This window comes from Oncorhynchus mykiss, chromosome 1 (genome assembly GCF_013265735.2).
Source record: "Oncorhynchus mykiss isolate Arlee chromosome 1, USDA_OmykA_1.1, whole genome shotgun sequence".
Taxonomy (NCBI): domain Eukaryota; kingdom Metazoa; phylum Chordata; class Actinopteri; order Salmoniformes; family Salmonidae; genus Oncorhynchus; species Oncorhynchus mykiss.
Genome location: NC_048565.1, coordinates 86,595,920 through 86,711,235, shown reverse-complemented (window position 1 = coordinate 86,711,235; position 115,316 = coordinate 86,595,920). Strand labels below are relative to the sequence as shown.

Sequence of the window (115,316 nt, the reverse complement as noted above, 5' to 3'; positions counted from 1 at the left end):
AGTGTCTCAGTGACTCGTGTTTGCATCTCAATGTGAAAAAACAGTCTGCATTTCTTCACAAAGAGGGTGAGATGCTACTTAGATGCTACTGAGCCAGATGTCTATGTGTCAGGGGAGAAGCTCCAGGTGGTACCTGATTTGAAGTACCTTGGCATCATTCTTGATTCCAACCTCTCTTTTAAAAGCAGGTGAAAAAGGTCATTCAAATAACCAATTCAACCTAGCTAATTTCCGATTTATACGAAATTGTTTGACTCCAGAGGTAGCAAAACTGTACTTCAAATATATGATACTCCCCCACTTAACATACTGCTTGACTAGTTGGGCCCAAGCTTGCTGTACAACATCAAAACCCATTTAGTCTGTCTACAAACAGGCTCTCAAAGTGCTTGATAGGAAGCTTAATAGCCATCATCAATGTTACATCCTCAGAAAGCATGAGCTCCTGAGTTGGGAAAATCTTGTGCAATGCACTGACGCATGTCTTGTATTCAAGATCCTAAATGGCCTGACTCCCCCTCCACTCAGTACTTTTGTTAAACAGAAAACTCAAACATATGGCAGCAAATCCAACAAGGTATGCCATGAGAGGTGACTGTATAGTTCCCTTAAGGAAAAGCACCTTTAGTCAATCCGCTTTCTCTGTGAGAGCTTCCCATGTCTGGAATACACTGCCATCAGACACACATAACTGCACCACATATCACACTTTCACAAAATGCTTGAAGACATGGCTATGGTCAATCAGATTTGTGAACATGGTCCCTAGCTGTGTGTTGCCGCTATGTCTGTATGCTACGTCTTGCTTGTCCTATGTTGCTATTGTCTATATTGTAATTGTTTTTAATAACCTGCCCAGGGACTGCGGTTGAAAATTAGCCGGTTGGCTAAAACCACTTTTACTGAAATGTTGATAATGTGCACTGTCCTTGTAAAATAAAAATAAACTCAAACTCATGTCCAAAACTGAATGTTGCAACTAACGATTGTTCCTGGAGTGAAAAGGAGCAAAAAATAAATAACAATATGGGGATGAGGTAGTTGGATGGGCTAATTACAGATGGGCTATGTACAGGTGCAATGATTTGTGAGCTGCTCTGACAGCTGATACTTAAAGTTAGTGAGGGAGATATGAGTCTCCAGCTTCAGTTATTTTTGTAATTCATTCCAGTCATTGGCAGCAGAGAACTGGAAGGAGAGGCGGACAAACTAGAATAGGTTTTGTGGGTGACCAATGAAATATACCTGCTGGAGCGTGTGCTACGGGTGGGTGCTGCTATGGTGACCAGTGAGCTGAGATAAGGCGGGGCTTTAACTAGCAAAGATTTATAGATGACCTGGAGCCAGTGGGTTTGGCGACGAATATGAAGCGAGGGCCAGTCAACGAGAGCATACAGGTCGCAGTGGTGGGTCGTATATGGGGCTTTGGTGACAAAACGGATGGCACTGTGATAGACTGCATCCATTTGCTGAGCAGAGTGTTGGAGGCTATTTTGTAAATGACAGAAGTCAAGGATCGTTAGGATAGTCAGTTTTACGAGGGTATGATTGGCAGCATTATTGAAGGATGCTTTATTGTGAAATAGGAAGCCGATTCTAGATTTAATTTTGGATTGGAGATGCTTATGTGAGTCTGGAAGGAGAGTTTACAGTCTAACCAGACACCTAGGTATTTGTAATTGTCCACATATTCTAAGTCAGAACCGTCCAGAGTAGTGATGCTGGACGGGCGGGCAGGTGTGGGCAGCGATCGGTTGAAAAGCATGCATTTAGTTTTACCTTGCATTTAAGAGTAGTTGGAGGCCACGGAAGGAGAGTTGTATGGCATTGAAGCTCGTCTGGAGGTTTGTTTTAACACAGTGTCCAAAGAAGTGCCAGAGGTATACAGAATGGTGTCACTTGCGTAGAGGTGGATCAGAGAATCACCACCAGCAAGAGCGAAATCATTGATATTTACAGAGATGTATGAAGATACTGAATGTCTACTGGTTTTATCTGAAAGGAGCCATAGTAAGATACTGAAGGTCTATTGTTTTAGCTGAAAGGGGCCATAGTAAGATACTGAAGGTCTACTGGTTGATATCTGGTTCTGATCTTTATAATTGATGTTTCTTTGTTAAACAAATTGTCTCTTTCAGGAATAATGAAGACTGGACCAGACAGTCTGTTTGTGACTCTCCTGTTTTTTCCTCCACAGTTCACACTCTGAGTCTGGTAACTACAGTGTTAATTCCCTCTGTGTGTGTGTGGTGACTCATGCAGCAACTATGCTTCCTCTTTGTGTGTGTGTGTGTGTGTGTGTGTGTGTGTGTGTGTGTGTGTATTATTACTTAGATTTTGGACGTTACCGTTACCATTCCTGTCACAGCATGTTGCATAACATCATCATTCGTACCAAGGAAGGGCAGATCATAAGCCCCAACTCAATTGTTGTACAAAATGGGCACGTAAATAGCCTACTAATAACGAGTTAATTACCATAAAACTCAACAGGATTCAACCTGCCTCTAATTATTCTCTGAGGAACTCTGTCGTTTGGTCTGTCCACAGTAGGATATGCTGACATTTTATCAGTTAAACCACCTCAAGTGGCAATTTAGAATTCATCTCCAATTTAAATGTATATATTGTGTTTTATTCATTGATTCATTGAAAACTAAACTTAGGTTATAGGAAGGATTAATTTAACTAGTTAATTTAAAACTAGGGTTTAATATTTGGTGCAACAAGATGAATAGAGAAACCTTGATTTAACCCAGTTTAAGAGTTAGGACACCCAGTTGACTAGTGAGATTCTCTTCAACCTCGTCTGTAGACATACATAATAAGATAAAAGTCAGAAAACATTCATGTAAACAACATTGTGTTTTCTACTTCTTTAGAAGGTACATAGAATATATATTGGTTTACATAATGTTATTAAAGTGATGATCAAATCAATCAAATGTATTTACATAGCCCTTCGTACATCAGCTGATATCTCAAAGTGCTGTACAGAAACCCAGCCTAAAACCCCAAACAGCAAGCAATGCAGGTGTAGAAGCACGATCTGATCTGAAGACACTACTTACCTAGCTTCCCAGTGAGGAGAGACTGATCCAATAAGATATTCCTCCCTACCAACACCTCTAACCCTAAATGAGTTCAGGGTTCCTCTGTAGAGGAGACTGATCCAATAAATATGTTTCTCCCTACCACCTCTTGACTTCATTCTCAAATGATGATTAATCTTGCTCTAATCATATCTAATCATTTACATCATACTGTATGTACATGTGAATATGTGGAAGTCAGCAAGTCTAGAGTCTATGCAGACAGGTGAGGCATCTATATAATGGCTTATGCCTGTTCCTGTAATAGTGTCAGTTTAACATGTGTTTCTCTGTGACTGGTCCATCAGTGATCCAGGTGTATCAGATTCTACCTCTCGCTAGTCTAGTGGTCCTCTACAGCCTTAACACATCCTGTTCTAGAACATCAACATTAATGTGACTGGTCCATCAGTGATCCAGGTGTATCAGATACTACCTCTCTCTAGTCTAGTGGTCCTCTACAGCCTCAACACATCCTGTTCTAGAACATCAACATTAATGTGACTGGTCCATCAGTGATCCAGGTATATCAGAGACTACCTCTCTCTAGTTTAGTGGTCCTCTACAGCCTTAACACATCCTGTTCTAGAACATCAACATTAATGTGACTGGTCCATCAGTGATCCAGGTGTATCAGATACTACCTCTCTCTAGTCTAGTGGGCCTCTACAGCTTCAACACATCCTGTTCTAGAACATCAATATTAATGTGACTGGTCCATCAGTGATCCAGGTGTATCAGATTCTACCTCTCTCTAGTTTAGTGGTCCTCTACAGCCTCAACACACACATCAACATTAATGTGACTGGTCCATCAGTGATCCAGGTGTATCAGATTCTACCTCTCTCTAGTCTAGTGGGCCTCTATAGCCTCAACACATCCTGTTCTAGAACATCAATCTATGGTCTGAAGACACCGTGATATGAAGGATACTACTTACCCAGTTTACTGGTGAAAACCTTTTCAATCTCATCTGTAGACATGTATTTTTTATATATATTTTGTTATTTAACTAGGCAAGTCAGTGAAGAACAAATTCTTATTTACAATGACAGCCTACTTGGAAAGCCCCAAAACCCTGGGCCAACATGTCGACTCAAGCATAAATACCTTTTAAAAGTCTGTCATCTGTGTTATAACACGCCTTGAATTGAATCCCGGCCCTTGTCTCATACCACTGTTCCAACATCAGAAGGAACAACTAGGGCCAATCAGAAGCTGAAACAATAACAAAGTGTGATCCCTGTTGTCTTGGTAATAAGCTGAGGGAGGGGCTGACCATCCATGATATCAACTAGAGTTTTGTATATGTTTTAGACTGTATAGTGTTACTTAACATTTACTTAGTTTACAAACATTGAGATAAAAAAGGTTAAATTTGGGGTTCTGATGGGGTACAACCGTTAAACTACGCTCTTTAATAATTAATAAGTTATATTCTTCAGGAATCAATGGGTAGATATAATTCATACGTGTACAAAAATGAATGTAGCAACTACCGGTTGCCCGTTTGTGCTCAGCAAAAAAATAACCATAAAATGGTTGACATAAATCTAGTAAAGTGATGATCGGAAGACACCCACCCCTCTCTTACTTGAGGACATCTATACATATGTAGAATAGATGGAAGACAGTGAGAACATCATTAACATGAACACTAGAAAATGTTGTCTCTCTCTGAGACTCCTTGTCTCATGTCATTTTTCCAACATCAGATAAAAAGTCAGGAAATATTAATATGAACAACGTGATGTGTTTTCTACTTTCTCTTTCAGAATAGATATTGGTTCTAATAATGTTAGCAAAGTGATGATCTTTAGGCACTACTTACTCCTCTCCTCCCTGATGTCATCTGTAAACATGTAGAGTAGAAGGAAGACAGTGAGAACATCATTAACATGAACACTGTGTCACGTCTACTCCTGCTCCTCCCCTCCGGCGTGCGGTGTCTTCGGAATACTAACCACCGGTCCTGGGAATCGTCATCATGCACACCTGGCACTCATCATTATGCTCACCTGGCACTCATCATTATGCCACCTGGCACTCATCATTATGCACACCTGGCACTCATCATTATGCACACCTGGCACTCATCATTATGCTCACCTGGCACTCATCATTATGCTCACCTGGCACTCATCATTATGCACACCTGGCACTCATCATTATGCTCACCTGGCACTCATCATTATGCACACCTGGCACTCATCATTATGCTCACCTGGCACTCATCATTATGCACACCTGGCGCTCATCATTATGCACACCTGGCACTCATCATTATGCTCACCTGGCACTCATCATTATGCACACCTGGCACTCATCATTATGCTCACCTGGCACTCATCATTATGCTCACCTGGCACTCATCATTATGCTCAACTGGCACTCATCATTATGCTCACCTGGCACTCATCATTATGCCCACCTGGCACTCATCATTATGTTCACCTGGCACTCATCATTATGCTCACCTGGCACTCATCATTATGCTCACCTGGCACTCATCATTATGCTCACCTGGCACTCATCATTATGTCCACCTGGCACTCATCATTATCCTCACCTGGCACTCATCATTATGCACACCTGGCACTCATCATTATGCTCACCTGGCACTCATCATTATGCTCACCTGGCACTCATCATTATGCCCACCTGGCACTTTTCATTATGCTCACCTGGCACTCATCGTTATGATTCACACCTGGACCTCTTTACCTCCCCTTTATAGGTCCCTTCTTTTTGTTCATTCCTCAGTTGGTATTGCACCTGTGTTCAGTTTACCTCACTTCTGTTATACTGTCTTGTTGCATGTTTGTTGTTTTCATTAAACCTTTTACCTGCTTCTTGACTCACGGCGTCATCGTTACAAAATACCAACTCCAACAATGGAAGCAGCAGGAAAATCGGATATCTCTCAGACGATCAACGAACAGGGCTACCTTCTGCGTCAGAACCATGGCCAGCTGGCACAACTAGGGACGGCCATGGAAGAGGTCCTTCACAGTTTGCAGCGTCACTAACATTCCCGGGAGGCGCAGCATCCTACTCGTGGAGGATACTGTAGAACCAGCCTACCCAGTGAGCCAGCCCAACAGCCCATTCAGCAACCCTCTCAGGTCCTCCGATGCCCATTTATCACTCCCTGAAAAATATGACGGTACCCCATCCAAATGCTGTGGTTTTCCACTTCAGTGCACCCTTTACTTTACACACCAGATGGGAGCCCCACCACCGAAAGGGTCTAAGGTTGCCATGGTTATTTCTCTGCTGACGGGGCGGGCATTGGAATGGGCTACGGCCATCTGGGAGAGAGGAGAGGAGGAGCTAAATTCATATGAAGGGTTCATGGCTCTGTTCAAATGTATCTTTGATCAACCCCCGGAGGGCAGAGAGGGAGGTGAGCGTCTACTTCAACTATGGCAGGGGGATCAGACGGCTGCTGAGTACGCACTCACCTGCCGGACAGTAGCAGCATCCAATGGATGGAATTATCCGGCGCTTCGCACGCTATTTAGAAGAGGTCTGCTCGAGGAGGTCCAGACGGAATTGGCCTATCGAGACGACAACCTTACCCTGGACACACTCATTGCGATAGCCATCCATCTGGATAACCTTCTCCAGTAGTGTCGGAATTCTCATTGCTTCTCTCCCCCCTTCGGCGAACACTCGGAATCAGAGCCTGAACCCATGGAGGTAGGGGTCACACACCTCCCCGCGGTAGAGCGCTGCAGACGGATACAACCGGGGCTCTGTATGTACTGTGGTCAAGGAATGTCCGAATCCGGGATCTACTAGAACAGAAGGACAGTCACATGATCTGCCGTCGCCTGGGCCAGGAGTGAGTATTCCATCTTCATCACTTCCTGTTAGGCACTTTTTGGTGTCCATCTCGTTGGTTGACTGTCCCTCATGTCCTGTGTCAACAGCTTTAGTGGATTCTGGTGCCGCGGGGAATTTTATGGATCAGACCCTTGCCTCCTCTCTCAATATTACTTCATACCCACTCTCCTCTCCTTTTCCGGAACCATTACACACATCACTCAACTGCTCACCCTCACCGTGGAGTCCAATCATCAGGAGAATATCCCCTTCTTCATCACCAGTGCACCAGTTCACAAGATCATCCTTGCCTTCAACACCATAACCCCACCATTTCATGGTTGAGGATGAGAATCACAGACTGGTCACCTGAATGCCGGAGGACCTGCTTCCCTGTGATTCCATGTCGCTTGAGTCCTTTGGTTGCCCTTCAGCCCAACATCCCGGAGGTGTACCAGGATCTGAGGGAGGTATTCTCCAAGACCCAGGCCACCTGTCTCCCTCCTCATTGCCCCTGGGACTGTGCCATTAACCTGCTTTCTGATGCAACACCCCCTCGCAGACGCATCTACCCTCTGTCTGTAGCTGAGACCCAGGCTATGGAGGGTTACATTCAGGAGGCGCTCCAACAGGGGTTAATCTGCACGCCCACTTCCCCTGCATCGGCTGGTTTCTTCTTTGTGGCCAAGAAGGATGGAGGATTACGGCCTTGCATTTATTACAGAGGACTCAAATGAAGTTACGAAGAAGTATTGCTACCCCCTCCCGTTGGTGCCGTCTGCCATCGAGCAGCTCCGTGGGGCCTGGTTCTTCACGAAACTGTACCTGCGGACTGCCTACAATCTCATCCGCATTTGGGAGGGGGATGAGTGGAAGATGGCGTTCAGCACAATTTCTGGTCACTCCGAGTACTTGGTGATGCCCTTTAGCTTAGCCAATGCTCCATCAGTGGTCCAGGCATTCATCAACGAGGTGTTCAGGGACATGCTCAGACGACAGGTGAATGTATATATTGATGACATCTTAATCTACTCGGTTAATCTGGTGGATCCCATCACACACGTCCCAGCAGTCCTGGAACGCCTCCTTGCTCATCTCGTGTTCGTCAAGGCTGAGAAGTGTCAATTCCATCAGAGGGCGGTCTCCTTCTTGGGTTACCAAATCAGCCCGCAGGGAGTGAAGATGAACGACGAGAAGGTAGATACAGTCAGGTCATGGCCAGTCCCAACCACCATTAAAGGGATACAACGTTTTTGGGGGTTTGCCAACATCTGCCATTGTTTCATCAGGAATTTCAGCTCTGTTGCCGCTCCTCTCACCTCTCTCCTTAAAGGAGGCATCCGTAGGTTAGTGTGAGGTCCAGCAGCTTATGAAGCCTTCCGTCTTATGGGACGTTTCACCTCGGCCCCAGTGCTGAGATCCAGATCCCACAATATCCTGTGTGGTGGAGGTGGACGCTTTCGAGGTAGGCGTGGGGGCAGTTTTGTCTCAACAACAGGGGAACCCACAGAAGTTGTACCCATGTCAACTATCAACTCCTGTTCCTATGTGGCCAAACCAAGTCTCCCCGGAATGCTCCAGCAGGGAAGCTCCTACCGCTTCCTGTGCCTCTGCGACCCTGGTCTCCTCTATCCATTGTCTTTGTAACCAATCTCCCCTTCTCTGATCATTTCACCACCATTCTGGTGGTGGTGGATCAATTTGCGAAGTAATTTTGTTTAATTCCTCTTCCTGGTCTTGTCACTACTCTCCTGGTCGATGAGGCACTCTTCCAGCAGGTCTTCTGGCATTATGGCCTTCCGGAGGACATCATCTCCAACCGTGGCCCCCAATTCACATCACGAGAATGGAGGGCCTTCATGGAGAAGCTCGGGGTCACAGTCAGCCTCACTTCCGGGTATAGGCCTCAGTCCAACGGGCAGGTGGAGAGGATGAACCAGGACCTGGGGATGTTCCTGAGGAGTAACTGTCTGGACCGGCAGGGTGAGTGGGCACGATTCCTTCCCTGGGCAGAGTACACCCAGAATTTGCTGCGACACTCCTCCACTGGGTTGACCCCCTTCCAGTGTGTTCTGGGTTTTCAGCTGACCCTGGCTCTGTGGACTCCTGCGGTTGATGCAAGAAACTGAGCCCCCGGTTTGTGGGGCCGTTCAAGGTTCTCCGGAGTGTCAACGAGGTGACGTATACACTACCGTTCAAATGTTTGGGGTCACATAGAAATGTCCTTGTTTTTTAAAGAAAAGCATATTTTTTTGTCCATTAAAATAACATCAAATTGATCAGAAATACAGTGTAGACATTGTTATTGTTAAATGACTATTGTAGCTGAAAACGGCAGATTTTTTATGTAACATCTACATAGGCGTACAGAGGCCCATTATCAGCAACCATCACTCCTGTGTTCCAATGGCACGTTGTGTTAGTTAATCCCAGTTTATCATTCTAATTGATCATTAGAAAACTCTTCTGCAATTATGTTAGCACAGCTGAAAACTGTTGTTCTGATTAAAGAAGAAATAAAACTGGCCTTCTTTAGACTAGTTGAGTATCTAGAGCATCAGCAGTCAGAGCAGCTCACAGATCACTGCACTTGCACATAGCCCATCTGTAAATAGCCCATCCAACTACCTCATCCCCATACTGTTATTTATTTTGCTCTTTTGCACCCCAGTATCTGTATTTGCACATTCATCTTCTGCACATCTATCACTCCAGTGTTGAATTGCTGTGTTGTAATAACTTCAACCACTATGGCCTATTTATTGCCTTTACCTCCCTTATCTTACCTCATTTGCACACACTGTATATATACTTTTCTATTGTATGTTTGTTTATTCCATGTGTTACTCTGTGTTGTTGTTTGTGTCGCACTGCTTTGCTTTATCTTGGCCAGGTCGCAGTTGTAAATGAGAACTTGTTCTCAACTAGCCTACCTGGTTAAATAAAGGTGAAATAAAAAAATAAAAATCAGCATCTGTGGGTTCAATTATAGGCTCAAAATGGCCAGAAACAAAGACTTTTCCTCTGAAACTCGTCAGTCTATTCTTGTTCTGAGAAATTAAGGCTATTCCATGTGAGAAATTGCCAAGAAACTGAAGATCTCGTACAACGCTGTGTTTTACTCCCTTCACATAACAGAGCAAACTGGCTCTAACCAGAATAGAAAGAGGAGTGGGAGGCTAGTTTGAGAAACAGACACCTCACAAGTCCTCAACTGTTTCATTCAATAGTACCCGCAAAACACCATTCTCAAAATCAACAGTGAAGAGGAGACTCCGGGATGCTGGACTTCTAGGCAGAGTTGCAAAGAAAAAGCCATATCTCAGACTGGACAAAAAAAAGGATTAAGATGGGCAAAAGAACACAGACAATGGACAGAGGAACTCTGGTAATCTGGCAGTGGCTTCTGATTAAATAACATTTTCACAGAACCGCTTGTTGCAATTTTAATTAAGCTCTCTTGTTCAGATTTTGGTAAGTGAACTGGAGGCAGGGCATGGAGGAAGGTCCTTGTTAATGCAGACAGAGAGGAGCTCCAAATTCTAAATCACAGCCTCAATTGCATTAATCACATTTGCATTTGGCGTACCCCTGATGGCATTGCGCCGTATCCCCCAGTTTGGGAATATCTGCTGTAGATAGATAAATTCTCCACTAGGAGGTGCTGGTCAGCCTGTTGTTTTTTTCTTCTGATAATGGATATAACTTTGAAAATCTGACCTTGTTTTCATGGTAAAAATGTTGTCTATGTTAAAATTTGGTTACCAAGATGACATAATCCTGCGGTTGAAATTTCACCCTCAAAACAGTTGACTGTCTAATGTATTTTCTACGTAGATTCCACGTCACAACACATTGGCAAATTATGTTGAATTCATATCCCAAATGGATACCTCTCTCTAGTCTAATGGAACTCTACAGCCTCAACACATCCTCTTTAAGAACATAATTATATGGCCTGAATACACTGGGATATGAAGGACACTACTTACCCAGTTGTCCAGTGAGATCTCATCTGTAGACATAGATGGTGCCTATAGAGCAGGACAGCAGCAGAGAATGTCCTCTCCACACTTGCAGAGCCACTGGGGATGCGAAATAGCTTTTTGGCCCCTCTTGCCAGGCTGGGCAGAGATGAAGTGTTATTGTTGTTTATTTTTCTATGGGTAGGTCTAAAGGCTTTTAGGCTGAATAACCCAATCAAGGTGGGGGAATATAGGAATATGCCAGGCTTATTAATCCAAAATCTTTTATGACCTATTGTATAGATAATAGAACAACTTGATTTAGCACCTGTGTGTTTTATCAGTTTCTTTATGAACATATTCAGTGAACTCCATAACCGTAAGCAAGGCGCTATAGGTAGCAGCACACGAGTAGACTACAAATGCATGCTGGGCCGGGCCCTGAGCTACTGAAGTGAGTTCTACTGGAGTGAAATTGGAGCTGGCTAAAAGACAGATGCTCCAGCCTTTGGGAATCTAGTTCTCCACACTCCAGTCAAATTGTTCACGCTACGTTCCTCTCTCCAGTCCACTCATGCTCTGATTTAGCCCATCCATGCTACATACAGTGTGCGGTGCTGTTCCGTTCCTGTGCATCTCCAGCGTTATTAAACCACCTCAACTGGAATCCTACCTGTCTGACATCTGTGTCCTTACTAGTGTAACAGTATAACTTTAGACCGTCCCCTCGCCCATACCCGGGCACGAACCAGGGACCCTCTGCACACATCAACAACAGTCACCCTCGAAGCATCGTTACCCATCGCTCCACAAAAGCCTCGGCTTCAAGGTCAAGGTCTCAGAGAAAGTGACGTCACCGATTGAAATGCTATTTAGCGCGCACCGCTAACTAAGCTAGCCGTTTCACATCCGTTACACTAGCACACGGGAGAGAACACATGAAGTCAAATCTAACCTAAAGAATACACAGTCCACCAAGTCCTCACTTACAACTCATAACAACCTAAGCATTACGAAACTTCAAATAAGCCTCACGTGTAACAAAATAGCAATTGATGTTTATCTTGACTAGCCTGCAATCGACACTCTCGTATCGCCCATATACAAAACTCATCACCTCCTTAATAATTAAGTATCTGCTTAACATAAACAGATTTTGTCCATAGATAGTTCTGAAAGAGCGGCATGGCCCATTGGAGCTACCACATCACAAAGTCCAAACCCAAGCGTATTTCTACAATTTGTCTTCTTAAAATGTGATTTTAAACCAAACCTAAACCTCACTTCATAACCTTATGCCTAACTCTAATCTCGAATTAAGACCAAAAAGCAATTTGTTGTTGTTGTTGTAATACATTTTCAAGACAGACCACTTTGTGGCTGTGCTATCTAGTGGAAACCCATAGGCTATGTTACACCGTGCTTCGAGGACTGAAAGGCTCATTTAATTTTCACTCTCCACACCTTTTTCTTTTCCCACGCGCTGTAAAGACAGTGAAGATATTTGTAAATACAGTTAAAAGTGGTTTATGTTAAGGATTTCCTTGTCAGTAATCCTTAAAAAAATACAAAAATAAAGCAGAGCTCTATAGCATAGTTAGGCCAATCATAGTGAATCATGAAACGTTGAACATCCTGTGAAATGGAAAACTGTAAATTGCCATGTTGTATTTTCTAAGGTATTAATTTGATAATAAAAAAAAGTACTATCAAACCACTTCAAATGTTTTTATTTTATTATAGACAAAGAAATGTTAATTGGAATTAAGCTACTGTATAATCACTCTTATCTGTTGATTTTCAAATTAAATGGACCATAGTACTGTAGTCAAGTTTACTGGTTAACATCTGTTCTTGAACCATCAACCATAACAAAGAACCCTTGAAGAAACCTCTTTTATAACTGTATAATGTTACAGTTGGTGGCCAACCTGTAAAAACAAAGGCTGTCCTTCTCCTCTCTACCTAACTTCCCCTGACAATCTTACCTGAGTTTTCCCTCAGAGCCCTGCCATTTCCAACCAATCAGAGCGTTTGGAAATGTATATATGAACACTGCACCAGCCCACTCAGGTCAGAGCGTTATCGTCGTCTGATGGGAGAGGACGCGTGTTTCTGAGGACTTTTTATTGTCGATAGTAACAAAAAAAACGTCTGAACATTGCGCGTGCATCGAATTGTAAGTTGTAGGGTGGGGGAGTTATTGTTTTTTTTACATGCTGTGTAATAAGAGGTCATTACCACTAATTACTTCATGTTACTTTGATTGGTTTCAGCCAAATCAAAATCCGATTTGTATTGTTCACATACACATATTTAGCTGATGTTATTGCATCTGTAGTGAAATTATTGTGTTCCAACAGTATCTACAACAGTGAAGTAGTATATAACAACAGTTCACCACAATACACACACATCTAAAAGTAAAATAATGGAATTAAGAAATATATAAATATTAGGATGAGCAATGTCGGAGTTGCATCGACTAAAATACAGTAGATTAGAATACAGTACATACATATGAAATGAGTAAAGCAGTACGTAAACATCATTGAAGTGACTAGTGTTCCATTGTTAAATTGACCTGTGATTCCATGTCTATGTATATGGGGCAGCAGCCTCTAAGGTGCAGGGTTGAGTAACCGGGTGGTAGCCAGCTAGTGATGGCTATTTAACAGTCTGATGACCTTGAGATAGAAGCTGTTTTTCAGTCTTTCGGTCTCAGCTTTGATGCACCTGTACTGACCTTGTCTTCTGGATGGTAGCGGGGTGAACAGGCCGTAGCTCGGGTGGTTGTTGTGCTTGATGATCTTTTTGGCCTTCCTGTGACATCGGGTGCTGTAGGTGTCTTGGAGGGCAGGCAGTGTGCCCCCGGTGATGCTTTGGGCAGACCTCACCACCCTCTGGAGAGCCACTGTGGTTGCGGGCGGTGCAGTTGCCGTACCAGGCGGTGATACAGCCCGACAGGATGCTCTCAATTGTGCATCTGTAAAAGTTTGTGAGGGTCTTAGGGGCCAAGATTAATTTCTTCAGCCTCCTGAGGTTGACGAGGCGCAGTTGCACCTTCTTCACCACACTATCTGTTAGGGATGCCCTATTCCCTATATATAGTGCACTACTATGGGCCCTGGTCAAAAGTAGTGCACAAAATAGGGGATAGGGTACCATTTGGGATAGGGATGCACGATATATCGGTAAGCACATCGGAATCGGACGATATTAGCTAAAAATGCCAACATCGGCATCGGCTTGATGTATAGTTCAACGTCGATGTGAAAAACCGATGTCAAAGCTGGAGTGCATACCTACAGTATATAACGTAGGTAGATGACGTACATACCTACAGTATATAACGTAGGTAGATGATGTACATACCTACAGTATATAACGTAGGTAGATGACGTACATACCTATATAACGTAGGTAGATGATGTACATACCTACAGTATATAACATAGGTAGATGACGTACATACCTATATAACGTAGGTAGATGATGTACATACCTACAGTATATAACGTAGGTAGATGATGTACATACCTACAGTATATAACGTAGGTAGATGACGTACATACCTACAGTATATAACGTAGGTAGATGATGTACATACCTACAGTATATAACGTAGGTAGATGACGTACATACCTATATAACGTAGGTAGATGACGTACATACCTATATAACGTAGGTAGATGACGTACATACCTACAGTATATAACGTAGGTAGATGATGTACATACCTACAGTATATAACGTAGGTAGATGATGTACATACCTACAGTATATAACGTAGGTAGATGACGTACATACCTACAGTATATAACGTAGGTAGATGATGTACATACCTACAGTATATAACGTAGGTAGATGACGTACATACCTACAGTATATAACGTAGGTAGATGACGTACATACCTATATAACGTAGGTAGATGACGTACATACCTATATAACGTAGGTAGATGATGTACATACCTACATAACGTAGGTAGATGATGTACATACCTACAGTATATAACGTAGGTAGATGACGTACATACCTACAGTATATAACGTAGGTAGATGACGTACATACCTATATAACGTAGGTAGATGACGTACATACCTATATAACGTAGGTAGATGATGTACATACCTACATAACGTAGGTAGATGATGTACATACCTACAGTATATAACGTAGGTAGATGATGTACATACCTACAGTATATAACGTAGGTAGATGACGTACATACCTACAGTATATAACGTAGGTAGATGACGTACATACCTACAGTATATAACGTAGGTAGATGAGGTGCATACCTACAGTATATAACGTAGGTAGATGATGTACATACCTACAGTATATAACGTAGGTAGATGAGGTGCATACCTACAGTATATAACGTAGGTAGAACGTACATACCTACAGTATATAACGTAGGTAGATGAGGTGCATACCTATATAACGTAGGTAGATGATGTACATACCTACAGTATATAACGTAGGTAGATGATGTACATACCTACAGTACATAACGTAGGTAGATGAGGTGCATACCTACAGTATATAACGTAGGTAGATGACGTACATACCTATATAACGTAGGTAGATGATGTACATACCTACAGTATATAACGTAGGTAGATGATGTACATACCTACAGTATATAACGTAGGTAGATGATGTACATACCTACAGTATATAACGTAGGTAGATGACGTACATACCTACAGTATATAACGTAGGTAGATGACGTACATACCTATATAACGTAGGTAGATGACGTACATACCTAGAGTATATAACGTAGGTAGATGATGTGCATACCTACAGTATATAACGTAGGTAGATGATGTACATACCTACAGTATATAACGTAGGTAGATGACGTACATACCTACAGTATATAACGTAGGTAGATGACGTACATACCTATATAACGTAGGTAGATGACGTACATACCTAGAGTTTATAACGTAGGTAGATGATGTACATACCTATATAACGTAGGTAGATGATGTACATACCTACAGTATATAACGTAGGTAGATGACGTACATACCTATATAACGTAGGTAGATGACGTACATACCTAGAGTATATAACGTAGGTAGATGATGTACATACCTATATAACGTAGGTAGATGACGTACATACCTATATAACGTAGGTAGATGATGTACATACCTACAGTATATAACGTAGGTAGATGACGTACATACCTATATAACGTAGGTAGATGACGTACATACCTATATAACGTAGGTAGATGACGTACATACCTAGAGTATATAACGTAGGTAGATGATGTACATACCTACAGTATATAACGTAGGTAGATGACGTACATACCTACAGTATATAACGTAGGTAGATGACGTACATACCTACAGTATATAACGTAGGTAGATGATGTACATACCTACAGTATATAACGTAGGTAGATGACGTACATACCTACAGTATATAACGTAGGTAGATGACGTACATACCTACAGTATATAACGTAGGTAGATGATGTACATACCTACAGTATATAACGTAGGTAGATGACGTACATACCTACAGTATATAACGTAGGTAGATGATGTACATACCTACAGTATATAACGTAGGTAGATGATGTACATACCTACAGTATATAACGTAGGTAGATGACGTACATACCTATATAACGTAGGTAGATGATGTACATACCTACAGTATATAACGTAGGTAGATGACGTACATACCTACAGTATATAACGTAGGTAGATGATGTACATACCTACAGTATATAACGTAGGTAGATGACGTACATACCTACAGTATATAACGTAGGTAGATGACGTACATACCTATATAACGTAGGTAGATGATGTGCATACCTACAGTATATAACGTAGGTAGATGATGTACATACCTACAGTATATAACGTAGGTAGATGACGTACATACCTACAGTATATAACGTAGGTAGATGATGTACATACCTACAGTATATAACGTAGGTAGATGATGTACATACCTACAGTATATAACGTAGGTAGATGATGTACATACCTACATAACGTAGGTAGATGATGTACATACCTACAGTATATAACGTAGGTAGATGACGTACATACCTACAGTATATAACGTAGGTAGATGACGTACATACCTACAGTATATAACGTAGGTAGATGATGTACATACCTACAGTATATAACGTAGGTAGATGATGTACATACCTACAGTATATAACGTAGGTAGATGACGTACATACCTATATAACGTAGGTAGATGATGTACATACCTACAGTATATAACGTAGGTAGATGACGTACATACCTACAGTATATAACGTAGGTAGATGATGTACATACCTACAGTATATAACGTAGGTAGATGATGTACATACCTACAGTATATAACGTAGGTAGATGATGTACATACCTACAGTATATAACGTAGGTAGATGATGTACATACCTACAGTATATAACGTAGGTAGATGACGTACATACCTACAGTATATAACGTAGGTAGATGATGTACATACCTACATAACGTAGGTAGATGATGTACATACCTACAGTATATAACGTAGGTAGATGACGTACATACCTACAGTATATAACGTAGGTAGATGACGTACATACCTACAGTATATAACGTAGGTAGATGATGTACATACCTACAGTATATAACGTAGGTAGATGATGTACATACCTACAGTATATAACGTAGGTAGATGACGTACATACCTATATAACGTAGGTAGATGATGTACATACCTACAGTATATAACGTAGGTAGATGACGTACATACCTACAGTATATAACGTAGGTAGATGACGTACATACCTACAGTATATAACGTCGGTAGATGATGTACATACCTACAGTATATAACGTAGGTAGATGATGTACATACCTATATAACGTAGGTAGATGACGTACATACCTATATAACGTAGGTAGATGATGTACATACCTACAGTATATAACGTAGGTAGATGATGTACATACCTACAGTATATAACGTAGGTAGATGATGTACATACCTACAGTATATAACGTAGGTAGATGACGTACATACCTACAGTATATAACGTAGGTAGATGACGTACATACCTACAGTATATAACGTAGGTAGATGATGTACATACCTATATAATGTAGATAGATGATGTACATACCTACAGTATATAACGTAGGTAGATGACGTACATACCTACATAACGTAGGTAGATGATGTACATACCTATATAACGTAGGTAGATGATGTACATACCTACAGTATATAACGTAGGTAGATGACGTACATACCTATATAACGTAGGTAGAACGTACATACCTTTATAACGTAGGTAGATGATGTGCATACCTACAGTATATAACGTAGGTAGATGACGTGCATACCTACAGTATATAACGTAGGTAGATGAGGTACATACCTATATAACATCAGGTAGATGACGTACATACCTACAGTATATAACGTAGGTAGATGACGTACATACCTATATAACGTAGGTAGATGATGTACATACCTACAGTATATAACGTAGGTAGATGATGTACATACCTACAGTATATAACGTAGGTAGATGACGTACATACCTACAGTATATAACGTAGGTAGATGATGTACATACCTACAGTATATAACGTAGGTAGATGATGTACATACCTATATAACGTAGGTAGATGACGTGCATACCTACAGTATATAACGTAGGTAGATGATGTACATACCTACAGTATATAACGTAGGTAGATGATGTACATACCTATATAACGTAGGTAGATGATGTACATTCCTACAGTATATAACGTAGGTAGATGACGTACATACCTACAGTATATAACGTAGGTAGATGATGTACATACCTACAGTATATAACGTAGGTAGATGACGTACATACCTACAGTATATAACGTAGGTAGATGATGTACATACCTACAGTATATAACGTAGGTAGATGATGTACATACCTACAGTATATAACGTAGGTAGATGACGTACATACCTACAGTATATAACGTAGGTAGATGATGTACATACCTACAGTATATAACGTAGGTAGATGACGTACATACCTATATAACGTAGGTAGATGATGTACATACCTACAGTATATAACGTAGGTAGATGACGTACATACCTACAGTATATAACGTAGGTAGATGATGTACATACCTACAGTATATAACGTAGGTAGATGATGTACATACCTACAGTATATAACGTAGGTAGATGACGTACATACCTATATAACGTAGGTAGATGATGTACATACCTACAGTATATAACGTAGGTAGATGACGTACATACCTACAGTATATAACGTAGGTAGATGATGTACATACCTACAGTATATAACGTAGGTAGATGACGTACATACCTACAGTATATAACGTAGGTAGATGATGTACATACCTACAGTATATAACGTAGGTAGATGATGTACATACCTACAGTATATAACGTAGGTAGATGATGTACATACCTACAGTATATAACGTAGGTAGATGATGTACATACCTACAGTATATAACGTAGGTAGATGATGTACATACCTACAGTATATAACGTAGGTAGATGACGTACATACCTACAGTATATAACGTAGGTAGATGACGTACATACCTACAGTATATAACGTAGGTAGATGATGTACATACCTACAGTATATAACGTAGGTAGATGATGTACATACCTACAGTTTATAACGTAGGTAGATGACGTACATACCTATATAACGTAGGTAGATGATGTACATACCTACAGTATATAACGTAGGTAGATGACGTACATACCTACAGTATATAACGTAGGTAGATGACGTACATACCTACAGTATATAACGTAGGTAGATGATGTACATACCTACAGTATATAACGTAGGTAGATGATGTACATACCTACAGTATATAACGTAGGTAGATGATGTACATACCTACAGTATATAACGTAGGTAGATGATGTACATACCTACAGTATATAACGTAGGTAGATGACGTACATACCTATATAACGTAGGTAGATGACGTACATACCTATATAACGTAGGTAGATGATGTACATACCTACAGTATATAACGTAGGTAGATGATGTACATACCTACAGTATATAACGTAGGTAGATGATGTACATACCTACAGTATATAACGTAGGTAGATGATGTACATACCTACAGTATATAACGTAGGTAGATGACGTACATACCTATATAACGTAGGTAGATGATGTACATACCTACAGTATATAACGTAGGTAGATGATGTACATACCTATATAACGTAGGTAGATGACGTACATACCTACAGTATATAACGTAGGTAGATGATGTACATACCTACAGTATATAACGTAGGTAGATGATGTACATACCTATATAACGTAGGTAGATGACGTGCATACCTACAGTATATAACGTAGGTAGATGACGTACATACCTATATAACGTGAGGTAGATGACATACATACCTATATAACGTAGGTAGATGATGTGCATACCTACAGTATATAACGTAGGTAGATGACGTACATACCTATATAACGTAGGTAGATGATGTACATACCTATATAACGTAGGTAGATGATGTACATACCTATATAACGTAGGTAGATGATGTACATACCTATATAACGTAGGTAGATGATGTACATACCTATATAACGTAGGTAGATGACGTACATACCTATATAACGTAGGTAGATGACCTACATACCTATATAACGTAGGTAGATGATGTACATACCTATATAACGTAGGTAGATGACGTGCATACCTATATAACGTAGGTAGATGATGTACATACCTATATAACGTAGGTAGATGATGTGCATACCTATATAACATAGGTAGATGACGTGCATACCTACAGTATATAACGTAGGTAGATGACGTACATACCTATATAACGTAGGTAGATGACGTACATACCTATATAACGTAGGTAGATGACGTGCATACCTACAGTATATAACGTAGGTAGATGACGTACATACCTATATAACGTAGGTAGATAATGTACATACCTATATAACGTAGGTAGATGATGTGCATACCTATATAACGTAGGTAGATGATGTACATACCTATATAACGTAGGTAGATGATGTACATACCTATATAACGTAGGTAGATGATGTACATACCTATATAACGTAGGTAGATGATGTGCATACCTATATAATGGAGGTAGATGATGTACATACCTATATAACGTAGGTAGATGATGTACATACCTATATAACGTAGGTAGATGATGTACATACCTATATAACGTAGGTAGATGATGTACATACCTACATAACGTAGGTAGATGATGTACATACCTATATAACGTAGGTAGATGACGTGCATACCTACAGTATATAATGTAGGTATGTACATCATCTACCTACGTTATATAGGTATGTACGTCATCTACCTACGTTATATAGGTATGTACATCATTTTCAAAAAAGTTAATTTTCAAAATGACATGCTGTTGGTTTCCTCTCCTTTCACCTTCAATGTGGACAACGCTCCCACTGACCTGCAACTTGAGCTTATCGATCTTCAGTCTGATGCGGTGATTGGAGGACTATTCAAAACAATGTCACTGACGAGGTTCTATGCATCTCTCAAAACTTTCCAAAGATTAAGAGTCATGCTCAGAAGATGTTTGTACTGTTTGAGTCAACGTGTGTATGTGAACAGACATTTTTAGTGGTAAAATATAACAAGTCAAGGCACAGATCATCTCTTACTGACTGTCACCTCTCAACAATCCTATGCATAGCAACATCAGAAACTATACCTAACTTCACTGCTCTAGTCAATGCCTATCAGAGACTTCACTCCTCACACTGATTGAGTGGTTAAATGTAATGTTGAGCTCTCTCTCTTTGTTGTGTTTTTGTGCAGCCTCATTAACAAGAGTTCTGTCCGTGGTACTGAATGCACAGTGTACCTCTGTGTAGTTCATTTCATGTTTAGTAATGAAAATACCTCCCAAAAGGAGAACATGGATGTGGTTTATTTCTGTGCATGTTAAACAAGTAAAATAAGTAGCATACCTGGATGTGATTTACAGTAGATATATCTGTCAACACAGTCATACACATGATGTATCATCCTGTAATACGATTCTGGCCCGCGATGGAAAAAAAATATGTTCTAATGTGGCCCTCCATGGAAAATAATTGCCCAGGCCTGTTCTAGAGTCATCCCAGGCAGTTCTTGGACCTAGCTCATGCACAGAGTAATATGTGATGCCAGGGCAGATCGGATAAGATCTCAGCCTGGCAGATTCTCACACACAGCTGTAGAGAGAGGATGACATAAATCTTGACACTGTCAATCCAAGTAATTTGTTTTTCTCTTTCTCCAAGAGGTGAATATTTATGTTTATATTGATGCTGTGTTTATAGCCCTGTTATAAGTTTAATGCCATTTGTCATCTATTCATGTTTATACAACAGGTGTGTCTAATCCTGAATGCTGATTGATTAAAATTGCATTCCAGCCAGTGTCTATTCCACATGTTGCCACCAGCTAAATATATGACGTTAAAAGCCTACTCCACTGTCTCATCATCTCAGCCAGACAGTGTTGTTGGCTAGCTCCTCTGAACAACAGTGTTGTCTCCATGTTGTCTCCCTTTTTGTTGTGTCGGTTTGTGGCAGCAGGTGTATATATAGTATATAGCAGGTGAGGGCTTTCACAGCAAACCTCTCAGATGGGTGAGAGCAAACCAGCCAACAGTTTTTACATGGTCCGTCATTTCTCTGGATTTAGAGACCAATAGTTTTTACACTACCAATAATCAGTAGGCCTATAGTGTAATCTATTGGTTTTATCTGAAAGGAGCCATAGTAAGATACTGAAGGTCTACTGGTTTTATCTGAAAGGGGCCATAGTAAGATACTGAAGGTCTACTGGTTGATATCTGGTTCAGATCTTTATAATTGATGTTTATTTGTTAGACCTATTGTCTCTTTCAGGAATAATGGAGTCTGGACCAGACAGTCTGTTTGTGACTCTCCTGCTTCTCCTCCACAGTTCACACTCTGAGTCTGGTAACTACACTGCTAATTCCCTCTGAGTCTGGTAACTACACTGATAATTCCCTCTGTGTCTGGTAACTACACTGCTAATTCCCTCTGTGTCTGGTAACTACACTGCTAATTCCCTTTGTCTGGTAACTACACTGCTAATTCACTCTGAGTCTGGTAACTACACTGATAATTCTCTCTGTCTGGTAACTACACTGCTAATTCCCTCTGTGTCTGGTAACTACACTGCTAATTCCCTCTGTGTGTGTGTGGTGACCCATGCAGCAACTATTGCTTCCTCTTTGTGTGTGTGCATTATTACGTATATTTTGAATGGCACGTTTCTATGAATTACATTTGACTGTCTGTGTGTCTTTAGTGGTGGGTAATGTCCTAAATACTCCTTCATTTCTGTCTGTTCTCTTCAGAGAGGTTTGAGGTTCTTGGTCCAACCGATACCATTCTTGCTGTGGCTGGTGATGACATCATTCTGCCCTGCTACCTCAAACCCAACATCAGCGCTGAGGACATGACAGTGGACTGGCTGAACCTGGACTTCAAAGATGGTCGTGTCTATCGTTACCAAAACAGAAAAATCATACGAGAGGATCAGATTCCCTCCTACATTGGAAGAACGTCACTGTTTGAAGAGGAACTATGGAGGGGCAACACCTCTTTAAAACTGTCCAGGGTACAAGGCACTGATGAGGGACATTACAAATGCTTTATTAAGGCAAAGAGCTGGGATCATGATCTCATTATTCAAGTCCTCGTTAAAGGTGAGGTTTATTTTCATGTTAATGTGATAATCTAACTACAGTACAATGACATCACCTCTTTCCTTCATATTACTGGACACAGTATGTGTCTGTTTGTTCACAACCTGTCACCAGTTAACATCCAGTCTCTCTGTGTGTCTGTAGCTGTAGGATCCAAGCCAGTGGTGTCCATCGAGGGACACAGAGAGGGAGGGATGGGTCTGCTGTGTGAATCAGAAGGCTGGCACCCTGAGCCTGAGCTGGTGTGGCTGAACAGTAAAGGAGTCCATCTCTTTGCTGGTCCTCCTGAGATACATAGAGACTTCAAGGGATTCTACACAGTCAAACAACATGTCATTGTCCAGGAGACTGACACCAACCGCTTTACCTGCAGAGTCCAACAGAGCCAGATCAATGAGAAGATGGAGACAGAGGTTCACCTCCCTAGTGAGTAACACAACAAAATATTCTTTAGACATTGTTAGATATTACTACACTGTTGGAACTAGAAACACAAGCAATTCGCTACACACGCTTTAATATGTGACCAACAGTTTTTTACATGGTCCGTCATTTCCCCCGGATTTAGTGACCAATAGTTTTTACACTACCAATATTCAGGAGGCCTATAGTGTTATCTATTGGTTTTATCTGAAAGGAGCCAAAGTAAGATACTGAAGGTCTATTGGTTTTGTCTGAAAGGAGCCATAGTAAGATACTGAAGGTCTGTTGGTTTTGTCTGAAAGGAGCCATAGTAAGATACTGAAGGTCTATTGGTTTTGTCTGAAAGGAGCCATAGTAAGATACTGAAGGTTATTGGTTTTAACTGAAAGGGGCCATAGTAAGATACTGAAGGTCTATTGGTTTTAACTGAACCGGGCCATAGTAAGATACTGAAGGTCTATTGGTTTTAGCTGAAAGGAGCCATAGTAAGATACTGAATGTCTATTGGTTTTAGCTGAAAGGAGCCATAGTAAGATACTGAAGGTCTATTGGTTTTAACTGAACCGGGCCATAGTAAGATACTGAAGGTCTATTGGTTTTAGCTGAAAGGGGCCATAGTAAGATACTGAAGGTCTATTGGTTTTAGCTGAAAGGAGCCATAGTAAGATACTGAAGGTCTATTGGTTTTAGCTGAAAGGAGCCATGTGATTTGATTTGACATGAAAAGCTGGAGAAATTTATGTGTTAATGTCCAGTATGTGTTTTAACCAAAGGCTTTGAGACGACAATACAGAAGGATAGTGTTTATTATGATACACTCCACTGCTGTGTGGTAGTATTAGTACCAAACCCTGTTGTTGATGTGTAATGATGTGTGGTAGTATTAGTACCAAACCCTGTTGTTGATGTGTAATGATGTGTGGTAGTATTAGCACCAAACCCTGTTGTTGATGTGTAATGTTGTGTGGTAGTATTAGTACCAAACCCTGTTGTTGATGTGTGGTAGTATTTGTACCAAACCCTGTTGTTGATGTGTGGTAGTATTAGTACCAAACCCTGTTGTTGATGTGTGTAGTATGAGTACCAAACTCTGTTGTTGATGTGTGGTAGTATTAGTACCAAACCCTGTTGTTGATGTGTTATATGTGTGTGGTAGTATTAGTACCAAACCCTGTTGTTGATGTGTAATATGTGTGTGGTAGTATTAGTACCAAACCCTGTTGTTGATGTGTGTGATAGTGTTAGTACCAAACCCTGTTGTTGATGTGTGGTAGTATTAGTACCAAACCCTGTTGTTGATGTGTAATGATGTGTGGTAGTATTAGTACCAAACCCTGTTGTTGATGTGTAATGTTGTGTGGTAGTATTAGTACCAAACCCTGTTGTTGATGTGTGGTAGTATTTGTACCAAACCCTGTTGTTGATGTGTGGTAGTATTAGTACCAACCCCTGTTGTTGATGTGTGGTAGTATTAGTACCAAACCCTGTTGTTGATGTGTGTAGTATGAGTACCAAACTCTGTTGTTGATGTGTAATGATGTGTGGTAGTATTAGTACCAAACCCTGTTGTTGATGTGTAATGATGTGTGGTAGTATTAGTACCAAACCCTGTTGTTGATGTGTGGTAGTATTAGTACCAAACCCTGTTGTTGATGTGTGACAGTATTAGTACCAAACCCTGTTGTTGATGTGTAATGATGTGTGGTAGTATTAGTACCAAACCCTGTTGTTGATGTGTAATGATGTGTGGTAGTATTAGTACCAAACCCTGTTGTTGATGTGTAATATGTGTGTGGTAGTATTAGTACCAAACCCTGTTGTTGATGTGTAATGATGTGTGGTAGTATTAGTACCAAACCCTGTTGTTGATGTGTGTGATAGTATTAGTACCAAACCCTGTTGGTGATGTGTGGTAGTATTAGTACCAAACCCTGTTGTTGATGTGTAATGATGTGTGGTAGTATTAGTACCAAACCCTGTTGTTGATGTGTAATGTTGTGTGGTAGTATTAGTACCAAACCCTGTTGTTGATGTGTGGTAGTATTTGTACCAAACCCTGTTGTTGATGTGTGGTAGTATTAGTACCAACCCCTGTTGTTGATGTGTGGTAGTATTAGTACCAAACCCTGTTGTTGATGTGTGTAGTATGAGTACCAAACTCTGTTGTTGATGTGTAATGATGTGTGGTAGTATTAGTACCAAACCCTGTTGTTGATGTGTAATGATGTGTGGTAGTATTAGTACCAACCCCTGTTGTTGATGTGTGGTATTATTAGTACCAAACCCTGTTGTTGATGTGTGGTAGTATTAGTACCAAACCCTGTTGTTGATGTGTAATGATGTGTGGTAGTATTAGTACCAAACCCTGTTGTTGATGTGTAATGATGTGTGGTAGTATTAGTACCAAACCCTGTTGTTGATGTGTAATATGTGTGTGGTAGTATTACTACCAAACCCTGTTGTTGATGTGTAATATGTGTGTGGTAGTATTAGTACCAAACCCTGTTGTTGATGTGTGATAGTTTTAGTACCAAACCCTGTTGTTGATGTGTGGTAGTATTAGTACCAAACCCTGTTGTTGATGTGTGTAGTATGAGTACCAAACTCTGTTGTTGATGTGTGGTAGTATTAGTACCAAACCCTGTTGTTGATGTGTTATATGTGTGTGGTAGTATTAGTACCAAACCCTGTTGTTGATTTGTAATATGTGTGGTAGTATTAGTACCAAACCCTGTTGTTGATGTGTAATGATGTGTGGTAGTATTAGTACCAAACCCTGTTGTTGATGTGTGGTAGTATTAGTACCAAACCCTGTTGTTGATGTGTAATGATGTGTGGTAGTATTAGTACCAAACCCTGTTGTTGATGTGTAATGATGTGTGGTAGTATTAGTACCAAACCCTGTTGTTGATGTGTAATGATGTGTGGTAGTATTAGTACCAAACCCTGTTGTTGATGTATAATTGTGTGTGGTAGTATTAGTACCAAACCCTGTTGTTGATGTGTAATGATGTTTGGTAGTATTAGTACCAACCCCTGTTGATGATGTTAGGTAGTATTAGTACCAAACCCTGTTGTTGGTGTGTAATGATGTTTGGTAGTATTAGTACCAAGCCCTGTTGTTGATGTGTGGTAGTATTAGTACCAAACCCTGTTGATGATGTGTGGTAGTATTAGTACCAAACCCTGTTGTTGGTGTGTAATGATGTTTGGTAGTATTAGTACCAAGCCCTGTTGTTGATGTGTGGTAGTATTAGTACCAAACCCTGTTGTTGATGTGTAATGATGTGTGGTAGTATTAGTACCAAACCCTGTTGTTGATGTGTGGTAGTTTTAGTACCAAACCCTGTTGTTGATGTGTGGTAGTATTAGTACCAAACCCTGTTGTTGATGTGTAATGATGTGTGGTAGTATTAGTACCAAACCCTATTGTTGATGTGTGGTAGTATTAGTACCAAACCCTGTTGTTGATGTGTGGTAGTATTAGTACCAAACCCTGTTGTTGATGTGTAATGATGTGTGGTAGTATTAGTACCAAACCCTGTTGTTGATGTGTGGTAGTATTAGTACCAAACCCTGTTGTTGATGTGTAATGATGTGTGGTAGTATTAGTACCAAACCCTGTTGTTGATGTGTAATGATGTGTGGTAGTATTAGTACCAAACCCTGTTGTTGATGTATAATTATGTGTGGTAGTATTAGTACCAAACCCTGTTGTTGATGTGTAATATGTGTGTGGTAGTATTAGTACCAAACCCTGTTGTTGATGTGTAATGATGTGTGGTAGTATTAGTACCAAACCCTGTTGTTGATGTGTAATGATGTGTGGTAGTATTAGTACCAAACCCTGTTGTTGATGTATAATTATGTGTGGTAGTATTAGTACCAAACCCTGTTGTTGATGTGTAATGATGTTTGGTAGTATTAGTACCAAACCCTGTTGATGATGTTTGGTAGTATTAGTACCAAACCCTGTTGTTGGCGTGTAATGATGTTTGGTAGTATTAGTACCAAGCCCTGTTGTTGATGTGTGGTAGTATTAGTACCAAACCCTGTTGATGATGTGTGGTAGTATTAGTACCAAACCCTGTTGTTGGTGTGTAATGATGTTTGGTAGTATTAGTACCAAGCCCTGTTGTTGATGTGTGGTAGTATTAGTACCAAACCCTGTTGTTGATGTGTAATGATGTGTGGTAGTATTAGTACCAAACCCTGTTGTTGATGTGTGGTAGTTTTAGTACCAAACCCTGTTGTTGATGTGTGGTAGTATTAGTACCAAACCCTGTTGTTGATGTGTAATGATGTGTGGTAGTATTAGTACCAAACCCTATTGTTGATGTGTGGTAGTATTAGTACCAAACCCTGTTGTTGATGTGTGGTAGTATTAGTACCAAACCCTGTTGTTGATGTGTAATGATGTGTGGTAGTATTAGTACCAAACCCTGTTGTTGATGTGTGGTAGTATTAGTACCAAACCCTGTTGTTGATGTGTGGTAGTATTAGTACCAAACCCTGTTGTTGATGTGTAATGATGTGTGGTAGTATTAGTACCAAACCCTGTTGATGATGTATAATTATGTGTGGTAGTATTAGTACCAAACCCTGTTGTTGATGTGTAATATGTGTGTGGTAGTATTAGTACCAAACCCTGTTGTTGATGTGTAATGATGTGTGGTAGTATTAGTACCAAACCCTGTTGTTGATGTGTAATATGTGTGTGGTAGTATTAGTACCAAACCCTGTTGTTGATGTGTAATGATGTGTGGTAGTATTAGTACCAAACCCTGTTGTTGATGTGTAATGATGTGTGGTAGTATTAGTACCAAACCCTGTTGTTGATGTATAATTATGTGTGGTAGTATTAGTACCAAACCCTGTTGTTGATGTGTAATGATGTTTGGTAGTATTAGTACCAAACCCTGTTGATGATGTTTGGTAGTATTAGTACCAAACCCTGTTGTTGGCGTGTAATGATGTTTGGTAGTATTAGTACCAAGCCCTGTTGTTGATGTGTGGTAGTATTAGTACCAAACCCTGTTGATGATGTTTGGTAGTATTAGTACCAAACCCTGTTGTTGGTGTGTAATGATGTTTGGTAGTATTAGTACCAAGCCCTGTTGTTGATGTGTGGTAGTATTAGTACCAAACCCTGTTGTTGATGTGTAATGATGTGTGGTAGTATTAGTACCAAACCCTGTTGTTGATGTGTGGTAGTTTTAGTACCAAACCCTGTTGTTGATGTGTGGTAGTATTAGTACCAAACCCTGTTGTTGATGTGTAATGATGTGTGGTAGTATTAGTACCAAACCCTATTGTTGATGTGTGGTAGTATTAGTACCAAACCCTGTTGTTGATGTGTGGTAGTATTAGTACCAAACCCTGTTGTTGATGTGTAATGATGTGTGGTAGTATTAGTACCAAACCCTGTTGTTGATGTGTGGTAGTATTAGTACCAAACCCTGTTGTTGATGTGTGGTAGTATTAGTACCAAACCCTGTTGTTGATGTGTAATGATGTGTGGTAGTATTAGTACCAAACCCTGTTGATGATGTTTGTGTTTTAGGTGAGTTATTTGATACAACCCCATTGAGAATGGCCTTCATTGTGTTATGCTGTCTGGGAGCCATCATTGGGATTGGGTTATCTCTGGCTATCTGCTGGATATCTTATAAGAAAGGTAATGGAGAGATGATATGAATGTTTCCTTGTTAGAAATAAATGTCCGCAATGCTTTTTTCAACCTCAACACATTCACAGTGGTTGTATTCTATGGATACATGATAATATACTACACCTGCAGGTGATTAATATGTTATCACTGATGAATGATTTTAACCTGCAGGTGATTAACATTGTCATCTCTTTACTATCATTAAATTGAACACTTAGTTTTATCAAAGATTCTCTGTAATTAGTATTACGCGATCAAACTTGTTAATCATGTAACTGTAATTAACTAGGAAGTTGGGGCACCAAGGACAATATTCAGATTACAAAGTTATCATTTCCTAAAATAACTTTTCAGATATTTTATATATGATCAAATAGTCTTCTGATTAATGAATTATTTACTTTACTTCACGTTAGTCTCATTCCAAACGTCGTAAATTGTTGGTTATCTGCACGAACCCAGTCTTCACTATGAGTCATCCATACATCAATTGTCTTAAATCATTTATTTATTATTAACTAAGTAATTCACAGAAATGCATAAACAAACAAACAAAGTCAATATGGTTACAAGAAATGATAAGGGAATGTGCCCTAGTGGGCTAAACCGGCATTGCGGCTTGTTAGACAAAAGGGGAAGTGGGGGTCAACTGAGATGAGACACTACAAAGTTGATAATTATAACAATTGAAATGCTAATCCTTTGCACATGAACACTCACTCATTTGGGAACAATTGCAATCAATATATATACTTACGCTCAGTGTGTTGTCGGGATCTTTGTTGAAAAGTTTGTTTCTGTTGGAGAGTTTTGTCCGTCTCTCTCTCTCTGTATTGGTTAGAGGGGATAGTTCAGAGCGACATTCAGTCATGTTGTAGAATGGATGTTTCGGCGGTTGTCGTTCTTCGCGTTCAATGATACCGAATTCCTAGCTGCAGACTAGTAATTAATATCAAAGACTTGTTCTTATTCTGTCTGTATCGATAGTCTAAGAGTTTAACCACGTGGTATGATTAAAATATTCAGCAAAGGTCTATAACCTTTGTCCTCCCGTGATTGAGAGAAACATGGTCTGGTGATAATTTCTCAAAGTTGGGTTTTATTCGGGAATTGCAGAAAAGGGGCTGTCCCAGGATGCCTGACCCTAACTGGGCTCAGGGGCGGTCCTCTGATTTAGTTCAACTCAAAAGGGAAATGGGGTTTCCTTCATTAAACAGTCCAAAATCACATTGTAAAATTGTGTAAACAGTATCATCCTCACTCATTCATCTTATACAACAATTAGATGTAAACCTCATATCTGAGGCTATTATGTAAACAGCGTTATGGTAATGTGGCCACACCGTCTCCCATGAGCTTCCCCAAGTTGTAACAAACAGACCAGTTCGTAGCTGGATTCTTCACCGATCTTTTATACTTTCTCCGGAACATGAAATTTGTTCAGACCTCCAGTTCTGTGAGGTGGAAGAAATTCCTTTGTTCTCTATGAAACTTCACTCTGTCTCTATACTGTGTGACCCTGAGGCAGGGTCTTCTCAGGAATTTACGACCTCTCTCTGACCACAGCAGCCTAGTTGAAGGAGGCAGGGGGAGGCAGGGAGAGGGGGATGGGGCTTGCTGTACCCAAAGAGGGCAACGTCATGACAACATGATGACACTGATGACTGATTTTAACCGGCAGGTGATTCACATGTTAACACTGGTGACTCACTTTTCTTTTTATCTGCAGGTGTGATAATAGATGAACTCAAACTGCAGCCTGTTAACTTGATGACGCTACCCATCCCGGTAGCGGGATAATTGTCATCAGCAACCGCTGAATAGCATAGCGCCACAGTCAAATAATATTACTAAAAAATATTCATATTCATGAAATCACAAGTGCAATATTGCAAAACACAGCTTAGCCTTTTGTTAATCCACCTGTCGTCTCAGATTTTGAAATTATGCTTTACAGCGAAAGCGTTTGTGTAAGTTTATCGATAGCATAACATAACATTATGTACACTAAGCATTAAGTAGCTAGGTCACGAAAATCAGAAAAGCAATCAAATTAATTGTTTACCTTTGATGATCTTCAGATGTTTTCACTCACGAGACTCCCAGGTACACAACAAATGTTCCTTTTGTTCCATAAAGATTATTTTTATACCCAAAATACCTCCGTTTGTTTGTCGCATTATGTTCAGAAATCCACAGGAAAGTGTGCTCACGACAACGCAGACGTATATTCCAAATAATATCCATAATGTCCACAGAAACATGTCAAACGTTTTTTATAATCAATCCTCAGGTTGTTTTTAAAATATATATTCGATAATATATCAACCGGGTGTGTAGATTTTTCAATAACACCGGGAGAAACAATGGCCGCTTTACTCTGTAGTGCAAAACTCACTCTGAGAGCCCCCACCTATCCACTTACGCAATGTGATCTTTCACGCTCATTTTTCAAAATAAAAGCTTGAAACTATGTCTAAAGACTGTTGACACCTTAGGGAAGCCATAGAAAAATGAATTTAGTTGATATCCCTTTAAATGGAGGATAGGCATGCATAGGAACAGAGGAACAGGAACAGTGCCTCAAAATAAGAGGCACTTCCTGATTGGATTTTCTTCAGGTTTTCGCCTACAATATCAGTTCTGTTAAACTCACAGACAATATTTTTACAGTTTTGGAAACTTTAGAGTGTTTTCTATCCTAATCTGACAATTATATGCATATTCTAGCTTCTGGGGATGTTTCAAATGGGTACGTTTTTAGCCAAAAACAAAAATACTGCCCCCAACATGCAAAAGGTTAAGTAGTGGTTTTATTGTTCCTGACCCAGATTACACACATGAATGTAAAGATTCACAACGCAGACTAAACCATTTAATTGACATGTTTATTGAATGAAATTAAGAGGTGGTAGGGTAGAATATCTTTATTGGGGAATTTGTCTCAAAGGTACGCTGGACTCATTTAGGTGGTGGAACTCAGTTAGGATTTGTGCCATTAGTGAAGTGATATGAGACAAGGAGTCCCAGAGAGAGACTACATCTTCTAGTGTTCAGGTTAATGATGTTCTCACTGTCTTGCATCTACTCGACATGTTCACAGATGACCTCACTAGGAAGCTAGGTAAGTAGTGGTTTTATTGTCCCTAACCCAGATTACACACGACTGTAAAGATTCACTAAGCAGGCCACAGCTTCCAATTGACATATTCATTGTTATTGCATTGTTAAACCTGCAAGTAAGCATGGACAGTGAATACCATGTGTATCCCGTACATACATCAAATGAAACTGGAAACTTGAAGTGGTATATCCCAGTGCCTTATTAGTGTCAGTATCTTCAGACCATAGATTGATGTTCTAGAACAGGATGTGTTGAGGCTGTAGAGGACCACTAGACTAGAGAGAGGTAGTCTCTGATACACCTGGATCACTGATACCTGTCACATGTATTGAGTGAATTTAAGAGGTAAATGATAATGTTGTAGATCTCTATTGGAGAGAGGATGTCTCACACACAGAGGTAAGCTAGACTCATTTAGGTGTGTGGAACTCAATTTAGATGTATCCCATAGTATGATATTAAAGAAGTGATATGAGACAAGGAGTCCCAGAGAGAGACTACATCTTATAGTGTTCATGTTAATGATGTTCTCACTGTCTTCCATCTACTCTACATGTTCACAGATGACCTCACTAGGAAGCTAGGTAAGTAGTGGTTTTATTGTCCCTAACCCAGATTACACACGACTGTAAAGATTCACTAAGCAGGCCACAGCTTCCAATTGACATATTCATTGTTATTGCATTGTTAAACCCGCAAGTAAGCATGGACAGTGAATACCATGTGTATCCCGTACATACATCAAATGAAACTGGAAACTTGAAGTGGTATATCCCAGTGCCTTATTAGTGTCAGTATCTTCAGACCATAGATTGATGTTCTAGAACAGGATGTGTTGAGGCTGTAGAGGACCACTAGACTAGAGAGAGGTAGTCTCTGATACACCTGGATCACTGATACCTGTCACATGTATTGAGTGAATTTAAGAGGTAAATGATAATGTTGTAGATCTCTATTGGAGAGAGGATGTCTCACACACAGAGGTAAGCTAGACTCATTTAGGTGTGTGGAACTCAATTTAGATTTATCCCATAGTATGATATTAAAGAAGTGATATGAGACAAGGAGTCCCAGAGAGAGACTACATCTTATAGTGTTCATGTTGATGATGTTCTCACTGTCTTCCATCTACTCTACATATTTGCAGATGAACTCAAGGCAGAAAAGGGTAAGTAGTGGTTTTATTTTCCCTAACCCAGATTGCATATTTAACCAGGTAGGCTAGCTGAGAACACCTTTATTTAACCAGGTAGGCTAGCTGAGAACACCTTTATTTAACCAGGTAGGCTAGCTGAGAACAAGTTCTCATTTTCAACTGTGACCTGGCCAAGATAAAGCATAGCAGTTCGACACATACAACAACACAGAGTTACACATGGAATAAAGAAAACATACAGTCAATAATACAGTAGAAAATAGAAAACAAAAAAGTCTATATACAGTGAGTGCAAATGAGGTAAGATAAGGGAGTTAAGGCAATAAATAGGCCATGGTGGCGAAGTAATTACAATATAGCAATTAAACATTGGAATGGTAGATAATGGTAGATGTGCAGAAGATGAATATGCAAGTAGAGATACTGGGATGCCAAGGAGCAAGGTAAATATATAAGTACAGTATGGGGATGAGGTAGATAGATAGATGGGCTGTTTACAGATGGGCTATGTACAGCTGCAGTGATCTGTGAGCTGCTCTGACAGCTGGTGCTTAAAGCTAGTGAGGGAGATATCAGTCTCCAGCTTCAGTGATTTTTGCAGTTCGTTCCAGTCATTGGCAGCAGAGAACTGGAAGGAAAGGCGAACAAAGGAATAATTGGCTTTGGGGGTGACCAGTGAGATATACAGTGCCTTGCGAAAGTATTCGGCCCCCTTGAACTTTGCGACCTTTTGCTACATTTCATGCTTCAAACATAAAGATATAAAACTGTATTTTTTTGTGAAGAATCAACAACAAGTGGGACACAATCATGAAGTGGAACGACATTTATTGGATATTTCAAACTTTTTTAACAAATCAAAAACTGAAAAATTGGGCGTGCAAAATTATTCAGCCCCCTTAAGTTAATACTTTGTAGCGCCACCTTTTGCTGCGATTACAGCTGTAAGTCGCTTGGGGTATGTCTCTATCAGTTTTGCACATCGAGAGACTGACATTTTTTCCCATTCCTCCTTGCAAAACAGCTCGAGCTCAGTGAGGTTGGATGGAGAGCATTTGTGAACAGCAGTTTTCAGTTCTTTCCACAGATTCTCGATTGGATTCAGGTCTGGACTTTGACTTGGCCATTCTAACACCTGGATATGTTTATTTTTGAACCATTCCATTGTAGATTTTGCTTTATGTTTTGGATCATTGTCTTGTTGGAAGACAAATCTCCGTCCCAGTCTCAGGTCTTTTGCAGACTCCATCAGGTTTTCTTCCAGAATGGTCCTGTATTTGGCTCCATCCATCTTCCCATCAATTTTAACCATCTTCCCTGTCCCTGCTGAAGAAAAGCAGGCCCAAACCATGATGCTGCCACCACCATGTTTGACAGTGGGGATGGTGTGTTCAGCTGTGTTGCTTTTACGCCAAACATAACGTTTTGCATTGTTGCCAAAAAGTTCAATTTTGGTTTCATCTGACCAGAGCACCTTCTTCCACCTGTTTGGTGTGTCTCCCAGGTGGCTTGTGGCAAACTTTAAACTACACTTTTTATGGATATCTTTAAGAAATGGCTTTCTTCTTGCCACTCTTCCATAAAGGCCAGATTTGTGCAATATACGACTGATTGTTGTCCTATGGACAGAGTCTCTCACCTCAGCTGTAGATCTCTGCAGTTCATCCAGAGTGATAATGGGCCTCTTGGCTGCATCTCTGATCAGTCTTCTCCTTGTATGAGCTGAAAGTTTAGAGGAACGGCCAGGTCTTGGTAGATTTGCAGTGGTCTGATACTCCTTCCATTTCAATATTATCGCTTGCACAGTGCTCCTTGGGATGTTTAAAGCTTGGGAAATCTCTTTGTATCCAAATCCGGCTTTAAACTTCTTCACAACAGTATCTCGGACCTGCCTGGTGTGTTCCTTGTTCTTCATGATGCTCTCTGCGCTTTTAACGGACCTCTGAGACTATCACAGTGCAGGTGCATTTATACGGAGACTTGATTACACACAGGTGGATTGTATTTATCATCATTAGTCATTTAGGCCAACATTGGATCATTCAGAGATCCTCACTGAACTTCTGGAGAGAGTTTGCTGCACTGAAAGTAAAGGGGCTGAATAATTTTGCACGCCCAATTTTTCAGTTTTTGATGTGTTAAAAAAGTTTGAAATATCCAATAAATGTCGTTCCACTTCATGATTGTGCCCTACTTGTTGTTGATTCTTCACAAAAAAATACAGTTTTATATCTTTATGTTTGAAGCCTGAAATGTGGCAAAAGGTCGCAAAGTTCAAGGGGGCCGAATACTTTCGCAAGGCACTGTACCTGCTGGAGCGCGTGCTACGAGTGGCTGCTGCTATGGTGAGATAAGGCAGGGCGTTACCTAGCAGAGACTTGTAGATATCCTGTAGCCAGTGGGTTTAGCGACGAGGGCCAAGCAAAACAAAACGGATGGCACTGTGATAGACTGCATCCAATTTGTTGAGTAGAGTGTTGGAGGCTATTTTATAAATGACATCGCCGAAGTCTAGGATCGGTAGGATGGTCAGTTTTACGAGGGTATGTTTGGCAGCATGAGTGAAGGATGCTTTGTTGCGATATAGGAAGCCGATTCTAGATTTAATTTTGGATTGGAGATGCTTAATGTGAGTCTGGAAGGAGAGTTTACAGTCTAACCAGACACCTAGGTATTTGTAGTTGTCCATGTATTCTAAGTCAGAGCCGTCCGGTGTAGTGATGCTGGACGGGCGGGCAGGTGCGGGCAGTGATCGATTGAATAGCATGCATTTAGTTTTACTTGCATTTAAGAGCAGTTGGAGGCCACGGAAGGAGAGTTGTATGGCATTGAAGCTCGTCTTGAGGTTAGTTAACACAGTGTCCAAAAAGGGGCCAGAGGTAAACAGAATAGTGTCGTCTGCATTAGAGGTGGATCAGAGAATCACAAGCAGCAAGAGCGACATCATTGATGTATACAGAGAAGAGAGTCGGCCCGAGAATTGAACCCTGTGGCACCCCCATAGAGACTGCCAGAGGTCCGGACAACAGGTTCTCCGATTTGACACACTGAACTCTGTCAGAGAAGTAGTTGGTAAACCAGGCGAGGCAATCATTTGAGAAACTAGGGCTGTCGAGTCTGTCAATAAGAATGTGGTGATTGACAGAGTCGAAAGCCTTGGCCAGGTCGATGAATAAGGAGTCCCAGAGAGAGACTACATCTTCTAGTGTTCATGTTAATGATGTTCTCACTGTCTTCCATCTACTCTACATATTTACAGAGGTCCTCAGGATGGAGAATGGTAAGTAATGTCTTCAGATCATCACTGCTAGATTTACGTAATCCATTTTATGTTTATTTTTTGTTGTTGAGCACAAAGAGGTAATTGGTAATTGATACATCAATTTTTGGACTAATAAATTAATTATATGTACACATTGATTCTTGAAGAATATAACTTATACATTATTAAAGAGCTTAGTTAAACTCCAACATATAACCTTGTTTTATCTCAATGCTTGTAAACAAAGTAAATATATGAAACACTATACAGTCTAAAACCTATTTAAAACTATAATTTTGTTGTCATGAATGGTCAGTCCTTGCATCCATAGCTCTGTCTATGAATTTGAGAGTGATGTTAGTTCTCCAGCCCCTCCCTCAGCTTTTTACCAAAACAACAGTGGCTGGGTTCACACTTTGTTATTGTTTCAACTTCTGATTGGCCCTAGATGTTCCTTCTGATGTTGGAACAGTGGTATGAAAAAGGGTCGGGATTCAATTCAAGTCACATTACAACACAGCACACTATAACAGACTTTTACAGGTATTTTACACTTGAGACGACATGTGCAGTGTTTACCATAAATGTGATCTCTGTGAATGCCGGTGGAAAATGCATTTAAAAACTGAATTTTCAGCTGTGAAGTACCCTGCAGTATAGCTGTTGAAGGAATTTAATTCCTCTGTTTTAATTCCCAATCAAAATTAAACACTCTGTCAATGCATAAGGGTTTGTAAGACCCTTATTTTATAAGAGCCCCGGTCTTAAAAGTCAAGTAACAGCCTTTACTCAAGAGAGTACTGAGTACTTACACATTTTACCACAGGTTATAAACTGAAAATGACGTCAGCGTTTTCTAAATGTTCTGTCTCTTCTTGACACTGGTAGAAAGGCCCTATAGTTCTCAAGCCTTCCCTCCTCGCCTAGAGCCAAGGTCAGTCAGTGTAGATAAGCATTCTAGACAGTCTGGAGATAGTTCATTCATTTGTACAAAGGAACAGACCGTCATTGTTCTAACTTTTGCCCACGTTCACACACACACACACACTATTTTCAGCACTGGGATCAAGAATGAAAACTCATACATATACAGTAACATTTAGTATTCTGATTAGTACATGTATAGTAACATAATAGTATTCGGATTAGTCAGTCCTGATTGAAATGTATACATAATTAGTCATCATTGATAAAAATTCCCTTAACAATAGCGCACATTGGCTTGAATCCCGACCCAGGAGTCCCAGAGAGAGACTACATCTTCTAGTGTTCATGTTCATGATGTTCTCACTGTCTTCCATCTACTCTACATATTTACAGAGGACTTCAAGAAGAAGTGTAAGTAGTGTCTTCAGATCAGCACTTTTATATATATACATCTTCTAGTGTTCATGTTAATGATGTTCTCACTGTCTTCCATCTACTCTACATATTTACAGTTAACTTCGAGAACCTCTGGAACCAGAATAGTAAGTACTGTCTTCAAATTATTACTTTATGTAAACCACAAAAATACAATTTTCCATAATTTACAGACTTTAAGTAAGAAAACATTTAAAGAAGGCTATTCTTAGCATATATAAGATGCTCCTTCTGATGTTGGATCATTGATATGAGACAAGGAGTCCCAGAGAGAGACTACATCTACTAGTGCTCATGTTAATGATGTTCTCACTGTCTTCCATCTACTCTACATGTTTAAAGATGACATCACTAAGAAGCTAGGTAAGTAGTGTCTTCTGATCATCACTTTGCTGGAATTATGTCAAACAATTATGCTAATTTTATTTATGTAATCTCAACTGTAATCCAGGTAATTTGGTTCTGCTATTAGATATAGCACAGGGATATTCACATTAATCTGTTGTATAAATAAACAACATATCTGACATTGTATTCCCATTTCAACTTGTTTGTGCTTTAAATTAGTTGAAAGATAGATATTTTTAAAAAAATCCAACATTTGTTTTTCCACTGGAATTTGGTTTTAGATGGTTGAAAGGATAAAGATAACACATTAGAAATTAAACTAATGTTTGGCTCTTTTTGAGTGGGTGAACATACTGTAGGTTGTAATATCATTGATCAATGTCTCAACCAAATACCACAATTATCCACGGTGAAATTACGTAGTGTGCCCAGTGGTTAATTTCTGATATACCTGGATCACTGATAGACCAGTCCCATTTATTTAATGAAATTAAGAAGTGGTGGCAGAGTAGAATATCTTTATTGGAGATGTTGTCTCACAGAGGTACTCTGGACTCATTTAGGTGGTGGAAGTCAACTAGGATTTGTGCCATTAGAGAAGTGATATGAGTCAAGGAGTCCCAGAGAGAGACTATATATTCTAGTGTTCATGTTGATGATGTTCTCACTGTCTTCCATCTACTCTACATATTTACAGATGAACTCATTAGGAAGTTAGGTAAGTAGTGTCTTCAGATCATCACTTTGTTAGAATTAAGGTCAACCATTTTATGTTTATTTATTTGTATTTAATCTCAACTACAATCCAGATCCTTTGATTCTGCTATTAGATGAAGCACAGGGATATTCACATTAATCTGTTGTATAAATAAACAAAATATCTGACCTTGTATTCCCATTAGAACTTTTCTGTGCTTTAGTTGAAAGCGCAGTGACAGACATTTGGGTGACAACAAAACCATAAATCCAACGTTGTTTTTCCACTGGAATTTGGTTGTTCATTTAGATAGTTGAAAGGATAGGGAAAACACATTGGGAATTCAACTAACTTCTGGCTGTCTTTTTGAGTGGGTGAATATACTGTAGGTTGTAATCTCATTGATCAACGTCTCAACCAAATATTACCCAGTTATCCACGTTGAAATGATGTAATATGCACAGAGGGTAGTTTCTGATACACCTGGATCACTGATGGACCAGTCACATTTATTTCATGAAATAAGAAGTGGTGGTAGGTAGAATATCTTCATTGTAGAAGTTGTCTCACAGAGGTAGTTGTCTCACAGAGGTAGTTGTCTCACAGAGGTACTCTGGACTCATTTAGGTGGTGGAACTCAATTAGGATTTGTGACATTAATGAAGTGATATGAGTCAAGGAGTCCCAGAGAGAGACTACATCTTCTAGTGTTCATGTTGATGATGTTCTCACTGTCTTCCATCTATTCTACATGTTTACAGATAACAACAAGAAGGAGAGCAGTAAGTAGTGTCTCCAGATCATCACTTTACTAAAATTATGTCAACCATTTCATGTTTTAACTTTTTTCCAGAGCACGTTAAAGAGGTTCTTTCTGATGTTAGAACAGAAAACTAACTTTTGGCTGTCTTTTTGAGTGGGTGAATATACTGTAGGTTGTAATCTCATTGATCAAAATCTCAACCAAATATTACCCAATTATCCACGTTAAAATTACCGGGTGTGCCCAGTGGGGGCGGCAGGTAGCCTAGTGGGCCAGTAACCGAAAGGTTGCTGGCTCAAATCCCCGAGCTGACAAGGTAAAAATCTGTTGTTCAGCCCTTGAGCAAGGCAGGTTCCCCGGGTGCTGAAGACATGTATGTCAATTAAGGCAGTCCCCTGCACCTCTCTGATTCAGAGGAGTTGGGGTAAATGCGGAAAACACATTTCGGTTGGAAACTCACTAGGCATCCCCCTTTCACCTGTGGGTTGTTTCTGACACACCTGAATCACTGATGGACCAGTCACATTAATGTTGATGTGCTAGAACAGGATGTGTTGAGGCTGTAGAGGCCCACTAGACTAGAGAGAGGTAGAATCTGATACACCTGGATCACTGATGGACCGTTCACATTAATGTTGATGTGCTAGAACAGGATGTGTTGAGGCTGTAGAGGACCACTAGACTAGCGAGAGGTAGAATCTGATACACCTGGATCACTGATGGACCAGTCACATTAATGTTGATGTTCTAGAACAGGATGTGTTGAGGCTGTAGAGGACCACTAGACTGGAGAGAGGTAGAATCTGATACACCTGGATCACTGATGGACCAGTCACATTAATGTTGATGTGTGTGTTGAGGCTGTAGAGGACCACTAGACTAGAGAGAGGTAGAATGTGATATACCTGGATCACTGATGGACCAGTCACATTAATGTTGATGTTCTAGAACAGGATGTGTTGAGCCTGTAGAGGCCCACTAGACTAGAGAGAGGTAGAATCTGATATACCTGGATCACTGATGGACCAGTCACATTAATGTTGATGTTCTAGAACAGGATGTGTTGAAGTTGTAGAGGCCCACTAGACTAGAGAGAGGTAGTCTCTGATACACCTGGATCACTGATGGACCAGTCACATTAATGTTGATGTTCTAGAACAGGATGTGTTGAAGTTGTAGAGGCCCACTAGACTAGAGAGAGGTAGTATCTGATACACATGAAACACTGATGGACCAGTCACATTAATGTTGATGTGTGTGTTGAGTCTGTAGAGGCCCACTAGACTAGAGAGAGGTAGTATCTGATACACCTGGATCACTGATGGACCAGTCACATTTAATGAATGAAATTAAAAAGGGGTGGTGGGTAGAATATATTTTGGAGAAATTGTCTCTCAGAGGTACGCTGGACTCATTTAGGTGGTGGAACTCAATTAGGATTTGTGACATTAGACAAGTGATATGAGACAAGGAGTCCCAGAGAGAGACTACATCTTCTAGTGTTCATGTTAATGATGTTCTCACTGTCTTCCATCTACTCTACATATTTACAGATGACCTCACTGAGAAGATAGGTAAGTAGTGTCTTCTGATCATCACTTTGATAACATCATGTATACCAATATCGATTATATGTAACTTCTAAAGAAGTAGAAAACACAATGTTGTACACATTAATGTTCCCTGGCTTTTATCTTCTTATCTATGTCTACAGATGTGGTTGAGGAGGATCTCATTCGTAATCTGGGTAAGTAGTGTCCTTCATATCCCAGTTTTTTCAGACCATAGAATGATGTTCTAGAACAGGATGTGTTGAGACTGTAGAGGACCACTAGGCTAGAGAGAGATAGTCTCTGATACACCTGGATCACTGATGGACCAGTCACATTTATTTAATGAAATTAAGAGGTCGTGGTAGGGTGGAATATCTTCAGTGGAGAAGTTGTCTCACAGAGGTACGCTGGACTCATTTAGGTGGTGGAACTCTATTTGGATTTCTGACATTAGAGAAGTGATATGAGACAAGGAGTCCCAGAGAGAGACGACATCTTCTAGTGTTCATGTTAATGATGTTCTCACTGTCTTCCATCTACTCCACATATTTAGAGGGGCCTCGGGAAGGAGAGGGGTAAGTACAGTACATACATACAAACATGATATCCCACTGTCTTATCATTGTCAATGTCCTTAGACCATATTAGAACAGGATGTGTTGAGTATGTAGAGGCCCACTAGACTGTAATAATGTTTCCTGGAGGCACCTTTAGGGGTGATTACTCAGATTGCAACAATGGCAACAAGGTGCTTCCAGGAAACTTATCCATATGGATCCTTTTAAAAGGGGTGTTACGTTTCCTGTAGGAACCTTTTATGTCCCATGTTCTATGTTAATAATAATAATAATATTAATAGATGGTAACTTAACAAGTAAAGTTTTGGGCATGCTAAAGCTCTTTTTTTGTGGTAGTCTTAGAAGTTTAAACATTTTACTTGACTATGTAAAGCAAAAAAGTATTTATGGTTTTGAAAAACTCTATAGTCGTGGTAGTGTCTGCAGTAGTAATTGAAAAACTCTATCGTCGTGGTAGTGTCTGCAGTAGTAATTGAAAAACTCTATCGTCGTGGTAGTGTCTGCAGTAGTAATTGTGGTGTCTGGTTATAGTTGAAATAGTAGGTAGATGTGTCACGTTCTGACCTTTATTTCCTTTGTTTTGTCTTTATTTAGTATGGTCAGGGCGTGAGTTGGGGTGGGCAGTCTATGTGTGTTTTTCTATGTTGGGGTTTTGAGTTCTGTCTAGTATGGTTCTCAATCAGAGGCAGCTGTCTATCGTTGTCCCTGATTGAGAATCATACTTAGGTAGCCTGGGTTTCACTTTTGAATTGTGGGTGTTTGTCTTCCGTGTCAGTGTTTGTCGCCACACGGGACTGTTTAGTTTTTTCGCGTTTATTGTTTTGTTCCAGTGTTCCGTTGTGTTTTGTTATTAAATCAATATGAACACTTACCACGCTGCATTTTGGTCCGATCCCTGCTACACCTCCTCAGATGAAGAGGAGGAAATCCGTTACAAGATAAAGTTAGAATAGTCTGAGAAAATGAATGTTAGTTTGCTATATCTATCTTGAATGGTTCAAGACTAACTCTTGGTGGGTTGCCTTTTGCTCATTTATGGTAATGTGGAGTTATTTGTTAATAAAAGTTTTAATGAATTTGAAGTTAGCATAGTCTGAACATATGAAAGATGGTTTTGTTTTAACTAGCTTGAACGGTTCAAGAGTTAAAATTATTGTTGGTACTATTTCAGTAGTTATAATTAATCTATCTAGCTCGAGTGCAAGCCAGAGCTAGATAGCTACAACCAGGACAAGAGCGAGCTAGCTACACCCAGGACCAGCGCGAACTAGCTACACCCAGGACAAGAGCGAGCTAGCTACACCCATTACAAGAGAGAGCTAGCTACACCCAGGACCAGAGCGAGCTAGCTACACCCAGGACAAGAGTGAGCTAGCTACACCCAGGACAAGAGCGAGCTAGCTACACCCAAGACCAGAGCGAGCTAGCTACACCCAGGACCAGAGCGAGCTAGCTACACCCAGGACCAGAGCGAGCTAGCTACACCCAGGACCAGAGCGAGCTAGCTACACCCAGGTCCAGGGCTAGATAGCTACATCCAGGACCAGAGCTAGATAGCTACACCCAGGACCAGAGCTAGATAGCTACACCCAGGACCAGAGCTAGATAGCTACACCCAGGACCAGAGCGAGCTAGCTACACCCAGGACCAGAGCGAGCTAGCTACACCCAGGACAAGAGCGAGCTAGCTACACCCAGGACAAGAGCAAGCTAGCTACACCCAGGACAAGAGCGAGCTAGCTACACCCTTGACCAGAGCTGGACCAGAGCTAGTGCAGACCAGAAGAGTAGTTGTGGTCAGTCGTTATGATCAGTTGTTGTGTGGTTCCCGGTCAGTAGTTTTGAGGTCGTGGTCAGTAATTGTGGTCAGCAGTTGTTTTCTTGTGGTCTTTAGTTGTATTCATTAGTTTTGGTCAGTAGATGTGGTTTGTAGTTGTGTTCAGTAGTGGTCAGTAGTTTTGGTCAGTAGATGTGGTTTGTAGTTTGTAGTTGTGGTCAGTAGTTTTGAGGTTGGGGTGAGTAGTTTTGTGGTCGTGGTCAGCTGTTCTGGTCAAAAGTTGCGTGGTTATGGTCAGTAGTTAGATATGTGATCCGTAGTTGTGTGGCCAGACATTGTGTGGTTGTGGTCAGTGGTTGTGGTCAACATTTCTGTAGTTGTGGTCAGTAGTTCTGGTCAACAGTTGTGGTTGTGGTCGGTAGTTGTGTGGTCAGAAGTTGTGTGGTTGTGTTCAGTAGTTGTGTTGTTGTGGCCAGACATTGTGTGGTTGTGGTCAGTAGATGTGGTCAGAGTGAGGCAAATACACGTTTATTCAATAGAGGATGTTGACAGGGTTCTATTAAGGTATGGATGGCTGTCTTCTGACTTATAAAATGGTGGGAAATCAATTAAATAAATCATGTAAGCATATACATATTCTTTTTTCAGTAATTTTAGTGCCCGATTACAGGGACTGTCAGCATATTTAAGGAGAACAACAGGCACAAGTAAAGATGTTACAGCTGCTGTATTTGAAGCACAACTCCCTTCTGCCCAGTTTCACTGATGTTGCTACGGCAACTCGAGCTGTTTTTACCATCAATGTAACTGTTCAATGTAACTGTTGCTTCTGCAGAGAGATTATTTTCTAAACTAAAACACATAAAGAACTACCAAAGAAGCATTAGTCTCTCGGTCTGATATGAGCTTTTGAACACCTCAGTAAGCTCCACTCATTACACTGGCGCTGTCGTAGCCTTGACAACAGCATCTGTTCAATGATTTATCCCCTCATACTATCAATCAGTTTCTTTTTGTTCTTTTTTACTTTTTCAGTCACATTCCTGAAACCCAGGAAACAAATATTTAGCTTCTTAGTACATATGGAAATTAAAAAGGTTTGTGAATTACTTTTTGGAGGGTTACTGTCAAAATGATGCATTACATATACAGTACCAGTCAAACGTTTGGACACACCTACTCATTCAAGGGTTTTTCTTTATTTTTACTATTTCTATATTGTAGAATAGTTGGTGCTATAATGTTTTGTTATATCCATCAGTATGTTGCTAATTTTCACAACCAACAGTCTCTCACTCTATATTTCAGATGTTGAAACCATCAGAAGACATGCAGGTGTGTTTTATACTATGTGACTCTAGCTGTATTTTAGGGAGGAATTAGTGTCCTCACTGTCCTGTTGGTCCAAACTCATCAATACTCTACATCCAGAGTATTAGTCTGGGATAACTATCATGTATGTACTGTGATCTCCAGCCATGTGTCTTTGACAGCTGTAAGCATGGGCAAGTAAGGCTAAATCATGTATTAATATTAGTTTAGAGGTTGTCACACATGACCTAATGAGAAGTGCTATAGGATCTCCTGTTATCTCTACCTCAGTTACACATGGACCACTAATAGTGAAGACCGTATGATGTGTCAGAGATCAATACAGTAACATGTTGTCCTCCACTTGTATTATACCCTCTGATGTCATTGTGTTTACCATAGTGTATTATACCCACTGATGATGATGTCATTGTGTTTACCATAGTGTATTATACCCACTGATGATGATGTCATTGTGTTTACCATAGTGTATTATACCCACTGATGTCATGATGTCATTGTGTTTACCATAGTGTATTATACGACTGATGATGATGTCATTGTGTTTACCATAGCGTATTATACCCACTGATGATGATGTCATTGTGTTTACCATAGTGTATTATACCCACTGATGTCATGATGTCATTGTGTTTACCATAGTGTATTATACGACTGATGATGATGTCATTGTGTTTACCATAGCGTATTATACCCACTGATGATGATGTCATTGTGTTTACCATAGTGTATTATACCCTCTGATGTCATGATGTCATTGTGTTTACCATAGTGTATTATACCCTCTGATGTCATGATGTCATTGTGTTTACTATAGTGTATTATACCCACTGATGTCATGATGTCATTGTGTTTACCGTAGTTTATTATACCCTCTGATGTCATGATGTCATTGTGTTTACCATAGTGTATTATACCCTCTGATGTCATGATGTCATTGTGTTTACTATAGTGTATTATACCCACTGATGATGATGTCATTGTGTTTACTATAGTGTATTATACCCTCTGATGTCATGATGTCATTGTGTTTACCATAGCGTATTATACCCTCTGATGTCATGATGTCATTGTGTTTACCATAGCGTATTATACCCACAGATGATGATGTCATTGTGTTTACCATAGTGTATTATACCCTCTGATGTCATGATGTCATTGTGTTTACCATAGTGTATTATACCCTCTGATGTCATGATGTCATTGTGTTTACTATAGTGTATTATACCCACTGATGTCATGATGTCATTGTGTTTACCATAGTGTATTATACCCATTGATGATGATGTCATTGTGTTTACCATAGTGTATTATACCACTGATGTTGATGTCATGATGTCATTGTGTTTACCATAGTATATTATACCACTGATGTTGATGTCATGATGTCATTGTGTTTACCATAGTGTATTATACCACTGATGTTGATGTCATGATGTCATTGTGTTTACCATAGTGTATTATACCCACTGATGATGATGTCATTGTGTTTACCATAGTGTATTATACCCACTGATGATGATGTCATTGTGTTTACCATAGTGTATTATACCCACTGATGATGATGTCATTGTGTTTACCATAGTGTATTATACCCACTGATGATGATGTCATTGTGTTTACCATAGTGTATTATACCCATTGATGATGATGATGTCATTGTGTTTACCATAGTGTATTATACCCACTGATGTCATGATGTCATTGTGTTTACCATAGTGTATTATACGACTGAAATTGATGTCATTGTGTTTACCATAGTGTATTATACCACTGAAATTGATGTCATTATGTCATTGTGTTTTGCAATAATATATGTTTCTCTCCACAGTGGATGTGACTCTAGACCAGGAGTGCTCAAGTACTATTTGAGACGGTCCGGTGACACACATTTCCTAGGTGGCAAAGGATCAGATTTATTTAGCTGTTTTATAGCTCATTTGCTGCAATTCTCCACATTCCTCCATGTCTTATGTGTGTTTATATGATACCAGGGGTCAAAGCCCGACCTTGTAAAATAAAAGAGCCCATTCTGCTCCTTCACTGAGAAACTGTCCGTTCTTCATCCCTGGTATTATTGATAGTATCTCAGTGATCATCTGTCCTGTAGATGTCACTGTCTGACTGTTTTAAAACAAACAATGCAGGTATAAACAGTCAGCAAAAGCATGTAATAGGAGAGTTCATGTACATGAGTCCTCAGATTTCCTGTCAATCTTTGTTGTTGTTGTAGAGTCGGCCAGTTGATTGTTTATTGGATTGGACAGAGAGGTAAAGGTAGGAATGTTGAAAGATAAATTGGATGGTTCTGAACGCCTGCTGGTACTGGACCATCCCAGACCACTGATTTCTTGTTAATGTTTGACGAATCTTTGACGTGTCTTTCACCCGTCCCTTGGACTGTTCTGTCTTGAGGAGAATGTGCTACATATTTTTATTCTCTGTGTTTTCTAACAGTATTTGTTGTGTATCCATTCTGCTGTGTGCTTCTATATTTAAATAAGAATGTATTTGATTATAACATTTTCAAATAAAGTGTGTTTAAAATAGTTTTATCTCTATCATTGCCATCAGATAGACTCGTGTACTACCGCATCCCTAGTCTCTAGTCTCTAGTGGCCATCCTTCCTAATCCCATCTCATTCACTATTGAAGTATGAAGAACTTCAGTTTTGCATTTTGAGTTTCAATGGGAGTGTCGGCATTCAACATTGGCATTTTGATTGGCTCTAAGTATTTTACTTGTTACCTATGCAGCATTCATTTGGTCTGTTATGCATGCTAACGTGTTACAAGTTTGAAACTCCAACGATGCAAGATACTTGATTGGTTTGATAAGTGGCCACTCGTCACTAGTTTCCATCTAGACTCTGCTCTACTCCACCCTTTTGATCTTCTTTTTTTCCCAGGTTTCCAAAGGTACACTACATGACCAAATGTATATGGACACCTGCCCGTTGAACATCTCATTCCAAAATCATGGGCATTAATACAGAGTTAGTCCCCCCCGTTGCTGCTATAACAGCCTCCACTCTTCTGGGAAGGCTTTCCACTAGATGTCGGAACATTGCTGTGGGGGCTTGCTTCCATTGAGCCACGAGCTTTAGTGAGATTGGGCTATGATGTTGGGCAATTAGGCCTGGCTCGCAGTCGGCGTTCCAATTCATCCCAAAGGTGTTTGATGGGGTTGAGGTCAGGGCTCTGTGAAGGCCAGTCAAGTTCTTCCACACCACTCGACAAACCATTTCTGTATGGACCTCGCTTTGTGCACGTGGCATTGTCATGCTGAAACAGCAAAGGGCCTTCCCCAAACTGTTGCCACAAAGTTGGAAGCACAGAATCATCTAGAATGTCAATGTACGCTGTAGAGTTAAGATTTCCCTTCACTGGAACTAATGGGTTTCATGAACCATGAAAATCAGCCCCAGACCATTATTCCTCCGCCACCTAACTTTACCGTTGGCACTAGGCATTCGGGCAGGCAGCATTCTCCTGGCATGCGCCAAACCCAGATTTGTCTGTCGGACTACCAGATGGTAAGTGTGATTCATCACTCCAGAGAATGCATTTCCACTGCTCCAGAGTCCAATGGTGACAAGCTTTACACCACTCCAGCCATTGTGCATGGTGATGTTAGGCTTGTGTGTGGCTGCTCGGCCATGGAAACCCATTTCATGAAGCTCCCAACGAACAGTTATTGTGCTGACGTTACTTCCAGAGGCAGTTTGGAACTCGGTAGTGAGTGTTACAACCGAGGACAGACGATTGTTACGCGCTTCATCACTCGGCGGCCCCATTCTGTGAGCTTGTGGCCTACCACTTCGCGGCTGAGCCGTTGTTGCTCCTAGAAGTTCACAATAACAGCACTTACAGTTGACTGACTTGTTTGAAAGGTGACATCCTATGACGGTGCCGTGTTGAAAGTCACCAAGCTCTTCAGTAAGGCCATTCTACTGACAGTGTTTGTCAATGGAGATTGAATGGCTGTGTGCTCGATTTTTATACACCTGTCAGCAACGGGTGTGACTGAAATAGCTGAATCCCCTAATTTTGGCCATGTAGTGTCTGTGAGAAGCCTGGTCTTCCAAGGCTATTGCATCCTCTGTCACCTCTGTCTAGCCACACTACGGCCTGACGCTGCCCATCATTCGACTGTGTCTCCTAATAATATCTCCTGAAGTGGCCACTCGTTCACTACTCCCCAGATATTTAAAAGCCTTTGGATTGGTGTAGGCATGAGGGCTAGAGGGAGTTTACATATACCAGTAACTTCCTTTCATTTCTATAAAGGGAAGTGAACAAGTGCACACTTTAGGAGAAAGAGATTATTGGGATGCAACAAGAGTTTAAGTTCTCAGATTCCAGTCAGAAGAGGGCATCAGTGTGGGTGGTTACAGCAGTGTGGTGTTATGGCAGTGTGGGTGTTACATTAATGTGCGTAGCGATAGAGGACTAATTTCTTTGTTTTGTTTTATCTGTGCCATTATCGCACCTATGACAGCATGGGCAGCACTCTAGAGGCTATCTCCATTTTAAACTGGTCAATTTTCTTCTTCACGATTGGCTGATCCTTCCTGATGATCCGGTTAGACATGAATCCAACGGGGTCACTAGGAGGTATCAGCCAATGTAGTTGAAAATCCCACCAAGTTGACTACTTCTCAACACATGCTTTTTTGGCTTTTTGGCCACTAGAGGTCTCCATCATGCTCTATGGTAGCACTGGGCATTTGGTCGACGAGGAGAGGGTGTGTCTATGTTCTCTGTGCAGCAGACCTGGGTTCAGATACTGTTTGAAATCATTTTAAAATACTTTTTCCTGTGCTTGCCTGGCAAAATGGAGTGTCATGACTGGCCTGTGAGGATCAGGTTACAATGGATCACAATTCTACAGAGATCTCTCTCCCGCAGAGGGGGAGAGGTGTATTTAAAAAAACATTTTTAACTAGGAAAGTCAGTTAAGAACAAATTCTTATTTACAATGACAGCCAAGGAACAGTGGGTTAACTGCCTTGTTCAGGGGCCAAACAACAGATTTTTACCTTGTCAGCTCGGGGATTCAATCTAGCAACCTTTTGGTCACTGGCCCAACACTCTAACCACTAGGCTACCTGCCACCACTAGGCTACCTGCCACCACTACTAGGCTACCTGCCACTACTACTAGGATACCTGCCACCACTACTAGGCTACCTGCCACCACTACTAGGCTACCTGCCACTACTACTAGGATACCTGCCACCACTACTAGGCTACCTGCCACCACTACTAGGCTACCTGCCACCACTACTAGGCTACCTGCCACCACTACTAGGCTACCTGCCACCACTACTAGGATACCTGCCACCACTACTAGGATACCTGCCACCACTACTAGGCTACCTGCCACCACTACTAGGCTACCTGCCACTACTACTAGGCTACCTGCCACCACTACTAGGCTACCTGCCACCACTACTAGGCTACCTGCCACCACTACTAGGCTACCTGCCACCACTACTAGGCTACCTGCCACCACTACTAGGATACCTGCCACCACTACTAGGATCCCTGCCACCACTAGGCTACCTGCCACCACTACTAGGCTACCTGCCACTGTAACAGATGTGAAACGGCTAGCTTAGTTAGCGGTGGTGCGTGCTAAATAGCATTTCAATCGGTGACGTCACTTGCTCTGAGACCTTGAAGTAGTAGTTCCCCTTGCTCTGCAAGGGCCGCGGCTTTTGTGGAGCGATGGGTAACGATGCTTCGTGGGTGACTGTTTTTAACTAGGAAAGTCAGTTAAGAACAAATTCTTATTTACAATGACAGCCAAGGAACAGTGGGTTAACTGCCTTGTTCAGGGGCCAAACAACAGATTTTTACCTTGTCAGCTCGGGGATTCAATCTAGCAACCTTTTGGTCACTGGCCCAACACTCTAACCACTAGGCTACCTGCCACCACTAGGCTACCTGTCACTACTACTAGGCTACCTGCCACCACTACTAGGCTACCTGCCACCACTACTAGGCTACCTGCCACTACTACTAGGATACCTGCCACCACTACTAGGCTACCTGCCACCACTACTAGGCTACCTGCCACTACTACTAGGATACCTGCCACCACTACTAGGCTACCTGCCACCACTACTAGGCTACCTGCCACCACTACTAGGCTACCTGCCACCACTACTAGGCTACCTGCCACCACTACTAGGCTACCTGCCACTACTACTAGGCTACCTGCCACCACTACTAGGATACCTGCCACCACTACTAGGCTACCTGCCACCACTACTAGGCTACCTGCCACCACTACTAGGATACCTGCCACCACTACTAGGCTACCTGCCACCACTACTAGGCTACCTGCCACCACTACTAGGCTACCTGCCACCACTACTAGGCTACCTGCCACCACTACTAGGCTACTTGCCACCACTACTAGGCTACTTGCCACCACTACTAGGCTACCTGCCACTACTACTAGGCTACCTGCCACCACTACTAGGCTACCTGCCACCACTACTAGGCTACCTGCCACCACTACTAGGCTACCTGCCACCACTACTAGGCTACCTGCCACCACTACTAGGCTACCTGCCACCACTACTAGGCTACCTGCCACCACTTCTAGGCTACCTGCCACCACTACTAGGCTACCTGCCACTACTACTAGGCTACCTGCCACCTCTACTAGGCTACCTGCCACCACTACTAGGCTACCTGCCACCACTACTAGGCTACCTGCCACCACTACTAGGCTACCTGCCACCACTACTAGGCTACCTGCCACTACTACTAGGCTACCTGCCACCTCTACTAGGCTACCTGCCACCACTACTAGGCTACCTGCCACCACTACTAGGCTACCTGCCACCACTACTAGGATACCTGCCACCACTACTAGGATACCTGCCACCACTACTAGGATACCTGCCACCACTACTAGGTTACCTGCCACCACTACTAGGATCCCTGCCACCACTACTAGGCTACCTGCCACCACTACTAGGCTACCTGCCACTGTAACAGATGTGAAACGGCTAGCTTAGTTAGCGGTGGTGCGTGCTAAATAGCGTTTCAATCGGTGACGTCACTTGCTCTGAGACCTTGAAGTAGTAGTTCCCCTTGCTCTGCAAGGGCCGCGGCTTTTGTGGAGCGATGGGTAACGATGCTTCGTGGGTGACTGTTGTTGATGTGTGCAGAGGGTCCCTGGTTCGCGCCCGGGTATGGGCGAGGGGACGGTCTAAAGTTATACTGTTACACCACCACTACTAGGCTACCTGCCACCACTACTAGGCTACCTGCCACCACTACTAGGCTACTTGCCACCACTACTAGGCTACTTGCCACCACTACTAGGATACCTGCCACCACTACTAGGATACCTGCCACCACTACTAGGCTACCTGCCACCACTACTAGGCTACCTGCCACTACTACTAGGCTACCTGCCACCACTACTAGGCTACCTGCCACCACTACTAGGCTACCTGCCACCACTACTAGGCTACCTGCCACCACTACTAGGCTACCTGCCACCACTACTAGGATCCCTGCCACCACTACTAGGCTACCTGACACCACTACTAGGCTACCTGCCACTGTAACAGATGTGAAACGGCTAGCTTAGTTAGCGGTGGTGCGTGCTAAATAGCATTTCAATCGGTGACGTCACTTGCTCTGAGACCTTGAAGTAGTAGTTCCCCTTGCTCTGCAAGGGCCGCGGCTTTTGTGGAGCGATGGGTAACGATGCTTCGTGGGTGACTGTTTTTAACTAGGAAAGTCAGTTAAGAACAAATTCTTATTTACAATGACAGCCAAGGAACAGTGGGTTAACTGCCTTGTTCAGGGGCCAAACAACAGATTTTTACCTTGTCAGCTCGGGGATTCAATCTAGCAACCTTTTGGTCACTGGCCCAACACTCTAACCACTAGGCTACCTGCCACCACTAGGCTACCTGTCACTACTACTAGGCTACCTGCCACCACTACTAGGCTACCTGCCACCACTACTAGGCTACCTGCCACTACTACTAGGATACCTGCCACCACTACTAGGCTACCTGCCACCACTACTAGGCTACCTGCCACTACTACTAGGATACCTGCCACCACTACTAGGCTACCTGCCACCACTACTAGGCTACCTGCCACCACTACTAGGCTACCTGCCACCACTACTAGGCTACCTGCCACCACTACTAGGCTACCTGCCACTACTACTAGGCTACCTGCCACCACTACTAGGATACCTGCCACCACTACTAGGCTACCTGCCACCACTACTAGGCTACCTGCCACCACTACTAGGATACCTGCCACCACTACTAGGCTACCTGCCACCACTACTAGGCTACTTGCCACCACTACTAGGCTACCTGCCACCACTACTAGGCTACCTGCCACCACTACTAGGCTACTTGCCACCACTACTAGGCTACTTGCCACCACTACTAGGCTACCTGCCACCACTACTAGGCTACCTGCCACCACTACTAGGCTACCTGCCACCACTACTAGGCTACCTGCCACCACTACTAGGCTACCTGCCACCACTACTAGGCTACCTGCCACCACTACTAGGCTACCTGCCACCACTACTAGGCTACCTGCCACCACTACTAGGCTACCTGCCACTACTACTAGGCTACCTGCCACCTCTACTAGGCTATCTGCCACCACTACTAGGCTACCTGCCACCACTACTAGGCTACCTGCCACCACTACTAGGCTACCTGCCACCACTACTAGGCTACCTGCCACTACTACTAGGCTACCTGCCACCTCTACTAGGCTACCTGCCACCACTACTAGGCTACCTGCCACCACTACTAGGCTACCTGCCACCACTACTAGGATACCTGCCACCACTACTAGGATACCTGCCACCACTACTAGGATACCTGCCACCACTACTAGGCTACCTGCCACCACTACTAGGATCCCTGCCACCACTACTAGGCTACCTGCCACCACTACTAGGCTACCTGCCACTGTAACAGATGTGAAACGGCTAGCTTAGTTAGCGGTGGTGCGTGCTAAATAGCGTTTCAATCGGTGACGTCACTTGCTCTGAGACCTTGAAGTAGTAGTTCCCCTTGCTCTGCAAGGGCCGCGGCTTTTGTGGAGCGATGGGTAACGATGCTTCGTGGGTGACTGTTGTTGATGTGTGCAGAGGGTCCCTGGTTCGCGCCCGGGTATGGGCGAGGGGACGGTCTAAAGTTATACTGTTACACCACCACTACTAGGCTACCTGCCACCACTACTAGGCTACCTGCCACCACTACTAGGCTACTTGCCACCACTACTAGGCTACTTGCCACCACTACTAGGCTACTTGCCACCACTACTAGGCTACCTGCCGGTATAGAGGGGGCGCACCTCATGCCCATTGTAAATCTTAAGGCAGCAGACGAGTCCTTGTTCCTTTAGTTTTCGGGACTGGAATGTCTGTGTGGTCCTTATGGAGAATCTACCTAACTGTTTGTAACGAGAATTTCTATCCCAATGTTCTAACTGAATTACTTTATATCTCTGTCTAATTCCTGAAGGCTGTAAAGCTCCAGTTCAAAGAAATAGACAGAGTCTCAGCCTGCAAGAGATCAATTCTTTATTCAGAGAGCACTCTCCCCCCCCCCCCCCCCCCCCCCTTTTGAAATTTGAAAGAACGAGCATCTGCGATATCGTCCAATTGATCAGTGACAAATCTGCGTCACGGAAGAAAGTTCCTTGTTAGTTTTCGCATCCCACATCCTGTTGACAGACACCACAATATCAGTTACGTAACATGTGTCTGTGTACGGGAGATTAGAAATACAATTTTTCCCAGTTTGAGATCTATGACGATGGTTTACACTGTCCTAAACTGAACTGGGGAGAGGACTAGGGACCAGTGATGGAGTCTGTGTCCCATATGACACCCTATTCCCTATGTAATACACTACTTTTGACCAAAGCCCTCCTCAGTCAAAGGTGAGGAGCGATATCAAGAATAAGGTGCCATTTTGGGATGTACCTAGATTATCTTGTTATCTTGTCTCTTCTTAGTGACAGTTTGATAGTCTCTATGACTTGGTTCATACAGGTGGTACCCAGAGTCTCCTGTTATCTTGTCTCTTCTTAGTGACAGTTTGATAGTCTCTATGACTTGGTTCATACAGGTGGTACCCAGAGTCTCCTGTTATCTTGTCTCTTCTTAGTGACAGGTTGATAGTCTCTGTGACTTGGTTCATACAGGTGGTACCCAGAGTCTCCTGTTATCTTGTCTCTTCTTAGTGACAGGTTGATAGTCTCTGTGACTTGGTTCATACAGGTGGTACAGATGTACAACACATCTGACACTTCAGTTGTGACACAAATAATACTTTTTAGTATTTAAAAAATGTTGAGTTTGTATGCATTTGTTTTGTCTCCACAAAAAAAGTGCAGATAAAAAAATGGTGATCTTTGTATCAAGACTGTGTGTGTGTGTTGTACCACCTGGGTGAACCTGGCCTATAAGGTCAATGTATCATTTTGACTGGTCCACCTATCCATTGTTCTTGTCAGTAACCTCCAGTATAGTGATTGACATTGTATTCTATAGCTATCTCTGTCACTACTTTGGTAATTTTCCAGTACCCATGTTGGAGAGTCTCCAGTCACCTGGTACTATTTCCTTTGAAGTAGGAAGAAGAAGCAATATGAGGTTAAACATTAGACATGTGTAAGTAGAATAAAGGTTGAAACCATGTGAATGTGCAGGAGTGGTCCAAGAGTTAACCATTAGACATGAAGAAACATGACTAAGAAGTATCTATGTGAATAAGCTAAGCTGAACTAACCTAGACCAGACTGTCTGGGGCCACATAGAATCTAGTCAAGGCTACTAGACAGGTACATGAGTTAATCATTTCCAAGTGACACAGACCTGAACTGGTGTGGGACAGTGACTATGCATTTTTACCAACTAATACAGGGGCCACAAGCTATGTATATGTATTGGGAAGACATGGTTGTATTCGTTAAAAACTATTGGAAATGCACTTATAATGGGAACATATATATGTAATAAATGTATTATTTTATATAGTAAACCTGTGGTGGCGCCACCAATATAATCTAAACTGAGTCAGATGTGGGCGTAAACAAGCCAGAATTAAAACAGAAAGATAATGGTGGCGCAAGGCCAAGTGGAGTTAATCATTTACATAGAAAGGAGGGGACATGTCTGGTGGAAACGTATTAATAATGATGTTTTGAACAAAATGGAATTTCTCGGCTTCTGTTACTCTTGTAATAAAGTATTTTTGAATTTACAAGTTCCGGTCTCTGAGAAATATTTGATTCAATATTTCCATGACAAATTGCATCCGGCCCTTGTCTCATACCACTGTTCCAACATCAGAAGGAACACCTAGGGCCAGTCAGAAGTTGAAACAATGACAAAAGGTGATCCCCACCACTGTTGTTTGGGTAGCTGAGGGAGGGGCTGGACAAATAATATCACTCTCAAATTCATAGACAGAGCCATGGATGCAAGGACTGACAATCCGTGGTATTAAAATTATAGTTAATTTTAAACTGCCTGTTACTCAGGCCCAGAAGCCTACTTGTATGTTCATGAATGTTTAATATTATGATTATTTATCCAATTTCACCGGATGTCGTCGATTGGTGTCCAGCTAGCGGGATGACAAGCCTTAATTAATCTCAACTCTTTAAGAATGTATATGTTTATTCTTCAAGAATCAATGGGTACATATAATTCAAACATGTCCAAAAATGAATTAATGTAGCATACTGGTTGCCACCAAAAAAGAAACACAAAATGTTTGACATAAATCTAGCAAAGTGATGATCTGAATACACCCCTCTATTTCATGAGGACATCTGAAGATATGTAGAGTATATGGAAGACAGTGAGAACATCATTAACATGAACACTAGAAGATATAGTCTCTCTTTGGGAGTCCTCAAATGACTACTTTAATGTCGCAAATCCTAATTGACTTCCATGCACCTAAATGAGTCCAGCGTACCTCTGTGAGACAACTTCTCCAATTAAGATGTCCACCCTAGCACCACTTCTTAATTTCATTAAATTAATGTGACTGGTCCATCAGTGATCCAGGTGTATCAGAGACTACCTCTCTCTAGTCTAGTGGGCCTCTACAGGCTCAACACATCCTGTTCTAGAACATCAACATTAATGTGACTGATCCATCAGTGATCCAGGTGTATCAGAGACTACCTCTCTCTCCTCTAGTGGGCCTCTATAGTCTCAACACATCCTTTTCTAGAACATAATGGGCTCTATGTTAGGCTGGTGTTAAGGCAGCGATAGTGTCAAATGCACATTAGTTTGCAATTTCGTCATGTAAAAACTGACGCACTGGCATTTTCCAGCCCTAATGGCAGGTTCGGGCAGGTTATACAGTAAGGTTGCGCTCAGATGGGCGGAGTGAAAATATTTGAAGTGTGTCCTTAAAAACATGATCCAGAGTGCTAATTTCAGGCAGCGCTGATAGGGATATTAAGACCAACCAAAAGCTGTTATTAGCGGTAAAACAGTTGGTTATGCCATGAATTTTGCGGAAACGCAGCTTATCCAGCCGTGACACATACTGCCCATATGTGCATGGAACAAGAGTAATGTGCTTTTGGTGCCTGTATACTTCGGTTTTTAGAAACATTTCGTTCTATTTAATTAAAAACTAAGCTTAGCCTACTATCCTCTCAATTAAGCCATTTTTGTTGTCTTCCCATTGCAATCGCAAAGTAGTCAAGACTGTCGATAAAGGGTATGGCACCTGAAACCTCTTGGAAATACATCTTAAATCACCAAAGCTTTATTAAAATATGAAGTTTGAGAGGAGTAAAACAGTGAGCTGAAATTCCCTTTTCATCTATGCATTGTAGGCAGACACACATAATTTTAGCCATGCTGGTCCCGTTTTGGACGTGCGTAAAACCCCCTCCACGATGTAGGCTACGTGTCCTAACCCATCATGAAATGAGAGATGAGAACCTCTGTGAATACCAGTGAACCTCATATTTAGTGATCTGTAACATGTAAAAATCGCTTGTTTTCCATTTCATATGTTCAAAACCTAAAACCTCCCTTAGGTTCAACAGCTATGCGTGTCTTTTTTAAAATCCTGGCCGTTTTATGATATCATTACATTTTGCATTTATTTATTGTTGTTGATGTACTTTAAAAACCGATAGCTTGTTTTTCGTTTGTTTTTACTACAACCAGACTTTTTAGAATGATTCACCTGCCTGGTATTATGGTGAAATCGTTAGTGGTGCGCTTGCAATGCAACTTCTGGAGATGTGGGAATTAGAAAACTGTTTGGATGTGCGTAAAAACCTCCATAGTCTGCGTTGTTTTAATATTACATGCCCACGGGGAGACATTATGGAGCCAGTAACTGTGACATAGCCTATTTAAAATAAGTTGTTGTTTCGTTTTGTTTAGAATTTGATTAGAATTGTTTATCTTTTTAGGCCTTATTAATAATGAATTTAATCTTGCTTATTGCCAATGTTTGGCATTTCCATGCTCAGCCATAATGTAATGTACAGTAGGCCTAACCCCTATATCAGTGTGAATGCTATTGAAGACATGCAGTTTCTTAGAATAAAGTGGACTGGAAATGGGTTCAAGTTCACGTATTTACAAAGATACAGCAGGTCTACATTTAGTTATTTTGTTTCTGTTAGCCATTTAACTACCTATGATGACTAACATTGGAGTTGGAGTTGATTCCAAGGCAAAACATTAAAGACTGTAAATACACAAGTTGAAACAACCACATATTTAACCATGGAGCACGTTCTGATTGGCCAGTGAGGGGCCAAACCTTGACACACCAACAACTTGTTAATTAATCCAAACCCAGGCCTTTGGCGCCAACACCAGCCAGTGCTCTGATAATTGTGATGGTGAAAATAGTAAAAATATTTCTGACACACCCCTCAACCTGTAGCGCTACTGCCTGCGCTGAGATGGACCATTGCGGTAGGTTTGTTAAATAGAGTCCAATGTGTTTTTCTTCTTCTCTTGAAGTTAGTGCCTTCAGAAAGCATTGTGTTACAGCCTGAATGTATTTTGTGTCACTGGCCTACACACAATACCCCATAATGTCAAAGTGTAATCATGTTTTCAGAATTTTTTACTAATTATTTTAAAATGTCTTTAGTCAAATAGGTATTCAACCCAAGCCTACATACTTTCAGGAGTACTTAACAAATCACATAATAAGTTGCATGGACTCACTCTGTGTGCAATAATAATGTTTCATTTTTGAAGGACTTCCTCTTCTCTGTACCCCACACATTCAGTGCATTCAGAAAGTATTCAGACCCCTTGACTTTTTCCACATTTTGTTGCATTACAGCCTTATTCTAAAATGGATTAAATTGTTTTTTTCTCTCATCAATCATCACACAATAACCTATAATGAAAAATAAAAAACGGTTATTTTTTTCTTCTCTGCAGATCCTCTCAAGCTCTGTCAGGTTGGATGTGAAGCTTCACTGCACAGCTATTTTCAGGTCTCTCCAGAGATGTTCGATCCAGGCTCTGGCCCACTCAAGGACATTCCGAGACTTGTCACAAAGCCACTCATGTGTTGTCTTGGCTGTGTGCTTAGGGTCATTGTCCTGTTGGAAGGTGAACCTTCACCCCAGTCTCAGGTCCTGAGTGCCCTGGAGCAGGTTTTCATCAAGGATCTTTCACTCATCACCACCGTAATAATGAAGTATCAGCTTAACATAGAGAGATTTTGGGCAGAGCTAGTTCTGAAAGAGCGGCGCGGCCCATTGGAGCGGTTGTTACTAGTTACCACAGCCACAAAGTCAAAACCCACGCACCCCGACGCGCTGTAAAGACAGTCAGAATATTTGTAAATACAGTTCAAATTAGGTTATGTTAAGGCTTTCCTCGTCAATAATCCTTATAACAAAATCAATCATAGTTGATCATGAAAAGTTAAACATCCTGTTAAATGGCAACCTGTAAATTACCATGTTATGTATTTTCTAAGTTATTCATTTTATCATAAAAGAAAGTACTACCAAAGTACCACTTCAAATGTTTTTATTTTATTATAGACAAAGAAATGTTAATTGGAATTAGGCTACTGTATAATCACTCTTATCTGTTGATTTTCAAATTAAATGAACCATAGTACTGTAGTCAAGTTTACTGGTTAACATCTGTTCTTGGAACATCAACCATAACAAAGAACCCTTGAAGAAACCTCTTTTATAACTGTATAATGTCACAGTTGGTGGCCAACCTGTAAAAAAGGCTGTCTTTCTCCTCTCCTCTCTACATAACTTCCCCTCACAGTCTTACCTGAGTGTTCTCAGAGCCCTGCCATTCCCAACCAATCAGAGCACTTGGAAATACATATCTGAACACTGCACTCGCCCACTCAGGTCAGAGCCTTATCATCGTCTGATGGGAGAGGACGCATGTTTCTGAGGAATTTTTATTGTTGATCGTAGCACTGAACATTGTGCGTGCATCGAAATGTAAGTTGTAGGGTTGGGGAGTTATTGGGTTTCTTACATGCTGTGTAATGGTATTTTATTTTACTAGGCAAGTCAGTCAAGAACAAATTCTTATTTTCAATGAGGCCTAGGAACAGTGGGTTCCAGTGTTCAGGGGCAGAACGATAGATCTTGTCAGCTCAGGGATTTGATCTTGCAAACTTTCGGTTACTAGTCCAACACTCTAACCACTAGGCTACGCTGCCATAATAATAGGGAATTGCCACTAATTACTTCCTGTTACTTTGATTAGTTTCAGCCAAATCAAAATCAAATTGTATTGGTTACATACACATATTTAGCTGATGTTATTGCATCTGTAGTGGAATTATTGTGTTCCAACAGTATCTCTAACAGTGCAGTAGTATATAACAGTTCACCACAATACACACACATCTAAAAGTAAAATGATGGAATTAAGAAATATATAAATATTAGGATGAGCAATGTCGGAGTTGCATTGACTAAAATACAGTAGATTAGAATACAGTACATACATATGAAATGAGTAAAGCAGTACATAAACATCATTGAAGTGACTAGTGTTCCATTGTTAAATTGACCTGTGATTCCATGTCTATGTACATGGGGCAGCAGCCTCTAAGGTGCAGGGTTGAGTAACCGGGTGGTAGCTAGTGATGGCTATTTAACAGTCTGATGACCTTGAGATAGAAGCTGTTTTTCAGTCTTTCGGTCTCAGCTTTGATGCACCTGTACTGACCTTGTCTTCTGGATGGTAGAGGGGTGAACAGGCAGTGGCTCGGGTGGTTGATGTCCTTGATGATCTTTTTGGCCTTCCTGTGACATCGGGTGCTGTAGGTGTCTTGGAGGGCAGGCAGTGTGCCCCCGGTGATGCGTTGGGCAGACCACACCACCCTCTGGAGAGCCACTGTGGTTGCGGGCGTTGCAGTTGCCGTACCAGGCGGTGAAACAGCCCGACAGGATGCTCTCATTTGTCCATCTGTAAAACTTTGTGAGGGTCTTAGGGTCCAGGATTAATTTCTTCAGCCTTCTGAGGTTGAAGAGGCGCAGTTGCACCTTCTTCACCACACTATCTGTTAGGGATGCCCTATTCCCTATATATAGTGCACTACTATCGGCCCTGGTCAAAAGTAGTGCACAAAATAGGTACAAGGACCGCTACTTCAATGCAGACAAGAAACAGGGTTTATGTGAAATGTTACTTACACAGCTGGACAAGATGGAAATGGACACAGTTACAGTGTGCACCAAGGAAGAGAGGCCACGGACAGACAGAGCTGAAACTTCACTGTTTGACATGTGTGATGAAATCCGGCCAATTCCGGCCAAATCCAGACGGCGCTGTGGGAGTCCCAATAATGGTCGGATGTGATACGGCCTGGATTTTAACCAGTGACTGTAGTGACGCCTCTTGCTGCGTCCATGTATGTGTGTGTGTGGTAACTATTTAACTGTACTAGAATTCTTAAAAGGAAGCAGAAATTGTAAATATCGGTATTGGTATCTGTTTTTTTGGGGCAAGGAAAACATTGGATATTCATGGCCCTCATGAATGAACTGAATTACAAACTACAAGGGAAGGGCCTTGTTGCACATCAGATGTACAGCCTTGTTATTAAGGCCTTCAAGGGAAAATTACTCCTCCTGATCCGCCAAGTAGAAACCAACGATCTCACCCACCTTCTGACACTACTAGTCTGTTCCCTATCAGATGACAACAATCTCACCCACCTTCCGACACTACTAGTCTGTTCCCTATCAGATGACAACAATCTCACCCACCTTCCGACACCACTAGTCTGTTCCCTATCAGATGACAACAATCTCACCCACCTTCCGACACCACTAGTCTGTTCCCTGTCAGATGACACTACTAGTCTGTTCCCTATCAGATGACAACAATCTCACCCACCTTCCGACACCACTAGTCTGTTCCCTATCAGATGACAACAATCTCACCCACCTTCCGACACTACTAGTCTGTTCCCTGTCAGATGACACTACTAGTCTGTTCCCTATCAGATGACAACAATCTCACCCACCTTCCGACACCACTAGTCTGTTCCCTATCAGATGACAACAATCTCACCCACCTTCCGACACCACTAGTCTGTTCCCTATCAGATGACAACAATCTCACCCACCTTCCGACACCACTAGTCTGTTCCCTATCAGATGACAACAATCTCACCCACCTTCCGACACTACTAGTCTGTTCCCTATCAGATGACCTTCCGACACTACTAGTCTGTTCCCTATCAGATGACCTTCTGACACTACTAGTCTGTTCCCTATCAGATGACCTTCTGACACTACTAGTCTGTTCCCTATCAGATGACCTTCTGACACTACTAGTCTGTTCCCTATCAGATGACCTTCTGACACTACTAGGCTGTTCCCTATCAGATGACCTTCCTACACTACTAGTCTGTTCCCTATCAGATGACCTTCTGACACTACTAGTCTGTTCCCTATCAGATGACCTTCTGACACTACTAGTCTGTTCCCTATCAGATGACCAGATGGAGAAATATACATCACTGCTGCGTGCTTTGAACTGTGCGTTTTCTCGTCGTTTTGAGGATTTCAAAGTGTTGGGAAATGACATGCTGTTGGTTTCCTCTCCTTTCACCTTCAATGTGGACAACGCTCCCACTGACCTGCAACTTGAACTTATCGATCTTCAGTCTGATGCAGTGATTGGAGAACTATTCAAAACACTGTCACTGACGAGGTTCTATGCATCTCTCGATGAACAAAACTTTCCAAAGATTAAGAGTTATGCTCAGAAGATGTTTGTACTGTTTAGGTCAACCTATGTATGTGAACAGACATTTTCAGTGGTGAAATATAACAAGTCAAGGCACAGATCGTCTTTTACTGACTGTCACCTCTCAACAATTCTGCGCATAGCAACATCAGAAACTCTACCTGACTTCACTGCTCTAGTCAATGCCCATCAGAGACTTCACTCCTCACACTGATTGAGTGGTTAAATGTAATGTTGAGCTCTCTCTCTCTTTCTTGTGTTTTTGTGCATCCCCGTTAACAAGAGTTCTGTCCGTGGTACTGAATGCACAGTGTACCTCTGTGTAGTTCATTTCATGTTTAGTAATGAAAATACCTCCCAAAAGGAGAACATGGATGTGGTTTATTTCTGTGCATGTTAAACAAGTAAAATAAGTAGCATATCTGGACGTGATTTACAGTAGATATACAGTGCCTTGCGAAAGTATTCGGCCCCCTTGAACTTTGCGACCTTTTGCCACATTTCAGGCTTCAAACATAAAGATATAAAACTGTATTTTTTTGTGAAGAATCAACAACAAGTGGGACACAATCATGAAGTGGAACGACATTTATTGGATATTTCAAACTTTTTTAACAAATCAAAAACTGAAAAATTGGGCGTGCAAAATTATTCAGCCCCCTTAAGTTAATACTTTGTAGCGCCACCTTTTGCTGTGATTACAGCTGTAAGTCGCTTGGGGTATGTCTCTATCAGTTTTGCACATCGAGAGACTGAATTTTTTTTCCCATTCCTCCTTGCAAAACAGCTCGAGCTCAGTGAGGTTGGATGGAGAGCATTTGTGAACAGCAGTTTTCAGTTCTTTCCACAGATTCTCGATTGGATTCAGGTCTGGACTTTGACTTGGCCATTCTAACACCTGGATATGTTTATTTTTGAACCATTCCATTGTAGATTTTGCTTTATGTTTTGGATCATTGTCTTGTTGGAAGACAAATCTCCGTCCCAGTCTCAGGTCTTTTGCAGACTCCATCAGGTTTTCTTCCAGAATGGTCCTGTATTTGGCTCCATCCATCTTCCCATCAATTTGAACCATTTTCCCTGTCCCTGCTGAAGAAAAGCAGGCCCAAACCATGATGCTGCCACCACCATGTTTGACAGTGGGGATGGTGTGTTCAGCTGTGTTGCTTTTACGCCAAACATAACGTTTTGCATTGTTGCCAAAAAGTTCAATTTTGGTTTCATCTGACCAGAGCACCTTCTTCCACATGTTTGGTGTGTCTCCCAGGTGGCTTGTGGCAAACTTTAAACGACACTTTTTATGGATATCTTTAAGAAATGGCTTTCTTCTTGCCACTCTTCCATAAAGGCCAGATTTGTGCAATATACGACTGATTGTTGTCCTATGGACAGAGTCTCCCACCTCAGCTGTAGATCTCTGCAGTTCATCCAGAGTGATCATGGGCCTCTTGGCTGCATCTCTGATCAGTCTTCTCCTTGTATGAGCTGAAAGTTTAGAGGGACGGCCAGGTCTTGGTAGATTTGCAGTGGTCTGATACTCCTTCCATTTCAATATTATCGCTTGCACAGTGCTCCTTGGGATGTTTGAAGCTTGGGAAATCTTTTTGTATCCAAATCCGGCTTTAAACTTCTTCACAACAGTATCTCGGACCTGCCTGGTGTGTTCCTTGTTCTTCATGATGCTCTCTGCGCTTTTAACAGACCTCCGAGACTATCACAGTGCAGGTGCATTTATACGGAGACTTGACTACACACAGGTGGATTGTATTTATCATCATTAGTCATTTAGGTCAACATTGGATCATTCAGAGATCCTCACTGAACTTCTGGAGAGAGTTTGCTGCCCTGAAAGGAAAGGGGCTGAATAATTTTGCACGCCCAATTTTTCAGTTTTTTATTTGTTAAAAAAGTTTGAAATATCCAATAAATGTCGTTCCACTTCATGATTGTGTCCCACTTGTTGTTGATTCTTCACCAAAAAATACAGTTTTATATCTTTATGTTTGAAGCCTGAAATGTGGCAAAAGGTCGCAAAGTTCAAGGGGGCCGAATACTTTCGCAAGGCACTGTATCTGTCAACACAGTCATACATTTGATGTATCATCCTGTAATATGATTCTGGCCCGCGATGGCAAAAATATGTTCTAATGTGGCCCTCCATGGAAAATAATTGCCCAGGCCTGTTCTAGAATCATCCCAGACAGTTGTTGGACCTTGCTCATGCACAGAGTAATTTACGACCCTGCGACACCAGGGCAGATCTGATAAGATCTCAGCCTGGCAGATTCTCACACAAGGCTGTAGAGAGAGGATGACATAAATCTTGACACTTTGTCAATCCAAGTAATTAATGTATCTCTTTCTCCAGGTGAAGGTGAATGAGAGGTGAATGTTTATGTACATATTGATGCTGTGTTTATAGCCCTGTTATACGTTTAATGCCATTTGCCATTTATTCATGTTCATACATGTTTATACAACAGGTGTGTCTAATCCTGAATGCTGATTGGTTAAAATTGCATTCCAGCTGGTGTCTATTCCACATGATGCCACCAGCTAAATATATGATAGATAGATAGATACAGAACAAACAGACTGAACGACTGGGTTGAGTACATTGATACAGAACAAAAAGACTGATTGAATGTGTCGAGTTTACCAAAATCAGATGACCAAAATCAGATGACCAAAATCATATAAACATTCTCAAATGGAAACAGCTGTGTCTGTGTGTGGTGGTGACTTTCAAGAGTATAGTGATGGACCTGAACATCATGTTCTAACTGGTCAGCACTACAGAGGACAGAACCAAACCAATCAGTTATAAGTATATACAGTAGCGAGCGGGTGAGGGCATTCACAGTAGACCTCTCAGACGGGTGAGGCTATACCAGCCAACAGTTTTTACATGGTCCTTCTAGCCTTATTTAGTGACCAATAGTTTTTACATGGTCATTCTAGCCATACTTAGTGACCAATAGTTTTTACATGGTCCTTCTAGCCATACTTAGTGACCAATAGTTTTTACATAGTCCTTCTAGCCATACTTAGTGACCAATAGTTTTTACATGGTCCTTCTAGCCATACTTAGTGACCAATAGTTTTTACATGGTCCTTCTAGCCATACTTAGTGACCAATAGTTTTTACATAGTCCTTCTAGCCATACTTAGTGACCAATAGTTTTTACATGGTCATTCTAGCCATACTTAGTGACCAATAGTTTTTACATGGTCATTCTAGCCATACTTAGTGACCAATAGTTTTTACATGGTCATTCTAGCCTTACTTAGTGACCAATAGTTTTTACATGGTCCGTCATTTCTCTGGATTTAGAGACCAATAGTTTTTACACTATCAATAATCAGTAGGCCTATAGTGTAATCTATTGGTTTTATCTGAAAGGGGCCATAGTAAGATACTGAATGTCTATTGGTTTTATCTGAAAGGGGCCATAGTAAGATACTGAAGGTCTAATGGTTTTATCTGAAAGGAGCCACAGTAAGATACTGAAGGTCTATTGACTTTATCTGAAAGGAGCCACAGTAAGATACTGAAGGTCTATTGGTTTTAGCTGAAAGGGGCCACAGTAAGATACTGAAGGTCTATTGACTTTATCTGAAAGGAGCCACAGTAAGATACTGAAGGTCTACTGGTTGATATCTGGTTCTGATCTTTATAATTTATGTTTATTTGTTAGATCAAATGTCTCTTTCAGGAATAATGGAGACTGGACCAGACAGTCTGTTTGTGACTCTCCTGTTTCTCCTCCACAGTTCACTCTCTGAGTCAGGTAACTACAGTGTTAATTCCCTCTGTGTGTGTTTGGTGTCTCATGCAACAGCAAATGCTCCACATTTGTGTGTGTGCATTATTGCATAGATTTTTAGATGTTTTGAATAAGACGTTTCTCTCAATTACATTTGACTGTCTGTTTGTCTTTAGTGGTGGGTAATGTCCTAAATACTCCTTCATTTCTGTCTGTTCTTTTCAGAGAGGTTTGAGGTTCTTGGTCCAACTGATCCCATTGTTGCTGTAGCTGGTGATGACATCATTCTGCCCTGTCACCTCAAACCCAACATCAGCGCTGAGGACATGACAGTGGACTGGCTGAACCTGGACTTCAAAGATGGTCGTGTCTTTCGTTACCAAAACAGAAAAATCATACGAGAGGATCAGATTCCCTCCTACAAAGAAAGAACTTCACTGTTTCAAGAAGAACTCTGGAGGGGAAACACCTCTTTGAAACTGACCAGGGTACAAGGCACTGATGAGGGACATTACAAATGTTTTATTAAGGCAAAGAGCTGGTATGATGATTTCACTGTTCAAGTCCTCGTTAAAGGTGAGGTTTATTTTCATGTTAATGTAATAATCTAACTACAGTACAATGACATCACCTCTTTCCTTCATATTCAAATCAAATCAAATTTTATTTGTCACATACACATGGTTAGCAGATGTTAATGCGAGTGTAGCGAAAATGCTTGTGCTTCTAGTTCCGACAATGCAGTAATAACCAACAAGTAATCTAACTAACAATTCCAAAACTACTGTCTTATACACAGTGTAAGGGGATAAAGAATATGTACATAAGGATATATGAATGAGTGATGGTACAGAGCAGCATAGGCAGGATACAGTAGATGGTATCGAGTACAGTATATACATGAGGTGAGTATGTAAACAAAGTGGCATAGTTAAAGTGGCTAGTGATACATGTATTACATAAGGATGCAGTCGATGATATAGAGTACAGTATATACGTATGCATATAAGATGAATAATGTAGGGTAAGTAACATTATATAAGGTAGCATTGTTTAAAGTGGCTAGTGATATATTTACATCATTTTCCATCAATTCCCATTATTAAAGTGGCTGGAGTTGAGTCAGTGTCAGTGTCAGTGTGTTGGCAGCAGCCCCTCAATGTTAGTGGTGGCTGTTTAACAGTCTGATGGCCTTGAGATAGAAGCTGTTTTTCAGTCTCTCGGCCCCAGATGCACCTGTACTGACCTCGCCTTCTGGATGATAGCGGGGTGAACAGGCAGTGGCTCGTGTGGTTGATGTCCTTGATGATCTTTATGGCCTTCCTGTAACATCGGGTGGTGTAGGTGTCCTGGAGGGCAGGTAGTTTGCCCCCGGTGATGCGTTGTGCAGACCTCACCACCCTCTGGAGAGCCTTACGGTTGTGGGCGGAGCAGTTTCCGTACCAGGCGGTGATACAGCCCGCCAGGATGCTCTCGATTGTGCATCTGTAGAAGTTTGTGAGTGCTTTTGGTGACAAACCGAATTTCTTCAGCCTCCTGAGGTTGAAGAGGCGCTGCTGCGCCTTCTTCACAATGCTGTCTGTGTGAGTGGACCAATTCAGTTTGTCTGTGATGTGTATGCTGAGGAACTTAAAACTTGCTACCCTCTCCACTACTGTTCCATCGATGTGGATAGGGGGGTGTTCCCTCTGCTGTTTCCTGAAGTCCACAATCATCTCCTTAGTTTTGTTGACGTTGAGTGTGAGGTTATTTTCCTGACACCACACTCCGAGGGCCCTCACCTCCTCCCTGTAGGCCGTCTCGTCGTTGTTGGTAATCAAGCCTACCACTGTTGTGTCATCCGCAAACTTGATGATTGAGTTGGAGGCGTGCGTGGCCACGCAGTCGTGGGTGAACAGGGAGTACAGGAGAGGGCTCAGAACGCACCCTTGTGGGGCCCCAGTGTTGAGGATCAGCGGGGTGGAAATGTTGTTGCCTACCCTCACCACCTGGGGGCGGCCCGACAGGAAGTCCAGTACCCAGTTGCACAGGCCGGGGTCGAGACCCAGGGTCTCGAGCTTGATGACGAGCTTGGAGGGTACTATGGTGTTGAATGCCGAGCTGTAGTCGATGAACAGCATTCTCACATAGGTATTCCTCTTGTCCAGATGGGTTAGGGCAGTGTGCAGTGTGGTTGAGATGGCATCGTCTGTGGACCTATTTGGGCGGTAAGCAAATTGGAGTGGGTCTAGGGTGTCGGGTATTACTATATTACTGGATACAGTATGTGTCTATTTGTTCACAGCCTGTCATCAGGTAACATTCAGTCTATCTGTGTGTCTGTAGCTGTAGGATCCAAGCCAGTGGTGTCCTTTGAGGGACACAGAGAGGGAGGGATGGGTCTGCTGTGTGAAACAGAAGGCTGGCACCCTCAGCCTGAGCTGGTGTGGTGGGACAGTAAAGGAGTCCATCTCTCTGCTGGTCCTCCTGAGATAGATAAAGACTTCAAGGGATTCTACAGAGTCAAACAACATGTCATTGTCCAGGAGACTGACACCAACCGCTTTACCTGCAGAGTCCAACAGAGCAGGATCAATGAGAAGATGGAGACAGAGATTCACCTCCCTAGTGAGTAGCAACATCATATTATTTAGACATGAAACACTGGAGATATTGATGTGTTAATGTCCAGTATGTGTTTTAACCAAAGGCTTTGAGACGACAACACAGAAGGATAGTGTTTATTATGAGACAATCCACTGCTGTGTGGTAGTATTAGTACCAAACCCTGTTGTTGATGTGTGGTAGTATTAGTACCAAACCCTGTTGTTGATGTGTGGTAGTATTAGTACCAAACCCTGTTGTTGATGTGTGGTAGTATTAGTACCAAACCCTGTTGTTGATGTGTGGTAGTATTAGTACCAAACCCTGTTGTTGATATGTGTGGTAGTATTAGTACCAAACCCTGTTGTTGATATGTGTGGTAGTATTAGTACCAAACCCTGTTGTTGATGTGTGGTAGTATTAGTACCAAACCCTGTTGTTGATGTGTGGTAGTATTAGTACCAAACCCTGTTGTTGATGTGTGGTAGTAGTAGTACCAAACCCTGTTGTTGATGTGTGGTAGTATTAGTACCAAACCCTGTTATTGATGTGTAATGATGTGTGGTAGTATTAGTACCAAACCCTGTTGTTGATGTGTGGTAGTATTAGTACCAAACCCTGTTGTTGATGTGTAATGATGTGTGGTAGTATTAGTACCAAACCCTGTTGTTGATGTGTGGTAGTATTAGTACCAAACCCTGTCGTTGATGTGTGGTAGTATTAGTACCAAACCCTGTTGTTGATGTGTGGTAGTATTAGTACCAAACCCTGTTATTGATGTGTAATGATGTGTGGTAGTATTAGTACCAAACCCTGTCGTTGATGTGTGGTAGTATTAGTACCAAACCCTGTTGTTGATGTGTGGTAGTATTAGTACCAAACCCTGTTATTGATGTGTAATGATGTGTGGTAGTATTAGTACCAAACCCTGTTGTTGATGTGTAAATATGTGTGGTAGTATTAGTACCAAACCCTGTTGTTGATGTGTGGTAGTATTAGTACCAAACCCTGTCGTTGATGTGTGGTAGTATTAGTACCAAACCCTGTTGTTGATGTGTGGTAGTATTAGTACCAAACCCTGTCGTTGATGTGTGGTAGTATTAGTACCAAACCCTGTTGTTGATGTGTAATGATGTGTGGTAGTATTAGTACCAAACCCTGTTGTTGATGTGTGGTAGTATTAGTACCAAACCCTGTTGTTGATGTGTGGTAGTATTAGTACCAAACCCTGTTATTGATGTGTAATGATGTGTGGTAGTATTAGTACCAAACCCTGTTGTTGATGTGTGGTAGTATTTGTACCAAACCCTGTTGTTGATGTGTGGTAGTATTAGTACCAAACTCTGTTGTTGATGTCTTATGATGTGTGTTTTAGGTGAGTTGTTTCATCACACTAGCCCATGGAGAATGGCCTTCATTGTGTTATGCTGTGTGGGAGCCTTCACTGTGATTGGGTTATCTCTGGCTATCTTCTGGATAAACAGTAAGAAAGGTAATGGAGAGATGAATGTTGATGAATGAATGTTTCATTGTTAAAAATAAATGTCTGCAATTTTTTCAACCTCAACACATTCACAGTGGTTGTATTCTATGGATACATGATAATATATATTTTAATCTGCAGGTGATTAACATGTTGACACTGATGACTGATTTTAATCTGCAGGTGATTAACATGTTGACACTGATGACTGATTTTAACCTGCAGGTGATTAACATGTTGACACTGATGACTGATTTTAATCTGCAGGTGATTAACATGTTGACACTGATGACTGATTTTAACCTGCAGGTGATTAACATGTTAACACTGATGACTGATTTTAATCTGCAGGTGATTAACATGTTAACACTGATGACTGATGTTAATCTACAGGTGATTAACATGTTGACACTGATGACTGATTTTAATCTGCAGGTGATTAACATGTTGACACTGATGACTGATTTTAATCTGCAGGTGATTAACATGTTAACACTGATGACTGATTTTAATCTGCAGGTGATTAACATGTTGACACTGATGACTGATTTTAATCTGCAGGTGATTAACATGTTAACACTGATGACTGATTTTAATCTGCAGGTGATTAACATGTTAACACTGATGACTGATTTTAATCTGCAGGTGATTAACATGTTGACACTGATGACTGATTTTAATCTGCACGTGATTAACATGTTAACACTGATGACTGATTTTAATCTGCAGGTGATTAACATGTTGACACTGATGACTGATTTTAATCTGCAGGTGATTAACATGTTGACACTGATGACTGATTTTAACCTGCAGGTGATTAACATGTTGACACTGATGACTGATTTTAACCTGCAGGTGATTAACATGTTAACACTGATGACTGATTTTAACCTGCAGGTGATTAACATGTTAACACTGATGACTGATTTTAATCTGCAGGTGATTAACATATTAACACTGATGACTGATTTTAATCTGCAGGTGATTAACATGTTAACACTGATGACTGATTTTAATCTGCAGGTGATTAACATGTTAACACTGATGACTGATTTTAATCTACAGGTGATTAAGATGTTAACACTGATGACTGATTTTAACCTGCAGGTGATTAACATGTTAACACTGATGACTGATTTTAATCTGCAGGTGATTAACATGTTAACACTGATGACTGATTTTAATCTGCAGGTGATTAACATGTTAACACTGATGACTGATTTTAATCTACAGGTGATTAACATGTTGACACTGATGACTGATTTTAACCTGCAGGTGATTAACATGTAAACACTGATGACTGATGTTAATCTACAGGTGTGATAATAGATCAACTCAAACTACAGTGGGGTAAATAGGGGTTTTATTGTCCCTAACTCAGATTATACACACGACTGTAAAGATTCACTATGCAGACTACACCTTGTAATTCTAATTAACATGTTTATTGAATGAAATGAAGAGGTGGTGGTGGTGATAGGATAGTAGATTTTTATTGAAGATACTCCTTCTGATGTTGGAACATTGATCACCACATTGTTAACATTATGTAAACCAATGTCTCTTCTATAGATGTACCTTCTTGTGAAGTAGAAAACACTTCATGTTGTTTATATTAATGTTCCCTGACTTTTATCTGATGTTGGAACATTGATATGAGACAAGGAGTCCCAGAGAGAGACTACATCTTCTAGTGTTCATGTTAATGATGTTCTCACTGTCTTCCATCTACTCTACATGTTTACAGTTGACCTCACTGAGAATGAGGATGGTAAGTCGTGTCTTCAGATCATCACCGCTAGATTTATGTAAACCATTTTATGTTTGTTGATGAGCACAAAAAGGCAATTGGTAGTTGCTACATTCATTTTTTGGACTTAACTATACAGTGGGGCAAAAAAGTATTTAGTCAGACACCAATTGTGCAAGTTCTCCCACTTAAAAAGATGAGAGAGGCCTGTAATGTATCATAGGTACACTTCAACTATGACAGACAAAATGAGAAATAAAATATAGAAAATCACATTGTAGGATTTTTAATGAATTTCTTTGCAAATTATGGTGGAAAATAAGTATTTGGTCAATAACAAAAGTTTATCTCAATACTTTGTCATATACCCTTTGTTGGCAATGACAGAGGTCAAACGTTTTCTGTAAGTCTTCACAAGGTTTTCACACACTGTTGCTGGTATTTTTGCCCATTCCTCCATGCAGATCTCCTCTAGAGCAGTGATGTTTTGGGGATGTTGCTGGGCAACACGGAATTTCAACTCCCTCCAAAGATTTTCTATGGGGTTGAGATCTGGAGACTGGCTAGGCCACTCCAGGACCTTGAAATGCTTCTTGCGAAGCCACACCTTCATTGTGTTTGGGATCATTGTCATGCTGAAAGACCCAGTCACGTTTCATCTTCAATGCCCTTGCTGATGGAAGGAGGTTTTCACTCAAAATCTCACGATACATGGCCAGGGGGTCGGAGCTGTTGGCCGAGGTAGGAGTAGCCAGGAGGAAGGCATGACCAGCCGTTGAGAAATGCTTGTTGAAGTTATCGTGTTACCTAGCTTCAGTGAAGTTTGGCAGCTGGGAGGAGGTGCCGTTGTTCTCCATGGACTTTACAGTGTCCCAGAACCTTTTTGAGTTAGAGCTACAGGATGCAAATTTCTGCTTGAAAAAGCTGGCCTTTGCTTTCCTGACTGACTGTGTGTATTGGTTCCTGACTTCCCTGAACAGTTGCATGATGTTTCCACCTCCATGCTTCACAGGAGGTATGGTGTTCTTTGGATGCAACTCAGCATTCTTTGTCCTCCAAACACGACGAGTTCAGTTTTTACCAAAAAGTTATATTTTGGTTTCATCTGACCATATGACATTCTCCCAATCTTCTTCTGGATCATCCAAATGCTCTCTAGCAAACTTCAGACGGGCCTGGACATGTACTGGCTTAAGCATTGGGACACGTCTGGCACTGCAGGATTTGAGTCCCTGGCGGCGTAGTGTGTTACTGAAGGTAGGCTTTGTTACTTTGGTCCCAGCTCTCTGCAGGTCATTCACTAGGTCCACCCGTGTGGTTCTGTGATTTTTGCTCACCGTTCTTGTGATCATTTTGACCCCACGGGGTGAGATCTTGCGTGGAGCCCCAGATCGAGGGAGATTATCAGTGGTCTTGTATGTCTTCCATTTCCTAATAACTGCTCCCACAGTTGATTTCTTCAAACCAAGCTGCTTACCTATTGCAGATTCCGTCTTCCCAGCCTGGTGCAGGTCTACAATTTTGTTTCTGGTGTCCTTTGACAGCTCTTTGGTTTTGGCCATAGGGGAGTTTGGAGTGTGACTGTTTGAGGTTGTGGACAGGTGTTTTATACTGATAACAAGTTCAAACAGGTGCCATTAATACAGGTAACGAGTGGAGGACAGAGGAGCCTCTTAAAGAAGAAATTACAGGTCTGTGAGAGCCAGAAATCTTGCTTGTTTGTAGGTGACCAAATACTTATTTTCCACCATAATTTGCAAATAAATTAATTAAAAATCCTACAATGTGATTTTCTGGATTTTTTTTCTCATTTTGTCTGTCATAGCTGAAGTGTACCTATGATGAAAATTACAGGCCTCTCTCATCTTTTTAAGTGGGAGAACTTGCACAACTGGTGGCTGACTAAATACTTTTTTTGCCCCACTGTATGTACCCATTAATTCTTGAAGAATATATCATATAAGTGATTAAAGAGCTTAGTTTAACATTCATACCCCATCAGAACTCAAAATAGAACCTTGTTTTACCTTAATGTTTGTAAACAATGTGTAAGCAAACACTATAGGCCTCAAAACACATGTATAACTATAATGTTGATACAGTATCACGGATGGTCAGTCCTTGCATTCATAGTTCTGTCTATGAATTTGAGAGTGATATTATTTCTCCAGCCCCTCCCTCAGCTTTTTACCAAAACAACAGTGGCTGGGATCACACTTTGTTATTGTTTCAACTTCTGATTGGCCCTAGTTGTTCCTTCTGATGTTGGAACAGTGGTATGAGACAAGGAGTCCCAGAGAGAGACTACATCTTCTAGTGTTCATGTTAATGATGTTCTCACTGTCTTCCATCTACTCTACATATTTACAGTTAACCTCAGTAGGATGCTAGGTAAGTAGTGTCTTCAGATCATCACTTTGCTAACAATATATAAACCAATGTCTCTTCTATAGAAATGTTCCCTGACTTTTATCTGATGTTGGAATATTGTTATGAGACAAGGAGTCCCAGAGAGAGACTACATCTTCTAGTGTTCATGTTAATGATGTTCTCACTGTCTTCCATCTACTCTACATGTTTACAGATGTCCTCAGGAAGGAGAAGGGTAAGTCGTGTCTTTAAATCACCACATTGCTAACATTATGTAAACCAATGTCTCTTCTATATATGTACCTTCTAGTGAAGTAGAACACTTCATGTTGTTTATATTAATGTTCCCTGACTTTTATCTGATGTTGGAACATTGATATGAGACAAGGAGTCCCAGAAATAGACTACATCTTCTAGTGTTCATGTTAATGATGTTCTCACTGTCTTCCATCTACTCTACATGTTTACAGTTAACCTCAAGAAACTCTGGGAGCAGAATGGTAAGTACTGTCTTCAGATTATTTCTTTGCGAACAATATGTAAACCACAAAAGTTAAATGTTCTCTAATTTACAGACTTTAAGTAAGAAAACATTTTAAGAAGGCTATTCTTAGCATATGTAAGATGTTCCTTCTGATTTTGGAACATTGATATGAGACAAGGAGTCCCAGAGAGAGACTACATCTTCTAGTGTTCATGTTAATGATGTTCTCACTGTCTTCCATCTACTCTACATGTTTACAGATGACATCAAAAATAAGCTAGGTAAGTAGTGTCTTCAGATCATCACTTTGCTGGAATTATGTCAAACAATTATGCTTATTTTATTTATATAATCTCAACTGACATCCATGTCATTTGGTTCTGCTGTTAGATGAAGCACAGGGATATTGAACATGAATCTGTTATAATTATATATAAATAAACAACATATCTGACATTGTATTCTCATTTGAACTTTGCTGGGCTTTAAATTAGTTGAAAGCGCAGGTATAGATATTAGATGGGTGACGACAAAACCAAAAATCAAACATTGTTTTTCCACTGGATTTTGGTTGTGCATTTAGATGGTTGAAAGGACAGGGAAAACACATTGGAAATTCAACTAACTTTTTGTCTTTTTGAGTGGGTGAATATACTGTAGGTTGTAATCTCACTGATCAACTTCTCAACCAAATATTACCCAATTATCCACGTTGAAATGACGTAGTCAAATCAAATCAAATCAAATTTTATTTGTCACATACACATGGTTAGCAGATGTTAATGCGAGTATAGCGAAATGCTTGTGCTTCTAGTTCCGACAATGCAGTAATAACCAACAAGTAATCTAGCTAACAATTCCAAAACTACTACCTTATAGACACAAGTGTAAGGGGATAAATAATATGTACATAAAGATATATGAATGAGTGATGGTACAGAGCGGCATAGGCAAGATACAGTAGATGGTATTGAGTGCAGTATATACATATGAGATGAGTATATAAACAAAGTGGCATAGTTTAAAGTGGGTAGTGATACATGTATTACATAAAGATGCAGTCGATGATATAGAGTACAGTATATACATATACATATGAGATGAATAATGTAGGGTATGTAATATTATATTAGGTAGCATTGTTTAAAGTGTCTAGTGATATATTTTACATCATTTCCCATCAATTCCCATTATTAAAGTGGCTGGAGTCGAGTCAGTGTGTTGGCAGCAGCCACTCAATGTTAGTGGTGGATGTTTAACAGTCTGATGGCCTTGAGATAGAAGCTGTTTTTCAGTCTCTCGGTCCCAGCTTTGATGCACCTGTACTGACCTCGCCTTCTGGATGATAGCGGGGTGAACAGGCAGTGGCTCGGGTGGTTGTTGTCCTTGATGATCTTTATGGCCTTCCTGTGACATCGGGTGGTGTAGGTGTCCTGGAGGGCAGGTAGTTTGCCCCCGGTGATGCGTTGTGCAGACCTCACTACCCTCTGGAGAGCCTTACGGTTGTGGGCGGAGCAGTTGCCGTACCAGGCGGTGATACAGCCCGCCAGGATGCTCTCGATTGTGCATCTGTAGAAGTTTGTGAGTGCTTTAGGTGACAAGCCAAATTTCTTCAGCCTCCTGAGGTTGAAGAGGCGCTGCTGCGTCTTCTTCATGATGCTGTCTGTGTAGGTGGACCAATTCAGTTTGTCTGTGATGTGTACGCCGAGGAACTTAAAACTTACTACCCTCTCCACTACTGTTCCATCAATGTGGATAGGGGGGTGTTCCCTCTGCTGTTTCCTGAAGTCCACAATCATCTCCTTAGTTTTGTTGACGTTGAGTGTGAGGTTATTTTCCTGACACCACACTCCGAGGGCCCTCACCTCCTCCCTGTAGGCCGTCTCATCATTGTTGGTAATCAAGCCTACCACTGTTGTGTCGTCCGCAAACTTGATGATTGAGTTGGAGGCGTGCGTGGCCACGCAGTCGTGGGTGAACAGGGAGTACAGGAGAGGGCTCAGAACGCACCCTTGTGGGGCCCCAGTGTTGAGGATCAGCGGGAGCAATGTTGTTGCCTACCCTCACCACCTGGGGGCGGCCCGTCAGGAAGTCCAGTACCCAGTTGCACAGGGCGGGGTCGAGACCCAGGGTCTCGAGCTTGATGACGAGCTTGGAGGGCACTATGGTGTTAAATGCCGAGCTGTAGTCGATGAACAGCATTCTCACATAGTATCCCTCTTGTCCAGATGGGTTAGGGCAGTGTGGTTGAGATTGCATCGTCTGTGGACCTATTTGGGCGGTAAGCAAATTGGAGTGGGTCTAGGGTGTCAGGTAGGGTGGAGGTGATATGGTCCTTGACTAGTCTCTCAAAGCACTTCATGATGACGGAAGTGAGTGCTACGGGGCGGTAGTCGTTTAGCTCAGTTACCTTAGCTTTCTTGGGAACAGGAACAATGGTGGCCCTCTTGAAGCATGTGGGAACAACAGACTGGGATAGGGATTGATTGAATATGTCTGTAAACACACCAGCCAGCTGGTCTGCGCATGCTCTGAGGGCGCGGCTGGGGATGCCGTCTGGGCCTGCAGCCTTGCGAGGGTTGACACGTTTAAATGTTTTCCGCACGACGTCGGCTGCAGTGAAGGATAGTCCGCATGTTTTAGTTGCGGGCCGTGTCAGTGGCACTGTATTGTCCTCAAAGCGGGCAAAAAAGTTATTTAGTCTGCCTGGGAGCAAGACATCCTGGTCCGTGACTGGGCTGGTTTTCTTTTTGTAATCCGTGATTGACTGTAGACCCTGCCACATACCTCGTGTCTGAGCCGTTGAATTGAGATTCTACTTTGTCTCTATACTGACGCTTAGCTTGTTTGATTGCCTTGCGGAGGGAAGAGTTACACTGTTTGTATTCGGTCATGTTTCCGGTCACCTTGCCCTGATTAAAAGCAGTGGTTCGGGCTTTCATTTTCACACGAATGCTGCCATCAATCCACGGTTTCTGGTTTGGGAATGTTTTAATCGTTGCTATGGGAACGACATCTTCAACGCACGTTCTAATGAACTCGCTCACCGAATCAGCGTATTCGTCAATGTTGTTGTCTGACGCAATACGAAACATATCCCAGTCCACGTGATGGAAGCAATCTTGGAGTGTGGAATCAGATTGGTCGGACCAGCGTTGAACATACCTCAGCGCGGGAGCTTCTTGTTTTAGTTTCTGTCTGTAGGCAGGGATCAACAAAATGGAGTCGTGGTCAGCTTTTCCGAAAGGAGGGCGGGGCAGGGCCTTATATGCGTCACAGAAGTTAGAGTAGCAGTGATCCAAGGTTTTTACAGCCCTGGTTGCGCAATCGATATGCTGATAAAATTTAGGGAGTCTTGTTTTCAGATTAGCCTTGTTAAAATCCCCAGCTACAATGAATGCAGCCTCCGGATAAATGGATTCCAGTTAGCAAAGAGTCAAATAAAGGTCATTCAGAGCCATCGATGTGTCTGCTCGGGGGGGAATATATACGGCTGTGATTATAATCGAAGAGAATTCCCTTGGTAGATAATGCGGTCGACATTTGATTGTGAGGAATTCTAAATCAGGTGAACAGTAGGACTTGAGTACCTGTATGTTGTTATGATCACACCACGTCACGTTAACCATGAAGCATACGCCCCCGCCCCTCTTCTTACCAGAAAGATGTTTGTTTCTGTCTGCGCGATGCGTGGAGAAACCAGCTGGCTGCACTGATTCCGATAGTGTCTCTCCAGTGAGCCATGTTTCCGTGAAGCAAAGAACGTTACAGTCTCTGATGTCCCTCTGGAATGCTACCCTTGCTCGGATTTCATCAACCTTGTTGTCAAGAGACTGGACATTGGCGAGAAGAATGCTAGGGAGTGGTGCACGATGTGCCTGTCTCCGGAGTCTGACCAGAAGACCACTCCGTTTCCCCCTTTTATGAAGTCGTTTTTTTGGGTCGGCGGCTGGGATCCATTCCGTTGTCCTGGGTGAAAGGCAGAACACAGGATCCGCTTCGCGAAAGTCATATTCTTGGTCGTACTGATGGTGAGTTGACGCTGCTCTTATGTTCAGTAGTTCTTCCCGACTGTATGTAATGAAACCTAAGATGACCTGGGGTACCAATGTAAGAAATAACACGTAAAAAAAAACAAAAAACTGCATAGTGTGCCCAGTGGTTCGTTTCTGATACACCAGGATCACTGATGGACCTGTCCCATTTGTTTAATGAAATTAAGAAGTGGTGGTAGGGTAGAATATCTTTATTGGAGAAGTTGTCTCAGAGGTACGCTGGACTCATTTAGGTGGTGGAACTCAATTTAGATTTGTGATGTTAGAGAAGTGATATGAGACAAGGAGTCCCAGAGAGAGACTACATCTTCTAGTGTTCATGTTAATGATGTTCTCACTGTCTTCCATCTACTCTACATGTTTACAGATGAACACAAGGATAAGTTAGGTAAGTAGTGTCTTCAGATCATCACTTTGCTGGAATTATGTCAACCATTTTATTTATGTTTTCTCTGAGAACATTAGATGTTCCTTTTGATGTTGTAACAGTGATATGAGACAAGGTCCGGGATTCACTGCAGGGCGCATTATAACACAGCACACTATAACAGACCTTTAAAAGTATTTTACACTTGAGTCGACATGTGCAGTGTTGGTGGAAAAAGGCTTTTAAATAGTGAATTGTCATCTGTGAAGGACCTGTGTGGTATACTGCACATGAATCCCGACCAAGGAGTCCCAGAGAGAGACTACATCTTCTAGTGTTCATGTTAATGATGTTCTCACTGTCTTCCATCTACTCTACATGTTTACAGATGACCTCACTAAGATGCTAGGTAAGTAGTGTCTTCTGATGTTGTAACATTGAAATGAGACAAGGAGTCCCAGAGAGAGATTCCATTTTCTAGTGTTAATGATGTTCTCACTGTCTTCCATCTACTCTACATGTATACAGATGTCCTCATGAAGGAGAGGGGTAAGTAGTGTCTTCAGATCATCACTTAATTAGGTCAAACATTTTATGTTTATTGATATTTCAACTGTAATCCATGTCATTTGATTCTGCCTTTAGATTGAGACAGGGATATTAACATTAATCTGTTGGTTAAAAAAACATTGTGTTGGGCCTCCCGGGTGGCGCAGTGGTTAAGGGCGCTGTACTGCAGCGCCAGCTGTGCCATCGGAGTCCCTGGGTTCGCGCCCAGGCTCTGTCATAACTGGCCGCGACCGGGAGGTCCGTGGGGCGATGCACAATTGGCCTAGCGTCATCCGGGTTAGGGAGTGTTAGCTACTACAACAATTGGATACCATGAAAAAGGGGTAAAATAAAAAACATTGTGTCACTTTCGTTATATGAATCGGACCAAGGCGCAGCGTTGTATTATGACATTCTATATTTATTAAAAGAATCAACACTGAACAAACTAACAAGACAACAAAACGAACCGTGAAGCTAATATGAATAGTGCAGACAGGCAACAAAACATAGAACACACGAACACAAAAGGGGAAATGGCTACCTAAATATGATCCCCAATCAGAGACAACGATAAACAGCTGCCTCTGATTGGGAACCATATCAGGCCAACATAGACATACAAATGACCTAGACCTACAAAACCCCTAGACATACAAAAACCCTAGACAATACAAAAACTAACATACCCACCTTCGTCACACCCTGACCTAACCAAAATATAAAGAAAACAGAGATATCTAAGGTCAGAGCGTGACACATTCTGACAATCTGACATTGTGTTCCTATTTGTACTTTGCTGTGCTTTAAATTAGTTGAAAGCCCAGGTGTTGACATTTTTACAACAACAAAATCAAAAATAAAACATTGTTTTTCCAATGGAGATTGGATGTGCTTTTAGATGGTTGAAAACATAGCTACTAATTCAACTAACTTCTGGCTGTCTTTTTGAGTGGGTGAATATACTGTCGGTTGTAATCTCATTGGTCAACGTCTCAACCAAATATTACTCAGTTATATCCACGTTGAAATTATGTAATGTGCCCAGTGGGTAGTTTCTGATACACCTGGATCACTGATGGACCAGTCACAATTATTAAATTAAATTAAGAAGTGGTAGAAAGCACATAATATCAAGGAGTCCCAGATCATCACTTTGAAAGGTTTATGTGAACCAGTTTATATAGGCAATATGTAATCCAATTCAAAACTTACCTTGAGGCCACAGGTATGTGATGCCGACGTCAGACACACTTCCAACCACAAAACAGGGAACCCAAAGCTCCGATAATCTGTAAAATACATTTGTTTTTACACTAAGGCTCCACGTTTCCAAAACACAGGTAATTTCATAGGCTACAGAGTCTTTCCATGATCAAACCAAAGATGATCGGATTTAAACATAAAACAAAAGGGTATATAGTAGCAGCTTTCTTACTTCATGTACAAGTGATACAAATAAAAATGATGATAACTCCATACCTGAGTCCCAGCTGACCCATAATGTATGGTAACTCCATACCTGAGTCCTAGCTGACCCATAATGTGTGGTAACTCCATACCTGAGTCCTAGCTGACCCATAATGTGTGGTAACTCCATACCTGTCCTTAGTTTGCCCATAATTTATGGTAACTCCATACCTGAGTCCTAGCTGACCCATAATGTATGGTAACTCCATACCTGAGTCCTTGCTCACCCATAATGTGTGGTAACTCCATACCTGAGTCTTAGTTGACCCATAATTTATGGTAACTCCATACCTGAGTCCTTGCTCACCCATAATGTGTGGTAACTCCATACCTGAGTCTTAGTTGACCCATAATTTATGGTAACTCCATACCTGAGACCTAGCTCACTCATAATGTGTGGTAACACCATACCTGAGACCTAGCTGCCAAAACTATAAATAGGTATAGGAAAGGGGAACATGGGGAAAAGGGGGTGTGTCCAAAAGGGTGTGTGTCCAGGTGAGGCTCCATTTTGTTTTCAAATACCCATGATACCATAATAGAAAACCAAAAACATGATTTCGTCAACCAATCTCCATAATGCAATATTCATCCTTATATTTTATAAGGCGATATTTCCTGATTCTAATTACTGTTGGGGAATAATCAGAATTAGTCGGTAACATAGATGTTTTATATTCATCATATGTTTGTAAGTTACTTCTCATCAGAATGTTTATTTTTGTATAATACTGTGGCCGGGTTTGCAGTCATCTGTTCTCTGTCAAGACTAAGTTACTTGGGTCGCAGAGAGGGGAGAGGTCAAGCAGCGTGTAGCTCTTGGCTCCACAATGTCTGTGTGCTACTCAATGTGTCTCTGTGATCTTGTCAAGGACGGGTGTATTTGATATATGCCTGTTGATATGAGGATTTGGTTTATGGTTCTGAGAGCGAGAAAAGAACATAGTTTTGGAGACAAAGCTGAACGATAAATTATGGCCAATGCTGTCTGGCTATATGTGTCTTTGCTATAAAGGATCTCAGTTGCAATGTGTAAGGGACTCTCAGAGAATTCATTTATAGACACTGAATTGATCTGAGAGTCACAGGGTTGTGATGGAGCTCATAATTAAAGATGGACTTTGTGATAACTCTGACTTGTGTGTGGTTTGCTCTCATGATTTGGTAAATACAGGAAATTTCCACGACATTACGCAAAACATAAACATTTGTAATGAGACGGAAACAAATGTCCTTATTTTCAAACACATTTTATGGGTTTTTTTTGGAGCACATTAAAGCGTCAATCAGCAGTTGCTATATCCATTTTTGGACTTAGAAATGAATATGTACCCATTGATTCTTGAAGAATATAACCTATAAATGCTTTTTTTTTACCTTAATATTTGTAAACAAAGTAAATGTAAACAAACACAGTATAGTGTCAAAACATTTCTAAAACTATTATTTTGATATCATGGGTGGTCAGTCCTTGCATCCATAGTTCTGTCTATGAATTTGAGTGATATTATCTCTCCAGCCCCTCCCTCAGCTTTTTACCAAAACAGTGGCAGGGATCACTCTTTTTTTATTGTTTCAGGTGCTGATTGGCCATTTAAAGGTGTTACATCTGATGTTGGAACAGTGGTATGAGACAAGGGCTGGGATTCATTTCAAGGTGCATTATAGCACAGCACACTATAACAGACTTTTAAAGGTATTTTAAGCTTGATTCGACATGTTTACTATGAATGTGATCTCGGTGAAGGCCGGTGGAAAATGCCTTTAAAAAGTGCTTTGTCAGCTGTGAAGTGTCCTGCTGTATACTGCACATTGGATTGAGTCACGACCAAGAAGTCCAAAATATAAACTACATCTTCTAGTGTTGAATTCTCTCTAATATTCCCACTTTATTAAGTAGGAAAACATTTTAAGAAGGTTATTTTGAGCTCATTGAAGATGCTCTTTCTGATGTTGGAACAGTGTTATGATACAAGGAGTCCCAGAGAGAGACTACATTTTCTAGTGTTCATGTTAGTGATGTTCTCACTGTCTTCCATCTACTCTGCATGTTTACAGATGAAACCGAGGGACTCTGTAACCAGAGTGGTGAGTACTGTCTTCCGATTATTACTTTGCTAACATTATTATAACCACAAAAGTTACATTTTCTCTAATTTACAGACCATTTTAAGACGGCTATTCTTAGCATATATAAGATGTTCCTTCTTATGTTGGAACATTGATATGAGAAGGAGTCCCAAAAGAGCAATCAGTAGTTTTTGGACTTGAATGATTAATGATATGTACCCATTGATTCTTGAATAATTTCACTTATAAATGATTAATGAGCTTAGTTTAACTGTTGTACCCCATCAGAACTCAAAATATAAGCTTGTTTAACCTTAATGTTTGTCAACAAAGTGTAAGTGTAAAACATATTTAAAACTATAATGATGATACAGTATTAGTATCAGTCCTTACATCCATAGCTCTGTCTATGAATTTGAGAGTGATATTATTTCTCCAGCCCCTCCCTCAGCTTATTAACAAAACAACAGTGGCTGGGAACACGCTTTGTTATTGTTTCAACTTCTGATTGGCCCTAGATGTTACTTCTGATGTTGGAACATTGATATGAGACAAGGAGTCCCAGAGAGAGACTACATCTTCTAGTGTTCATGTTAATGATGTTCTCACTGTCTTCCATCTACTCTACATATTTAGAGGGAACTCGTTAAGGTGAAGTGTAAGTAAGGTATGGCTATGCCGGATTAAGTGATATGACATGCTATTCTATAAAATCATTTCTCCGTAATTAATATTACCTGATTGAGCTAATCATGTAAATGTAATTAACTAGAGAGTTGGGCACCACAAAATAATATTTATAGAGCTGTTATCTTTCGAATAAACTCTTAAAGACCTAGTAATATTTTACATCAATAGCAGTCAATATTAATCGTCACCTTAATTCAGTCTCATCTGAAAGTCTTAAATTCTTGGTTATCTTCACAACCCTGGCTAACAAGTTGAATCAGCAATACAAAATTGGGTTTAATTATTTATTTACTAAATACCTAACTAATCACACAGAATCACACATACAAATCATTAATCATGACTTGATTACAAATTACGTCATAAAGGAAAACGTCCCTGGCGGGCAGAACAGATTTGACAGCTGGTTACACAAAGAAAAGGGTCTGGGTTTGAGTGAAAGAGCAGGAAGACTGAGTAACAAAGGGAGAAGCTGTGCTATCGTAAATACAGTATCTTATGCATTCTAAATTACCGCCCATTTGGAATAAGAAAATGCAATAAATATTTACTCGGAGATGCGCTTCGGTAGGTTGGTGGTAGATGGAAGGCCGTGTTGCCAAACCGAGTCCTTTGTCCTTTGAAGAATGTCTCTGGTGGTCAATTGGATACGTTGTAGTAACGTCGTTGTGTGATAGACGGGATACTCTGTCTGTTCCTTCGTAACCCTCGTTTGCAGCTGCTGTTGCTAACCCAATGGCTAGGAGGTATCACTCTGCAGTGAGTAAGAGGTCAAAGTTCATACCATTCGCAACCAAAGCTCACGCTGAAGTTGGCTTAGTTCTGTAGTTGACATGTTCGTCCTTTTAAACGCAGAGGCTGCAGACCTCGGGTACTTAGAAAAGGTTACATACTCGTCAAGGCTTTATATAGTGGATCTGGATCACTGATGGACCAGTCACATTAATGTTGATGTTCTAGAACAGGATGTGTTGAGGCTCTAGAGGACCACTAGACTAGAGAGAGGTAGTCTCTGATACACCTGGATCACTGATACCTGGATCACTATACTATTTAAAGCGAAACAGTTTTAAAGTATGTATGGTTATGAAAAACTTCATAGTGGTGTCTGCAGTAGTAATTGTGTAGACTGATTATAGTTGAAAAAGTGGGTAGATGAAAGTTAGAATAGCCTGAGAAGATGAAATTTGGTTTGCTATATCTAGCTTGAACGGTTCTGTTGGTGGGTTATTTTATGCTGATGTATGGTCATGTGGAGTGATTGGTTAATTTGAAGTTAGCATAGCCCGAACATGTGAACATTGGTTTTAGTTTCTCTTGCTTGAATGGTTCAAGAGTTACTGTTGGTGGGTTGTTTTATGGAAATCTATGCAACATTATATAGGATAGGCGGGTATATGTAGCTAATTTATGCACATTTATAAGTTATTACTTTATAAAAGTTTAAGAATTTGAACTTAGGATAGCCTGAACATGTGAACGTTGGTTTTGTGGATCTAGCTTGAACGGTTCAACAGTTACAGTTATTGTTTGTAGGAATTATATATATATATATATATATATATATATATATATATATATATATATATTGTCATGTACTGTCATGTTGTGTCTTGTCTCTGTCCTTTCCCTTCACCCTGTCTCCCTCTGCTGGTCGTTGTTAGGTTACCTTTTCTCCCCCGCTTTCCCCCAGCTGTTCCTTGTCTCCTCTGACTACCCATTCACCCCGTTTCCCACCTGTTCCCTTTTTCCCTCTGATTAGGTCCCTATATCTCTCTCTGTTTCTGTTCCTGTCCTTGTCGGATTCTTGTTTGTTGTGTTTCATGCCTGAGCCAGACTATCGTCATGTTTGCTGTAACCTTGTCCTGTCCTGTCGGAATCTGCCGGTCTATCTGAGCCTACCTATGTTTGGTTATTAAAGAAGCTCTGTTTAAGTTAGTTCGCTTTTGGGTCCTCATTCACTCACCATAACAGAAGAATCCGACCAAGAATGGACCCAGCGACTTCGGATCCTCTCCACTCAGCCGTCGGGATCCAGGGAGCAATGCTAGGCAGACACGAGCAGGAAGTGTCTGCTGCTCGACATGCCGTTGAGACCCTGGCCACCCAAGTCTCCAACCTCACAGAACAGGTTCACCATCTCCGCCTCGATCCACCGGCCACTTCCAGGGCTTTCGAATCTCCGGAGCCCAGAATCAATAACCCGCCGTGTTACTCTGGGGAGCCCACTGAATGCCGCTCGTTCCTCACCCAGTGTGATATTGTGTTTTCTCTCCAGCCCAACACTTACTCCAGGAGCACTGCTCGTGTCGCCTACGTCATATCTCTCCTTATTGGACGGGCTCGTGAGTGGGGCACGGCAATCTGGGAGGCAAGGGCTGAGTGTACTAACCAGTATCAGGACTTTAAGGAGGAGATGATACGGGTTTTTGATCGATCTGTTTTTGGGGAGGAGGCTTCCAGGGCCCTGTCTTCCCTATGTCAAGGCAATCGATCCATAACAGACTACTCTATTGAGTTTCGCACTCTTGCTGTCTCCAGTGGCTGGAACGAGCCGGCCTTGCTCGCTCGTCTTCTGGAGGGTTTCCACGCAGAGGTAAAGGATGAGATTCTCTCCCGGGAGGTTCCTTCCAGCGTGGATTCCTTGATTGAACTCGCTATTCGCATTGAGCGACGGGTTGATCTTCGTCACCGAGCTCGTGGAAAGGAGCTCGCGCTCTCCGTCGCCTCCCTCTCCGCATCACTACCATCTTCCTCTGCCGGCTCGGGTGCTGAGCCCATGCAGCTGGGAGGTATCCGCATCTCGACTAAGGAGAGGGAACGGAGAATCACCAACCGCCTCTGTCTCTATTGCGGTTCCGCTGGTCATTTTGTCACTTCATGTCCAGTAAAAGGCCAGAGCTCGTCAGTAAGCGGAGGGCTACTGGTGAGCGCTACTACTCCTGTCTCTCCTTCAAGATCCTGCACTACCTTGTCGGTCCATCTACGCTGGACCGGTTCGTCAGCTTCCTGCAGTGCCTTAATAGACTCTGGGGCGGAGGGCTGTTTTATGGACGAGACCTGGGCTCGGGAACATGACATTCCTCTCAGACAGTTAAAGGAGCCCACGGCCTTGTTCGCCCTGGATGGTAGTCCTCTCCCCAGGATTCAGCGTGAGACGCTACCTTTAACCCTCACTGTTTCTGGTAATCATAGTGAAACCATTTCTTTTTAAATTTTTCGTTCACCTTTTACACCTGTTGTTTTGGGCCATCCCTGGCTAGTTTGTCATAATCCTTCCATTAATTGGTCTAGTAATTCTATCCTCTCCTGGAACGTCTCTTGTCATGTGAAATGTTTAATGTCTGCTATCCCTCCTGTTTCCTCTGTCTCTTCTTCACAGGAGGAGCCTGGTGATTTGACAGGGGTGCCGGAGGAATATCACGATCTGCGCACGGTGTTCAGTCGGTCCAGGGCCACCTCTCTTCCTCCACACCGGTCGTATGATTGTAGTATTGATCTCCTTCCGGGAACCACCCCCCCCCCCCGGGGTAGACTATACTCTCTGTCGGCTCCCGAACGTAAGGCTCTCGAAGATTATTTGTCTGTAGCTCTTGACGCCGGTACCATAGTCCCCTCCTCCTCTCCCGCCGGAGCGGGGTTTTTTTTTGTCAAGAAGAAGGACGGGTCTCTGCGCCCCTGCATAGATTATCGAGGGCTGAATGACATAACAGTGAAGAATCGTTATCCGCTTCCTCTTATGTCTTCAGCCTTCGAGATCCTGCAGGGAGCCAGGTTTTTCACTAAGTTGGACCTTCGTAACGCTTACCATCTCGTGCGCATCAGGGAGGGGGACGAGTGGAAGACGGCGTTTAACACTCCGTTAGGGCACTTTGAATACCGGGTTCTTCCTTTCGGCCTCGCTAACGCTCCAGCTGTCTTTCAGGCATTAGTCAATGATGTCCTGAGAGACATGCTGAACATCTTTGTTTTCGTTTACCTTGACGATATCCTGATTTTTTCACCGTCACTCCAGATTCATGTTCAGCACGTTCGACGTGTCCTCCAGCGCCTTTTAGAGAATTGTCTTTTTGTGAAGGCTGAGAAGTGCACTTTTCATGCCTCCTCCGTCACATTTCTCGGTTCTGTTATTTCCGCTGAAGGCATTAAGATGGATCCCGCTAAGGTCCAAGCTGTCATTGATTGGCCCGTCCCTAAGTCACGCGTCGAGCTGCAGCGCTTTCTCGGCTTCGCGAACTTCTATCGTCGTTTCATCCGTAATTTCGGTCAGGTGGCAGCTCCTCTCACAGCCCTTACTTCTGTCAAGACGTGCTTTAAGTGGTCCGTTTCCGCCCAGGGAGCTTTTGATCTCCTCAAGAATCGTTTTACATCCGCTCCTATCCTTGTTACACCTGACGTCTCTAGACAGTTCGTTGTCGAGGTTGACGCGTCAGAGGTGGGCGTGGGAGCCATCCTTTCTCAGCGCTCCCTCTCTGACGACAAGGTCCACCCATGCGCGTATTTTTCTCATTGCCTGTCGCCTTCGGAACGTAACTATGATGTGGGTAACCGCGAACTGCTCGCCATCCGGTTAGCCCTAGGCGAATGGCGACAGTGGTTGGAGGGGGCGACCGTTCCTTTTGTCGTTTGGACTGACCATAGGAACCTTGAGTACATCCGTTCTGCCAAACGACTTAATGCGCGTCAGGCGCGTTGGGCGCTGTTTTTCGCTCGTTTCGAGTTCGTGATTTCTTATCGTCCGGGCTCTAAGAACACCAAGCCTGATGCTTTGTCTCGTCTCTTCAGTTCTTCAGTAGCCTCCACTGACCCCGAGGGGATTCTCCCTGAGGGGCGTGTTGTCGGGTTGACTGTCTGGGGAATTGAGAGGCAGGTAAAACAAGCGTTCACTCACACTCCGTCGCCGCGCGCTTGTCCTAGGAACCTTCTTTTCGTTCCCGTTCCTACTCGTCTGTCCGTTCTTCAGTGGGCTCACTCTGCCAAGTTAGCCGGCCACCCTGGCGTTCGGGGTACGCTTGCTTCCATTCGCCAGCGTTTTTGGTGGCCCACCCGGGAGCACGACACGCGTCGTTTCGTGGCTGCTTGTTCGGTCTGCGCGCAGACTAAGTCCGGTAACTCTCCTCCTGCCGGCCGTCTCAGGCCGCTTCCTATTCCCTCTCGACCGTGGTCTCACATCGCCTTAGATTTTGTCACCGGACTGCCTTCGTCAGCGGGGAAGACTGTTATTCTTACGGTTGTCGATAGGTTCTCTAAGGCGGCTCATTTCATTCCCCTTGCTAAGCTTCCTTCTGCTAAAGAGACGGCACAAATCATCATCGAGAATGTTTTCAGAATTCATGGCCTTCCGTCAGACGTCGTTTCGGACAGAGGTCCGCAATTCACGTCTCAATTTTGGAGGGAGTTTTGCCGTTTGATTGGGGCTTCCGTCAGTCTCTCTTCCGGCTTTCACCCCCAGTCTAACGGTCAAGCAGAACGGGCCAATCAGACTATTGGTCGCATCTTACGCAGTCTTTCTTTTCGTAACCCTGCGTCTTGGTCAGAACAGCTCCCCTGGGCAGAATACGCCCACAACTCGCTTCCTTCGTCTGCGACCGGGCTATCTCCTTTTCAGAGTAGCCTCGGGTACCAGCCTCCGCTGTTCTCATCTCAGTTCGCCGAGTCCAGCGTCCCCTCCGCTCAGGCTTTTGTCCAACGTTGCGAGCGCACCTGGAAGAGGGTCAGGTCTGCACTTTGCCGTTATAGGACGCAGACTGTGAGGGCTGCTAATAAGCGTAGAACTAAGAGTCCTAGATATTGTCGCGGTCAGAGAGTTTGGCTCTCCACTCAGAACCTTCCCCTTAAGACGGCTTCTCGCAAGTTGACCCCGCGGTTCATTGGTCCGTTCCGTATTTCTCGGGTCATTAATCCTGTCGCAGTTCGACTTCTTCTTCCGCGATACCTTCGTCGCGTCCACCCAGTCTTCCATGTCTCCTGCATCAAGCCCGTCCTTCGCGCCCCCGCTCGTCTTCCCCCCCCCCCCCCATCCTTGTCGAGGGCGCACCCATCTACAGGGTCCGTAGAATTTTGGACATGCGTCCTCGGGGCCGTGGTCACCAGTACCTCGTAGATTGGGAGGGGTACGGTCCTGAGGAGAGGAGTTGGGTTCCCTCTCGGGACGTGCTGGACCGTGCGCTGATCGAGGATTTCCTCCGTTGCCGCCAGGTTTCCTCCTCGAGTGCGCCAGGAGGCGCTCGGTGAGTGGGGGGGTACTGTCATGTACTGTCATGTTGTGTCTTGTCTCTGTCCTTTCCCTTCACCCTGTCTCCCTCTGCTGGTCGTTGTTAGGTTACCTTTTCTCCCCCGCTTTCCCCCAGCTGTTCCTTGTCTCCTCTGACTACCCATTCACCCCGTTTCCCACCTGTTCCCTTTTTCCCTCTGATTAGGTCCCTATATCTCTCTCTGTTTCTGTTCCTGTCCTTGTCGGATTCTTGTTTGTTGTGTTTCATGCCTGAGCCAGACTATCGTCATGTTTGCTGTAACCTTGTCCTGTCCTGTCGGAATCTGCCGGTCTATCTGAGCCTACCTATGTTTGGTTATTAAAGAAGCTCTGTTTAAGTTAGTTCGCTTTTGGGTCCTCATTCACTCACCATAACATATATATATATATATATATATATATACAGTGCCTTGCGAAAGTATTCGGCCCCCTTGAACTTTGCGACCTTTTGCCACATTTCAGGCTTCAAACATAAAGATATAAAACTGTATTTTTTTTGTGAAGAATCAACAACAAGTGGGACACAATCATGAAGTGGAATGACATTTATTGGATATTTCAAACTCTTTTAACAAATCAAAAACTGAAAAATTGGGCGTGTAAAATTATTCAGCCCCCTTAAGTTAATTCTTTGTAGCGCCACCTTTTGCTGCGATTACAGCTGTAAGTCGCTTGGGGTATGTCTCTGAAATGTTTTCCCATTCCTCCTTGCAAAACAGCTCGAGCTCAGTGAGGTTGGATGGAGAGCATTTGTGAACAGCAGTTTTCAGTTCTTTCCACAGATTCTCGATTGGATTCAGGTCTGGACTTTGACTTGGCCATTCTAACACCTGGATATGTTTATTTTTGAACCATTCCATTGTAGATTTTGCTTTATGTTTTGGATCATTGTCTTGTTGGAAGACAAATCTCCGTCCCAGTCTCAGGTCTTTTGCAGACTCCATCAGGTTTTCTTCCAGAATGGTCCTGTATTTGGCTCCATCCATCTTCCCATCAATTTTAACCATCTTCCCTGTCCCTGCTGAAGAAAAGCAGGCCCAAACCATGATGCTGCCACCACCATGTTTGACAGTGGGGATGGTGTGTTCAGCTGTGTTGCTTTTACGCCAAACATAACGTTTTGCATTGTTGCCAAAAAGTTCAATTTTGGTTTCATCTGACCAGAGCACCTTCTTCCACATGTTTGGTGTGTCTCCCAGGTGGCTTGTGGCAAACTTTAAACGACACTTTTTATGGATATCTTTAAGAAATGGCTTTCTTCTTGCCACTCTTCCATAAAGGCCAGATTTGTGCAATATATGACTGATTGTTGTCCTATGGACAGAGTCTCCCACCTCAGCTGTAGATCTCTGCAGTTCATCCAGAGTGATCATGGGCCTCTTGGCTGCATCTCTGATCAGTCTTCTCCTTGTATGAGCTGAAAGTTTAGAGGGACGGCCAGGTCTTGGTAGATTTGCAGTGGTCTGATACTCCTTCCATTTCAATATTATCGCTTGCACAGTGCTCCTTGGGATGTTTAAAGCTTGGGAAATCTTTTGTATCCAAATCCGGCTTTAAACTTCTTCACAACAGTATCTCGGACCTGCCTGGTGTGTTCCTTGTTCTTCATGATGCTCTCTGCGCTTTTAACGGACCTCTGAGACTATCACAGTGCAGGTGCATTTATACGGAGACTTGATTACACACAGGTGGATTGTATTTATCATCATTAGTCATTTAGGTCAACATTGGGTCATTCAGAGATCCTCACTGAACTTCTGGAGAGAGTTTGCTGCACTGAAAGTAAAGGGGCTGAATAATTTTGCACGCCCAATTTTTCAGTTTTTGATTTGTTAAAAAAGTTTGAAATATCCAATAAATGTCGTTCTACTTCATGATTGTGTCCCACTTGTTGTTGATTCTTCACAAAAAAATACAGTTTTATATCTTTATGTTTGAAGCCTGAAATGTGGCAAAAGGTCGCAAAGTTCAAGGGGGCCGAATACTTTCGCAAGGCACTGTATATATATGCTAATCATTTTTGGTTCAAATGCCAGATTTGAGGAGCAGAGAAGTAAACAAAGATGTAAACCCTAACTCTGTCTAAGTTGTTGCAAAGTGGTCAAAGTATCAGATTTGTCAAAAGTTGCATTATTGCATTTACAGTGAATACTAGTTTCACGTTTTATAGTTTGTAGCTTAAACGATGTTAGAGAAGTAGTTATTTTGTGCTTTTTGCTTAATAAATCAATGAATGGCGGAGTGGGATGGACACACATGTCCTTGTCAGAGGATTCATGTATTGGTGCGCAACGGGTTCTTGTACCCTCTTTTATTTATTATGTACTTTGGTTTTGGAGTTTTATTTTACGTTATTAAACTACTCCATTTATACCAAGTTCGATTCTCCTGCGCCTGACTTACCTGCCACCTATACACATGACATTGATACTACCTCAGTCATATGACTTAATGAAAAGTGCTATATGATGTCCTGTTATCTCTAACTCAGTCACACATGGACCACTAATAGTGAAGCATGATGTGTCAGATATCAATACAGTAACATGTTGTCCTGCACTTGTATAAAAAATACCCACTGATGTCATGATGTCATTGTGTTTACCATAGTGTATTATACCACTGATGTTGATGTCATGATGTCATTGTGTTTACCATAGTGTATTATACCACTGATGTTGATGTCATTGTGTTTACCATAGTGTATTATACCACTGATGTTGATGTCATTGTGTTTACCATAGTGTTTTATACCACTGATGTTGATGTCATTGTGTTTACCATAGTGTATTATACCACTGATGTTGATGTCATTGTGTTTACCATAGTGTATTATACCCACTGATGTCATGATGTCATTGTGTTTACCATAGTGTATTGTAGCACTGATGTTGATGTCATTGTGTTTACCATAGTGTATTGTACCACTGATGTTGATGTCATTGTGTTTACCATAGTGTATTATACCCACTGATGATGATGTCATGATGTCATTGTGTTTACCATAGTGTATTATACCCCTGATGATGATGTCATTGTGTTTACCATAGTGTATTATACCCCTGATGATGATGTCATTGTGTTTACCATAGTGTATTATACCACTGATGTTGATGTCATTGTGTTTACCATAGTGTATTATACCACTGATGTTGATGTCATTGTGTTTACCATAGTGTATCATACCACTGATGTTGATGTCATGATGTCATTGTGTTTACCATAGTGTATTATACCACTGATGATGATGTCATTGTGTTTACCTTAGTGTATTATACCCACTGATGTCATGACGTCATTGTGTTTACCATACCGTAATACACCACTGATGATGATAATGTCATTGTGATTACCATAGTGTATTATACCACTGATGTTGATGTCATGATGTCATTGTGTTTACCATAGTGTATTATACCACTGATGTTGATGTCATGATGTCATTGTGTTTACCATAGTGTATTATGCCACTGATGTTGATGTCATTGTGTTTATCGTAGTTTATTATACCACTATTGTTGATGTCATTGTGTTTACCATAGTGTATTATACCACTGATGTTGATGTCATTGTGTTTACCATAGTGTATTATACCACTGATGTTGATGTCATGATGTCATTGTGTTTACCATAGTGTATTATACCACTGATGTTGATGTCATGATGTCATTGTGTTTACCATAGTGTATTATACCACTGATGTTGATGTCATGATGTCATTGTGTTTACCATAGTGTATTATACCACTGATGTTGATGTCATTGTGTTTACCATAGTGTATTATACCACTGATGTTGATGTCATGATGTCATTGTGTTTACCATAGTGTATTATGCCACTGATGTTGATGTCATTGTGTTTACCGTAGTTTATTATACCACTATTGTTGATGTCATTGTGTTTACCATAGTGTATTATACCCACTGATGTCATGATGTCATTGTGTTTACCATAGTGTATTATACCACTGATGTTGATGTCATTGTGTTTACCATAGTGTATTATACCACTGATGTTGATGTCATGATGTCATTGTGTTTACCATAGTGTATTATGCCACTGATGTTGATGTCATTGTGTTTACCGTAGTTTATTATACCACTATTGTTGATGTCATTGTGTTTACCATAGTGTATTATACCACTGATGTTGATGTCATTGTGTTTACCATAGTGTATTATACCACTGATGTTGATGTCATGATGTCATTGTGTTTACCATAGTGTATTATACCACTGATGTTGATGTCATTGTGTTTACCATAGTGTATTATACCCACTGATGATGATGTCATTGTGTTTACCATAGTGTATTATACCCCTGATGATGATGTCATTGTGTTTTCCATAGTGTATTATACCACTGATGTTGATGTCATGATGTCATAGTGTTTACCATAGTGTATTATACCACAGATGTTGATGTCATGATGTCATAGTGTTTACCATAGTGTATTATACCACTGATGTTGATGTCATGATGTCATTGTGTTTACCATAGTGTATTATACCACTGATGTTGATGTCATGATGTCATTGTGTTTAACATAGTGTATTATACCACTGATGTTGATGTCATGATGTCATTGTGTTTACCATAGTGTATTATGCCACTGATGTTGATGTCATTGTGTTTATCGTAGTTTATTATACCACTATTGTTGATGTCATTGTGTTTACCATAGTGTATTATACCACTGATGTTGATGTCATTGTGTTTACCATAGTGTATTATACCACTGATGTTGATGTCATGATGTCATTGTGTTTACCATAGTGTATCATACCACTGATGTTGATGTCATGATGTCATTGTGTTTACCATAGTGTATTATGCCACTGATGTTGATGTCATTGTGTTTATCGTAGTTTATTATACCACTATTGTTGATGTCATTGTGTTTACCATAGTGTATTATACCCCTGATGATGATGTCATTGTGTTTACCATAGTGTATCATACCACTGATGTTGATGTCATGATGTCATTGTGTTTACCATAGTGTATTATACCACTGATGTTGATGTCATTGTGTTTACCATAGTGTATTATACCCACTGATGATGATGTCATTGTGTTTACCATAGTGTATTATACCCCTGATGATGATGTCATTGTGTTTACCATAGTGTATTGTACCACTGATGTTGATGTCATTGTGTTTACCATAGTGTATTATACCACTGATGTTGATGTCATTGTGTTTACCATAGTGTATCATACCACTGATGTTGATGTCATGATGTCATTGTGTTTACCATAGTGTATTATACCCACTGATGTCATGACGTCATTGTGTTTACCATAGCGTAATACACCACTGATGATGATAATGTCATTGTGATTACCATAGTGTATTATACCACTGATGTTGATGTCATGATGTCATTGTGTTTACCATAGTGTATTATACCCTCTGATGTCATGATGTCATGATGTCATTGTGTTTACCATAGTGTATTACACCACTGATGTTGATGTCATGATGTCATTGTGTTTACCATAGTGCATTATACCACTATTGTTGATGTCATTGTGTTTACCATAGTGTATCATACACCTGATGTTGATATCATGATGTCATTGTGTTTACAATAGTGTATTATACCACTGATGTCGATGTCATGATGTCATTGTGTTTACCATAGTGTATTATACCACTGATGTTGATGTCATTGTGTTTACCATAGTGTATTATACCACTGATGTTGATGTCATTGTGTTTACCATAGTGTATTATACCACTGATGTTGATGTCATTGTGTTTACCATAGTGTATTATACCACTGATGTTGATGTCATGATGTCATTGTGTTTACCATAGTGTATTATACCACTGATGTTGATGTCATGATGTCATTGTGTTTACCATAGTGTATTACACCACTGATGTTGATGTCATGATGTCATTGTGTTTACCACAGTGTATTATACCACTGATGTTGATGTCATTGTGTTTACCATAGTGTATTATACCACTGATGTTGATGTCATGATGTCATTGTGTTTACCATAGTGTATTATGCCACTGATGTTGATGTCATTGTGTTTACCGTAGTTTATTATACCACTATTGTTGATGTCATTGTGTTTACCATAGTGTATTATACCACTGATGTTGATGTCATTGTGTTTACCATAGTGTATTATACCGCTGATGTTGATGTCATGATGTCATTGTGTTTACCATAGTGTATTATACCACTGATGTTGATGTCATTGTGTTTACCATAGTGTATTATACCCACTGATGATGATGTCATTGTGTTTACCATAGTGTATTATACCCCTGATGATGATGTCATTGTGTTTTCCATAGTGTATTATACCACTGATGTTGATGTCATGATGTCATAGTGTTTACCATAGTGTATTATACCACTGATGTTGATGTCATGATGTCATTGTGTTTACCATAGTGTATTATACCACTGATGTTGATGTCATGATGTCATTGTGTTTACCATAGTGTATTATACCACTGATGTTGATGTCATGATGTCATTGTGTTTACCATAGTGTATTATACCACTGATGTTGATGTCATGATGTCATTGTGTTTACCATAGTGTATTATACCACTGATGTTGATGTCATGATGTCATTGTGTTTACCATAGTGTATTATGCCACTGATGTTGATGTCATTGTGTTTATCGTAGTTTATTATACCACTATTGTTGATGTCATTGTGTTTACCATAGTGTATTATACCACTGATGTTGATGTCATTGTGTTTACCATAGTGTATTATACCACTGATGTTGATGTCATGATGTCATTGTGTTTACCATAGTGTATTATACCACTGATGTTGATGTCATTGTGTTTACCATAGTGTATTATACCCACTGATGATGATGTCATTGTGTTTACCATAGTGTATTATACCCCTGATGATGATGTCATTGTGTTTTCCATAGTGTATTATACCACTGATGTTGATGTCATGATGTCATAGTGTTTACCATAGTGTATTATACCACTGATGTTGATGTCATGATGTCATTGTGTTTACCATAGTGTATTATACCACTGATGTTGATGTCACGATGTCATTGTGTTTACCATAGTGTATTATACCACTGATGTTGATGTCATGATGTCATTGTGTTTACCATAGTGTATTATACCACTGATGTTGATGTCATGATGTCATTGTGTTTACCATAGTGTATTATGCCACTGATGTTGATGTCATTGTGTTTATCGTAGTTTATTATACCACTATTGTTGATGTCATTGTGTTTACCATAGTGTATTATACCACTGATGTTGATGTCATTGTGTTTACCATAGTGTATTATACCACTGATGTTGATGTCATGATGTCATTGTGTTTACCATAGTGTATTATACCACTGATGTTGATGTCATGATGTCATTGTGTTTACCATAGTGTATTATGCCACTGATGTTGATGTCATTGTGTTTATCGTAGTTTATTATACCACTATTGTTGATGTCATTGTGTTTACCATAGTGTATTATACGCCTGATGTTGATGTCATTGTGTTTACCATAGTGTATTATACCACTGATGTTGATGTCATGATGTCATTGTGTTTACCATAGTGTATCATACCACTGATGTTGATGTCATGATGTCATTGTGTTTACCATAGTGTATTATACCCACTGATGTCATGACGTCATTGTGTTTACCATAGCGTAATACACCACTGATGATGATAATGTCATTGTGATTACCATAGTGTATTATACCACTGATGTTGATGTCATGATGTCATTGTGTTTACCATAGTGTATTATACCCTCTGATGTCATGATGTCATGATGTCATTGTGTTTACCATAGTGTATTACACCACTGATGTTGATGTCATGATGTCATTGTGTTTACCATAGTGCATTATACCACTATTGTTGATGTCATTGTGTTTACCATAGTGTATCATACACCTGATGTTGATATCATGATGTCATTGTGTTTACCATAGTGTATTATACCACTGATGTCGATGTCATGATGTCATTGTGTTTACCATAGTGTATTATACCACTGATGTTGATGTCATTGTGTTTACCATAGTGTATTATACCCACTGATGTCATGATGTCATTGTGTTTACCATAGTGTATTATACCACTGATGTTGATGTCATTGTGTTTACCATAGTGTATTATACCACTGATGTTGATGTCATTGTGTTTACCATAGTGTATTATACCACTGATGTTGATGTCATGATGTCATTGTGTTTACCATAGTGTATTATACCACTGATGTTGATGTCATTGTGTTTACCATAGTGTATTATACCACTGATGTTGATGTCATGATGTCATTGTGTTTACCATAGTGTATTATACCACTGATGTTGATGTCATGATGTCATTGTGTTTACCATAGTGTATTATACCACTGATGTTGATGTCATGATGTCATTGTGTTTACCATAGTGTATTATACCACTGATGTTGATGTCATTGTGTTTACCATAGTGTATTACACCACTGATGTTGATGTCATGATGTCATTGTGTTTACCATAGTGTATTATGCCACTGATGTTGATGTCATTGTGTTTACCGTAGTTTATTATACCACTATTGTTGATGTCATTGTGTTTACCATAGTGTATTATACCCACTGATGTCATGATGTCATTGTGTTTACCATAGTGTATTATACCACTGATGTTGATGTCATTGTGTTTACCATAGTGTATTATACCACTGATGTTGATGTCATGATGTCATTGTGTTTACCATAGTGTATTATGCCACTGATGTTGATGTCATTGTGTTTACCGTAGTTTATTATACCACTATTGTTGATGTCATTGTGTTTACCATAGTGTATTATACCACTGATGTTGATGTCATTGTGTTTACCATAGTGTATTATACCACTGATGTTGATGTCATGATGTCATTGTGTTTACCATAGTGTATTATACCACTGATGTTGATGTCATTGTGTTTACCATAGTGTATTATACCCACTGATGATGATGTCATTGTGTTTACCATAGTGTATTATACCCCTGATGATGATGTCATTGTGTTTTCCATAGTGTATTATACCACTGATGTTGATGTCATGATGTCATAGTGTTTACCATAGTGTATTATACCACAGATGTTGATGTCATGATGTCATAGTGTTTACCATAGTGTATTATACCACTGATGTTGATGTCATGATGTCATTGTGTTTACCATAGTGTATTATACCACTGATGTTGATGTCATGATGTCATTGTGTTTACCATAGTGTATTATACCACTGATGTTGATGTCATGATGTCATTGTGTTTACCATAGTGTATTATGCCACTGATGTTGATGTCATTGTGTTTATCGTAGTTTATTATACCACTATTGTTGATGTCATTGTGTTTACCATAGTGTATTATACCACTGATGTTGATGTCATTGTGTTTACCATAGTGTATTATACCACTGATGTTGATGTCATGATGTCATTGTGTTTACCATAGTGTATTATACCACTGATGTTGATGTCATGATGTCATTGTGTTTACCATAGTGTATTATGCCACTGATGTTGATGTCATTGTGTTTATCGTAGTTTATTATACCACTATTGTTGATGTCATTGTGTTTACCATAGTGTATTATACCACTGATGTTGATGTCATTGTGTTTACCATAGTGTATTATACCACTGATGTTGATGTCATGATGTCATTGTGTTTACCATAGTGTATCATACCACTGATGTTGATGTCATGATGTCATTGTGTTTACCATAGTGTATTATGCCACTGATGTTGATGTCATTGTGTTTATCGTAGTTTATTATACCACTATTGTTGATGTCATTGTGTTTACCATAGTGTATTATACCACTGATGTTGATGTCATTGTGTTTACCATAGTGTATTATACCCACTGATGATGATGTCATTGTGTTTACCATAGTGTATTATACCCCTGATGATGATGTCATTGTGTTTACCATAGTGTATTGTACCACTGATGTTGATGTCATTGTGTTTACCATAGTGTATTATACCACTGATGTTGATGTCATTGTGTTTACCATAGTGTATCATACCACTGATGTTGATGTCATGATGTCATTGTGTTTACCATAGTGTATTATACCCACTGATGTCATGACGTCATTGTGTTTACCATAGCGTAATACACCACTGATGATGATAATGTCATTGTGATTACCATAGTGTATTATACCACTGATGTTGATGTCATGATGTCATTGTGTTTACCATAGTGTATTATACCCTCTGATGTCATGATGTCATGATGTCATTGTGTTTACCATAGTGTATTACACCACTGATGTTGATGTCATGATGTCATTGTGTTTACCATAGTGCATTATACCACTATTGTTGATGTCATTGTGTTTACCATAGTGTATCATACACCTGATGTTGATATCATGATGTCATTGTGTTTACAATAGTGTATTATACCACTGATGTCGATGTCATGATGTCATTGTGTTTACCATAGTGTATTATACCACTGATGTTGATGTCATTGTGTTTACCATAGTGTATTATACCACTGATGTTGATGTCATTGTGTTTACCATAGTGTATTATACCACTGATGTTGATGTCATTGTGTTTACCATAGTGTATTATACCACTGATGTTGATGTCATGATGTCATTGTGTTTACCATAGTGTATTATACCACTGATGTTGATGTCATGATGTCATTGTGTTTACCATAGTGTATTACACCACTGATGTTGATGTCATGATGTCATTGTGTTTACCACAGTGTATTATACCACTGATGTTGATGTCATTGTGTTTACCATAGTGTATTATACCACTGATGTTGATGTCATGATGTCATTGTGTTTACCATAGTGTATTATGCCACTGATGTTGATGTCATTGTGTTTACCGTAGTTTATTATACCACTATTGTTGATGTCATTGTGTTTACCATAGTGTATTATACCACTGATGTTGATGTCATTGTGTTTACCATAGTGTATTATACCGCTGATGTTGATGTCATGATGTCATTGTGTTTACCATAGTGTATTATACCACTGATGTTGATGTCATTGTGTTTACCATAGTGTATTATACCCACTGATGATGATGTCATTGTGTTTACCATAGTGTATTATACCCCTGATGATGATGTCATTGTGTTTTCCATAGTGTATTATACCACTGATGTTGATGTCATGATGTCATAGTGTTTACCATAGTGTATTATACCACTGATGTTGATGTCATGATGTCATTGTGTTTACCATAGTGTATTATACCACTGATGTTGATGTCATGATGTCATTGTGTTTACCATAGTGTATTATACCACTGATGTTGATGTCATGATGTCATTGTGTTTACCATAGTGTATTATACCACTGATGTTGATGTCATGATGTCATTGTGTTTACCATAGTGTATTATACCACTGATGTTGATGTCATGATGTCATTGTGTTTACCATAGTGTATTATGCCACTGATGTTGATGTCATTGTGTTTATCGTAGTTTATTATACCACTATTGTTGATGTCATTGTGTTTACCATAGTGTATTATACCACTGATGTTGATGTCATTGTGTTTACCATAGTGTATTATACCACTGATGTTGATGTCATGATGTCATTGTGTTTACCATAGTGTATTATACCACTGATGTTGATGTCATTGTGTTTACCATAGTGTATTATACCCACTGATGATGATGTCATTGTGTTTACCATAGTGTATTATACCCCTGATGATGATGTCATTGTGTTTTCCATAGTGTATTATACCACTGATGTTGATGTCATGATGTCATAGTGTTTACCATAGTGTATTATACCACTGATGTTGATGTCATGATGTCATTGTGTTTACCATAGTGTATTATACCACTGATGTTGATGTCACGATGTCATTGTGTTTACCATAGTGTATTATACCACTGATGTTGATGTCATGATGTCATTGTGTTTACCATAGTGTATTATACCACTGATGTTGATGTCATGATGTCATTGTGTTTACCATAGTGTATTATGCCACTGATGTTGATGTCATTGTGTTTATCGTAGTTTATTATACCACTATTGTTGATGTCATTGTGTTTACCATAGTGTATTATACCACTGATGTTGATGTCATTGTGTTTACCATAGTGTATTATACCACTGATGTTGATGTCATGATGTCATTGTGTTTACCATAGTGTATTATACCACTGATGTTGATGTCATGATGTCATTGTGTTTACCATAGTGTATTATGCCACTGATGTTGATGTCATTGTGTTTATCGTAGTTTATTATACCACTATTGTTGATGTCATTGTGTTTACCATAGTGTATTATACGCCTGATGTTGATGTCATTGTGTTTACCATAGTGTATTATACCACTGATGTTGATGTCATGATGTCATTGTGTTTACCATAGTGTATCATACCACTGATGTTGATGTCATGATGTCATTGTGTTTACCATAGTGTATTATGCCACTGATGTTGATGTCATTGTGTTTATCGTAGTTTATTATACCACTATTGTTGATGTCATTGTGTTTACCATAGTGTATTATACCACTGATGTTGATGTCATTGTGTTTACCATAGTGTATTATACCCACTGATGATGATGTCATTGTGTTTACCATAGTGTATTATACCCCTGATGATGATGTCATTGTGTTTACCATAGTGTATTGTACCACTGATGTTGATGTCATTGTGTTTACCATAGTGTATTATACCACTGATGTTGATGTCATTGTGTTTACCATAGTGTATCATACCACTGATGTTGATGTCATGATGTCATTGTGTTTACCATAGTGTATTATACCCACTGATGTCATGACGTCATTGTGTTTACCATAGCGTAATACACCACTGATGATGATAATGTCATTGTGATTACCATAGTGTATTATACCACTGATGTTGATGTCATGATGTCATTGTGTTTACCATAGTGTATTATACCCTCTGATGTCATGATGTCATGATGTCATTGTGTTTACCATAGTGTATTACACCACTGATGTTGATGTCATGATGTCATTGTGTTTACCATAGTGCATTATACCACTATTGTTGATGTCATTGTGTTTACCATAGTGTATCATACACCTGATGTTGATATCATGATGTCATTGTGTTTACCATAGTGTATTATACCACTGATGTCGATGTCATGATGTCATTGTGTTTACCATAGTGTATTATACCACTGATGTTGATGTCATTGTGTTTACCATAGTGTATTATACCCACTGATGTCATGATGTCATTGTGTTTACCATAGTGTATTATACCACTGATGTTGATGTCATTGTGTTTACCATAGTGTATTATACCACTGATGTTGATGTCATTGTGTTTACCATAGTGTATTATACCACTGATGTTGATGTCATGATGTCATTGTGTTTACCATAGTGTATTATACCACTGATGTTGATGTCATGATGTCATTGTGTTTACCATAGTGTATTACACCACTGATGTTGATGTCATGATGTCATTGTGTTTACCATAGTGTATTATACCACTGATGTTGATGTCATTGTGTTTACCATAGTGTATTATACCACTGATGTTGATGTCATGATGTCATTGTGTTTACCATAGTGTATTATGCCACTGATGTTGATGTCATTGTGTTTACCATAGTGTATTATACCCACTGATGATGATGTCATTGTGTTTACCATAGTGTATTATACCCCTGATGATGATGTCATTGTGTTTTCCATAGTGTATTATACCACTGATGTTGATGTCATGATGTCATAGTGTTTACCATAGTGTATTATACCACTGATGTTGATGTCATGATGTCATTGTGTTTACCATAGTGTATTATACCACTGATGTTGATGTCATGATGTCATTGTGTTTACCATAGTGTATTATACCACTGATGTTGATGTCATGATGTCATTGTGTTTACCATAGTGTATTATGCCACTGATGTTGATGTCATTGTGTTTATCGTAGTTTATTATACCACTATTGTTGACGTCATTGTGTTTACCATAGTGTATTATACCACTGATGTTGATGTCATTGTGTTTACCATAGTGTATTATACCACTGATGTTGATGTCATGATGTCATTGTGTTTACCATAGTGTATTATACCACTGATGTTGATGTCATTGTGTTTACCATAGTGTATTATACCCACTGATGATGATGTCATTGTGTTTACCATTGTGTATTATACCCCTGATGATGATGTCATTGTGTTTACCATAGTGTATTGTACCACTGATGTTGATGTCATTGTGTTTACCATAGTGTATTATACCACTGATGTTGATGTCATTGTGTTTACCATAGTGTATCATACCACTGATGTTGATGTCATGATGTCATTGTGTTTACCATAGTGTATTATACCCACTGATGTCATGACGTCATTGTGTTTACCATAGCGTAATACACCACTGATGATGATAATGTCATTGTGATTACCATAGTGTATTATACCACTGATGTTGATGTCATGATGTCATTGTGTTTACCATAGTGTATTATACCCTCTGATGTCATGATGTCATGATGTCATTGTGTTTACCATAGTGTATTACACCACTGATGTTGATGTCATGATGTCATTGTGTTTACCATAGTGCATTATACCACTATTGTTGATGTCATTGTGTTTACCATAGTGTATTATACCACTGATGTCGATGTCATGATGTCATTGTGTTTACCATAGTGTATTATACCACTGATGTTGATGTCATTGTGTTTACCTTAGTGTATTATACCCACTGATGTCATGATGTCATTGTGTTTACCATAGTGTATTATACCACTGATGTTGATGTCATTGTGTTTACCATAGTGTATTATACCACTGATGTTGATGTCATTGTGTTTACCATAGTGTATTATACCACTGATGTTGATGTCATAGTGTTTACCATAGTGTATTATACCACTGATGTTGATGTCATGATGTCATTGTGTTTACCATAGTGTATTATACCACTGATGTTGATGTCATGATGTCATTGTGTTTACCATAGTGTATTATACCACTGATGTTGATGTCATGATGTCATTGTGTTTACCATAGTGTATTATACCACTGATGTTGATGTCATGATGTCATTGTGTTTACCATAGTGTATTATACCACTGATATTGATGTCATGATGTCATTGTGTTTACCATAGTGTATTATACCACTGATGTTGATGTCATTGTGTTTACCATAGTGTATTATACCACTGATGTTGATGTCATGATGTCATTGTGTTTACCATAGTGTATTATGCCACTGATGTTGATGTCATTGTGTTTACCGTAGTTTATTATACCACTATTGTTGATGTCATTGTGTTTACCATAGTGTATTATACCACTGATGTTGATGTCATTGTGTTTACCATAGTGTATTATACCCACTGATGATGATGTCATTGTGTTTACCATAGTGTATTATACCCCTGATGATGATGTCATTGTGTTTTCCATAGTGTATTATACCACTGATGTTGATGTCATGATGTCATAGTGTTTACCATAGTGTATTATACCACTGATGTTGATGTCATGATGTCATTGTGTTTACCATAGTGTATTATACCACTGATGTTGATGTCATGATGTCATTGTGTTTACCATAGTGTATTATACCACTGATGTTGATGTCATGATGTCATTGTGTTTACCATAGTGTATTATACCACTGATGTTGATGTCATGATGTCATTGTCTTTACCATAGTGTATTATACCACTGATGATGATGTCATTGTGTTTACCATAGTGTATTATGCCACTGATGTTGATGTCATTGTGTTTATCGTAGTTTATTATACCACTATTGTTGATGTCATTGTGTTTACCATAGTGTATTATACCACTGATGTTGATGTCATTGTGTTTACCATAGTGTATTATACGACTGATGTTGATGTCATTGTGTTAATAATGTATGTTTCTCTCCACAGAGGATGTGACTCTAGACCAGGGATACTCAAGTCCTATTTGAGACGGACCGGTGACACACATTTCCTAGGTGACAAAGGATCAGATGGAGAATCAGCGTAGTATCAACCCCCCAACTCACAACCCCACGCAAACTGTTCACACCCCTCTTGTTGGCGACGAGAACATGTTGCAGTTTTAAAGCTGATTTCCTGCAATTCTACACATTTTGCATGGGGGCAGAGATTTCTTTAGCTGTTTTATAGCTGATTTCCTGCAATTCTCCACATTCCTCCATGTCTTATGTGTGTTTATATGATACCAGGGGTCAAAGCCCGACCTATTAAAAAAATAAAGAGCACATTCTGCTCCTTCACTGAGAAACGCTCCATTCTTCATCCCTGGTATTATTGATAGTCTCTCAGTGGTCATCTGTCCTGTAGACGTCACTGACTGACTGTTTTAAAACAAACCAGGCTGGTATAAACAGTTAGCAATAGGAGAGAGTTTATTTAACCTTTATTTAACTAGGCAAGTCAGTTAAGAACAAATTCTTATTTTCAATGAAGGCCTAGGAACAGTGGGTTAACTGTATTGTTCAAGGGCAGAACGACAGATTTTTACAGCTCAGGGATTCAGCTCAGGGATTCAATCTTGCAACCTTCTGGTTACTAGTCCAACACTCTAACCACTAGGCTACCTGCCTCTAACCACTAGGCTACCTGTACATGAGTCCTCAGATTTCCTGTCAGTCTTTGTTGTTGTTGTAGACTGGGCCAGTTGATTGTTTATTGGATAGGACAGAGAGGTAAAGGTAGGAATGTTGAAAGATAAATTGGATGGTTCTGAACGCCTGCTGGTACTGGACTATCCCAGACCACTGATTTCTTGTCAATGTTTGACGAATCTTTGACGTGTCTTTCACCCGTCCCTTGGACTGTTCTGTCTTGAGGAGAATGTGCTACATATTTTTATTCTCTGTGTTTTCTAACAGTATTTGTTATGTATCCATTCTGCTGTGTGCTTCAATATTTAGGTAAGAATTTAGCAGCAACACAAAATACATGTGTATGAATGTATCATTTGATTATAACATTTTCCAAATAAAGTGTGATTAAAAGAGTTTTATCTCCATCATTGTCAACAGATAGACTAGTGTACTACCGCATCCCTAGTCTAAAATGGCCATCCCAAGTCTCAAATGGCTGCCCCAAGTCTCAGGTGGCTGTCACCTAGTCTCAGGTGGCTATCCCTAGTCTCAAGTGGCCATCCCTAGTCTCAAGTGGCCATCCAAAGTCTCAAGTAGCCATCCCAAGTGGCCGTCCCTAGTCTCAAGTGGCCGTCCCTAGTCTCAAGTGGCCGTCCCTAGTCTCAAGTGGCCGTATCTAGTCTCAAGTGGCTGTCCCTAGTCTCAAGTGGCCGTCCCTAGTCTCAAGTGGCCGTCTCAAGTAGTCGTCCCAAGTCTCAAGTTTAATTTTATCTCATACGCAGGAATCAGGAGGATAGAATTATGGTCAGATTTAGCAAATGGAGGGCGAGGGAGAGCTTTGTACGCATCTCTGTGTGTGGAGTAAAGGTGGTTCAGAGTTTTTTCCCTCTGGTTGCACATTTAACATGCTGATAGAAATTTGGTAAAACGGATTTAAGTTTCCCTGCATTAAAGTCCCCGGCTACTAGGAGCGCCGCCTCTGGGTGTCACGACTTCCGCGGAAGTTGGCTCCCCTGCCTGTTCGGGCGGTGCTCGGCGGTCGTCGTCACCGGCCTACTAGAAGTTGGCTCCCCTGCCTGTTCGGGCGGTGCTCGGCGGTCGTCGTCACCGGCCTACTAGAAGTTGGCTCCCCTGCCTGTTCGGGCGGTGCTCGGCGGTCGTCGTCACCGGCCTACTAGAAGTTGGCTCCCCTGCCTGTTCGGGCGGTGCTCGGCGGTCGTCGTCACCGGCCTACTAGAAGTTGGCTCCCCTGCCTGTTCGGGCGGTGCTCGGCGGTCGTCGTCACCGGCCTACTAGAAGTTGGCTCCCCTGCCTGTTCGGGCGGTGCTCGGCGGTCGTCGTCACCGGCCTACTAGAAGTTGGCTCCCCTGCCTGTTCGGGCGGTGCTCGGCGGTCGTCGTCACCGGCCTACTAGAAGTTGGCTCCCCTGCCTGTTCGGGCGGTGCTCGGCGGTCGTCGTCACCGGCCTACTAGAAGTTGGCTCCCCTGCCTGTTCGGGCGGTGCTCGGCGGTCGTCGTCACCGGCCTACTAGAAGTTGGCTCCCCTGCCTGTTCGGGCGGTGCTCGGCGGTCGTCGTCACCGGCCTACTAGAAGTTGGCTCCCCTGCCTGTTCGGGCGGTGCTCGGCGGTCGTCGTCACCGGCCTACTAGAAGTTGGCTCCCCTGCCTGTTCGGGCGGTGCTCGGCGGTCGTCGTCACCGGCCTACTAGAAGTTGGCTCCCCTGCCTGTTCGGGCGGTGCTCGGCGGTCGTCGTCACCGGCCTACTAGAAGTTGGCTCCCCTGCCTGTTCGGGCGGTGCTCGGCGGTCGTCGTCACCGGCCTACTAGAAGTTGGCTCCCCTGCCTGTTCGGGCGGTGCTCGGCGGTCGACGTCACCGGGCCTACTAGAAGTTGGCTCCCCTGCCTGTTCGGGCGGTGCTCGGCGGTCGTCGTCACCGGCCTACTAGAAGTTGGCTCCCCTGCCTGTTCGGGCGGTGCTCGGCGGTTGTCGTCACCGGCCTACTAGCCGCCACCGATCCCTTTTCCTTTTTCTGTTTGTTTTGTCTTATTAGTTGCACCTGTGTCTAATTATGTTTTTCTGATGGGCTTCCTTATTTAAGGTTAGTGAACCCGCCCTTGTTTTGTGCGGGATTGATTTTGTGTTACGTGTTGTTGTCGTTGGGTGTGTTCGTACTCCAGACCGTGTACCCTGTGTTTTGGGTTGGTCAGTATTTTTCGCGCCCTGTGTTTTGGGCATTGGATTTTGGTGCCATATTAAAGTGCACTTTTTCCCTGTGGAACTCTCTGCGCCTGATTCTTACCTCACAAACCCAGTCTCGTGACACTGGGTGAGTGTTTTCTTGTTTGCTTATGGCGTAATATAGCTCATTCAATGCTGTCTTAGTCCCAGCCTCTGACTGTGATAGTATGTAAACAGCTACAAAAAATACAGATGAAAACTCTCTCGGTAGGTAGTGAGGTCTACAGGTTATCATGAGATACTCTACCTCAGGCGAGCAATAGCTCGAAACTTCCTTAGATATCGTGCACCAGCTGCTATTCACCAAAATACATAGTCCTCCACCACCAGACGCAGCTGGTATCCTGCCGGTACAGCGTATAACCAGACAGCTGTATGTTGATAGTGTCGTCGTTCAGCCACGACTCCGTGAAGCATAAGATGTTACAGTTTTGAATGTCCCGTTGATAGTTTAATCTTCCGCGTAGGTCATCTATTTTATTTTCCAAAGATAAAGGAAACCACACACTGCTCTTGATAGTATCACTGATCTTTAATAAGCTTACGTATCGGCCTCACCGCCTTCATCACAGCTTTTGTGATTTAATGATTTTTTTTGCACCCTTATGTGGACCTAACCCTAACCCTAACCCTAACCCAAACCTAACCCTAACCCTAACCCTAACCCTAACCCTAACCCTAACCCTAACCTTAACCTAACCCTAACCCTAACCCTAACCTAACCTAACCCTAACCCTAACCCTTATGCAGACCTAACCCTAACCCTAACCCTAACCCTTATGCAGACCTAACCCTAACCCTAACCCTAACCCTAACCCTAACCCTAACCTAACCTAACCTAACCCTAACCCTAACCCTAACCCTAACCCTTATGCAGACCTAACCCTAACCCTAACCCTAGCCTAACCCTAACCCTAACCTAACCCTAACCCTTATGCAGACCTAACCCTAACCCTAACCCTTATGCAGACCTAACCCTAACCCTAACCCTAACCCTAACCCTTATGCCGACCTAACCCTAACCCTAACCCTAACCCTAACCCTTATGCAGACCTAACCCTAACCCTAACCCTAACCCTTATGCAGACCTAACCCTAACCCTAACCCTAACCCTTATGCAGACCTAACCCTAACCCTAACCCTAACCCTAACCCTAACCCTTATGCAGAACTAACCCTAACCCTAACCCTAACCCTAACCCTAACCCTTATGCAGACCTAACCCTAACCCTAACCCTAACCCTTATGCAGACCTAACCCTAACCCTTATGCAGACCTAACCCTAACCCTAACCCTAACCCTTATGCTGACCTAGCCCTAACCCTAACCCTTATGCAGACCTAACCCTAACCCTAACCCTAACCCTTATGCAGACCTAACCCTAACCCTAACCCTAACCCTAACCCTTATGCAGACCTAACCCTAACCCTAACCCTAACCCTAATGCAGACCTAACCCTAACCCTAACCCTAACCCTAATGCAGACCTAACCCTAACCCTAACCCTTATGCAGAACTAACCCTAACCCTAACCCTAACCCTTATGCAGACCTAACCCTAACCCTTATGCAGACCTAACCCTAACCCTAACCCTAACCCTTATGCAGACCTAACCCTAACCCTAACCCTAACCCTAATGCAGACCTAACCCTAACCCTAACCCTAACCCTAACCCTTATGCAGATCTAGCCCCACCCACATCCGTTCCACGCATCGAAAGGGGTTGAGGTGAAGGAAAAACAAGTGCTACCAAATATAACAATATACATTTCATAAATATTTGAATAAAGTGTGTAAATAAGACGTATTAAACACGTCTGTAAAACCACAATGAGGACATAGACCTACCGAGCAAGTTTTCATGAATCATTGGTTACATCATACGAAAAACAGAGTAATCTTAAATAGGAGCATGTTCAAATTCACGACATAACATACATAGGTATTTCATCATTAAGACCTTTAGGAAATAATGTCTGGAGGGTGAATATCCCAAAACATTCTCTTTTACTCAGAGTATTATTAATATCTCCTCCCCTGTCTGATATCTTAACTTTCAAAATATAAAGGTAGAAATGTCATGCCTTAGGTCATTAAAATGTACTGCGACTGGATAATCCCTGTCGTTTCTCCTGATTGAACTTTTATGTTCACTGATTCTCTGTTTTAGAGAACGAGAGGTTTTACCTAAATAGCACAGCCCACATGGACATTTCATAATGTCCATTGGGAAATACCGGGACTTCTACAAGCAACAACGATCAAGAAATGTCAGCGAGACACAGAGGACTGACTACCTGCTCAACCAGGTGTAGACATGGGAAGGCATGGGATTCTGTTGAATCTGACAATTAATCTTAATGGTTGTACAGTCGTCTCAAATAAAACTGTGAAGGACCTCGGGGTTACTCTGGACCCTGATCTCTCTTTTGAAGAACATATCAAGACTGCTTTTTTCCATCTACGTAACATTGCAAAAATCAGAAACTTTCTGTCCAAAAATTATGCAGAAAAATTTATCCATGCTTTTGTCACTTCTAGGTTAGACTACTGCAATGCTCTACTTTCCGGCTACCCGAATAAAGCACTAAATAAACTTCAGTTAGTGCTAAATACGGCTGCTAGAATCCTGACTAGAACCCCAAAATTTGATCATATTACTCCAGTGCTAGCCTCCCTACACTGGCTTCCTGTCAAGGCAAGGGCTGATTTCAAGGTTTTACTGCTAACCTACAAAGCATTACATGGGCTTGCTCCTACCTATCTCTCTGATTTGGTCCTGCCGTACATACCTACACGTACGCTACGGTCACAAGACGCAGGCCTCCTAATTGTCCCTAGAATTTCTAAGCAAACAGCTGGAGGCAGGGCTTTCTCCTATAGAGCTCCATTTTTATGGAATGGTCTGCCTACCCATGTGAGAGGCGCAAACTAGGTCTCAACCTTTAAGTCTTTACTGAAGACTCATCTCTTCAGTGGGTCATATGATTGAGTGTAGTCTGGCCCAGGAGTGTGAAGGTGAACGGAAAGACTCTGGAGCAACAAACCACCCTTGCTGTCTCTGCCTGGCCGGTTCCCCTCTTTCCACTGGGATTCTCTGCCTCTAACCCTATAACAGGGGCTGAGTCGCTGGCTTACTAGGGCTCTTTCATACCGTCCCTGGAAGGGGTGCGTCACCTGAGTGGGTTGATTCACTGATGTGGTCATTCTGTCTGGGTTGGCGCCCCTTGGGTTGTGCCGTGGCGGAGATCTTTGTGGGCTATACTCAGCCTTGTCTCAGGATGGTAAGTTGGTGGTTGAAGATATCCCTCTAGTGGTGTGAGGGTTGTGCTTTGGCAAAGTGGGTGGGGTTATATCCTTCCTGTTTGGCCCTGTCCGGGGGTGTCATCGGATGGGGCCACAGTGTCTCCTGACCCCTCCTGTCTCAGCCTCCAGTATTTATGCTGCAGTGGTTTATGTGTCGTGGGGCTAGGGTCAGTTTGTTATATCTGGAGTACTTCTCCTGTCCTATTCGGTGTCCTGTGTGAATTTAAGTATGCTCTCTCTAATTCTCTCTTTCTCTCTTTCTTTCTCTTTCACTGAGGACCTGAGCCCTAGGACCATGCCTCAGGACTACTTGACATGATGACTCCTTGCTGTACCCAGTCCACCTGGCTGTGCTGCTGCTCCAGTTTCAACTGTTCTGCCTGTGATTATTATTATTTGACCATGCTGGTCATTTATGAACATTTGAACATCTTGGCCATGTTCTGTTATAATCTCCACCCGGCACAGACAGAAGAGGACTGGCCACCCCACATAGCCTGGTTCCTCTCTAGGTTTCTTCCTAGGTTTTGGCCTTTCTAGGGAGTTTTTCTTAGCCACCGTGCTTCTACACCTGCATTGCTTGCTGTTTGGGGTGTCACAAAGTGCTATACAGAAACCCAGCCTAAAACCCCAAACAGCAAGCAATGCAGATGTAGAAGCACAGTAGTCTGTCTGATATAATAGTATGTCTGATAGAGTAGTCTGATGGTTAGTCTGTCGTATACAGTAGTCTGACTCATAGACTACTCTATCAGACTACTCTGTCTGACACATTAGTCTTTCTGATACAGTAGACTGATGGGGTAGTCTGTCATATACAGTAGTCTGACTCATAGACTACTCTATCAGACTACTCTATCTGACACATTAGTCTTTCTGATACAGTAGTCTGATGGGGTAGTCTGTCGTATACAGTAGTCTGACTCATAGACTACTCTATCAGACTACTCTGTCTGACACATTAGTCTTTCTGATACAGTAGTCTGATGGGGTAGTCTGTCGTATACAGTAGTCTGACTCATAGACTACTCTATCAGACTACTCTATCTGACACATTAGTCTTTCTGATACAGTAGTCTGATGGGGTAGTCTGTCGTATACAGTAGTCTGACTCATAGACTACTCTATCAGACTACTCTGTCTGACACATTAGTCTTTCTGATACAGTAGTCTGATGGGGTAGTCTGTCGTATACAATAGTATTTTCTGATGGCAATGATGGAGATTAAACTATTTTTAAACCCTCTTTCAGAACATTTAATTATCAAATGAT

The 115,316-nt window shown here is 41.3% G+C and overlaps 2 protein-coding genes across 11 annotated transcripts; both read left to right on the top strand.

Annotated features, from left to right (window-relative positions):
* The first annotated feature begins 13,010 nt into the window (after positions 1–13,010).
* On the top strand, positions 13,011–47,721 carry LOC118936335 (butyrophilin subfamily 2 member A1-like). Of its 7 annotated transcripts, XM_036987911.1 has the most exons (19): positions 13,011–13,064; positions 22,837–22,911; positions 23,316–23,666; positions 23,811–24,092; positions 29,653–29,766; positions 32,864–32,884; positions 33,448–33,468; positions 34,032–34,052; positions 37,300–37,320; positions 38,623–38,640; positions 38,742–38,771; positions 38,980–39,027; positions 39,710–39,730; positions 40,471–40,491; positions 42,026–42,046; positions 42,187–42,219; positions 42,579–42,600; positions 45,688–45,714; positions 47,543–47,721. In XM_036987911.1, the coding sequence occupies exons 2-18, from the start codon at positions 22,842–22,844 to the stop codon at positions 45,692–45,694; spliced, it is 1,122 nt and encodes a 373-aa protein (XP_036843806.1). In that variant the 5' UTR covers positions 13,011–13,064; positions 22,837–22,841; the 3' UTR covers positions 45,695–45,714; positions 47,543–47,721. The 7 variants fall into 7 exon arrangements, 2 of the variants coding, with proteins under 2 accessions (XP_036843806.1, XP_036843810.1); XR_005053236.1 differs by lacking the exons at positions 40,471–40,491; positions 42,026–42,046; positions 42,187–42,219; ... (1 more) ...; positions 45,688–45,714; positions 47,543–47,721 and having other exon boundaries at positions 38,514–38,640; positions 39,007–39,027; XR_005053237.1 differs by lacking the exons at positions 39,710–39,730; positions 40,471–40,491; positions 42,026–42,046; ... (2 more) ...; positions 45,688–45,714; positions 47,543–47,721 and adding an exon at positions 39,576–39,589 and having other exon boundaries at positions 38,514–38,640; positions 39,007–39,027.
* Positions 47,722–61,068: 13,347 nt separating this feature from the next.
* Positions 61,069–108,914, top strand: LOC118966040 (butyrophilin subfamily 2 member A1-like). 4 transcript variants are annotated; one of them, XM_036987937.1, is made up of 16 exons: positions 61,069–61,223; positions 67,710–67,784; positions 67,986–68,336; positions 70,086–70,367; positions 71,719–71,835; positions 73,574–73,597; positions 75,947–75,967; positions 76,161–76,181; positions 76,417–76,446; positions 76,691–76,711; positions 80,853–80,873; positions 81,241–81,261; positions 81,381–81,401; positions 84,930–84,959; positions 85,578–85,599; positions 107,815–108,914. In XM_036987937.1, the coding sequence occupies exons 2-15, from the start codon at positions 67,715–67,717 to the stop codon at positions 85,589–85,591; spliced, it is 1,044 nt and encodes a 347-aa protein (XP_036843832.1). In that variant the 5' UTR covers positions 61,069–61,223; positions 67,710–67,714; the 3' UTR covers positions 85,592–85,599; positions 107,815–108,914. The 4 variants fall into 4 exon arrangements, with proteins under 4 accessions (XP_036843832.1, XP_036843822.1, XP_036843817.1 ...); XM_036987927.1 differs by having other exon boundaries at positions 61,088–61,223; positions 67,692–67,784; positions 85,578–85,608; positions 107,815–107,929; XM_036987922.1 differs by having other exon boundaries at positions 61,090–61,223; positions 67,692–67,784.
* Positions 108,915–115,316: the final 6,402 nt, after the last annotated feature.

Excerpts from the sequence above, each read along its gene's own strand:
- LOC118966040 (XM_036987922.1), top strand. The coding sequence starts at position 67,697 with ATGTCTCTTTCAGGAATAATGGAGACTGGACCAGACAGTCTGTTTGTG. Across the intron at positions 67,785-67,985 it reads CAGTTCACTCTCTGAGTCAG|AGAGGTTTGAGGTTCTTGGT; the intron begins GTAACTACAGTG and ends TGTTCTTTTCAG. Across the intron at positions 81,402-84,929 it reads TGTCCTCATGAAGGAGAGGG|ATGAAACCGAGGGACTCTGT; the intron begins GTAAGTAGTGTC and ends GCATGTTTACAG.
- LOC118936335 (XM_036987911.1), top strand. The coding sequence starts at position 22,842 with ATGGAGTCTGGACCAGACAGTCTGTTTGTGACTCTCCTGCTTCTCCTC. Across the intron at positions 22,912-23,315 it reads CAGTTCACACTCTGAGTCTG|AGAGGTTTGAGGTTCTTGGT; the intron begins GTAACTACACTG and ends TGTTCTCTTCAG. Across the intron at positions 32,885-33,447 it reads TGACCTCACTAGGAAGCTAG|ATGACCTCACTAGGAAGCTA; the intron begins GTAAGTAGTGGT and ends ACATGTTCACAG.